The sequence below is a fragment of the Pogona vitticeps genome, chromosome 9 (genome assembly GCF_051106095.1).
Source record: "Pogona vitticeps strain Pit_001003342236 chromosome 9, PviZW2.1, whole genome shotgun sequence".
Lineage (NCBI taxonomy): Eukaryota > Metazoa > Chordata > Lepidosauria > Squamata > Agamidae > Pogona > Pogona vitticeps.
The window spans coordinates 22,397,485-22,529,798 of NC_135791.1; the positions used below are offsets into that span (position 1 = coordinate 22,397,485).

General features: G+C 45.0%; 2 protein-coding genes and 2 long non-coding RNA genes across 12 annotated transcripts; 2 read left to right on the forward strand and 2 right to left on the reverse strand.

The window, feature by feature from the left end:
- The first annotated feature begins 563 nt into the window (after window positions 1-563).
- POU2F2 (POU class 2 homeobox 2) lies at window positions 564-108,238 on the forward strand. 6 transcript variants are annotated; one of them, XM_072980314.2, is made up of 17 exons: window positions 564-681; window positions 28,661-28,713; window positions 79,137-79,202; window positions 80,823-80,857; window positions 81,401-81,457; window positions 83,948-84,070; window positions 85,867-86,067; window positions 86,871-86,976; window positions 88,097-88,188; window positions 89,926-90,087; window positions 92,338-92,479; window positions 93,486-93,634; window positions 95,106-95,282; window positions 96,844-96,910; window positions 98,173-98,344; window positions 99,149-99,222; window positions 102,929-108,238. In XM_072980314.2, the coding sequence occupies exons 2-17, from the start codon at window positions 28,683-28,685 to the stop codon at window positions 103,276-103,278; spliced, it is 2,004 nt and encodes a 667-aa protein (XP_072836415.1). In that variant the 5' UTR covers window positions 564-681; window positions 28,661-28,682; the 3' UTR covers window positions 103,279-108,238. The 6 variants fall into 6 exon arrangements, with proteins under 6 accessions (XP_072836415.1, XP_078236455.1, XP_078236456.1 ...); XM_078380329.1 differs by lacking the exon at window positions 564-681 and adding an exon at window positions 38,093-38,201 and having other exon boundaries at window positions 28,669-28,713; XM_020807899.3 differs by lacking the exons at window positions 564-681; window positions 28,661-28,713 and adding an exon at window positions 67,975-68,155.
- LOC110086754 (uncharacterized) lies at window positions 5,159-10,716 on the reverse strand. Its single transcript, XR_012081156.2, has 2 exons — window positions 6,545-10,716; window positions 5,159-6,184 (listed from the first exon to the last, which is right to left on the reverse strand). It is a non-coding gene; the product is annotated as an uncharacterized LOC110086754 (long non-coding RNA).
- On the reverse strand, window positions 32,914-38,178 carry LOC140702104 (uncharacterized). Its single transcript, XR_012081155.2, has 2 exons — window positions 38,091-38,178; window positions 32,914-35,110 (listed from the first exon to the last, which is right to left on the reverse strand). It is a non-coding gene; the product is annotated as an uncharacterized LOC140702104 (long non-coding RNA).
- Window positions 108,239-116,885: 8,647 nt separating the features above from the next.
- Window positions 116,886-123,322, forward strand: ZNF574 (zinc finger protein 574). Of its 4 annotated transcripts, none has more exons than XM_078380332.1 (3): window positions 116,886-117,075; window positions 118,088-118,210; window positions 119,876-123,322. In XM_078380332.1, the coding sequence occupies exon 3, from the start codon at window positions 119,899-119,901 to the stop codon at window positions 122,623-122,625; it is 2,727 nt and encodes a 908-aa protein (XP_078236458.1). In that variant the 5' UTR covers window positions 116,886-117,075; window positions 118,088-118,210; window positions 119,876-119,898; the 3' UTR covers window positions 122,626-123,322. The 4 variants fall into 4 exon arrangements, with proteins under 4 accessions (XP_078236458.1, XP_020663546.3, XP_072836412.2 ...); XM_020807887.3 differs by having other exon boundaries at window positions 119,879-123,322; XM_072980311.2 differs by lacking the exon at window positions 116,886-117,075 and adding an exon at window positions 117,084-117,278.
- Window positions 123,323-132,314: the final 8,992 nt, after the last annotated feature.

The window sequence follows — 132,314 nt, forward strand, 5'->3', positions numbered from 1 at the left end:
TGTCCTCTCCTAAAGTTTGATGGCATTCTTACGACCCCCCCCCCCAAACTTTGTTGCTCACCTTCCCACCAAGGCTTCACTCCTAAAAAAACCCTCTCGATTTAAAGTCTCTCCCCCCCCACATCACAGATAGTTTCTGCATTGCCCCTTCCCCCCATATGCTCCCACTGGGAATGATGGAGCTATATTCCCCCACACACACACCTTTCCCCAAACTTCAAAGGTCCCTTCTTCCTTCATTTTCAAAATTTGGCCAACCCCTCCCTTCCCCCCCCAGCCTTTTTGGAAATTCGGAGCCCCCCCCCGCTTTATTTATTCTCTCCTCCCCACTCTTTTCTCTCCCTCCCTCCCCAGCCAGGGCTCCCTTTCCCGCGCGCCCCATCTCCATCCCCATCTGCTGTTGCTGCTGCCCTGAGAGCATCTTTCATCCTGGTGCTGATGTTGCTGCATCTTTCTCGTTGCCCGGGCAACCGTCGCCGGGGACGGGGAGGGGAGGAGGCGAAAGGATGGAGGGAGAAGCCGGCGCGCGCCCCGGCTCGCGCTCGGATTGCTGCTGCTGCTGCCGCCGCCGCTTCTGCTGTTGCTGCTGCTGCTTCCCCCCCCCCCCCCAGCCCCTGTGTATCTGGGCTGCACCCATGCGCGCATGGAGGAGTCAGCTTGCGCCCACCGATGGAAGCAGAGGTAGGTGCAGTCTCTATGCAATCCCCCCCACCCCGCCTCCTCCTCCCTGTCTCCTTCCCTCTCTCTCTCTCCCATTTAAAAATCTTTAAAACTTTGCATATTAATATCTGCGCTTTGCATAAATCTCACCCGCTCTTTATTGATTGCAAAATGCTTAATGCAGCAGCTGGTCTATTGCACACACACACATACACACACACACAAGGCAGTCTATTCCTTTCTCTCTCTCTCTCTCTGTCTCCCAACACAGCAGCTGCAATTGTTCCTTGCAAGAGCTGTCTTTTTTCTCTCTCTCTGGCATTTTTTTCCGGGTGGTGTCTGAGGCTCAACGTTTAAGGAAAGGGACCCCCCAATTTTTTTTTTACAAAGCGGGGGAAATAATCGCGGAGAGATGCATAGATAAAAATGCAATTTTTTAAAAAAAGAAATAAAATGCAAAAACAAAACACAAATTTGATATAGACGGGCTTTGGAAAAAAAAGGCATTTTTATTCTTTCCAAAAGGAAGGCGTGGTGTTTTTTTTTCCTTGTTCCTTTTTTTTTTTGCAAGGGTAAAAACAGCATTTGCTGGCGGTTCGTCCCTTTTGTTGAACGGTTTGGTGGACGGAAGGACGCTTTTAAAATATTTTTTTCCTTGCATGGATGAAAAAAAAATCAAATCAAATCGGAAGACGGGGAAAAGCGGTGGAGGATTTTCTATAAATGTCTCTGCCCTCGGTGGCGGTGGCTCGGCTTTTGATGCTCAGGCGATGGAAGAAAGAAGGGAGGGGAGAAAGGATAAATAGGCAGAAGGAACCGGAGCACATATGGGGGGGGGCGCGCGATTTGTGTCGCCGGTGCTTGTGATTTTGGAAAGCGGGCACTGATTGCTCGGCAAATGTTTTGCAATATTTAATAATAACAACAATAATTTTACAATTTCTCCATTCCCCTCCTTCCCCGGTTGCACTGTACATTATTGGGAACTGCTGCTTTTTCTTCTTCTTTTTTTGCACGGAGTGGAGTGGGGGGGGAGCTTTTATTGGGACGTGGGTGTGTGGATGTATACCTATATATTTTTCCTGTCTGTTAATAAACACAAGTTGCCAAAAAAAGAGGGAACCGGAACGGTTTGGCTTGTCCGAACAACCGATGGGGAGGGAGCTAGGAAAAAGTGTGGGGTGGGTGGGGGGGTTGGAGAGAAGGTGCAATGGCCGAAGCGAGATGGGGAGGCAGAGATATCTATAACGAGAACCGGACTCTTCTTTTGTCTATGGAGGGGGGGGAGTGGAGGTGGAGGAGAGGCGAGGGAGCTAAGGAAGGGTGTTATTAATAATTATTAGCAGCCCATGGCAGCTATTGTTAGGTGGGGGGATATTGCGAGGGGCGGGGAGGGGGAGGTAGGGGAGATCTGGGGGTAGTGGGGAATGGGTGAAGAGGTCAGAGTTTGACTTGGCAGTGCTGTGGGGAGAGGACCAAAGTGGGGGGGGGGGACACACACAAGGTATTCGGGGAAGGTGCAAAGAAGTGTACCAAGGGGTGCATAGTGTGGGGTTAGGGGGGGAGAGGAAAGAGAAAAGGGGGAGTCAGTTTGAGATCAAGAGAAAGGAGCTGATGGAGGAAAGGGGGTAGCGTTGGGGCCGGGCTTGTGGGGCAGGGGAATTAAGGGGCATTGAGGCCCGAGGATGGAGAAAGTCAAAATATTGGGGGGAAGATTTGGTGTAAGGGAAGTAAGGGGGCATTTCTTTAAAGAAGGTGGCGCCAAAGAATGGCTCTAGGGGTGTGGCTGTTCCCTCCCGCCTTCCTGAACCCCAGATTTCCATCCAGCCCCCCTCTCCCCACTTCAGGCTTCGACACGGCACCCCTCCTTCAGGCCACGCTGTATATCTCCATTCCTGGGAGCATCCTCCTTTTGCAGTGCCTGTGATGATTTTTTTTTTAAATTCCAGGAGCCTTTTTGCATGGGATGGGGGGGAAGTTGGGTCAAAGTGGGTGACAGCCCACAAAAGCTCATAACAAACTACAAACGCTTATTAAGGTGCTTCGGGGCTTATTTTGCTGTGATTTTGGGGGGGGGGGGTCGGTGATGGCAATAGGTCTACTTCAGGCTCTTCCCACACCTCTTTCCCGAACCCTGGCATTGCCTGGTCCATTTTCTCTCCGCCTTGGCATTTCCTGCCGCAATTAGTTAATTGTAATAGAGGTCTAATAGAAATGCTTGTCGGGGGTGTTCTGGGGCAGGTAGCAGGGGAAAAGGGGCTTAGGAAGGGGGTGTCCTGGGGGTGGGCGCTTAACTGCACCCTCACAAATTTCACACGTTAGCCAACCTGAAGGGGGACCAAAAAAAAAGGGACTGATGAAAACTCCTGTGAAGTTTACAACCGTGTGGCGAAGTTTGCCACGCTGATTTCCCCCCACTTTTTGTGAGTGCAAAAATTTCACACACTGCATTTCTCACCCACCCCACTGCCCTGGTTGCTACGTCACAACATTGCTGCTGTGGGTTTTTTTTTTGTCCAGCCATTGTGTCTCTTTCTAAGCAGTGGCCTTCCTCAAAAGTAAACGGATCTTTACATAGGGATCTTCTGTGTCGTGTGGGATGAGGGAAAAGTGTATCTGGAGGACATTTGGCATGAGTCTAATTTGGGGGGGGGGGGAGGGAAGCCCCAAAGCATTTAATAACAACCCTCCCTTGTTAGGTTGCAACAGCCACTCTTGTGGGTGTAATTTCAGATTGTGTGTGTGTGTGTGTGCCCCTACAGGTGTACACCCCCCCCAATATTAATCTATTTGTCATACATGGGAATGTGCTATTTCCCTCATGTGTTGCATTCCCTTCTCCTGTTTGCATGTGTCAAGAGTAGCCATTCCCAGTATGAGAGACACACAACTTTTTTTTAGCGCACACAGAGCTCAACAGTTGAACACTTTTACCTCAGCTTTTCCGGAAATAGGCCTGCGCCTTTTGGGTTGGTCCTCACAACAGGACTGCAACGGCCACCGCTTCTAACAGAGATAAACTCTGGGACCAACTTTAGCATTCTTTCAACACCCTCATGTCACAACACCCAAGACCAAACCTTTTTGCACTTTGTATTAATTAATCGGGGAAGCCCTCATGCCCTTTGCTTCACAAAGGTGGATTAAAATCCCCTAACTGTCTGCAGGCATGGGTTGAAAGGAGAGGAAAAACTCTGAGCCCTTTATCACTCTGATTGTGAGTAAAACAGCATGATTAAAGGGCACAAAGAGGTAATTAATCTGCATTAAGTGATCTTGGGTATGCACCCTGAGTGTGTACTAGAGGGTGATTAAAGTGTATTAAGGGGTAGAGGCAATACATTATCCATCCTCCCCTTGTTGTTTGTGATGTAATTAGGTAGGCCCTTCTTCTAACAAGGCTTTTAACCCTAAAGCGTGCCCAAATTTTCCACAGCATGTAGGCTTCGAGTAGGTTTTCTCTGGATTCAAGAAGCGGATCAACCATTCAGCCTTGGGGTGCGCCACAGAAAATACTCCTTTTTTAAAAAAAGTGCCCATTTTGAATGCTGAGGCCTGGAGAAAAGTTGCACCCCACTCCATGGAGATACGCCTAATTAGGATAGGCCTGACTCCTGACATGTTGGACAGGCAACATCCCACTCAGATGTTCTGGGTTCCTTAAACTGAAGATGCATTTTGGGGTGATGCCCCCCCCCGACTGGGGTCGAGGAGGCAGTGGGGAGCTAGGATTCCTGACTTTGTGAGACCTAGAAATGGGCAAAGGGATGGCACACATCTCTGGCTGGGAGCCGCAAGCAAAGATCATACCTTGGCGCTTTGTTTTCCTAGACCAGGTTCTCACAATCATTTATATGGATAAGAATCCAAAACTCTTAAGTATTTGTCGAAGCAGGGTGTGGATGTGTGGGTTGTCTAAGCTTTTCAGCCGTTCTAATTGTGATTACGACCGATCCTGTATTAACAGGTGGGATATTGTATGTTAGGAGAACGTGCGTGTAGAAGCATGGTGCAGAATTGGGGTCCTCTTTTACGGCACACGTTTCTCAGTGGGTTTGCGTTTTGCTTACCTCCCGTGATTTCAGTGTATCTTTTTTTGTGCAGAAGTGCGGTTATGGCTCATTTCCTTTTTAACAGTGCGCATTACGGGCTAGGTTTGGAGGGGTTCTGTACGGGGAAGCACCCTCCGTTGTCGTATGTGCTGTGGGGTTTGCGCGATGGCTTGTATGTGCGTGTGCGGGCATGTATGAGTGTCTTTCTTTCTGTTGGGTGTGCATCTGTTGTTGTCAAGTGAGACCTCATTTCACTGCAGTGACCTTTTTTATTGCTGCTTGGTGGGTGTGTGCGTGTGCATTTGTATGCGTGTGCCTTGGTAACCCTTTCATTCCTGCAGAGCTTCTGCCCCTTCGCTTCCTCTACAGCTCACCCTGCTGGTTAGGCCCAGCTCTGGAGCCTTTCAAAAACCTGGCCTGTGAGTTCCTCCAGCAACCTGCTAGCCATTTATTTTATTTTATTTTATTTTATTTTATTTTATTTTATTTTATTTTATTTTATTTATTTATTTATTTATTTATTTATTTATTTATTTATTTATTTATTTATTTATTTATTTATTTATTTATTTATTTATTTATTTATTTATTTATTTTTGCTGCAGAGGTGCCCCTGTATGTCAACCCCATCACCTACCACTCTTTGAGCTTCCCGGTGCCCCCACTCAGTACCCCCATCGGTCTGGGGTCTATGTCAGCGTGACAAGATTTTGACCCCTGTACGCCCACTTTCTCCTACACCCAACATTAGGACGTTTAATTACATGTGTACAGATATTTTTCTCCATATCTCCCTGCACGGTCTGTACATTTCTCCTGTTCAGTGTTTCAGGCATTGCCTTTTATGCTAAGATCTTTTGCTGTACTTCTTCATTTATTTCTTTTAAAAAATGTTTTTTATTCCCCTCCAACGTTGACTTTATTCTTTTTTTCCCCATCTTTTTCCCTCCTCTTCCTATTAATGTTTCTGTCCTGCGCCTTGTTTCGCTATTCTTTCTTTAAATGATTCATTCTCTTTGATAAAGCCCCTCCAAATTCCATTCCCACTATCCCACTATGCAATAGCCCTCTTTGTCCAAATCATCTTTTGCCCTTCACCTCCTCCCCCCCCCCCAACCTTGAAGTCATATTTCTGTTGGGGACCTCCTTTTTTCTGTTTTCTTGAATCTAGGATGTGAGATGTAATGGCATGGTGATTTTTTAAAAATAAAAACACATACAGTGTGCTTTAAATATATATATATATTTATATATTATTGTTACATCAAAAGCCAGTCTTTAATTTAGCATTGTGGGGTGCAGTATCTACCCTAGTCTGAGAACTGAGAGAGATGACGCATTAATAAAGAATACTGATCCACAATTTTCCAATGGTACGTGAGAGCAGCCATTTCCTGGTCAAGAAAAGTGACCGCCAGCCAGCTCCATCTCGCCCGACAAAGAGTCCAGGTCATTTATTCCATGAATGTCACCTGGGGAGGGGGGGAAGAGGGGGAAGAAAGCAGTCATACCCTTCAGCCATCAAACACTCCATCCTTCCCCCCCCCCTTTTGCCCCACTTTGGTGTGAGTTTCGTTGGGAATTAGATGCTGCCCACCCCCACTCCTCCCCCAAATACACCTTTACTGTATTTTTCTCTGGGGGAGGGTGGCCAGAAGGCCAGTGTTGTGGCTGCTGTAAGGATCTACAGTGGAGGCAGGGAGAGAAAACCTAGGAGGAATCAGGGATCTGTTTGCTTTATCAGAAGCAAAACAGCCCCACACTCTTACCCAAGAAGAAAGAAAGAAGGCAGAAAAGAATCAAATAAAAAGGGTTTGCTCCTTCTCTCTCACCTTGAGTCTCTTGAACAGTTGGGGTTTTCTTTTTTAAAGAAAGACTCAGAACTAGAGAATCTCTGTGGATGAAAAAATATATAGGTATATAAACACACATAAAAGCAACTTTACATCTTAAAAGTGAAAAGCAGGCCCTAGTAGCAATTAGTAGAAATCCATTGTCGTTCTTATTACTGCTATATGACTAATCTATTGTGCACTCTGTGTAATTGTGTGACTAAGAGATCTATTTACAGATCAATGTATGTTAAATAGGAGGCAATCAATTTAATTATCAGTTTTTCTAAAATGTGATCCTTCTATTAAAGATTTATTTTCAAGTCTGTATGCTCCAACTATAAATGTAATGATCTCTTTTCAAATCTATAAGGGTAGTTATAAATTACTCCTACTAGAATGTTTTTGAAATACAGCAAGGAAAACATTGATTTTCCTGTAAATATAGTTATAGTTAATCCATAAACAGTAGATTTATTTGCAATTAGAAGTATGAAGCTATGGCTAACCTATGTGTTCCACAGTTCTAAACACAACCTTTTGTAACTGTATATATTGCGATTATTATTTCACTTATAGAGCACAATTAAAGGTTTATTTGCAAAGTCCCTCTGTTTGCTTCTGCTTATCAATATTATTTTATCCATGTTATGCAAATATTCATACCTGCCCTAAATAACAGGTACTTTGTTTGAGATCACTATGTCTATAAAATTATAGATGCTTTAATAATATTGCTAATTATGATAATTATAAAAACTAGTCAGCTCTATGTGTCATTCCACATTTGAAACTCTTGTTTTGAGTGTCTGTAAATTCATTTCTCAATAATAGAATCAGTCAGTAAATACTTTTTATCTGTATCAATAATACATTATATCTATTTCCAGAATATGGTTCAATAAATATAAAGGGATCGATTTATAAACCTATAAATAATATACATCTCTACATTGCGTCCTTCATTTTCCATTATAGCAAGAGCCCTTCAAAGCACTTATTCAGTGTAAAAGGACTGTTTGTGAAACAGGCGATCTGGCCCGTTGGCTTTCTTTTTAAAAGAGCTTTATCAGGAGTAAAGTGCTGGGCCATAAATAATAACTCTGTTTCTAAATAAGTTTGCATAGATTTGCATAGATATTTTTAGATGCAAGCAAATTATATAACTAAGAAAGACTTTCCCTTTCCTGCTAGATTGTGGCATAGAAGGAAGGATGATTCTATCTCGTCATTCCCTTTTATTTTTGTCTAAGTACTCTGCTGTAGTCAAATTAAGTGAAAATCATAATCTGTTATCATAATAGCTCAGATATTATCTGAATGATGGTTGGAGAGATTGTTTATCAGCAAAACTAATTTTTTCTTCTTTGAAATATATACACAAAAATGTAACAACTATAGGTGTTTGTAAATATAAAGCTATAGTTGATCAATCCGTAAAAGAAATATAAAAAGCCACGTCATACAGGTTTCAACAGATCCTTTCAGATTTGTGATATTGCCCTGGTTATTCTATTGAACAGAATTTTCAAAAATTAAAAATAGATGTTCTTTCTTTTGCTTACTGGCATGATTAAGATTTTTTGGAAATATTGAAACTTGCTAAATACCTTATACTGTAGTCAAAGAAACTGAGGCTTCTGTTATGAATTCAAACGTCAGTAGGTGTACATGCAAATAAATATTCTTCAGCACTCAAAATAGAATTTTATAATTAAGAACCGTTTTAGAAATTACAAATTATTGCTCGGATTTTTATCACCAATCGTGGCAAAACAAATTTTCAAAGTTGTAAAACTGGTATTTTTTCCATCTCATACAGCGGAGTTATTCTTTTAATTATTCCAATAACGTTCAGTGCGAAAAGGGATCTTCTGATAGTTTTCAAGGTGGATGTCCTGGTTCTGGCACATAGCTGGCGATATGTAGATATTGGAGTGATTTTAAATTTTTACTACTATTATTATAATTTCAACTTCAGTATTTCCCCATTAGTGTGAAGCAGCCGGACCAGAATGAGTGAAATTCAGCATTCCATAGTTTAGTAGTAAAGCAAGCAATGTGAAAGGTGCATGGAGAATTCTGATAGTGTTTTCTTTTAATTGAGGGGGACCTACGCATGTTTTGTCGTCTGCATTCTCCTTTATAGAATTAGTTACTCCCCTCAGCCCAGCCCAACAATCCCACCATCCAAACGACACCCTGCGACTTTAGAGACTGCACGGTTGGACGTTCGGCTGCTCACGCTGGGAAGGCAACCAGTAGGTTAAATTTCTCTGCAGCTGTGAAGACCGCCACCTCATCTCAGAGGAAGGAAATAGCCTCCATGTTCTGAACAATGATGAACATTAATGGAATCTAGCATAGAAAGCAAACAGGATTGTTGTACTCCATGTTGGAGAGGTGCTTGTATTTCAGCTGCATCTGTGGTTTCGCAAAGGCCCTGTGCAGAAACCTGTGCTTAATTCGGATGCATAAAATACTTTGCCTCTTGCCTTTTCTTTTACAAAGAACAATTCACCGTGTAAGATTGTTGAGCCAGCGGTGATTGGGTTTTAACAAAATGGAGGCCCAACAGCAACCACCCATTTCGTCCCTTGTCTAAAATGACAGTTGATCCACGCCGCCTATATAGGTTGCAGTTCGTTTGTGGTGAATGAGGAGACGTGAGTGCTCTTCCCTGAGCCCTGATCGCCGATGGGTTATATGACATTGTGCTGCATTTTTTGGTAGAGTTTGTAGTGACATGTCCCATTGATTTTCTAACTGCTATCCTGGACAGAAATAAACATGGCTAACCACCCATAAGGGTTGTGTGTTTGATCCAGAGACTTTGCTCTGTTCCTTATTGTTTTGTTGACAAGTTGAAGTGAAAACTTCTTACATCAAAGCCAATTTAACATTTATTCACATAAGCAGGCCAGGTAGAGTAGGATTTTTCACATTTAGTTATGCCGTAGTTACGGTAGCAAGCCTTGTACAGTATATCTACCTCCACCAGTGGTCCTGGTGTGGAGCAGAGATTTAACATTACATCCCAAATCTGAATGGGCAGATCACTTGGTGAGTAGCAGTGAATTATACCCCCATGTCCTATTTTAAATATGGACTAAAATATATTCAAAGTGGTTCCTAGATTAAATCAAGCCTGAACTTCCTCTGGAGGCTAAAAATGATGAAATGGAGGCTGTCCTACTCTGGGCACATCATGAAAAGGCAAGACTCTCTGGAAAAGACAATAATGCTGGGAAAAGTTGAAAGCAGCAGGAAAAGAGGAAGACCACATATGAGGTGGATTGATTGCATAAAATGAGCCTTGAGTTTCCAGAGCTGAGCAAGGTTGTTGAAAGCAGGGTCTTTTGGAGATTGCTCATTCATTAGGGTTGCCATAAATTGGAAGCAAGTCGACAGCTGATAACAGCAACAAAATCTCTTACTCCAGATTGATCCCAGTGCGTCTAGATTGTGAAACAGGAAAAAGCTTTGTTTTGCCTTGCAAATAATCAGCAGACTTGATACATCTGTATTTTGTTCTGTACAACATGGGGAAGATGTCTATATTAAACATTTTGAGCATTGCAACATTTTGATTCAGAATGCAATAGGATATCCTTGCCCTTTTAAAATTTGTTTTATGTTGCCTGTTAGAAAATCATTGTTTAAAAAGAACTGTGGTGGATTGAATTTACTACTAATAAAAACTTTTTAAAAAGTAACTCTTCAGGGAGTTGTGGTCCAAGAAAAGTATCTTTGCAAACAACAACAACAACTTTGCGGATTGTTATGACTGGAAATGGTCCATGGTTTATTTTCCAAATAATTCCATGTTTCAAAAGTTGTGTTTACATTTTTAAACACAAGACTGAATCAATAACTAGTTTGCTTTGTATCTATTTCCCTTCCCTTTCCTATTATCAATTTCTCTTCAAAAAAATCTTTATTATTCATGTTTAAAATGAGTTTGATAATAGAAAGATAAGAATTGAGGGGGCAAAGCCTGTCTCCAAATAAAAATTGATAGGCTGGGAGCAAGTTCATTAGAATCACCTAAATTTTAAAATATTTAAAATAAATGTTAATATTAAAGGTAATAATACAAACATTGTCAATGTTCTTGAAAATTAATCCACATGAATCAAATATTCTGCTGTTTGGAGCAGATCATAATTTTAACCGTAAAGATGTCTTGGGAGGGTGGAGAAATTAGTTTCCCCCCCACTTTTTAACTACCCTGATTTTGACTATGCTTCTGTTTAAAGAGTTTTAATAGTAAATTAATATTAAGTAATCTTGAATATGCACCAACCTCAGGGAAGGTTAAAGTTCATACAGTGGACCCTTGACTTACAGACGGCTTGACTTACAGACTTTTTGAGTTACAGACGTCTCTGGCCGCAAAATGTAGGTTTGACTTGCAGACTGAGATTTGACTTACAGACCAGAAAAAAACCAAAATGGAACAAAAACGGCCTGTTACGGGATTAATCGGTTTTCAATGCACTATAGGTCAATGGAGACTTGACTTACAGACTTTTTGACTTGAGAACCGCCTTCCAATACGGATTAAGTTCTCAAGTCAAGACCCCACTGTAATTATAACATTGTGTATTTATCCACTGTTTTTCCAAAGTGCTTCACCTTTAAATAATACCTTTGATTTATTCTCTTCTCAGTTAAATGGCAGAACGAATACCACAAAATACATGGCACAGCGAATTTAATACAGATCAATTCTTTGCACATTTCAGTTGTACTTTTTCCTTACAGTAAGGCAATGAAATCATAAAAAAGTGATTCCTTCCACCATTTCTGTGTCTACTCATGAGTATATATTAGGGCCTGCAATCTGTGTGGAGATTCTACATGCAGAACTAGGGTGATAATTATTGAAAGTTAGTTCATCGGTAGTACTGTAAATGGTTGTGCCCGCTTGTAAATAACCAGGCGGGCCACTGCAATTTAAAATCACTATGATTCCTCATTTGCCCCTTATTTTCAGGGGCACTGTTTATTTTAAAAGATTATTCTGGAACGTAATGGCTTCTCTGTCCCTGATGGTTGATACTTTCCGAAACAACCAGCCTGAAGAGCAAAAACGAAGCAGAATAGGTGAGACAGTATAAAGAGAATGTTAAAAAAAAAACCCTGAATGTAATGGCAGATTAAAATCCCAGTCTTTTAAAATGTGATAGGGACATGGGGAAATTGGCTATATACATAGAGAGAAATATAGGCAACAATGAAAAGTACAGTTGAGAAGAGGCTTTGCAGAAATGGCGAGCCGATGTTTTTACGAGAAGGACAGACGCTCTGGTAAATGGGGTATACGTGTCTGTGGGAGATTAACCATTATTACATCCATTCTGGACAAAGCTATCCTGTTCATAGGGCCATTATTGTCTTTACGTTGCGACTGTGCATTGGGCTCCTATTAAAATACTCCATACTTCAGAAAATGGTAGCTGTTTCTTCGTCACATGTCATGCGAACAACAGCTGTGTCTAGAGTTGCCACAGTTTTTTCTCGACAGAGGTGTTATGTCTTTATAAACTCCAGACAGAGAGACAGCGAACCCACATAGGCCCCATGTCTGTATTGTCATGGTGCGGTTCTGAATATTGTGGTGATACTAATGGTAGAGTATCTCCCTCAAGGGGGGTGGGGAAACGACCATGTTTCCTTTTGTGAGGAAATCTAACTTCTGCCTGTAAGCTTACACAAACAAACAAAACAAGAAAGAAAGACTGGATATATTCTATCAAGTCTTGTTTGGGTCTTGAAAACGGTATTTGAAAAGGCACTTCAAAATACCTGTGTGGCTACAGCTGAAGGAGGAGTGTGAGGCAAGACCACATGAAAGTATGTGCACCAAGTATTTGGGAAATGAATAAACACTTCTGTTGTTTTTCCCAAATACTTGATCCACAAACTTCCATATGGTCTATCCACACACACCTTCCTCACACTTACCACAGTTTTGTTAAAACACTTCCGTTCTTCAGGTATTGCTCAGTTTTCCTTTGGAGAAAAATGGAAATGCCCTCATATTTCTTTTATGGTTATGATAATGCTCTTTTTAAAATGTGCTAACCAAAATACACAAGACATTTACTTCAGCTTACTTACAGTTACAGTAACACAATAGTAAAGGAAAAGGAAAATTTTAAAAACCTAAATAAAAAAGACACACTTATATACTCTTGTGCTCCCTTCACCGCTTGAGAGAGTTTCTCTATTCACACATCAAATTTTATAATTAATTACCCCTATTTTAACATCCAAGAATTATTAACACAGCTCCCTCCATTATATCAGACTGAACATGCTTGTACTGTGGTAAAAATGAACTATAGCAAGCCTTGAACTTCAGTGGTTCAAAATGCCTGTGAGGATGTTCAAACTACCGTTTCCATTCATGATAGTTTAGTGTGTGGTCTGAACCTTAAACTGTGGTTAAAATGTTAAACTATGGCATGTTTAAAGCAGCTAGATTTGTAAGCTGGTTCTGCACAGCTACTTCACTCTGTAGGCAGAGTTCATCAAGGCCTCTCTCAAAGATAACTATGTTCATACAAGGTTCTGTATCTATTTGAGTGTTTATCTACCCCTGTGAAAGCAGATTATTTGTAGTATTCAGAGATGCCCCTTTTCCTTCAGAAAGCAGGGGAAACTCTGCCTGTTTGGACTGCCTTCAATCCTCCATGGGACTTCTGTCATGCGAATTTGGTCAGATTTGTGTTTCATTCGCTTTTTGACCTGCTTCAGACTGTGTACAGATGTATGTTTAGCCACTTGGAGAATCATATGGAGTGGAAAGGCAGTATAGAAATGTAATAAATAAATATACATGCTCGCCCAGAACATTCATTTATTTATTTATTTATTTATTTATTTATTTATTTATTTATTTATTTATTTATTTATTTATTTATTTATTTATTTATTTGTAGGCCGTCTTTCTCCCGACGAGGGCACTCGAGGCGGGTAAAATACAGAATGTATAATGCCTTTTGGCTGACGACAGTAGAAGCTGTCTGAAAGCAATCTGCGTTTCTCCATCGTTAAAAAACAACAACAAAAAGGCAGGTCTTGAGGGGATTGGGTAAGATTGACGTGAGTGCATCGTTGTGTTCATAGAGGTATGCAACAGCCTTTTTGAACCCGAAATCTTCCAGTTGCTTTGACCTATCTCTCCCATTCTCCCCAGCTCACATATCCTGTTGAGTGTGCGATCTGAGAGGAATGAGAATCAACATATTTAAGACAGCTAGTTTGGAGAAAAGCAGCTGTGAGGTATCAAACGTGGTTCTAATTCCCACTGAGCCATGAAACGTACCAGGTGACCTCGGGTAGGGGACTGTCTCTCACCTGAGGCTACCTAACAGAGTTGTTGTGAGGATAAAGAGGGGAGGAGGAGAGCCACGTTGAACTCACTGGAGAAGAGCCGAGATCAAAATGTTATGGACAGTGCTTCTGATTGGCAACGTTGACCTTTGCTTAGGTAATGGTTGACTGCTGGATGTATTTTAAGCATGCCTGCTAAGAGAAATCCCTCTTACTCCTTGCAAGGCAGCTGGCCATACGAAACATGCATTTAAACATATACTTAAATGCCTTGCTACATGAACAGATTGATTAACACATGTAGCTGCCACTTTCTGGCTAGCATGTTTTCAAAAACCACAATGTACATGAACCCATCATGTCGATGCCTCCTCGGGGACTTGCCCGAGGTCACTCACCTAGCTTGTAGCAGAGAAAAGGAGCTAACCTAGACATTTCACCCCCTCAGACCTGTGCTTGTGGCTCTTTGCATGATCTGTCTCACCCCATGCATCTTTAATTAAAACAAAAAACGAACCTGAAACTCCAACCAGCAAACTTTTCAGGTCTGGGCTTTGTCAGGTCTCGTATGTGCAAAGGGAATTTTGATGTTGGGGTGGGAGGCATGTTTCTTCAACTTAACAGTTTTGTTAAACATTGAATTTATTTATTTATTCATTTATTTATCCATACCACCCTTCCTCCAAAAGATGAAGGAACATTCACAGCACCCTTGTAAGATAGGTGTGGGATATTGATTGGCCCTGTTTTTTTCCAGTGAATTATGTTGCAAAGCAGGGATTTTGAGGTCCTGGCGTTAAGTTTTGTACTCTGAACCATAGCGAAGAACACTAATATGTTAAAAGGCTGTCAGTACGCAATATAAGCTTAGGGTTTCAAACACTGGTTTTCAGAATTTCAGGAACCCTTTCTATTTTATTTTATCTAGAATTTCTAGGTAGGTATACGTGTAAGTTTCATATCTGTTTGTATTGAGTTGAGATTTACCAAAAAGTTGCAAAATTATAATGTGTAGGAGAAAGTAAAACTGGGAATTCACCTTTTCTGTTCGTAGAGATGAATGAGAATTCTGTTTCCTGCTTGTTTGTTTGTTTGTTTTTTCAATCAAGATGTACATGTGAGAGGAAGTGAAACTGACACATATTTCCAGATCCTTGAGATAAATTAGTGTTTTGTTTTGGTTCATTTTTGGTCAGAATTTACCAAAATTTGCAAACTTTTAAGGTGGGATGAAGTGAAGCTGATATATGGTTTTATGGTACATGGCTACTTCAGGTAACACAGTGACTGGTGCATCCATCTAAACTGATAGAATGACGTGGCAACACAGGGAATGCTATTTAACAGCTGGATGAGATAAGAGAAGGTCACAATTGGTGGACAAGATGGCTTTCAGCCATTTTCTTACTGAGGAAATGATTTAGAAAATGATTTGGGAGGAACCTGAAATAATTTCTGGGTTCCTCCAAGCTGATCTTGAAAATACAATTTGATTTAGGGGGAATAACCAATTGCTTACACGTGTATTAACTTCAGAGGCTCTTTCTGTTTCCGGTTAAGGCTGCTGAAGTACTGCTGTTTTTGTTTGCTTTACCCTAACATGGAGCAGTGGCTACTCTATATTCTCCGGCACTGAATAAGGGATTTTGAACATTCAGCTTTTGAGAGGCACTACGCCACCCATCAAAACCTGCTTTCCTAGACAGAATTTGCTAACAACAATCAGTATGAAATAACTATTCCAGATATCTTCCTAACAATTGTTAACTTCCTAGCAGCAGATTCTCAGGTAAAGCCTCAATTATATTTTCATGTACACAGCCAGATTTGTTAAAGAGTAGGTTTTCAGGAACATAGGAAGTGGGCTTATCCTGAATCAGAGCATTGGTCTGTCTTGCTTAGTTTGGTCAGCTCTGCCTAGTAGGGATGGTCCCTGGGATTGCGGGCTGATTTTTTTCCTAGCTCCACTAGAAGATCCTTGGTCTCCCAAATGGGTACTAACCAGGTCTAATTCTGTTTTGCTCCGGCAGCCCTATGAGATCATGTGTGTTCAGAGTAGTAAAGCAGTGGCATTCTTCTTCAACCTTGCTGTCTTTCTTAAATGGGTAGGAATGATAAACCGTGTCGGAAGTGATGGGTATCAAATCAGGAGGTTGATCATTCTTGTAGAATAATTATTTTAACATTAAAGAGAGTGCCAAGAACAGCTGAGCGTATTGGGCACTAAAATGCAACGTAGAAATGATGAATACTAATATTGATCTTTTTGTATGCCCCCTAGGATGGTGTTATCAGGTCTCCCAGCTATTAAAAGCAAAGAACCTCTGTTCATATATAGATAGTAAAGCTTTCATCAGAAACACCGTTCCTCACTTTCTGTCTTTCTCCGGAGAGGAAATGGCAACTCGTTTTCAAGGAGACAAAATCAATGTTCTCCTCTCTGTGCAGGAGGGATTGTTTTCAAACTTCCTAAGCTCGCTAGCGTTCCCCAAGAAGGGGCACAGCTTTGCAGCTGCCGTTTGCATCTTTTTGAAGGAGGTCTGATTCCCAGTTGTGGAACAGTTGAGATGGCTGATTTTTCTTATAATTGCTTTTCTCTTAGCCACAAATGTTACTCACTTAAAAAAAAAAAAAACAGCATTATGCGGCAGTCTTTGACTCATTCATTGGGCAGCTTCACCGGCTGATTTTATAGATTATGTCCAAACTCCTGGACTGTAGTAACAATGGATGTAGATTTTCTCTAGTGCCTGCAAGTTATTGCAGTGCACGATCCAGAGGCTACAAGAGAGAGTTGTCTTGATCACAAACCCTGCCTTTGCATCTGGTGCCATCTGTTCCAAAGCGTGCAGTCCAAATTATTCCTCCAAGATAGTTCTAGCACGGGGCAGCGCAAAGTTTTCCAGAGGACGACTTAGGGAAGGAAATCCGAGATAAGAAATCATGCCTTGAATGACGTGCCACCAAAGCTGTTTGTCTCAACCATCATTCCTTTAACATCCGTCTTTTATCTTTTATCTGGCAGCCAGGGGCCCAGATGATTCCTGCCCCGTTTTATATATGGGTGCCAGGGCCATACAGAGCCAGAAGGCACCTTGGAGATTTTTTCAGTTTTGTTCAACGAAGAAGAAAGTGAGGGAGACTGCAAAGTATTACTGGGCTGGGAAAGGATTTGCCTAACGTTTGGATGGCTGTCTATTCCTTAAATTTGTCACAAGAATTTCGGCTTTCCCTGACGGTGGAAACACAGTGTCACATACATTTTCCTGATCTGGCCGTTTGTTTCCCTGTCTGCGACAATTAATGTGTTCGGCTTTCATAACTTCAGTACGACATATCCTCTACCAAATTAGGTTCTCCAGGACAAAAAGCACAGCAGAGACGGTTCCCTAATTTGTCCACATCACTCTTTCGCATGTGCTTCCTGTTACTGGCATAATAGTGGGTCCACGGCTAGGCTGATCTCTGCAGTAAACCTTTGCAAATGAAGACAGGTTGCAATGGACAACCTGCCCATTTGGTTAGCTTTGGTGGAGGAATTGCCTTCTGGGTGCTCGCTGCTTTATTTGCCCGGTTCTAGATTCTTTCAAAAGCACTGTATGTTAAGGCAATGCTATTTATTTTATTTATTTTATTTGATTTGTATCCTGCCCATCTGGTCTATACGACCACTCTAGGTGGCTATTCAACTCAGGACGTGGTGGCGCTGCAGGTTAAACCGCAGAAGCCTCTGTGCTGCAAGGTCGGAAGACCAAGCAGATTTAAGATCGAATCCACACAACGGAGTGAGCTCCGGTCGCTTGTCCGAGCTCCTCCCAACCTAGCAGTTCGAAAGTATGTAAATGCGAGTAGATAAATAGATACAGTACCACCATGGTGGGAAGGTAATGGCGTTCCGTGTCTAGTCGTGTTGGCCACATGACCATGGAAACTATCTACAGACAAATGCTGGCTCTACAGCTTGGAGACGGGGATGAGCACTGCGCCCTAGAGTGGGACACAACTGGACTAAATGTCAAGGGGAACCTTTACCTTTACCTATTCCACCCGGTGACTCCCTTGATGTGTCCAGCCATTCTCAACGGAGGCCATGTGGCCCCCTCGGGCCCCCCCGGCACATTTGAAGAGGGTTACTGACTGGAAACAGTTGTTCACACACCACCTTGTAAGGTTTTTGTTATGCGACTTAAGACAATCCTGACTCGCCTTGTATTTCTTTCATATTGTGTTTATGGCTGTGGCCAAAATAAATACAGCTACAATTCCCACCATTGTATAGCTGATGCTTGGATGGCTGGGGATCGTGGAAATTGTTGTCCAGGGTGTCAGGAGGGCACTGGGTAGGAGAAGACAGGTACAAGAGCTGCCAAATTGTGGATCAGGAGGAGCAAGTGGAAGCATGGAAAGCTTCCCCATGTTGGAGTGCTTTTCAAAGGAGGCTTGGATCTTATCCTGCAGATGTAAGGGAGGTTGGTGGAACAGAGATACAACAGATTTCACCAATATTGCAATGACGTAGCATCAAGGTTAAGAGAGTAAAGAAACGTTGTGGTTTCTGTGAAAACTGTGAAGCAGCACAAGCCAAAAGTTAACACATCATAGAAGCATCCCCCTCCCCCAGCTTTTTTGAATGGCATTTTCCTTGAACTTTTGAAAGGCGGTGTGTAAGTGGGTTAAATAAAGATAAAACCATGCTAGGAATAAAAGTGGCTGCAGCAGTTCAGTATAAGGCTCAACTCATTTTAGTTGGGAATTAAACTCAGTGTTCGGAAATGGTGCTGTTAGGTCAGAGAAGGACTGCAGGCTTCGAGAAGAGTCTCCAAACAACAGAGATCTCATCAAAAAGAGAAGATGGGCTTACAGAACCCCATCCTCATCCCTGACACGGAATCCGGCCCTAGGTAGAAAGCATGGGCTATCTTGGCGACAATAATGGTCCTTCCTGATCAATAATACATAATGAACACCACATCATTAAATAATTCATTGACAGCAAATAATTTCTGTGCCCTGAGGAGGGGAAGAAAAGCCATCTCTTTAGTGCCCCACTGGGCCAGCCTTGCGGTTTGCAGTGATTAATTAGTTTTATTTCATAATTAGCCCCCATCCTACTACCCCCAATAGAAGATTCCCTTGCAGAAAAACTAGCTTTGAAACCCTCGGGGGCTTGGCAGGAAAGAAAACCGAGAAAAGCTTGCAGTGTTCCTGACGGAAATCCTTCCTTCCTTCCTTCCTTCCTTCCTTCCTTCCTTCCTTCCTTCCTTCCTTCCTTCCTTCCTTCCTTCCTTCCTTCCTTCCTTCCTTCCTTCCTTCCTTCCTTCCTTCCTTCCTTCCTTCCTTCTCTCCCCTTAACTTTCTTATACAGTATATATTTGTATGTCCCTTGTCATATATCTTTTTTATTTGTTTGCTTTATAAGGTGCTTTCTTTCTCCCCCCCCCTTTTTTTCTGCATTTTGTTAAGACTGCACAGTTCTTTAAAAGAAGGCAACAAAAGAACCACCAGGCCTTTTGGCAGGGACTTCTTCTCCTTCAAAAGTTACGCACATAATTTTTATATAAGCATTGCCAAAATGAGATGCAGCAGGAAGCAAATGGTCTGTGTCTTCTGGGGTGCATCCCCCCCCCACTCAGACCTAGAATTTGGGAGTCCTCTTTGCTACAGAAGATCTGACAACGATGTGGCCATTCATGAAGCCCTATGGCCAGTATCCTATTGCCAGTGCAAACCCATTGACTCAGTGTGATTTACATAAGCGTTACCTTTTTCATCAATTGAGTCAGTGGATTTACTCTGGTTGGGATTAGCAATAGGGTATTGTGCGTTTTCCAGTTCTGTTTTGTGTTTTACTGGTTACCAACTGAATTATCTAATCTGAATAGTAGAGGGGGGCAGCATCTCTTCTAGACATTGCATTCCAAGGGCAGAGTAAAGTGGGGGAGAAGCCCAGCAGAACTGGAATCTTGAATGAGGTTTTTCTGTTGCTATTTCCACTGAGCTTTATTTCGCTTTCCAAACTTTTGGTCAGAAAGATATTTGCAGGCCGCAGAATCCCGACAGATATATTTCAGTTTCTGCTTCAACCACTCGTTCCCGCACACCTCCCCCACCATCGGGTCCTTTCCCAGGGCGTGGATCTCTTTTGCTTCATTTCCACTCCCCCCTCCCTGTGCTCTCCTGATGCAGTTGGGCTGTAACTGGATTCTGCTAACCGGATTTCTGAAGCAGATTTTCACAGGTTCAGCAATTCCCAACTGGGGATGGTGGGCTGGCTGTTCAGTTCTTCAGTTCCCCCAGCCCCATTTATTCAGGTCCAGCAATTTTGGCAGTAAGGAAGGGGTGAGGAGGGCGAGAGGAAGAAAAGATTATGGCCGACTCTTCTTTCTTAAGGATGGGACTGATCCAAGGAGGAAGCATTTTTCCGTCCTCTGACCTGTTTTGTGTCTTCTTGGTGGCCTTGATGTGAGACGTGTAGGAAAGCAGGGAAGTGGTAGAAACTGTTTGAAATGGGATACTGTGGCTGAAATCTTGTTGCTTAGCATGTTATGTGCCAACTAAAGTAGACTTATGAAATCACTGGGGATTTGCTGGGTCAAATCCTCCGTAAATTCCATTGATTGAATGGGCCTACTCTAGCTGTGACTTACCACACTAAGCAACAGGATTTTAGCCAGTGCATGTAAAACAACACAGCTGAATACAACAATATAAGAATGCAACCACTAATAGACCTATTCTGACAAACATGCACATCCTCTACTTCAGCAACACCTACAGAAACCAACAGAACATGTGGAATAATTTACACCACTAATTTACACCAAGCTGGTAAATGTGTACACAAACATGGCAAGCTTTTTGAATGTGCAAGAATCTAATTTTTAAAATGTGGATGGAATGGATTGCTTACTTCTCCACCCACTCCAGGAATCTTAATAATGCTGTAGATAAATTCTGATGCACCAATGCATCTGTGGTGCTAACCCAGGCAATGAAGCTTTTTGAGTGTGGCTGCTATAAGAACATGCAAAGAATCTGGCTGTACTGTGTTTGGTTAACTTCATTGAATGCACAGCAGCCAGCCTCTTAGAAGTCCACAAGCAGGATAGGAAGGTATTAGCTTTCACCTTTGTTACGGGCATTTTGATGGTTTTTGGTCTCATCCAGCAAGACAGCTGCCCCATCCTTATGCAGTAAGCGCAGTGACCACCGTGTCTCAAGATTTTCACTGTTGTATCCCTGTCCCCTTGTTTAGTTCTCCATCACTGGAGACACAAAATTACATCTTTTTCCAGAGAAGTGAGGAAACATTTCAGAAACAGTGGTGCTCTGCGACACATTTTCACCTCTGTCAAGCAGGTTGAGTTGGTTTTTCTATGTACAATAGGAAAACCCTACTAAACCTGTTCTACCAGCAGTGGATGTAGTACAAAATAAATGTGCTGACGGCAGGGAGAGATGCAAATTCCAAATCAATTTCTCTGAAAAGTAGACGGAACAATTTGAACAATTATTTCATCTATAATTTCAGGAAAAAAGGACAATAGAAGAATAAAATAATGACCGTACAGATTGTTGCTTTGGAGAGGTAATAACAGATGCCCTAATGCTCTTCCTCAGTCTTCCTTATTCCTTCCTTTCTGTTCCTTGCAAGGTCCATGAATTTGCCTGTTTTTGTCCTGGTGCCAGCCTGTCTGCATTTTTCACGGGATGTACATCTTTCTGCTTGTACGCTTTGACGCTCTGTCTGCCTGGGAACTCCCTGGCTGCCTGCCACTGATTTGGTTCCAATTTTATTCTCTTCTTCCTTAGACCTTGGCATATTTTGCGGCTGGTGGAAGCACCCAAGCCCCATCACCAATCATGTCCCGAAGCCATTATTCCTCCTCTGCCCTTCTGACCTTTACCAGGATGGTTTCAAATTCATATTTATGGGGTCACAAGGTGGAAGTGGGGGGAGGAGGGGCATGCCGGGCAACACAATGGGATCTAGGGCAAACATGACCCCCGCACATACATTACAAGCCATATGGACACCCAAACTAGTGCACGCAACCTCCCTCTCCAATCATAGTATGCACTCCTTCAACTCAATCCAGCAGTATACAAGTTCTGCGCAGCAGCATTTTTCTCGGGATTAAAGTTTCCGAAGTGGATTGTGCCTGCGTTGTCCTCCCTCACAAGTAATACATAAAATCGGCGTGATTCGTTAAGACAAGGGCCACAGTTGCTGCAGATGGCAACTTAAAATCCACTGCCCGTTGCGTTCCATTTTGTGGTGAATTGCCTTGTTCCTTTCCCCCAGCACGTTGTATGCTGTAGTCATATACTGAACACTGCATGCAAAGGCCAAAAGTGAAGCACAGGCGATGTCTGTGTGCATGGAAACTGTATTTAAGGCCAGGGATGTTGGTCGTCTGAAGGTTGGCCATTGGATTTTATCTGGTGGCTGTGTACAGTGTGTTGCAGTATAGGTGTAAGAGTGAGATAGAAATGTTTGGATCTCATAGAAATCATAAAGCTGCTATCAGTTGAGACTTCTGCAGTTTATGTGGACTCTTTCCTCACCAGTTTCCAGATCTTAGGTTGATAATGCATACATTTAAATAAAGAGATGTGTTTCTTCTCTGCATATGTGTGTGTGTGTGTACACACATAGACATACATACATACATACATACATACATACATACATACATACATACATACATACATACATACATACATACATACATACATACATACATTATTGGGCAGATCTCACTACTTGCTAATCTGCATCAAATCACCAACCCATTATAGTACAGTAGTAAGAAGTCTTACGGTGTGTCTGACCCTAGTTGACAGAATGTGATCCCACAAGAAAAGTGTATTGCCACAAGCATTATCAAACCTGTATTTTCTGGGGCTGGCATTTGGATGATTTGAGCGTCCAACCCCTGGATGCGTGTCAGGATGCGACAATGCGGGTTGTGAATAACTGTGTGTAGGGGTGCATGTGGTGAGATAAAAAAATATCGGTAGGTGACTAAGCAGAGATGATGTTATAAACTGGAAGGGAAATGGTAGTTGTTTTTTTTTCCTGCGAAATTGTCAGTGTGTCACAAACAACTGGTAGAAAAGCTTTTGTGGATTTATTTGTAAGTTTGATTTGAAGGCAGGATTGGAAAGTGTCAGGTGTATTGGTGGACTGCTGTGCATTGTGAACTACATATAAAGTTGCATGGAGCAGGTACTGAAGGCCATGGCCAAAATGCAAGTGGTTTAAAAGAGTATCGTCAGGTCTTTTTAATCATCCTCCCCTTGTATTTCTTCATCCCTTTCTAGATTTCTTTCTCTGCTTCACCTCTCCTCATTTCAGTGTACTGAAGTCCATGTGTTTGAGGTCCATGTGCACTCATGCTCACCTAGTCTTCACTGTGCAGACCTAGCTTTTTCTGATAACTTGGACCTCGACGCATCCCACGTGGCATGAATGGATGAAGGTGACCAAAACAGCCCCGTGTTCGGATTCCATTTCAGTGAAAGCTTAAAACATTTCAGCCGAGAGCTCTTCAGAGAGTATATTCCCCACTCTGTCCTCTCAGCTGTATATTCATCTCGGCTCGACAGTTGTCACTACCGATAGGCCACGTTATCTGAGGGACTGGTCTGGAGGCTCCTCAGGCTGCTTAGTCCACGGATGTGCTCCGACTCCCGCAGAAGCCCAGGTTTCATTTGAAGAAAAAGTTTCTGGACCTCAACGTTGTGGATGAAAGACATGGAAGGGAAGTGGAAATTAAGAGGCAAGGTCCATGGATTATGATAGCTGTAGGCTTTCAAGGAATAATTGAAGAAGAGTGTTACAGGATAATATTAATGCTGTGCAAGATTTGTATGCGAGCATTATTGATGACATGCAATGAGCACCTTTCTTGTGGCCCTCTGATATTGGAGGCCTGTGGCACTGGGTCAGTATACAGCAACAGGGTGGGGGATTTGGGAAGGTGGCCTCTACTGTATTTTCCATGCTCCCGCTCCTCTTTCCCTTGCACAGGGGTCTTTTCCTCTACCTTCCACCCCACAGCCCATGTATTTCCCCATGCCCCATTCCTGTCGATAGGTTAATTGCCCAGGGTCAGGGTTATTGACAGCCTGATTAGTGCCCCTGTCAGCTCTGTACCAGGCTAATCTAGGCGGCCACAGCCCGGAAACACCAGCGCATTGATTTTTTGGGGGATTCCCAGCGACCCCCGCGCTGACACATTGATCCGGCTCCCAGGAGCGAACTCTCTGTCAGCGCCTCGCTACAGGCCTGCCTCGTGGCCCTAGCCGTTATCTAGTTGGAGCCAGTCTTAGGAACTGGGCTAGGAGACGAGAGGTCGGTTCGGATTGCTGCTACAGTTGGCCGATAAAAATGGTCCAATGATTTTTCTTTGCTCTAACCAGTAGACCAGAGAGATCTCCCGGAAACTGTAAGAACGATGGGATCCTGACTCCCCTGTTCACTTAGCAGGCTCCTGGGGACGTATTAAAATGCTCACCCCTCCTTTCAGCCCCATCTCCTAAAATCTCGGGCACAGTACTTTAATCTCTTCTTCAAATGAAGTCCCGTAGAAATGTTGGTGCCCAGCATCTAAATGGTGACCTCCCCCTAAGGAGGGTAGAGAAACAAGAAGACACTAAGTCCTTGAAAGCTGGCTGCTTTTTAATGGCACCCCAATAATTGCTGCTTAATGAACTCATGCTACCGAATGGGCTGCCCCACATATACATTTCAGTGGGAACTGCCTTGCCCACATACCTGCCTTGGTTCTGGCTTGCTGGTTGGTTTGTTTTGACCCTTATCTTCCCATGTGTTTCATCTGTAAAAACGATCTTAGAATCTTAGAACTGCAGAGCTGGAAGGGACCCTATAGGTCATTGAATCCAGCCCTTGTCAAGGAGGCAGAGCAGAGTCCAACTCTCGATTTCTGGCTCCACATCCAGATGCATAAACTTCTGAGCTATATTCAGCTTTTTGCAAGTAGCATCTGTTCATTTGTTTGTTTGTTTGTTTGTTTGTTTGTTTGTTCGTTTGTTCGTTCGTTAGTTCCTTCCTTCCTTCCTTCCTTCCTTCCTTCCTTCCTTCCTTCCTTCCTTCCTTCCTTCCTTCCTTCCTTCCTTCCTTCCTTCCTTCCTTCCTGTTCCTGAGCCTGTAGATCAAGCCGGCGCTTGAGGAGGAAGCAGGATTCTGTTACGGATTTTGGAGCACCCAAGTTCCTATCCCTCATGAAGGGGTCTGCCCATGGCAGATCACTGTGGCCAGTTTTTGGCAAGGCCAGTGTTTCTGTTTCGATCTGCATGCCTAGCAAGCCTCCTCATCTTTAGAGCCAGAGATGGAAGAGTCGTCATCTTTACTGTGTTGGGTCACTCATAAATACTGCTCTACATCCGGAGCTAGGAAGGGAACCCTGAACCCCATTCCTCTGTATCCCCTGAAAGGCAATGTAGAAAGTAGCTCACACTAACAACGCTGTGAAGAAAAATAAGGAAACAATGAACTGAGCTGTTTCCCAAAGGGAAAGAGTGAGCAGAAGAAGCTAGGATCCCCCCCACCTCATATATGCTTCCTCTAGCTCTCGAGCGCTTTAATATCAGACTGGGGTTCCCCGCCTCTCCCCCCGATTGCCCCCTGCCATCACTTACACAAATATTGACGCTAATGGCATGTAGCGGGATGTAGAACATCCCAGCCTTCTAATTGTTGTGACTGGGGATCGGCAGGCCGATTAAACGCCATTGATTTTCTCATACTAACCGCATTGATTTTTAAATTTCCTATTGATTCCTGCCCTAAATCTCTTTAAGCAAAGACTTCACTCCGCAGATGACATCGGCTGATTAGCAGGAACAACTGTGGGTACGCTCCGTAGCCGGAGGTGGGGGGGGGCGAGGAACGGGGGGGTTGTGTTAATTCTAGAGGGGCTAAGAACCAGTTCACCTGGGTTATGGAATCCAAACGAGTGGGTTTTTGGTGGGATTTTAGCAGAAAAATTGCAAGCTGAAAGCAAGGGCATTAGAGTTCTGAAGGAGATGTGTACAATCATAAGAGACTACTGTGATTTGGACTCTGGGTGGGGCATTTTGGGTGGACCTGAGTCTTTTCAAAACCACTTGTCGATTCTCTTGGTAGCACACCAGGAAACATAGGGCCAAGGTGAGATTCCCCCCCCCCCTCTACCGGAGTGCTTCAAATCTTCTCCCATGGTGGCGGCGGGGAGAATTAGTTCAAACAAGTTGACCAAGCCTATGTATTTCCCGGCGGGTGTGTGTGTTAATGATTCTTAGTGACCAATCCTGAACAATTACATAGATTTTTAGGTTTCTGAATATATCTACAAAAAAGGAGAAACAGTCATGCGATTTCCTGCTGTGGACATTTCCATCTGTACTTTGCACATTGTGCATATGCGCAGTTGATAGATGATGGAGTTTTACAGGTGCCAGTGAGGAAGGGAAGCAACACATAGCACATGGGTGGCGTAGGTGTGAAGTGGCACAGGGAGAAGGAGCCCGTGAGACACTTAAAAGGGCCTAAGTGTAACTCAGCACAGGCTTCTGCCTCTTCTCTTCACAACTAAGATGGCACCCAGTCCAGTAGGCTAATAGCAAGAGTGCTTTGATGCCATCTTTCTTGACATCTGGTACATCTGGAAGGCTGGTCACTGCTGGCATCATCTCTCAGGCTTCTTGGGCAGCTGCCGGAACCTCTGCCCTTCATCTCTTCTCTTGGCTACTCTTCAGATTTCCTGCAATGCCACAAATATAGATTTGGGCCGGAGAATTGTGACATACCAAAATGGCCGTCACATCAACCCTACCTAGAATGTATTTGCGAAGGCTTTCACAGCCGGGATCTAATGGTTGTTGTGGGTTTTTTCAGGCTCTTTGGCCGTGTTCTGAAGGTTGTTCTTCCTAACATTTCTCCAGTCTCTGTGGCCGGCATCTTCAGAGGACAGAGTGCTGTCCTCTGAAGATGGCGGCCACAGAGACTGGCGAAACGTTAGGAAGAACAACCTTCAGAACATGGCCAAAGAGCCCGAAAAACCCACAACAAGCTACCTAGAATGCTGTTACCCTCCATTGCTCGGGATCCTGGCTGGTGGAGTAAGGGTCCACTGGAGAACCTTTTGCTGGGAGATCTCTTTTAGACCTGGAACTGAATATACAGAAAACTTCTCTGTTTTGCAGAATAAGGTGCTTTCTTAACAGGTCCTGTCAAGGCCACGCCTTAGGCTTCTCACACAGTGCCATTGATTCTAAGAGAGGTGAGCGTTAAGTGTGAGGCAAGTTGTAAGGTTGACAACCCCATAACCTGTTTCCTGATGCCGTTTCTCCCTAACTCATCAAGTGAATTCGACTGGAATAAAAATACCTTTGGAGGGGAGCCATATTGGGCTGGTAAACTGGAAAACGTTGGCTCTCTGTAATATCTTTACAATATTTATATCCCACCTTGTAGTTCTGAAACACATTTCAAAGTGTTTTACAAACTGTTCTCTGTTAAAAAAAAAAAGGGATGCTCAATAGCTAGCACAGGAGTCAAAGTTACGGAGTGACCTTCAAGAACCACATTTGCCCAGGAAACGTTTCCTGTCCTTGTTTCTCCTGGCTTTCATCTTGAGCAACAGTTTTCCTCAATGTCCTCTGAGGCAAGTTAGCATGCTGGGAAGGTAGCATCTTACTCAGTCTAGGTTAGAAGCAATGGACAGCCAATGTTTGGCTGTAAAATGGACCTAAGCCCCTCTCTTCATATATGCTGCAGTACACCCAGGTATAAACACGTGGATAACTGACAAATAATTTGAGCCTGAGGCACAACATAGCACAAGGAACCCCATAACCAAATTATGGGGCAGTGTGTAATACTGCCCCATAATTGGGGCATACTGATGCTTTTGAACTTTGGCGCTGGAGGAGGCTCTTGAGGGTCCCCTGGACTGCAAGGAGAACAAACCGATCCATTCTAAAGGAAACCAACCCTGAGTGCTCACTGGAAGGACAGATCCTGAAGCTGAGGCTCCAGTACTTTGGCCATCTCATGAGAAGACTCCTTGGAAAAGATCTTGATGTTGGGAAAGTGTGACGGCAAGAGGAGAAGGGGACAACAGAGGACGAGATGGATGGAGAGGATCATCGAAGCGACCAAGATGAATTTGACCAAACTCCGGGAAGCAGTGGAAGATAGGAGGGCCTGGCGTGCATTGGTCCATGGGGTCACGAAGAGTCAGGCACGACTAAATGACTAAATGACGATGACAACGTGTAATACCAAGGAAGAAACTACGAGTGCTGGAGTGACATAGGGTTTTTTATTATAAAAAGATGTTACTTCTAATGTTTATCCTAGCCTAAAACCTTTCTCCTCTTTTCTGACATGATTTGAAGTTGCAAAATGCATGTTGGTTTGTTTTTTGGTGGCACATGTATTCATTGCTTCTGATCAAATAGATCTTAAAGGTTTGGGTACTCTTTTGGAAAACCTGCAGCACCTGTTTGGCCAGCCATGGGAGTGAGACAGAACTGATTTCTGTAACCTCCACTGGAGTAAGAATAACTTTATTATACCCTCCCATCAGTTCCCTTATTATTTTCCTCAAGGCTAACTAAGGGTGGTCCTGTTGAGCTTGCAAGAAAAGCTAATTTCTATATGCAAAAGCCCACCATCATGTCTGTACTTCCTTCCAATGCCAGATTTCTTTTTTTCCCCTTGAACTGGCTGTTTTCTGACCTTCTTTTGTCTTTCTTTAGGTTCTGGACTGGACTGGAGTGAATGTACTACAGCTGCCACTTCTGCCTGAAAGGTCAGTAGGTCTGCAAAATTTATTTATTGGGCGTGTGATTGGGAAACTACCTGTTGATGACCCCCCCCACTCCAACAGAAAAGAAAAGGAGGTCTGATAATAAAACACAAAGCAACACCTCAAAAGTCTGTTTAAGGTGTCCTCTCCTCACCAGATGCCACGTATAAAGACAGGTGCGTGATATAAGTGCAAGCATGTACCAGAAAGTCTAAAGGCTGCATCTCTTATGGAAAAGCAGGTGTAACTTTGAGTAGAGAAACATTCCATATATTTAATGTATGATTAATCCCTTCTCAGCTGGCTACTTCTCCATTCGATATTGTTTTGCTGCTCGCCAGCCCCCTCCCACTGCCGTATTTCAAATGTGTATTTATGAGCGTCCGCATTCTTCTTGATCCTTGTGGGGCAGAGGGTTGTATCAGCTTGAGTAGGGAAGTGGTAGGCAGAGGAGTACTTCTTGCCATTTTTGTGCTCAGAAATTTTCTTGTCAGAAAGCTCAACCCCCACCCACCCCCCAAAATGTAGCTGTTAGGCTTTCGCCCTGCGTCGTTATGCCATAAACGTCACTAGCGTGGGGTGGATTTTCTCTACATTAAAGCTCGCGTCGATTTTACATTACACTGTAGACCAGCTAAAGAAAGAAGGATGATTCTTGGGCAGGGTATTAATTGTGCAACACTTCCCCTTCCTCATTAATGGAATTTTAGGAGGCGGTCCAGATGTCATCATCTGCCATTTATATTACACCTTCTTTCTTTCCCATGCCTTCTTCCATCATGATCTTGGCAGAAAGAAAGATCTGTTGACAAGGAAATTGCTGTATAACCATTGTTTGTAATGTAGATATATTTGAAGTCTTGTATTGCTGCGCAATGACTTTTTCCCTAGGATTTATCCTTCTGAAAGGAACCTCATCTTGAAACTGGTTCTAGTCCTGCCAACCTCCCATGGAACTGTATAGTTCTTTAAGGAATGTCGGGTATCTGTAAGGGGACATTTTCAGTTCCCTCACCCAGTCCTCACCCCCAGGATTCTGTGGTGAAGCCAAAAAGGTCGAATGGTTCTATATAGCCAATGTTTGTAATACAGATGGATTGGGAGCCTTGTCTGTGAAAATACTCGGAGAGTGTCAATGAGGAGGAAAAGGTGCTGTCTTATTGAAATAAACACATAGGGACTCGGGAACTCTGTATGGAAAGCAAACACTTACACAGAGCCATGCTTTCAAGACTACACTTAGCTTCCAGGGCCATTTCTCTCTCCACATACTTAATAGAATCATACAATCATGGAGTTGGAAAGAGTGCCTATAAGGCCATCAAGCCCAACCCCCTGCTCAAGGCAGGAATCCAGATCAAAGCAGATCTGACAGAGGGTTATCTAATTTTCTCTTGAATGCTTCCCACATGGGAGTGCTCACCACCTCCTGAGGTAATGGATTCCATTGCTCTAACAGTTAAGATAGCCCTTGACATCTACCGTGTTTCCCTGAAAATAAGACAGGGACTTATATTAATTTTTGCTCCAAAAAACGCATTAGGGCTTATTTTCAGGAGATGTTTTATTTTACAGCCATACCATCTTCTTCTGGTTGCTGCAGAAAGGTGGAGGGCGAGGTTACAGTATACTTAACTGGGGCTTATTTTTAGGATAGGGCTTATATTACAAGCATCCTGAAAAATCATACTTGGGCTTATTTTCAGGTTAGGTCTTATTTTCGGGGAAATAGGGTATGCCTACAGAATACTGGGAGATCAGTAACATTCCCTCCCCCCTTTTCATTAGGGCAACTGCTGGGGGCCTGCCTTAGAGCTACTGCGTAGTAGCTTCTCCCTGTATCACATCCTCAATCTGAATCAGTGTTCTTCGTCAGAGTTATTAGCTATGGAAATGAAAACATACAGGAACAATACAGGTCGTCTACTAGCAGGTGTATGCGTGTGTGTGATTTGCCCCAGGAAATCAAGGATAGATAGGCTACCTTGTCCAAATTTGCTCCATAATTACTATTAGCACCCCACAAAATAAAAATAATTAATAAAATCCAGAGGTATATTAATATTGCCCTGACATTATGTCTGGAGATGTCCTTAAAAATGGTAGCACAATAAGAGAAACAGATGATTGTTTTTTAGGAAGGTGATGGCTTCTGGATAATGATTTCCATTGGTGTGTTCTTAGGCATTTAAAGTCTAGAAAACCAGTATAACCAATCTGGATGAGCAAGGTAATGTTTTGTGGGTGGGCAAAAGTTAAGACATCAGCCTTTCAACCAGTCGTGTGATTCTGAAAGTGGAAGCCTCTTGTTTCCTCTTTGGCATCGTCTCCCTTTCTATTCCAGCCAATGAGCAGAAATAGTTCGTGGATATTAGGGTGATATCTGAGATATCCTTTACTGTGTTCCCCTAAAATATATTTTCCTGAGTCAGCAGCTGGGCATGTGGAGGAAGTGGGATCAGTAAGGTGCACACGTGTGAAGACTTGAAAATATTTGGTTGCTCAGACATTTACAACAATAAGCTGGTACCAGTCTCTGTGTATGAGACATGCATTTTGGTTGACTCTGGAGAAGGTGATGTTTCTGTGAAATGGGGATTACACCACTTTGAACTTTTCAGGGTTTTAATGTTGAGCAGAGGAAAGAGCTAAAGACTGAAAAGTAGGCACACAGGTGAGAGAACCCTATACAGTACATAGACTCATGTGCTCATGTGCTCATGTACTGTTTTCTCGGAGGAAATTTTGCTGCAAAAAAGACAAGCATCTTTCAAAGCTGAACAGCAGTTGATGCTTTGAAATTGGGGGCTGCTGCAGTTCTGCCATTTTCCCTCTAGAACGCATGTGTCCCTGCTTTGCCTGATGGCTAGAAATTTTAAAGCACATTAAAAGACCTGTATAAAAACATAGCAGATTATATATATTGTTTTGTTTGATGGCATGACAAGGGATTTTGTCCCTATATATATGCTATTGCACGCTGCTAATATCTGGCTGGATAGCTCAGTGCGTTAGCTGGCTGCAGAGTCAGAGGCTGGCAGTTCAATTCCTTACCATGCATCTAAGGAGAGCCAGCCTGGGTGGCCCTGGGCAAGCTGCACAGTCCTGGGATGCCCCCAGAAGAAGGGAATGGTAAGCCACTTCCTGGCGCTCTCTGCCTAGAACACCCTGAAAAGGATCACAATTGACTTGACAACACATGGTTATTACTATTTCGATTAATACTTCAAATAGAGGATTAGGGATTGAGATGAGAAATTTATACACTTAAGCCCAATGTTTACACTGACTGAGTTTCTAAGGTTGCAAGAAAAATGTTCCCCAGGATCTTTGCCTTTCATTCAGGACCTGAAAGACAAAGTGGAACATACCTGATTCTTGTGTGTCTCTGTGTTTCTCTTTTTTGGGGCCAGTTCCTTCTGCAATACTTTAAAACAGGTGATAGTCTCGCCCATAACTTTTTTTGAGGATGGGGGACGACATTGCCTTTCATTCCGTTGTATGTGCACGAAGCCACAAACGGCACAGTTCTCTCTGTGTGGTGGAGTTTTCCACCATGCTAACTCTTTCCTTGGCTCTTGGCCCCACAAGAGAAAAGGGTGAAGATTCAAGAGGATATACCGTATTTGCCACAAATGGAAAGGGTCGTTCCAAGGGCTGGGTGATTTGAATGCTGATGTGTGAGATAAGGCAAAGCAGAACATGGAACCACTGCCCCCTGTTGATGATCGTTTACCCCCCAGTGTTTTCTCTCCCATGTCTTACTCGAGATCCCTTCCCCGCCTCCATTTTTGCTAAAGATCTTCTGCAGCGATCTTTTTGCAAAACATCTCCACTTCCCTGCCTTCCTTTTTCTAGGAAGCAGGGAAATGAGGATGCAGGCTTCCTAGGTTATCTCCGCATGTACAGCCTAAAAGAAGATAAAGGGGAAAACAGCCCGAGAAGGCTGCTTTCCTTCACCATATACGATCACTGAAGACACCCCAGTGTTCGGCAGCAACAGAGAAAGCCTGTCTTCCATTCTCCTCACCTTGTTGCTCTGATTCCCTTTTCTAAATTTTATTTTACTTTCTGGAGGAGAAGAGCCATTTCAGATTGAATTTCTCGCTTAAAGAAAAGAAAAAAGGATCTCCTCCAAACTAATTTTCAATCTCCCCCCCCCCCCCGCGATTGGTTTCAAATTAAAGAGCACTATTAAAAACATAAGCAGCAGCAAGAGTTTAATAAGGTTTGAATGAAAAAAAACATTTAACAAGAATATTAATTCCAGATTTCTCAGTAATTTTTAAAAGACAGTCTGTGAATTGCTCCATTAAATTGTGTTTTTGAATTTGCTTCCTCCTTTGTATTGCATCGGGTTTGTAAGCCTGGATGTTGTCCTTTTAGATTCCCGTAGTCCTTTGGAAGTAGGCCCAGAGTGGAATGTGGGTGTTATATTGTACAGGAGAAAAGGCTATAATTAAACTTTTTTTTTAATGAATGGACTGAAGGTGAACAAATATGAGATGGTAGGGAATGAGATGCTACATGTTCCTCCAAACTTAATTCTAAATGAAGGAAGAATGCTAATACATGCAAAAACACACACATTAAATTCTAGTACTGCATAGCATCAGATCTTATACAGTGCAAAATAGCAAGCATTGTTACTCAAATTTTGATATAATACAGATTGTCTTCCCTGTTAACATATTTCCCATATTATTTTATACATGTCACACAAGAGTAGCAAAAATGTCTGCATATGTGTGTTAATTATGATACTACCACACTGTAGCTAATGGTCCTACTTTTCCCGGAGTAATGAGGAGAAAAATGATGTGATTGTGTATCCATTCCATGGAGCGAAAGCTAGGCACAGTGGGATTTCTCATCTACAGGTAGATTTCCTTTCTTGACCGGGAATCATTTACTCAACAAAAATGACATGTGATGGGATCTTTCCACCGGCTGCCAGCACCAACAATTAGGTATTCTCACCCAATTTCTGATCCTAGACTGGGAAGCCTGGATGCAATGCCCAGTACATTAGTACCTATCAGATCTACAACAGTGCAGCCTGATGTGTGAAGAGAATTTGTCTTCTAATCCATCTTGTGCGATGTAGATGGCGGTGTTCAATACCCGCCCATTTATCTGGGCCTCTAAGCACAGTTTTTACCTGTGTGTTAATCAATAGCAAGACACACCTTTATCTCTAAATTGCAGTTAGAATGCACAATGGACAATATGAAAGCTGGGCTTGGAGGGGGGAAAAAACCCTCACCATCTATATGATATGTCTAGGAGCAGAGAAATTAAGGCCAAGATCCAAAGAACTACATGATTGTTTCCTCTTAGCTGAGGGCTTTGGCATGCTGCTCTCACACAGATGCCTTTTTTTTTTGAAACTGAGGGTTCTTTCAAAAGCAGTTTGTGATACAGCATGAAGGAAAGGGGCCTGCTATTCAAAGAGAAATAGTCAAAATCACAAGCCTTTCAGCTCATCTAAAGCGACTCTTTGAAACCCAGCCTATATAGATAAAACCCACCTCTATTTACCCATTATTTCACATGCACTCTTCCCTTTCACCTCCCGTTCTCTCTGTTCTTCGCCCATAGTATTGAATACTGTTGTAGAAAGGTAAGGTATTAATTAAAATTATGCCTTAAGAGAAGGAAGAATACTTTGGGCAACAATAAAATTAGAGATGAGCTGAATGTTGAGGGTGATTATTTTCAATTTCTAGTTCAGCCAGTTTGCTGAGGATAGGTTGCGAAGCCATTTTTTTTCCCACCCACACCCAGTAGATACTGGTGCAGACAGGGTGGAGACTGGAAGAGATATATTCAGGATGCACACTTTTAGAGCAGTGCAGTTCTTCAGCTTGTTTGGGCTACAGTGCATGAGTGGTGAAGCAAATATAAGCCCGTTTTCACAAGAGCCAGTAACAACGTCCTTTCATCTGAAAAGAGACATCGAGCCATGGAGTAAATATAGATTAGCAAAATTTCAAGGTGGTGTCTTTAAGTTTCACATGTAGATTACAGGAAGTGGGCATGGCAATTTGAGAAGTGGCTTTGGCAGAAAAACGGACCAAATCTGGTTCTGTGACTCTGCTGGGCTTCTTTGGACAGGTGGATTTGCGATGGACTCTGCTCTGCTTTCCTAGGGTGGTTTATTATTGGCACAGACCAACCTCCCCCCCCCCCCCAAGCTGAAATGGCTGTGCACAGACACCCGGTTTTCAGCTTCACTCAACCCCCCCTCCCCACAAACCCACTTCTTCAGGTAGGATCAAACACAACCCAAAATAGCTGTAATCTCCAGTTTGGTTTTTAGAATATGGGGGAGTGTCTACTAAAGAAGATGCGGAGGTGCCTGCTTGTGTATGTGTTGTAAATTTTGCCTTCTGATGACCTAGAGACAGAGAAGGGGGAGAGAGAGAGAGAATGAAAAGGGGGGGGGAACACATTAACACCCCTCACTTTAATGCTAGCAGCAGTTAATTTTTGACCTCACCATTGTGGTACTGAATCAAATAATTGCACCCTTCCTGTCCCATTCACGGGCATTTCTCCCCTTCCTCTGTCTTTTCTTCTTATCCTCTGCATCCCTGTCTCTCCCCCTCTGCCCCATACATATTCATCTATTTGCCCCTCCATCAATCTGATATCTATCTATATTACCTCATATATGCCCCCTCGCTCCCTCTGCTTCTCTCCCACTAATACATGTCCGTCCCATTGCCCATCCAGAAGCCTTTCTCTCTCCCTTTCATAGATTGTGTCTCCCACGTTGCTCTCTCCATACATTTTTCTCTCTTTGCGCCTCGCTTCTCTTTACTTCCCCCCCCTTCTCCGCGATCCCAGACCTTTCGAAAACAAACAAACAAACAAACAAAGCTGACTTGGGGGGGGAATTAAACGATACATGAAAAGGCCCTTCAAAGGGAAGGCAGAGGATGGCTCTCCTGTTGACCCAGTGGTTTAAAAGGCAGTCCCTAGTAGGGGACTCTGATAAAAAGGAACCAGGGGAAAGGAGGAATCCGTCTGTGTCCGTGGAGGGGACGGGGGATCGCAGAAATGGCCTCGGGCGGGTGCGATGCTTTCTTAAAAAAAGAACACACCCCTTTCGGGTGGGTCGTGGCAGGATCCTTTCCTTTCCTGCATTTGGCTGGCCTTGGCTGCGGCCGCGGTCGGCTTGCCCACTCCCGTGGCTGGTTTAATCCAGCTACACTATAACAGAAATGTTATGGTGCGGGGAAAGGATGTGAAAAAGGGGTACCACTTGATTTACAGGGGAGAAAAAAAAGGATCGCTCCCCGCATCATTGCGTAGTTCTAGTCCGGGCGAAACAGACATATCCCCTTCCTCCTGTTTAAGGGGTTTAGCAGGTTTCCCATCATTCCCGCTTTAAAATCCTGCAAAATCTTTGTGACAGAGATGGGGAAGGAAATCGGGGGGGGGGGGGTTAGACCAGAGGGGCCTTGGCACACCTTCTTTCTAGCCACTTTGATGGGCGGTTCTCGCCCTGTCCCTATTTCCTTGGGACGGTGCCCCCTTGCCAGGCTGTCAGCCACAGCTATGGGCTGCTTGTTCGCATACGTACCTGGCACTTTGGGGGTGGGTGGGTGGGTAGGTACCAGAGGGGGGGATCCCCCCACCCCCTAAAAGCAAAACAACCCCTTCAACCCATTCGCCTTCGTCTAGAGAGAAGTCACATCTGAATGCGTGTGCATTTTTTAAAACCGTGCCAAGTTCGACCATTGGGTGAAGGAACCCCCCCCCCGGGGCGGGGAGAAGCCGGACGTGAAATCCGGAGCCAGCGACCCCAGGCAGATCTGGGCGATGGGGACCGGCCTTTCCTGCCCCTCTCCCCACCCCCGCCCCGAAGCAGCGATCCCCCTTGTCAAGGGAGCTGTTGCAAGGGAGGCGAGGCGGAGCGCAAACCGGGAGCAAGGCGCGGGGGCTGCCCCGGAAAGCGAAAGTGAGCCCGCCACCAGCCAGCCGCGATCGGCGGCCGGGTTGGAAGTCTGTGGCCGGGAAAGAGTTCCCGCAGAAGCCCGGCCGAGCTCAGGATCTCTCCCGTGGGCTGGTTTCTTTTTGGAGCGGGTGGATGGGTGGGAAGGTCACCCCTTTCTTATGACAGCCCTAGCAGCGATGGTCGGTGTAAACGGTCTCACAATAAACCAGGACGGGGGCTGTGATCGCTGGTCCGGGCTGCGGGAGAGAAAAAAAAAAAGGGGGGGGGGCCGCTGCTAATTGAAGTGATGGAAAGAAGCCCAGCGTGATGAGCCTGATTAAAGGGTTTATTTTTAGCCCCGGCAAAGAGGAATCGGAAGGTGTGAAGGGTGTGTTAATTTTTGAAAAGAAAAAAAGAAGGGGGGTGGGAAGAGAGGCGAGGAAAGCTTATTCTTGGGGTGTCAGTAATTCATCCTTCCTGCCCCCCCTCCCGCTTGTTTCCCTCCCCCATTCAACACCCACACGAAGCTTGTACCTAAGGAATAATTGCTTTTGTCTGGGTGGACTCTACTTGTGCAAAGAGTGAAGCAAAACGGGGGGGGGGAGGTTGGAAGCAGAGCCCCCCATGGGGGGGATTGCGAGGGACGGCAGGTCGCTGGCTTGGATGTCATCTGTCAAAGCGGGGTGGTGGGGAGGAGAGAGGGAGGTGGAAACCGGGGGGGGGTAGAGAGAGAGAGAGAGAGAGATAACGGAGAAGACAATAAAGTGGGAATCGGAGGCTGTGTGTGTGTGTGAGAGAGAGAGAGATGGAAAGGGGGGGGCAAGCGAGGAGGAGGGAGCGAGAAATTCGGACGGAGCTAAGCGGGGCCCATTGATGTCGTGAAAGGGGGCAAGACAGACACGCACACACGGGCGCTGTCGGGGGGGGATCGGCGTGTTGCACACACACACACGCACGCACACACACCACACTTCCAGGCACATATTCACCTGCTCCCTCACCCCATTTACCTCCCCCCCCCCAAAAAGCTTTAAAATGATGCACCCTGTCCGGCTATAGTGACCAAACCCCACACGTCCTTGCAACGCGGACACACACACACACTCATATGTGCGCACCCCCCCCCACAGACACGCACGTGTGTAAGTGCAGAAAGCGGGGTGAGGGGGGGAGAGAAAAGAGAGAGAGAGAGAGATCTGTCCGATTTCCACTCCGCGACACCCCCCCCCCATCCCCAGCCTGGGTGGATTGCCATTCTTGGCCGATCATCACCTGTCCAGCGTGTGTGCTTCCCCCCACCCCACCCGGACCCCGCCACCCCTCTCTCTCTCTCTCTTTCCCCCCTCCCCCACCCACCCACCCACCCAACCCTTTCCGATCTATCTATATGTTTATATTTTTTTCCCTCCGTGGGGTTATGCGGAGTGTCACTCACAGGTCCCCGACATGTTCATTCCGCTGCCGGTCCCCTTGGTCTTCCCAAGATCCGCCGGCCCGGAGAACGGATGGCGCCTCAAGTCGCCGCTCGCCCTGCGCTCTGCAAACGGTAAGAAGGGGTGGGTGGGTTGGGGGGGGAGGAAAGGAGAGAGAGAGAGAGAGAGAGAGAGAGAGAGACCGACAGACAAGAGGGAAGGAAGGCGAGGAAGATGACCCCCCCCCAGGAAGAAGGCAGGGAAACACCCGGTACCCATGGGGGGGGGAGGATAAAAAAAAATTAGGAGAGGACGAAGCGCCCCGCAACTCCGGGAAGAAGAAGAAGAAGAAGGGGATCGCGAGCGAGCGAGCGAGAGAGAAAGGAAGGGAAAGAAAAGGGGAACGAGGGAGAGGAAGAAAGCGGAGATGTGCGAGCGGGGTTTTTATTCATGCGGTATTGATCCGGAGTGTCACTGCTCCGTATCGAACCTCCGGCGCCGGCATCCTGCGGTCGATAGGCGGAGGGGGTGGGGGCCGGGTTGGGGGGGGCGGCGGCGGCGGCGAGGGTAGCAGGCAGCGGAGGCGAGAGCCGCGAGAGAGGGGCGACCGGGCCAGCGGGAGAAGGAGCGCCAAAGAATTTTTTAAAAAAGAAAAAAATAAACATCCCAGAACAAAACGGAAAGGTGGGGGAGACCAACTTTGTTGGGGGGGGGGGGAGATTTGCATCCTCTTCCTCCTCCCCCCACATTCTCAATTAGCAAGGTATTATTCCTATCCCCCATGGAAAGGCTGTTCTCCCACCCGCACGCCCACCCCCCCATTGATCTCCCGAATTGCTTCAGGATATTAGGAAGAGGAACGGGTGTGTGGGTTTGGGGGGATGGGGTGGGGGAAGGTGGGGGTGAAGGGTTTTCTCTCCCCCCTCCCGTTCCAGATGAAATTGGAGGTGGGGGAACAAGGGGGTGGGAGTGGGCAGAAGGCACCTGTGAGATCGTTGGGCAGCATCCTCAAATAACACCACCTCCCCCCCCCCCATATCTTGCCTGGCTCCATCTCTTTGCCTGGGGTTATTAGCATCCTTCCTTAGGTGCTGGTTTTTAGTGACCTGGCCGGCACCATCAGCACCACCAGCGTGTCTGTTTTGGATCTCAGGTGCGGACCTTAAAACACTTACTAAGGACCGGTCTGGTTGGATAGCCTGCCAGAAATGTACAGTTTAAATATCAGCTTCCCCCCCTGTCCTCAGGATCATCTAACTATCCCACCTCCGACCAAATTCCCCTCACAATGGTTTCTTATTTGCAGTTGGCCAGATTCTCCCCCTTGATATGCCAACCTCTCTCTTCCACTTATCCTACAAAGATCTCTAAGTAAAATTCTTGAATTCTGAAATGTTTGGATTCTCTTGTTTTCTTGGGATTATGGGCTCCAAACAGGAAATGAAAGAGGATTTGTCCCCTTGTATTTTAAGAATGGATTCCGCCACCCCTAGCAATGAGTTCTGTTTTGTCCTTTCTTTCCTCCTTAACACAATAAATTGACGCATTCTCTCCGGATTGTTCTGCGCTGTCCGAATAAGACATAAAGTTTTTCTTGTATCAAGCGATTTTGTTTCTGTCTTCCCCTGCAACATTTTGTCTGGGTACATTCGGAGAAGTACTGGTGGACTGGACTTCTTGATGGTCCATTCAGCTGCGGACACGGCCATAAAATAGTGAATGAAGAGGCTTATTTCAAAGAACAGGCCTTCTGAAGAGGAACACGTGTGTGTTTAGGGGTCCAGTGGTGTGAACAGTAATCAGAAGGAGGATGGAGTGACTTGGAGCTGACCTCTTTGAAGGGCTTTTCAAGTGACCTTGGAGGAAATTTTTTATCTCCTGTCTCCTAAAATTAAGAAGTGGTGGATGATATGAGGCCTGCTGAGTAAATACATGTAAGGATTGGGATGGCGGTGTTGTGGCTAAGGTGGTAAGGGTTAGGGTTGCTTATTTGTCAATGAACAAATTCGTGATAACCATTGAGAGGTAGACTTCAGACTCCGTGGCCTTTTCCCAAGGCCAAGAGTTAGGAAGAGAAGCCAGGTGTCGTGGCCACTGATTCCCCAACACGGTGGCTTTGCACAAGTTCACTTGACACGTGAGATTCAGAATGAGTAGGGTCAGGGCATGAAGAGGGTGTCGGGAGAAAGAGAAAGCAATCTGGAGAAGGAGCAAAGAGGAAAACGCGGGGAAACCCGACGGAAGAGATGTATCTGGGAGATGGTTTCCGAATCAGCTTCCATGGCTGGCAAGGTGGGGGTGGGGGTTCAGTGAAGTGGCTTTGCAGAACCGGCCCTATAGGAGCACCCTTCCCCCCCCCACCAGCTCTGCTGCGGCCAGCACGATGTGGAAATTGTATTGGTGTCAAGCCCAGTCCGTGCTAATGAACCCGGAGATCTGGGAAGCGGAGCTTGTTCAGAGGCAGAAATCGATTTTCCAGGCTATAGGAACTGCCCCCACCTCCAGCCCTGCACATGCACGCGCATGCACACACACATACACTGGCCAGAGAAGTGAGTGTGTCTCTGTGTGTAGGGTGTGTGCCTCTGTGTCCTAGGTGCCTTTGCAGCTGGGAGTGAAAGAGTGGGGTGTCACAAAGTGAGTCAGATTTTGCACTAAAGTTGTTGCAGTGGCATGAGGGGAAAGCTGGAATTGCTGTTGCATAATAAGGGGAGGGTGTCTATTGTAGCTGAGTCTTGGTGAATCACATTGATAGAGTGTGTTGCTCAAATGCTCACTACTGTATGTGTGGATGTGGGGGGATAAATTCCAAGGGACCGTCTGCAAGATTTTACACCATTGGTATTAGTTATTAGGGTTCTGGGTACCTGAGATTTTTTCCCCCTGAGATTGATCATAGGTACATGGGGGGGGGGACAGAGGTTTAGATGGCCAACCAGGTATTTTCCGATAGACATATTGGCTATTGGTCTCCCAACACAAGATGATATCTCCTTGAGTGTCTTTTGGTCTGTGGACAATGCTGTACACGTTTAATTCATGTGATGTCAGACTAGAGCATGTGTGTATGTGTGTTGCATTTCTTATAACTTTAATATAAAAACCATGTTGAATGAGGCAATGTCTCTATCTTCCGTTAAAAATAATAAGTTTTTTACACAAAAAGACCACCGGTGAAGATGCGCTTGATGTGTTGCATCTAGCGTTTGATATTAAACTTTAAAGATTTGTAATTACCTAGTTGATGGACTAGAAAACCTATTGGGCTAGGTTTAATAGCAGCATACAGTTGTAAGCTTTAGAGTTAGAAGTTACCTATCTTTCTGAATGTGTAAAGGACAAAGGTTACACTGATTTAGGAAATTCCCAATGCGTATTGCAAAAGGGCAATTTTGAAGAAAGCCCTTTTCCCTTTCCCCCAATATTTTCCACCCCACAGCGTATCTTAGATTTACTGTTTTAGGCTCGAGCATCCATTTCTGTTGATGGCTGACGGGATTTGAATTCAAAGCCATGGAGAACTTCAGCTTTGACTCTCAACTTTGATTCGGGGTTACACGGCTTGGGTAGCTGGAGCTCATTTAGTCTGCTTTGAGATCTGATCAAAATCAAAGGCGGCACCTGTCAGAAAATCTGAGTAGACGTTATATCTTGAATTCCCACATAGCCACTTGACAGTGGCAAGCAATGATTTGCTAATGGCAAAGTTAGTCCTCCATGAGTATGAAACCTTTGTGAACTTGAAGCACAAAGTTTCCACAAATAAATAGAAATTTTATGAATGTGTGTTACTTTCAAATAAATTAATACTTTTATTATGCAGCTCTTGGCAAAATGCTTTGCACTTGCCAATTAAAGTCTTGAATAAAGTTATTCTTAAATATCATATGCATATATTTATAATTTCATACACACACAGTGTAATATTTACTGTATACATATATACAGTAAGACAGGTCAACAGTGGCTTATTCAATAAATGCTGGTAACGTGTCATTCTTGTACAGTACTATACTTTTGTTTAATGGAGTACATGGTCAAACTGCTACCTATTGGACCAGGTGGTAGGCTTTCCATGCATGCTGTGACATGACTTGGATAGGTGCTAAGTGAAACCAGAATTAGCTTGAACCAATAGATGATGGCTTTTGGATTGACCAAAAATTGGCAAGTTGTAATCTCAGCCCCCGATAGATCATTCACTATATTGGATTTACTTTTGTATTTAATTTAGCCAGGTAGCCGGTGAGGTTACAATCCCAGCCTCTAAGATCCACAGCCCCTTTGCTTGTTGAGTACATGGTGTGCATGCAGGTGTGTGCTTTATTTTGTAACTGTGTGTGACTGCTGGGACTAGTTTGTGGCACATATCTCGTGAATGCCTGCCACCGAATGTCAAGATTACTAAGTTAAGAGATAAAGATTAGGCAAATCCATGGAAGAGACTAGCCAACAAGTTCTGGAACTATATATTGTGTCAGAATCAATGGGGGGTGGGTGGGAAGCAAAGCCATCTACTACTGCTGTACCCCTAAGTGTCTGACCTCTGAGGATGAAGAACTGCGGGTGGGCTATTCCCAGAAGGCTCCATCTTTTGCTCTGAATCACAGCAAACACTTCACCATTGGAGATGAGGATGTTCACTGAGATGGAAAGTTAGCTCCATCGCCCATCTCCTATGACAGTGATTCTACATCAGAGTAGGTGAGGACTGGAGGAAGCAGCTTGGTGGTCCACTAAAGGGCCATTGCCTTTGTAAGGGGCATAAACATGCATGCCATTTCCATAAGCCCTCGAGTGAGCAGATTGTTTATCTCCTGGGGAGTGGCTCCTTTTGCAGCAGTGGCAAACCAGGATGTAGCCCTGGTGGGTCATGGCCTATTTGATCCCAGACAATCTGGGACTCATAAGAAGCTTGTGCAAGGGGTGGGTGCGTGGGTCTTGGGCAGGAGAGAATGCATTCGTGCATGGGGGGGGGAAGAGAAGAGGTATTTCCATACAGTGGCCGCAGGAAGGCCATCTCTTCCTTGCAAAGCTCGATTCCTCTTTCCCCCTCCCCCTCTTCCTCCCCTCGCCGCCTCCTCCCCTCTCCTCGCCTCTGCTTTTTCCCTTAAATAATAATCATAAAAAGGTCAGCGGCAGGAGAGCTGCACACCCTGATTGGCCGAGCTGTGGGCCCTTTGTTCCAGCCGAGCCTCCGGGCACCGCCACGCGCCAGGGTCAGCAGGATTGGGGGGGGCGAGGAGAAGGACAGGCTTCCCAAGGGACTGGCCGTTGATGATGGGGGGGTCAATGTGCAAGTGTGTGTGTGTGCGCTTCTGTGTGAAGAGGAGAAGGAGAGCAGGGTGTAAAGTCTTTTCTTGCAGAGGCAGTTCTCCCACCTCCCGACCCTTAGCCTCTGCTTTTCCTTTCCGTCTCTTACTGTCTGTCCACCTTTCTCCCCGGGCATCCCTTGCTGTCTCTTCCTGCTGGCCGCAGGAGGTCCTTCTCGGAGGTGGCTTCCCCTTACAGTCAACCATCAGCACAGGCCCACATAGAATCTGGGCCTGATGTCTCCAGCACAAAAGTATAGACCATTGGCTACACCTGTAAGCTCCCCAATGCACTTCCTATGACCTGCTTGTCATATCCAGGACTCCTCACCCACGTTGCTCCCTCCCTCGCTTAGCTCTAATCCTTTTCCATTTGAGTTTTCCATCTCATCCTCCATCTTTTGTTTATATCCCTAACCCTCTCTTTCTCTCCCCCTTCTTTCCTTCTTTTTTCCCCCTGATCACCTATTTCTTCTCTCTCCCGCTACCGAATATTCTGCAACTCCTAGGCTTTATCAGTCCTAGCTGTGGAAGGGAATAGTTGTGTTAGTCTGCGCAAGCATTATAGGTAAAAGCAAAATAGAAATAAAAAGTGAAAAAAGAGACAAAAACATGATGGCACTTTGTCCATGACAGTTCACATTAAAAAATGATAAAAGTTAGTCTTTAAGGTGCCACTGTGTGTGTGGTTTTTTTTGTCCTTTTAAAACTTTTTATTTCTGTTTTGCTTCCACTTACAGGCTTTATCATTTTTCTCCCTTTCTTGACTTCTTTCCTCTACATATTGGTTTTTTTTTCCTGCTTTAGTTCCACCCTTCCAAGAATTTCATTCCTCCTCTTCTCCTGCTAGAAATAAAAGGATTTGTAGAATCATTTAAGAAATTCTACGCTTAATTTCGGAACATAGGATGAAGACCCACACTTAGCTCTCTAGAGCGCACCTTGTCATCAAAATATATTAAAGCACCATGGTGGTTGAAAGTCCAGTCCAGTGACTACTTGTGTGTAAGTGGTTTCACTCAGGAGTCTCCAAGAGCAGGGCTTTTGCTTGCACCCATATCTCCCGCCACTCTGAATTTTCTCCGCTGTCTTGTGCTTTACTGATCATCGCACACCTTTCTCAGCGCAGAGAACCTTTTCCGATCTCCTTATGTGCCTGCATTTTCCACCCAACCGTCCGGTGTTCGGTTCTCTCCCTCTTGTTCTGCTTGATGAGTCTCTTTTACCAGGTTGAGGGTGTTTTACGTTCTTAACTGTCATCCCAGCCTCTTTCCTCTTGTCTTGCTTTCACAGTCTGGATAAAGGTTGGTTCTTAATTCTGGTAGAGAAGGCAAAATGGCTGCTATACTAATGTGAACAGTGGCCATGAGAGCCGTCTGTAGGTTCGCTTGTGTATTAATGGAGAGTGTGGCAGTGAAGACAAAGTAAGTGTGTGTGTGTAATAACCCATGGGTCTTAGCCGTAACTGCTGGCTTGTAAGTGATAGTCCCTGCTTACTGGGTAGATGTAGCCAAGTCACTGCCTAGCAGTCTTATGCATCCCCTCAAGATGGTAGCTTGTGGGGTAATCATACTGCCCTGTCTTGAGGTACTGTATATGATGGAAGATTGCAAAATGACCTCCAAATGCAGGGCTTCCACCCCCTCCTGTATCTGCCCTGTCACTATACTGTATAGACTTAGGTAACTGTCCCTCGTTGCAGATGCTCAGGGGTGCTTGTGGGACTCACTGTCAAGTCAGACTTAAGTTGCACCAGTGACTTGACCTGGTCTCGACGTAAGGATTTTTCAATGTCTTGGACTCGACTGGTGAATCGGAACCAAACCATCACCTCCCTTTTTTTTCCTGGGGAAAAAGTATTGTTTCTAATAGGGACTCAGACTTGGGACCAAAGACTTGGAATTGGGACTCATACACAAAGACTTGCCAACATCCCTGGCCCTTCCCTTCTCCGGGAGGATAGAACCCCCGTGTGTTACTACAGTCCTTCCTGAGACCCGCCTCTTACCCTGATTGCAGGAAAAGAGCCTGATCCCACTGACAGTTTTTAAGTAAGGTTAAATTGCCAGCCTAGTCCTCTTTTGTACATGGAATGGAGGGGGGGGGGTTCATCCCTTGCCTCGGGCAGCAAGGTGTCTTGGTATGGCTCTGACCTTTTCCAATAGGAGTCTATGGCTTGAGTTGGACTCTGTTTTACATAGCCCTATCCTGAGTTTCTTAGTTACATTTGAATGGGCCCAAACTTTGGAAATTGGCTTTCTTTTTTAGATTGGGAGCTTATCTGAATGAGAGTACAAGCTGACGTATGGCTCGCAAATATTTGCAAGTGTCTCTTGGGGTATTTAGCTCATACAGGTGCAAATGATGAGCACCGTCTGTCAAATGCGTAAGTTGTTGTGACACATATGATGAGAGGTGTGATCCTTCAGCAGGCAGCACTGCAAGCAACCGCTGTAGATCGTTCACATAGCTGGTTCTCGGTGACTATATTCAATAGCCTTAAAACAACAAGAAGTCTGCATGGAGTGAAAAAGAGTACAGTGTTAGATTGTGTGAATCAGCCCTGCCAGCGGCTACGCGTTGTAGGAACGGGAAGATTGCAGTGCAGCATGCTGGAGAAGAGGTGTTTATACAGCTTTCTGTGAGTCAGCTTCTGCCATGAGTGGCTCGGAGTCTGAGCGGTGGGTTGCCTCGCAGCACCATTTTGGACTGCCCCCTGCTCCGACCACGGCCCGCCTGTGTATTGGCGTACGGATTCTTGTGGTAGAGTGACTGTGTACCCGATACTGTCTCTTGGGTTGAATATGTGTGCAGATAGCTATTGGCCAGCCATTGTAAGATGCCTGTTGCTACATGGATATTATCTCGAATGGGCAAGGGGCTGCAGCAGAACCATTTGTACCTGCTAAGGGTTGCAGAGCAGCTGTTGAACTGCTGTAAGGTTATACATGTACAGATTTTTATGATGGGTCTGATTGTTGTGCGTGAATTGTTTGGGGATTAGTTTACATTCCAACTTGCTATATGTGCAAGCAGCTGATATATACATGTGGGCTTTCCTTGATTCTTCCTCAGCTGATACGTAGTCTTTGTATAATTTGCTAATCTTTCAGTTTCCATGGTTCGCCAATTAAAGTTCTGTTGTTCGTCTGGTTTGCATCCTAACCACCCCCACCCCGATTGTATCGTTGCGAAATACTATAGGAATGAACAGCAACTTGTTTAAGAGATCTTGAGGTTAGGAAACTTGCAGTGCATCACATCTGCAAGGGCGAGCATGTGCAGAAAGATGCATGCTTTAACTACAACCGGTGGTTGAAGGGAATGGTGGCAACATGGAACCTGCCAAGATCAGATGCGTCCGGTGGTTTGTCTGGGAAACGTAGGCTCAGATGAAGGAACTGGCCACCATATTCCTTGTAGAGACTTTGCCCGTCGCCATGGGAAAAGTAGCTGTAAGGATGAGTACAGATTGCTTAGTAGAACAGAACTGTTTGGGTACCTATTTTATGGTTTTCAAAATATCTGTGTTTAAATCTTAAGCTAAGAACAGTATGATCCAGTAGATAACATATTTGTTTATTTACCAGCAAAATGCCTGCTATTACAACAGGTGATGTGCCTCTGTGTGTGTGTGTGTTTCAAAGGGGGACCCACATATTGAATGGATCCACAAGGAATGTACTCTCTGAACTGTGTACGCCCGCCTTCCCCAAACAGGTGTTTTGGAAAACTCCAACAAGCCCCAGCTACCTTGTTGAATGATCATTGGCGTTGACGTCTAAAATATCTGGAGGGAATCAGGTTGAGAAATCTCATGCATCTCATGCGATCTGTGTCCCTGAGGGCTTGGGGATGGTAGGTTTTGCCCTTGGAGTGAAACTGCCCCCAGATGTAGCACTTTACTTGTCACACAGGAGTCAGTGAAATTTGAGGTAACCAGTATCCTGCTCCCTCTGACTCCAGGCATCAAGAATCAAAGTTGACTCTTTGTGCACTGTTATGTTTGTTGTGTGTGCTGCCCAACTTATAGTGACCCTAATAGGGCTTTCAAGGTCAGTGAGATATTTAAGGAGTGGTTTTACCAGTTCCACTCCCCTAGTGAGTTTCATGGCGGAGTGAGAATTCGAACCCAGGTCTCTTAGCCAGCCTTTCTATCCATTCCACCACATTAGGTAGTTCCCTTTCTGCATAGCTTTATGCCAGGGGTGTCAAAACTTTGGCATTTCAAATGTTGTTGACTACAACTCCCATAGTCCTTTATCATTGACAATGCAGGCTGGGGATTCTGGGAGTTTTAGTCCAAAAATCTGGGATGCCAAAGGTTTCCCACCCCTGTGCTAAGTTATTTTTCTTTGTCCCTCTATTATCATCATTGTTATGTAGCATTTATAAAATGATCAACATTTTCTAACCACTTTACAGATGTTGAAAGATAATATAGTTGTTTCCTGTAGGTAAAGCATCTTAAGAACTGAAGTAGATGATGCAGTTAGCATGTTATTAAAAGCAGAAGTCCCTTAAGAGGTGGGATAACTCACTTCAGTCTTAACACAAGCCTGCAATTTTACAAATCAGTTTACTTTAGTTTTATAATTGGGTGTTATTTTATTATTTATTTTAAATATTTCTACCCCACCTTTATCCTTAAAAGGACCCAAGGTGGCTTACAACCACTAAAAGGCAATATTCAAGATATTTAAAAGCTACAAACAATGTGCACACAAATATTAAAAAAGAATTAAACAAATATCATCTTTGGAGCAGTCAATAAGATTATTACTAAAAACACATTTTAAAGCAACAGATCCCAACAGTGCATTAAAAGAAAAACCTTCTCAGGCTGCCAGACACTAAGGAAAAGCTTGCCGGAAGAGAAAGGTCTTTGCCTGTTTATGGAAGGACAGCAAAGATGGGGCCAGCTGGGCCTCCAGTGGGAGGGAGTTCCAAAGTCTGAGAGCAGCAATCGAGAAGGCCATGTCTCCACCAAGTGCGCCTGTGGGGGTGGTGGGACTGAGAGAATGGTCCTCAGCTCGCTGGCTTATGAGTAAGGCCAGTTTGTGCTACCCTTTGGTTTCCCCAGTCCCGGAGAAAGTATGAGATGGTTTGTTCTTTCTTCATGGAGTTCCAAGCGGGGAAGTCGTAGCGCGTACCTTTTTTGTACATCTCCAGGCGCTTCTCTCGGATTTCGTGAGTAGTGTAGAGGTTAGAGCATTATACTGAGACTCTGGGCATTCTGGTTCTAGTCCAAGGAAGTCATGAAACTCAGTGAGCCTGACCTAGCTGGGTTGTGAGGATTAAGTAGGGAGGAGCAAAGCCAGCTGTTTATCAGATTTTGAAGCAACCGCACACCTTGAAGGAAAAGTTAGATATGAATGCCAATAATAAACAGTGGCCTTCTGAATAATAAACAGAGGATCAATACATGCTTGAAACCTATTTTGGTTCCACATCTGTAGAATGTGAGGGGTAGCAGCCCTTACTGCAAGCTGTATTACGCAAGGTGAAGCTACTTAAGCAATTTGCCCATCAACGAACCTATGTAATTGATTAACAAATACACTTCTCCATAATACCAAGTTGTCCGCTCTATTTCAACATTGTGATGAAATGAGAACAGAGCGCTTGGGAGAATTCAGCTCGCTGAGGCTTATTATAAAGGGTGTAGTAGTATAAATGGTGCACTTAGGATAATGGCCCACTCCACAGGTGCCCGAAAGGAACAGCTTTTATGTTCAGAACCTCCGTCTAACTTTCAGCCAGATCCTATGCCATGTTTACTCCGAGGGAAGTAACACTGGAATATGCTCTTAAGTAACAATGCAGCCATTAAGGTGGAACTGTCCGGCAACATTAATACAAGGAAAGAGATATTTGCAGTAGAGAATGAGTACTTTTCTTATGCACGCTGACATCTTCCCTTTTGCTTCCCTAGTTTTTGCTCATTCCCCAGTTGGGGTTCTGAAAAATGGAGGCAAAAGGCACTCCCTCTACCAGTTCTCCTCATCTACCATTGTGACCTCCGGTATTTGCATTATTTCAAGAAATGTAGTCTCAGGTTGTATATTTACTGGAGTAATATGTGGAAATCACACCAGCTGGGACAGATTTTGTGCTACAAATATACCTTAGTGCAAAGTCTCTTAAACACTTGCTATCTCTCTCTCTCTTGCTGTCTCTCTTCTCTCACACACACACAGAATCCTGCCACCTAAGTAGTAAGCGTTGGCATCATTATCCCTTTCTAACATTTTGTGGACCTTTCCATCATAACCAGACCCTCAAGGTGGGTTGCAAAAAAGAAAGCCATCTGTCAATTTCAAATTGTAAAATCCCACAAAAACACAACTAAAATAGGCCATTTCACAATTTCCAGAGAAGAACATCCTTCATCAATTTTCAGGCTCCTTTCCCCCTTTATTTTGGCCTTTTCACTTTGAAATAAATCCTGCTAATTTCCAGAGACTGGAAAAGTTCTTAACTAAGTTTAAAAGCTACGTTTCCCCACATCTGCTGATTTCATTCCATGGATGTCCTAGTATCTTGCACAGTATTCAACCTAAAGCAGGGCTTCCTAATCTTTTTGGTCCTGGGGTAAAATATGATGGTAAAACATGGGTGCAGTGGGCAGAATACTGGACTTGTTCTGGACGAATCTGGATTTTAAATTCTGGCTGATTTTAAATTTGAATTCTGTGAAACAAGGCTGGAAGACCACAGGCCAGTCATTGATTCTCGGCCTAACTTAGCCATTATGATTGTTGAGCGGGCCAAATCGGAGATGCCTGTGTAGACCAGCCTCAAACAGGTGGATAGATAGTTGAAGATGACACAGCCGTTATTAGCGGAACATAGATGCGGGAAGAGCGCTGTAGTTGAAAAGATGAGCATATGCTTCAGTTGTTTGGATAAGGGTTTGTATCTAAAATTCTGATAAAACAATTCTGTGTATAAGACGCCATCAAGTATAAGATGCCCCCCACTTTTCTAATCCAAAATTAAGAAATCTAAGTGGGGCTTAGCAAGTGCAGGGGGAAAGGGATCAAAGCGCTGCAGGATCGCTTTGATCCCTGCTTTCCCCTCCACTTGTTTTTGTTCTCTCCTCAGCTTACTTCTGTGTATAAGACGACCCTCAATTTTTAGGCTAAAGATTTTAGACAAAAGTATAGTCTTATACATGGAAAAATATGGTATTTAAAGGCCCACTGGTTCTTTTTGCCATTGCCAGGAACTACATTTATGTCTCAGGCTAGCTTGTGTATTACTAGTTTAAGAGCAAGGATACCTTAGCTTGCCGCATCCTAGATTGGGGAGGCATCATATTTCCTATTTCCATGGCTAGTTCAGCCCTTCCGCACCTGAACTGAGGAATGTTCTATGATCATAACACTGTATTTGAGGTATTTTCATATGTTGGTGGAAGGACTGTTATGTAGAATTTTAAGAGTTTAGAAAAATACTGTGAAAATGCTATACATCAGGAGAAGGTGAGATGTAAACTGGGATCTATAGGTATTGCTGGAATTATCTGTGGTAAATTGCCATAAATTGTAAATCCCAATTGTTGAATGATAAGAAAAACACCTCATCCCAAATTAAGGACGTAGTTATCTGGGACATTTAGCAACTCAAGTATCCTGAAGATAGTCTCAACTAGAGAGTAGAGCAATTGAAATTAATTGCCAGACAATACTTACATAAATCCTAATGATTCAGTGGGTCTACTTCAGTCGGGAACAGCAACTGGAGACTAGTTAAAAATGCAGATTTATATCTGTAGAGTGCTATAGGTTATTAACTGATTTGGTCCCTTGAACCACTGTTTTGTAGCTGGCTCTGGTTGGTTGGCTTAGGTAGAAACAAAGTAGGTCTAGCAGACCTGAATTCTATCCATGACTGTTCTGGACCACAGAATATTATTCAAAAGAGTGCTAAATTATTGTATGAAGCTATGTCTACCTTTGTCACTTAATCCTATTCCTTTTATATAATGAAGTTAGATCACGTGGGCTCCTAGCTGCTATAGTAAGAAAGTAGGAAAGAAAGAAAGAAAGAAAGAAAGAAAGAAAGAAAGAAAGAAAGAAAGAAAGAAAGAAAGAAAGAAAGAAAGAAAAAGGATGCAGAAAAAGTAAATGGTTGTCCTAAGGTTTACTGAGCGATCACATTTTACATGCCTGCTCTCCTTCTCCCTCCCTCCTTCTCCCCTCATCATCATTTAATGAGGTCGGAAGTGGAGCTGCTTAATGAAGTTTAACAGGGTTTTAATTACTGGCAACTCAGAGCCTGCTTTGCAAGGGCAGGGTTTGGCAGCCAGCAGAAATGATGGGGGTTCAATTTCCTTGCCAGCCTCAGGAAAAAGGTTGACAAGAGAAGTTGAGGTCGGGTTGGGGGGGCTAATGTGATAATCCCCTATCCTGAAAGCCTACGATCTATGTGCAAATTCTCCCCATACCGTAACAGTAAAGAAGACCAATATCATCCCTTGGTCTAAAGCTTGTAGTCCAAGATTTAGAGGCTCTTGTTGAGGCTTGGAAATTCCAGGAAATGGGATATAGGAACCTCGGAGAGGTGATCTCTGATTGTAGGTCCAGGTCAGAATAAATGAGCTAGCTCATTAGAACAGGGAAGGGAGTATAACGAGGTTGCCACTTTTTTCTCCTGGTGCTGCTTCTGTGCTTTTAATAACAGCCTGAAATGGGGGGAAAAATAGCAGGTAAGGCTTTACCTGAGCTGGGCATAACTGTTAGGTAGCGTTTCAAATGCTGTGTGCCACCCTGCAGTAAGAAAAAAGGGGAGAGCAGAGTGGGGATGGTGGAGTGTCACTTTTCCACCCAGATCCAGAGGCCTTCTCTTCTACTCAAAAGTAGACAGTCTCGTTTCTTCAACATTGGTTGGTAGCAGACCTGTGATACCTGGGTTTTTATGGTTTCAGTGGCACCAGTGTGTTGAGGGGCCCCGAGTTCATTCTGGATCGCTTCCTGAAGGAAATATTGATAGCCTAGTGGTTAGAGCAGAAGCGTGATGCCCTTCTGTCCACGACACAGAGACACCGGGAATCTCCCTGTTCTGCTGGCGGTGGTGGTGGTGGGGACGTAGGACTAACCCCCTTTGTTATAAGAGGGGCATCGCTGTGACCCCCCCGACCCTACTCCCGACCCCCTGAGGGTGCAGCGTCCCCACCTCCCAGCATGGCTCCTAGCAGCCGACGCGGGCCTGACGGACAGGTCTGGCGATCGGGCAAATTGTGTTGTGGGGGGGGGAGCAGGAGGCCCCGTCGCCAGAAGCTTGCGAGGGCCAGCGCCTTGGCCGATCACTTTCAGGCCCTCGCCTTCGCACGCTGGATGTGTACACGGGCAACCTGACATACTGCCAAGACTTTACTGGAGCGCAAGGTGAAGGTGTCCACAGGTGGGAAGCCAGGCTCCCTTGTAGCGGTGTCGTTACACTGCGGCACCCACCCCACCTTCCAGATCTGAGTATTCTTGCAAAGCCGCTGGATTCCTGTGTGTGAGCACAGAGCCCGGGAAGAACAGACACATGGGGAAGGAAGTCCAGGCGTGGGCTGCAGGGTTAGCTCTGAGAGGCAGCTGCCTCAGGTGGTGGATATGGGATGCTAATTGAAGGTAGCAGAATCGAAGACAGGTAAATGTTGATCCCCCGAGCCATCGTACCCTGAGCAGTCCCAAACAAGCGGAAGCAAAAGGCACGAGGAGAATATTACGATCGCACAGCTTCTTTTCATTCCAGCAATTCTGTGCTGGAAAATGCCCCAGTGGATTTGTGGCTGCTTGTTCATCAATGTGTGCCAAGGGTGCCGTTTGGATTTCACAGTTCCTGCATCAAGCTATCTGTGGCCAGATTTGGGGAAAGCTGAATTGAACGGGACCAACAGCCCCAGGGAGTCATCGGGCTCGCGTTTCCGTTTTCCGTTTCCGGCCACATATTACCCCAAACAGGAAGCGGGAGTGACTTAAAAGTGTAAAAGAATTATTTGTATGGACAAAATTCATTTGTAAATTATTTTTAAAAATTTGCCATCTCTCCAGTAGTCCAGCAAGATGAGTTGCTGCTTTCTTTCTTTCTTTCTTTCTTTCTTTCTTTCTTTCTTTCTTTCTTTCTTTCTTTCTTTCTTTCTTTCTTTCTTTCTTTCTTTCTTTCTTTCTTTCTTTCTTCCTTTCTTCCTTTCTTCCTTCCTTCCTTCCTTCCTTCCTTCCTTCCTTCCTTCCTTCCTTTTGTGTCCTGCTCCCATTAGTATCCACACACTACTCTAGGCAGTTACAACACGTGTAACAGAAAACAAAAAATGAAGATGAAAACATTAAAAGTGACAACAATAACCCTAGATAGGAGGTGAGGCTGGACAAAGGGCTACTTGTGAATTAAATTAGATTAGACTTTGAATTTCTGGTGGGGGCAGGACCTGAACTCACAAAAATTCTGCCTCTGGGTCCCTTTGCTCTGAAGAGCAGCTCAGCCACTTTGATTGCAGCATGATTTTGGAGAGTGCACAGCTGAGGTAAAACTAGGGTGAAACAGGCAACTGGCACCAATGTCAACGCTGGGCCAAGCAGAGCTTTCAATTGGCAATAGAGTGGAGATAGTGTATTGACTTTTTCCATGCAGAACGCAGGTTCAAATCTCTGCTCGGCCATAATACTAACCAAAATGGCCTTGCATAAGAGACTATGTCTGGACCTTACGTGCATCACACACTTGTTGTGAGGAGGAAAATAAAATAAAAGAGTTGTAGACCAACACACTAGCTGGAAAAAGAGGAGAATCTGAAAACTGGCTTTATGTCATGAGGTTGGGTTAGGGAAGAGTTTAATGGAAAGGCACCTAGAGGGGAAAAAATCTGAGGATAAAATGAAACATAAGGTTAGAATTTGGAGGTTTGGCTGGATTGGTGTGGAGGGAGAGAGAAGTCAGTTGTCTAATAAAAGGGAAAATTCTGTTAAAATAAAAAGCAAGGGGCCAAAGAACAAAGAGGTGAGAAGATGAGGAAAGAATTAAGGGGAGGAAAGACAACAAGAAGACTCTTGGGAAACAAGATTTGTGAAGAGAAGTATAGTCTGATTTTCACGTAGCCTTTTCACTGGTTCTGAAACCCATTATTCTGAAAGCCCCATTATTCCCTATCTCTCTCATCCTGTTTGTGCCTTGTAATGAATGCAGTTGCTCAGATACTTGGGTGCCTAAGGTTGGAACTCCAAAATGGCACGCTTTTCTTCCTTGTGGTATGATGATGACGTTCGTACAATTAAATAACCAGATCTTGGCTTCCCTTTCATGCTGCCCTAAATCTAAACACCTGGATATCCGTGAATTGTCAGGCTGTCCTGTATTGTTCTCTTTTTTTCCTAAAGTGGACAAAACTGGATCCAGTCGACGGCCGCACACCGTCCGTCGGTCCTCTGACACCGGGGCTGGTTCATAGAGTCCCCCTTCTCTCCATCAATGAGTTACCGTATTTTTCGCTCCATAAGATGCACCTTTCCATAAGACGCACCAGTTTTTTAGGAGAAGAAAAAAGGAAAATATAATCTGTTTTCTTCGCTCCATAAGATGCACAGACTTTCCACCCCCTGTTTTGTGGGGAAAAAGTGCGTCTTATGGTGCGAAAAATACAGTAGATCTTCACTTCGGTGGTGAAGCAGGTTCTCTGTTGGAGAACAACAACACAGACCACAGCTGGCCCAGCTAAACCCCTACGTTTGTAGGGTTGTTGGGCTGTGTGGGGTGTACCGAGAAAAAGAGGGGGGTCTGGGATGATTTTTGAGCATAGCCAGTGTACGTAGTCCTGTCATCTTGTGCAGGGTGGATTTCCTCCACCTGTACAGTCTCGGATGGTGATGGTACCTTGTCCCTTTGTCGATGGCCACTGGAACGGCTGCAGAAGAGAGGAGGTTTGGTTATCTTGTGCTTCTCAACACCAGGTTTTAATTTAATGGGGTTAGGGGGAGAGGAAAGAAGTCCAGCTGTTCCCCCAGGTTTTGCTGCTGTTATTGCTTTAAAAAAAATTATTATTACTATTATAGCTTTGGCAAGCCATGCTGAGAAGTGCGAAATCGTGACAGAGAGAGAGAGAGAGAGAGAGAGAGAGAGGGAGGGAGAGACTAGACAGGGTGGGGATGTCACCTGCCCCCCCTTGAAACCTTCCCCCCCCAAAAGTCTGCTGCAACGCAGAAACCAGGGAATGGAATAGGAAAGAAAATGAAATGCGTCTGAAGCGAGGAGAAGGGAGAAATCGTCGGGTGGAAAGGTGGGGGGGAGGGCGAAAGAGCCAGCGAGTGAGCGAGAGGCCTGGCCCTGCCATAGCTAGCAGCCCCCCTCTCTCCCCCTGCACAGTATCGATCGGCAGCCGTGGCTCGAAACCATTTTCATTGTCAGGCGCTTGGGCTGACGGATGCAAACCCCCCCCCCCACAAAGCGCAGCCGCTGGGGGATGGGAAAAGGATGCTGCAGCTTGGGGTCTGGTTCCCCATGCCCCATCATATTAATCCTATTTATCATCCCTGCTTCAGTTTTATCCCTCCAAAATAATATCTCACTGCAAATTCCAGCATCCCCCCCTTCCTTCCTTTCTCCCTCCCCCTCTCTCTTGTTCTTTCTCCCCCCACTCCCAAACCCGCAACCCTGTCCCCATCCTTTCTCTTCTGTGTAGTTTGTCGAAGAAGTCCATTGTTCATTGGAAGCTTCCCCTCCCCACACTTCAGGTTTCTGAAATTCCCCTTATCGTGGGGGCATACTCTCAATCCCTTAACATGGATTAGTTACCCCTTAACACATATTAAACATCCTTCCGTACTTGCAGTCAGGGTTTTTTAAGAGCAGTCAAGAGGATGAGATTTCTCTTTCTTTCTTTCTTTCTTTCTTTCTTTCTTTCTTTCTTTCTTTCTTTCTTTCTTTCTTTCTTTCTTTCTTTCTTTCTTTCTTTCTTTCTTTCTTTCTTTCTTTCTTTCTTTCTTTCTTTCTTTCTGTCTCTCCCTCCCTTCCTTTTCTCTTGTCCTTCCTGTCTTACTTCCCTCTCTCTCTTTTCCTTCCTTCCTTCCTTCCTTCCTTCCTTCCTTCCTTCCTTCCTTCCTTCCTTCCTTCCTTCCTTCCTTCCTTCCTTCCTTCCTTCCTTCCTTCCTTCCTTCCTTCCTTCCTTCCTTCCTTCCTTCCTTCCTTCCTTCCTTCCTTCCTTCCCTCCCTCTTGTCCTGCCTGTTTTACTTCCCCCTCTCTCTTTTCCTTCCTTCCTTCCTTCCTTCCTTCCTTCCTTCCTTCCTTCCTTCCTTCCTTCCTTCCTTCCTTCCTTCCTTCTGCTACCACTACTGCTGCCCTTTCCAATGCATGATTACAGGGTTGAATGTGATCATCATCAGTGGCAGAGTTTATGATTATGGAACCAGAGTCTGGGAGAAATTCCCCATTAATTCATCTGAAGTCACAACTGGGAGGAAAAGACTTGGTATATTTACCTTTTATCTGCACCACATACGGCGGAGTGTTGTTCTGTTCTGATCACATCCCGTGTGAGAATTATATGTAGCTTGACGAATGGCTGATCGTGTCGGAGCATGCATTGCGCAATTCATGTTGTGCTTCCCAAGTTGGGCTGATGGAGGAGAATGAAGGGCAGTTTTGGAGGACAGGGGAAAGACTTTCTGAGATTGTGGAGACCAAGGTTTCAAAACAAATTTGGGGACATGGGTGGAAGAAAAAGGAAAACACTCAGAACAATTGTGCCCCATGCACATATGGAAAGCTACTGGCTTTTACTCAGTGATCCATAACATGGCTCCATTCAGTTATTCCCATCTTGTTATGGTTACACCTAAACAGGATGAAAATGGAGTGAGATTTCTCCAGTGCGTTTCCAAATAACCTCTCCTTAAAACAAATTCTTCCTAGTTATTTGCAATGTGTTATTGAAATAATTACAAACTCCTGGGTGTCATGTTGCAAAGTCAACTCAGCTTGGCTTCTGACATTGGGGATGAGCTAGAAAGCAGTAGTGTGAATCAGCTCGGATAAATGCTTTTTTCACATGCAAGCAGGCCCACACATTAAGTCATTCTCTTTCCTTATTCATCATGACATCCGCCCATTTCCCCATCTGTCTATATTCACTGCCGTGCGCAACCACTCATTTTCGTACCCACTCAATCACCCTTATATGAATACATTCTTCAGCTCACATACTTGTGCCTCGTAATTATTATTATTATTATTTGACCCTTGCTTTCCCCCCGATGCATATACTTAAAACACACTTGAACGCTGCTACAAAACATTTTCTATCACACACAGTGCGTGTGTACGTCTCCCTCTCTGTTTTATGGGCACAGACATACGCATATACACCACTTTGATGAACTTTAATGACAGAAGAAAATGTGCTAATATGTAAGTATCTCTGTTAGGAAAGAGAGGCCCTGTCTTTCCCAATACCTTTATCTGTTCAGTCAACAGACACGTGTGTCTTTCATGCATGTACAGATACGATATACATTACCTTTGGTCACCGATTTAAGCCTCCACCCATTTTAAGATTCACATCCTTCGAAGTACACATTCATGTTGGAGAGTCCTGGCCCGCATCTTGAGGTCAGCTGGGTCCCTTCCCACACGAGGACGCGCTCAAGACTAGGCACCAGACAGCACTCAGACAGCTGGATCACCTACTCACGAGTAATACCTGCATTGCCTGCAAATGAGCCTGCCAGGGCAAGGAAGATTAGTAACCCCACGTAAACGAGAGACGTGGCCTGGAAGGCTTGTATGAATGGATAAACAGCATCCGTGCACCCTGAGTACCAGCGGGAAGCAATACATGGAGGAAACGTAACCAAGAGGGCATGAGGATTTGCAGAGTTTTCTGGAGTTTGCAGAAGGAATTTGCCGCATCCCTGGAGCCTGTGATTTTCTGGAAACTACTGTGGATTGTGGTTCATTTCTGGGTGTTGGGACTCTAATTTGGAAACTGCAGATATTTGGATGGTGATGTGTGAATTGGCAGCTTTCTTTCTTTCTTTCTTTCTTTCTTTCTTTCTTTCTTTCTTTCTTTCTTTCTTTCTTTCTTTCTTTCTTTCTTTCTTTCTTTCTTGCAAAAAAAACTTTGCCCATGCTCAGAATCAATCCATGTTTTCGAGCCTGTACATTGAACTGAGTGCAATGAACCTTGTCTCTGATTAGTATCTATCGACCCCCCGCCACCCTGGGTGCAAATGTGGCCTTAGAGTTTGCTTCCCTGTGGAGTCGGTGATTATTATTTATTATTCCTAGAGTGCTTAAAATAAACGAAGCGCTTCGCAGAAATTGGAAAAAGAGACACCCGTCGTCGTCCAAACACTTACGGTGTAATTATCGACAAGTTGCTGAAAGGAACGGGAGGCAACGAGAAAGATGCCACCCGAAACAGGTTATTTATGCAAACGTGGCAAGCAGACGGCCTCGTTCTTTTTTCGCTATCTTATTTAATTGATGGCGGGGAAAGAGGGAGGAAGAACCAAAATAGAAAAATAAGCAAGAAAAGAAAAAGATAAGAGGTAGTTTAAAAGAAGGGAGTGGAGCACCAAGCTAGAAAGTAGACATGGGCACAAATTACTGGTTTGTTTATCAGCCGAACAGGTATTTGGCACTTTCCAGTTGCACCTCCTCTGGCGGGCAAGGCAGTACTCCGGTGGCTGTTGCCTTTGAGTGGGTGCCCGCCTGAAGAAGCCGGGTTGGGAAGCACCAAACACCTGTTTGGCCACTAAACAAACTGACACGAACCGCCAAAACAGCAGTTCGAGCCCATCTCTACTAGACAGCAGAGGAAAAAGGTACAGTGGTGCCTCGCTAGACGATGATAAACAGTTTCACTGAAATTGCTGTTTAGCGAAATCATTGTCTAGCGAAAAGCATTTCCCCATTGGAATGCATTGAAACCTGTTTAATGCGTTCCAATGGGGAAGAATCGTCATTGTCTAGCGAAGATCGGCCATAGGAAAGCCGCTTTGCGAACCGCCGATCAGCTGCTTAAATCGCTGTCTTGCGAAGCTTAGGTCCCGAAAACACCTGTTTTGCAAGGGCGGAGGAAGCTGTCAAAATCGTTGTCTAGCGAAAATCAGTTTGCGAAGCAGGGACCAAACATTGTCCAGCGAAATTCCTCCATAGGAATCACTATTTTGCGAATTGCTATAGCGATCGCAAAAAGTCAATGTCTAGCGAAAAAACTGTCATGCGGGGTAACTGTCTAGCGAGGCACCACTGTACATGGAGAAATAACAGAACAAATCAGTCCTCCCAACACTACCCCTTCTAGCGACACACTTCTTTATACATACACATTCCTACAGCTGTTGACTTCTCTGCGTCCATCATTCTCTTCAGGTCCAAAGAAGCTGGGGTTGGTCAGGATCTGGCTCCTTTTGACGAGAAGTAGTTCTGGCACAGCTACTGTCCACCTTGCTCCCTAAGCGTGTGTTGGACTGCAACCGTCTCAAGACCTCCACCAGTTGCTGTCTAGGACTCACAGGAATTGTACTCGGGCATACCTGGAGGGCAGTAGGTTGCGGACTGCTGATCTTGTAAGCCTTACGTCTGTTCAAGAAGCCCAGGTTGTTTTAAGGGCCTCTACAAGGGAAAAGTTTGTTCCACGCAAGGCAGGGGTGACCCAGCTGAGAAAAGCAGGCATACGGCTGGCTCTGAGTAAAATAATGTTAATGTTTGCTACTGCAAGAGCAGACAGCAGGAAATACGCTGGTGTGCACACTCAGAGGTGTATGTGATGAAGAGGCAAAGAAGTGTGCAAAATTCGTGAAGGCCAGGCATACACAAAGCTGCAGTGAGAGTGTAAATATGAAAAGCAGGTAACACTTGTGCAAGGTAGCGTAGTATTTTCCTCCCACAGTACACACCTGGACAGTACAGTCTCTTCTCTGTTTGCTTTATGCCCTGAGCACTAGACAACCTAATCAGCACCCCACTCCCTTTGGGGGCTTGAGGATCGAACCTGTCAATACTGTTAGAGTGCCATTAGAAGCGAAAGTATCTTAAAATGTAAAATGCATCTGTTTATCAACACCTGGTTTCCTTGCCTCTGTGTGTTGCAATTAAGCTTTTTTTCGTTTTTGTTTCGTGATTGATCCTCACAAGGTAAATGCAGGTTTCCTTCACACATTCGATTACTCAGGTATGGAACTTTGGAGGAACAGCATCGCTGGAAGAAAACTATTTCACCCACTTCTACTTCTGAAGCTCTTTTCTCTTTTCTGGTTTGACCCAGAGATTTGGAACCCTTGAAGCCTGCATTATTAGGACATGGAACTGAGATTTTCAGAAGGCTCTGAGACCCACTGAAATGATCTAGACTTGGGCAAAAACATCCACCTGGGCTGATTTCACCATGGAAAAGGAAACTGGAAAAGGCCACATTAATTAGCGATTAGCCAGGTATGGCTTGGGCAAGTTAAAATTCCTGTAGGTGTGCCATAGCTGGACATTTATATAGCTGTAGTTGTACCTGACTTGGTTACAATGAAGTACCATAGGAATCGTCTCCACTTTTTTATGTGCTCTATATTCCATTTTGTAAACATGTGCACAGACTGGTATACACGGGCATGAAAAGCCCGTGATTAACAAAGCCCTGGACAGTGTGCAAAGGCTAATGAGCATATATACCAATTCTAGATTCTACATTTTGTGACCTATGCAAAGGGATATGGCGATCTGTTACTCCCGGCATCCCTTTTCACTACTCCTTTCTTCTTTGGGATGAATCCCAAAGTGGTTTTTTTAAACCTTTGTATTTTCTAAAATGGAGGTGACTTTGCCTCTTATTTTCTCCTCTCCAATCATTATGGTGCTGTTTCTCTTTCAAAATATCCACATTGCTGCTCAGTCATTTTCCGTGTTCCCCTCAAACCCTACTTCAGGAGGCATCCTTTGGACAGTTTAAACCTCCGCGTTGGTTGTATGTTGTCCTTCTCACCATCGCCCCATCTGTTTAAGTAGTCCAAGCATTTTTGCTGCTCCTTCCTCCCCCCCCCCCCGCATCCATGAACCTTTGAGGTAGGGATTGGTATCTTCTCTGTCTTCTCTGCCGCAACAGGAAACTTAGTGTCACCAACCTCATTGTTACCTTGCAGCTTGGCAAAAATTGGCGTGGATTCTTTCATAGGGCTTGCCCCTACTTTGTGTATGTGCCACGTCCCACACAAACAGGTGGTGCTCAAATGTGCCACCTTGGAAATGTTATTTATTGGCTGCTGAGTGCCAAACTATATCTGCCGGAAAACCCATGACCAAATGTCTCTTTTGCAGACAAAGTCCTCTATATAGAACAAGGGTAGGCAGTCTTTGATCTGCCGAGAGATATATTCCTTTAGGGATCATCTCCTGGTGGCTACAGGCCCTTTGTGGAATATGGCGTAGCCAAAGAGGCGTATGGCCTTCTCTTTTTCTTCTATCTGCCACCCATCTCTCTGCATCTCTCTTGCTTTCTCGCCTTCCAGCCGGCTGTCGGAAGAGAGACTGACGGCCATTTCGCGAGGTCTAAACTGATCACTTGCAGAAGTCTTTTTAAATTATGCTGAGGACTACTTAGGGCCTTTTGCCTGCAGGATGCCCACCCTACTGTAGAAGCCGATTTTAAAAATATATGGTTTTTTAAAAGATGTCCTTATCCAATCAGGTATCGTTGGGATGACCTCCTTGTTTGTAGGGTACAGGTAGATAGGAGGAGTCCCTTTCTAAAGGTGGTAGTTTTCAGCCTTTGCCCTTCCCCTGTTTGTGAACTGTGTCCCTTGATAAATGGCCATGTGTAATGATGCTTCTGGGAGTTGAAGTCCAAGCATCTGGGGGACCAAAGAGGGAGAACCTAGGTCCTAGGTTCCCAACCTTGGATTGACAGATGTTCTTGGAGGACAATTCTCAGAAATCCTGGCCAGCAGAACTAGTGCTGATGGTTTCCGGGAGTTTTAGTCCAAGAACATCTGGGCTCTGAAGGTTGGGAACAACTGTCCTGGGGGGGGGGTTTCTTCTTTAATCCAGAAGGCTACTTTTTTCTGCCAGGATTGGAGGGAAGGAAGGAGGAATCCATTAATAAGAATCATGATTTAGTGCCAGGAAAAAAGTTGCTTCAGAAGGCCCATTTCCTGACCTGTACAAACCCATGGATGCTCCTCAGCTGACCTGCTAGAAATTCCTCATCTGCACAAGTATCAAACATCCAGATCCTCTTGACCTTCTTTCACTAGGGGCCTCTAACCCTGCCCTTCTATTGCTAAGACGAGCAGATGTAGCGAAGGAGAGAAAATTCCTGTCTCTTATGTACAACTTGCAGAATGTGTGAAAGCCTTTCTTGGGCAGAAGTTTTAAAAGGCAGAGGAACTTATATTTTTAAACATCTGGCTCCCTTTGTTCCGATTTCTTAATCTCAGATAGGAAGGCGCGCAACATTGATGGCGCAAACCACATGTTTTGCACATGCTGTGATCGTTAATGTCATTGCCTTAAATACTCCGCTGGAAATAATCCTTCAGGATCCTGCCCTTCGTAGAACTGAGGCACAGGGTGGATGTGATTATGAACAGAATGTAATGTGTGAGGATATAATGGATGCTCACAGACTTTCTATCCTTGATGAAAAAGGGTGTCTCAACACTTTGAGATACTCCATTTAAAAAACTGTCAACCACTATGAAATTTTCACTCCTGCATGGAAGCATGAAGATTGTGGATTTTGCCTCAGTAGCAACATTAGCTCCCTCCCCAAACATTGCATTTTACACAGGGAAAGTATATTTTACTTGTATTTAGTGCAAAATGCTAAATACTGTACAAGTAAATACACGTTACTTGTATCTGGTGTAAAATACATATGTATATGTAAAATTTGAGGTTTTTTGCACAAAATGCAAGTTTTCGTACAAAACCAAATTCTGCAGATTTTTGCAAAAAAAGTCTGCAAAATTTGAAAAAAATCATAAAAACTCTTGTAAACTTCTCCATTTGGGAGAAAACTTTTAAACATTTTTCATCTTCCCTGCAAGAATCAAGTAAGTAGTGATTTACATCCCTAGTAACACGAAACAAATGAGGAGGACATCCTTAAGTCAAACGGGATGGCTAATTTGCCATTAATGGCCTTCTGGTGAAATATTCTGGTCCATGAAACATGAAGATTTATCCCAACGGATGGACCTTATAGTGGAGAAAGACCTCACTGTAGAAGATAGATAGTCGCAAAATGGTCCTCAGGCCTAGGCCACATTCAAATGTTTTGATGAAATGAGCGAGAAGTTTTCAGAAGGGTTCAGTATTGTCCTTGGTAGTCACCGAATCCCATCAGAAATGAATGTTGAAGGTTCAAAATACGGAGATTTCTTCTAAAATGAAACTATATCAGAATTCTGTGGAAAGCCAGAAGGTTCAAGAGAGCTATCCAAACTCCTCAAGGAACTTTTTGTAGAACTCTTTGTTGGAGGTCTACTCTGAATCCTTACCATCTAGCTTTGAATGGAGGTGGAAACCATGATGCGTTCCTGTTAGAACATTCGTGTGGAAGGAGCCATTAGAAGCAGTGGAAGAGATAACAGGGAGTCTCCTCCTTCCTACCCTCCACCCCGTCCCACCTCAATTGGGTCCTGCCTCCTGCCATGGCCACCCTCCCCAACCTGCCCTGTTCCTTCTACTTTCCCCCTGCCTGCTGCTCCCCTCCCCCGCCCGCCCTGCTCCCTGCTCCCCCGGGAGCACACTCTAATAATGTATTTGATCGACTGGCGGCCGCGGACAAGCGATTATTGTCTTGTAGGGAGTCAAAAGTATTGATCGGGGGAGAAATATGAGCAGCGCGATGGAGCCGGCGCGTCACATACAATAACCACAGCCCCGGGGGAGCGCCCGCGACACTGGCCGTCTCCTCTCATTACCGCCCGCCTCAGCCAGCCACAGGAAGAGGGAGACAGGGACCGGGCAGGGCGACTCGGCTCTTGGCCCTTAATGCTGACCTGCAGCCCTATTGCTATTCCAGCCACAGGTTCCTCGTATAGAGCACCAGGGCTAGCCGAGTGTGGGTGGTTCGTTAATGAACATCCGCTCCGGCTCTCTTTATGTTTCGCAGTACCAACCTGTAGCGTTGTGGTTGGCCCAAGACCAACAGAAAGTGGGACCAGCGCTTGGGGTGGCCTGGCAGCAGTTTGACCTGGACGTTTGGGACTCTAATTTCAGGTCTGTGGAAGCAAGACACTGGCAGGGTGCCCTGTGCACATGATCAGAGACGCTCCGAAAAGAAGTCGGGGGTTGAAGGAAAGCCTCTCTAGGATCACATTCCCAAACTGGTTCACATCTCAGAGACCTGACCTATAAGTTTAATACTCACGCCGAAGGTCAAGAGGGTCAACCTCGACTGGCATCATAGCTTCTGTTGCAATTCTACCCTGTAACAGCTGCAGACCTTCTTTTTATCAGTTATGCCATGAACTGAACTGAACACAGAGACCCCTTTGCGACAAAGCATACTTTCCACATTCATCCTAGAACTGCCTTTCCAAGAATTAGACCTTGGCCCATTGTATTCTCAAAATGAAGTCAGGCCGCTTGGATTGCTTAGCCTGCAGACCAACATTCTATTAATCTTATTCCACGTAAACACATTTAGGGGGAGAGTCTAGTTCTGCTCTTACCTTTCTGTTTGTTTTTGAGTAGACCTCTCTCCCTGATTGGTTCCAGCAGGGACCCCATTTCACTAAGGTTAGGATGGCCAAAAGCTATATAACACTGTTAACTGTTGTGTGTTCACTATTCACAACAATCCTGTGAAACAGCGATTCCCAATTTGCCGCAGAGACATACAACAATTTACCAACCAGCTCCGGCTCTTACGCTCCTCTGTCTTACTATGCATATACCTAAGTGAACAAAGCTGTCTTATACAGGAACTATCCTACCAGGTCCTGCCTTCTTTGGCTGGCAGTAGCAACCCAGAGACTTTGAGCATAGTTGGGTTTTTTTGGGCCTTAAGATTGTTTAACTGGAGATGCTTGAGACTGAACCCAGATCTTTTCACTAGCCCAAGACCTTTTCCCTTGGAATGGATCCCAACAATATAGCCAGTGAAAGCTCTGTAATCTATAGGTTCCTTTCTTAGGGATCTTTGTTTGCAACATACATGCTGTGGTTTTCACTGGGCTATGTCCCACTTGATGCTGGTAAGATGCTAAGAAAGTGTGGATCAGGGCCACCTCTTGTGCTCTTAGCCCCAGCCTTTATTATTCCTGTCCCAAGATCCTGAAACCCATAAAAATAGCCACAGTGGTACCCTTGTAACTTGTCTACATCCAGTTGGTCTGAGCCCAAAGAAACATGGATGGTTTTCTGGAGAGTATGATTTTTTTTACATGGGTGAGAATGAAGGTGGGCTGGAATAAACCATTGTGTCTCTTAATAACTTCTATTTCCTAGTGTTGGTTATGAGCATGGGTAAGCAGAGCGAGTGCTTTTAATTATCTCTGTATGCGAGAGATTGCTTTCCCCATGTTTTAGGGGCCAACAAGCAGTGATGCCATGGTGAAATTGGGCCTCCCAGTTACCCATCCCATGGACCACCACGAGGTGTAACTGGGAGGAATGTACATCACTGGCAGGGGGCATGGGTCATCCAGCGCCTGTTCTATAGCGACCCTCTGGGAGAAGTCATGTACAACTTTGTTGCTTCCATCAGACTTGTGACATTATGTGGGTTGTTCGTGAATGTTCTGAAGGACTGGTCTCAAGTCTAACAACAGAAACCTCTGGCTGCTTGTATTCCTGGTTGTCAAGTATGCACATGTGACGCTGTGCTGAGACCTCTATGTTTGCATGTTCATATGGGTGCATGGGGGTGTATGTGCAGGTTGAGGATCAACTTGACAGCTATTTGGGCAAGAATCGTCTGGTACAAGTGTTGAGTTGAGACTGCGGTGGACTACATCGCTACAGGTTGAGTGTGGTTGAGTGTGAGAATTGGCAGTGTTCTGCTTCCACCCAGTGGCACATGGACAAAAATGCAGGTTCTCTTGCTAAAAACCAGCAGCGCTCTGTTGCTGAGATCTTCTAGAATATGAAACATGATTTCCTTCAGTGACATCTCCGAGGGGTCCAGGTGGCATCTTTTCCGACTGGCACCCCTTCTGTGCTTTCCCATTGCTTCTTGTGCCTTTTTTTTAAAAACCACACTCACACAAACATAGACAAAAGGGAGGGAGGGACAGAATATCTGCAAATAGCTTGTTGATTGCCATTTGGAAACTTCCACAGTCTTCTTAAAAGCTTTTAAATCTTCACCCTCCTGAAGGCTTAGCTTCACAATGCTTCAGATACTGGTGTTCAGCTCTTTATTATGTAATAAAAACTGTTTCGGAGCATGACCTGAGAAGATTCTTTCTATTCTCAGTAGGCAACAGCTAGGCACATGGTGTTTGGAGTCTGGGGATAGCTTTCCGGGTTTGTTGACCTGCAATCGTAGAAACAAAGGGTGTTTCAAGTCTGTTGAGGAATAACTAGTTCCACGTTAAGTATGTGCCTCTCAGTCCAAACAAAACTGACTCTGTATACTGGACTATTTTGGACTACAAACCCCAGAATTCCCCTGGAATGAGGCTGTTGCATGCAACCGAGGGACCTCTTACACAACGATTGGTATATCATTAGAAGGAGAGATCACTAAAGAGGTAAATGGCATGTTTATAAACTTGCCTAACTCTTCATATTGTGAATAAGCTTGCCTTGTTTTGTGATTGGTTAAGGGAGGTCATCATGGGCTTCCTTGACAAGTCTGATTGCTTAGACATGGTGCTTTGAAGGAATTGTTGGTCTGGAGGGAAAAGAAATATGCATTCTGCTCCATAGTTCTGACTTACACAACTGGGTTATTGTGCCTGTGCGAGACCTTCCTTTAGAACATTCCAAAGCTGAGCAATTCAGGCAGGAACACAGACCATACCATGCATGTTTAGCCATGCCTTATAACGAGTTTTTCACTTCCTTTTCATCCACTACTATTACGTTTCTTTTTAAGAGCTGGGGGACCCTAGGAAGCTATCTGTGTCTTTTGGATGTCTTCATTCCATCTCACTGTCTTAGTAGAAAGCGAATCGAAAAGGGACTCCCTTTACCAGTCCTCGACAAGTTACTGTTCTGAACTACAACCCCCAGCATTGCCCAATCAGCAGTGACTGGAATACTACACGTCAGATGTGCAGTGCAAAGAAATAACTTTTCCAAGCTCTGTATGTTACACCCTGGGGGCCCTAGGTGGCTGTCCAGGACAGCATTTAGCCTGCAATATACAAAGATGCTTTTGAGGTTCCCAGTCCCACATGGGCACATGTGCTCCATTTGCTCGAGGGCAACATGGAATAAGGAGCAGAGGTGGCCATGTCAGCACCAGAAAGCCATGGGATCCATCTAGCCCCAATGAAGCCACATTTTCAAGGATCCTTGCTTAAACCACAGTCCCTGTGCCACATGCGCATGTGTTTTGTTGTGTGCCAGGCCTTGCAGCGTTCTTCACTCCCCCCCCTCCACACCCGGCCATGGCTTCTTCCTCCCAGCTGCTTCCTGCCACATTCACTGTTCTTGCTTCTCAAACACCAAGGGACTCCCCCAGCCCTGCCCCCGCACAACAAGGCCCTTCCGTGTCCCGCCATTCGTTGTTCCCCTCCCTGAGACGGGCCGTGTCTGTCGGTAGCGGGCAGAGCCTCCCAATGTCCTCTTTCTCACACCAGAAGAATCGTAGCCATGGTGAACTCAGGACTGTGGGCAGCAGGTAAGTAACCCCGGGCGTGAGCGAGCCGTTCGCTTTCTTCCCTTGTGCTGCTTTTTCGCCAACGGACCCCTTGCCGTTCTTTGCACTGGGGGATTCCTTTTGTGCCAGAGCGAAACCACGGAGAGACAGCACCAACCATGGGGTGTGCATGCTCATCTCACAGTGGGTTCTGTTTTGAATGTCTTCGTGGTGTGTCAGCCTTCGGATGGTCTCTGAACGGTGGCACCGAAGCTGCCATTCATTTGCCACAAGCGATGGTACCTGGGTCATACCTGGCAAGCTTTTGTCTGCCTCTAGTCCTGCCTTGTGTAGAGTCCTGTGCAAAAGGAGAGGAGGGCACAGTGCCAGGAGGGAGATACCAGTAGGCTCAAAGTCAAGAGTGAGAGAGAGCCAGCAGACGTTCGGTGGCACCTAAGGATTCGTATGAGTTATGGAAGGGAGGGACGACATTGGCTTTTTCCTGGCACAATTCTGACACCAGAAAGCTGCCTATCAGGCAGAAATGCAACAGGGCAGCTCTCCCACCTTCCCTGTCAATCAGGTAAGGAGAAGCTGTACCTTTTGAATTTCTGCATGTCATCCAGCTGTAAAAAATTCGCAGAAATTCTTGTTTGGGAAAAAAGGGAGTACAGTAGCATAGCCTAGGTTGCCAACTTTTCAGAAAAAGCGGACTTGATTGATGAAAGCTCATATTAAAATATAATAGTCTTTAAGGTGTCATAAAGTTTTGGGGTTTTTAAAATTTTTAATTGTTCTTTTTTCCCCTCTCCTTTGAATTTTGCCTGATAAATAGCCTCCAATTTTCCGCGAGACACGATAGCTCGATCTGCAATTGTGTGTGTGTTTTTTTTTAATCTTCTTGCTGTGAAATGTTTTACCTGCGGATTTCTGCAGGTAAAGTTTAAAGACACAGGAGCCAGGACAGGCTTCGGATGCTTTACAATCCTGGCTAATGGGAGGTGCTGCAGGGGAAAAAATGTTACCTGCAGGATGATCAGGCACAGGTGAAGACAGAGTGCCTATACTTTTTAATAATTGCTTGGAAGAGAGTAATTGGCAGGCACAGTTTGGCATGCAAAAATCTTTTCCCCTCCCCAGTCCGCTGGTTTGAAACTGCTAAAAGGCATAGGAGCCTTATTTCTGGTTGCAACTGGATGCCCCAGTTCCTTTGAACATAACTTTCTTATGTGTCCCTTAGTGAGGAAGAAAAAGGCTGAAGAAGAAGAAGAAGAAAAGCTGGCTGCAGAGAGGGGAGGAGTCTTGCCCGGAGCTACCAAATGGTTTCTGGGCTTCTGTTTTTAGCCGGGCTTTCAGTAAATTGGAGGCTGTTTTTAAAATATCTAAAAATGTGAAAGGGAAGCAGAAGTGAAAGCCGGCAAAGGGTGGCCAGCCATTTGGAGGGTGGGTTGGAGTGGGGGGGGAGAGAGAGAGGCTGGAAAAGCAGCTCCTCCTGGACTTAGTGAAGACTTAGTGAAGAGAAAATTTCTGCCAGCTTTTCCAACAAGGAAAGGCATCCCAGGAATAGCAGGGATGGTGATCAATGGGCCCAGCTCGATCTGTGGGCATCTGGACTTGGCAATACACCCTTCTGACTCCTTTGTCTTGATAGCACTTGCTGTAGGAACATTTGCAAAGTCAAGTGCAGGGAGAGGCTGATAATTTTGTATGTCAGGCTACTGTTGAAACCAATTGAGCAGAGCAGCCATGGAAGGAGAATATGAGGTCCCAAACTCTTTTAAATCCGTGGTTTGAGCCTTTCCAGACTCAGGACCTGGGTGTATTCGATTTTAAATCAAATTGATTTCAAATAAAGATTGAAATCACAATTTGATTTTTTTTAACAAATCAGACATTTTTGATGATTAAAATTAAAATTATGATTCAGATCAATTTGATTAAAAAACAACAACCATTGATTTTTATCCACCCTGCACAGGATGCCTGATTTTCAATTCAATAGCATGTTTTGCAGCTTCTCAAATTGCAAATTAGCTTGCTTTGGCTTGCAGGTCGCTCACTGGGAGACTAAACACGGAGTGCTGTTTGCACGTTGGTTGTGTGAAACACGGCAACAATATAGTAACACTGTATCTCCTACTTGGGAAACTAGGGTATCAAGATCTGTTTCAGCTCTCAGTATGTGTGTGTTTCCAGGCTCCCTCCTGCCCTTAAAAATACTGGAAACAAAAAAAATGAGCAGTGAAAGTGATCTGATCCATCTGAGTTTTAGTCAGGTTTCAATTCACAGGAGCCCCAACCTCTTTTCTTTCTTTCTTTCTTTCTTTCTTTCTTTCTTTCTTTCTTTCTTTCTTTCTTTCTTTCTTTCTTTCTTTCTTTCTTTCTTTCTTTCTTTCTTTCTTTCTTTCTTTCTTTCGTTCGTTCGTTCGTTCGTTCGTTCGTTCTTTCTTTCTTTCTTTCTTTCTTTCTTTCTTTCTTTCTTTCTTTCTTTCTTTCTTTCTTTCTTTCTTTCTTTCTTTCTTTCTTTCTTTCTTTCTTTCTTTCAGCTGAGGTGCCTTTCAGGGTCAATTCATCACAATATGTTTTAATAAAAACCAAACACAGTATAATAAATACTCCTGTTTAACCTTAATGCTCTATAAAATAATACTGGTGTTAACAATAAGATTGTTATAAAAACAGCAGTATTAATAATGACATACAGCAACAGAATAATAAGAAACCCAGCAAAATGATCTAAAATGTTTTCATACCCAAACTCATAGCATGGTGTGTGTGTATATATATATACACACACACACCATGCTATGAGTTTGGGTATGAAAACATTTTAGATCTTGAGACTTTAAAGCCTGCTTAGAGGTATGTCATGTTGCAGCCATAGGCACGTCAGTTGGACTGGGGTTACCCATGAAAAGGTCCCATCCCTTGTACCTGCCAGCATCACGGATCCCAGAAGAGGCACATAAGCAAGGCCTCTAAAACTAATCTTATAGCATGGGACAGATTCTTATGGATCGAGGCTGGGTGACTTGCTGGGGAGGGTGTTCTTCTGGTGTCCTGCTGCTCTTATTTAAAAGGTGCATCGCAGCTCCTGGAGGCTCCAGGAACAGCAACACGCCATTTTATTAACTGAGTGAATTTCTGGGCATCAGGAGCGGACCACAAGGGAACCTCAGAATTTGCATGCAGCCTCCAGAGTTGCCTTTTGCCAGCCACCGTTATTGGCCGTCTTTCCTATAGCCTGGCCCCACGTTGACGTCCCACAGTCCGCAGCACCTTCAGAAGTGTATATTAGCCCTTAGCACTGTGTCCAGAGGTCCACTGGCACCTAATGTCACAGTCTCGGTGCCATGTGTTGTGACTGTCCGGTCCTTGTCTTTTCTGGGCAAGGCTGATGGGAGTGGCACATTTTGCTTATTTTAGATCATGCTTGAGTGCTGCGGGTAAGGGAGACCCTTGTTCCCTTCAGGTCAGGCTGGGAAGAATCAGATTGTGACCTGGAGACTTTACCTTTATTTTTGATCAATTTAGGAAGCCGATGAAATCTCTGTCGCTGAGCCTCTTGTCCCATCTCTTACCACATCTTCCTGATGGCGAGAGTAACATGTTAGTTTATCTGACAGCAGAGCTGTATGAAGGGCCAACAGTGAGACATGAGGAGGACAGGAGATCCAGCTGAAATCTGTGCTGCTGGATTACATTGGTTAAAAAAATCTCAAGGTTTTTTTTTGACAGGGGTTTGGTTGACATTGCTAGTGAGGAGAATAGAAGAGATCAAGGCACATTCTGCAAACTGTTCTAATAAGCGACGTATTTTGACACCTGTCTGTTATTTGCTTCATGCATGTGCAGATGTAACCTGAATATTTTACATATGCAGCTACTACTACTGTTCGCATGGCTATTTTGATCTCAGTGTCAGCTGCCTGTTAGGTCTTGCACAGAGCTTCACAGGACACACAAAACATCAGTACATCAAACATTTTCCTCACCTGCCAAAACAATAGCTTCACCTGTTTGATTTGTTTTCTTTTGCAATTCTGTAAAAGCAGCTCGTCACAGAACGCAACTGCTGTCAATCTTATTGCTATTTGTAGGACAACAAGTGACGAGATAATATTTTTGAAGTATGCCACTTTTTCTCCTTTTGACGAGATTCCTGCGTTTGCGTTTATTCTGTAATACTGGCGTTTAGAACTGCATGGCAGACAAAAATGTAGTATGAAATGTTTTTTTCTCTCTATCAAGATATCTATACCAGAGAATGTTAAATCTCTGGCTCCTGCTGAAAGACGGGTAGGAAACACAGGTCCTGGACAATGTTTGATAATTCATTTTTTTAAAATTAAAATCCAGTGCCTTTGAGGATTTCCTGAATTAACTGAGATTTTATTGCGGACGAAAAAGTCGATTGGTGAATTTCACTTGAAAATTGCCCTGCTCTGTTTCTGATATTACATTCACAATATTCGCAAGTGATATATTGAAGCTTTAAGAGGTGTTTTTAGTATCACTCGTGAAAATTCCCTTTTAGTTTCCATTTTTTTTAAAACCACTGTGACTGCCTTTTTCTCACACGTATCTTCTGCCTCCGTTATCTTTGATCAGAGATTATAGAAATATCAGATCTTTTTTTTCCACCTGTAATCATCCCCGTGATCACACCTTTATGGTGGGGGGCGCTCTGAGCTAAGGGTGCTACCTCATGATCAGGGTGTTTGACACGGGCTTGCCATCTTTCTGTCACCGATGGTGTTACTTCTGTGTCTTTAACTGTGACCTGACAGTCAAAATGAAGCAGGCAAACCTTCCCTATCACTTCATGGCTTTACAAGGAATAAAAACATGTTGCCCTCTTGCTATCTCCTTGTCATATCTGGTTAGAAAAGTGACAAAACTAATTGAAGGCACTCCTTAAGCCCATATTGCCAATTGCAAACTCAGATTGCCTTGCGGTGGTCCTTATGTAGCCAAAATAGCATCATCCATTCAAACCCACGTAGGGCAACCTCAAAACACTGCACATTTTGAACATACTGGGGGGACTGGTGGATGATGAAGAAAACGAGATGGAGAAATGGAATGAAATATCCTGACAGAGGGTACGACCGGCTTGAACCGTAAATAAGAACATTCTGCATTGAAAGATTGACTTGGGGGCCGGTCCCATCGTCTTGGTGGCTACTGGGCAGCTAGATGGTCAAAGGGAGTGGGACTATCCTTCAGGGACCACTGCTTAGTTGTAGGAACTTATGTACAGGATGGTGGGGAAAACCAAGTAGGTAGATGCCTTAATATTTCCTCAAAAAGGCTGCCGTCGTTTTCCCTACCAGGATTGGTGGTGTGTCTTTAAGAAGTGCACCACAAAGAAGAAATCAAAAAGATTTGGCCTGTGTAGCACTGAAATATTATGACAAGAATGGTCGTATGTCTGACCCGTGTTTTCTGTGTATAAGACGCTACCATGTATAAGACGCACCCACTTTTCTAATCCAAAATTGAGAAATCTAAGTGGGGCTTAGCAAGTGTAGGGGGAAATGGATCAAAGCGCTGCAGGATCGCTTTGATCCCTGCTTTCCCCTCCACTTGTTTTTGTTCTCTCCTCAGCTTACTTCCGTGTATAAGACGACCCTCAATTTTTAGGCTAAAGATTTTAGACAAAAGTATAGTCTTATACACAGAAAAATGCGGTATTGTGCTGTTAGTTACTAAAGGCATAGAAGTCCCGCCAAGGAAAGAAACGTAAAAATACAAAGACCCGATAGAGATTCTGACTTATATTAAATGAATATGTGAATAGAGGTATACACGTACCAAGGTGTGAAACTAGCCACTTAGTAAGTTGGTTGTTTGGATGGTTATATTTTCCCACATGCTTGTAACTAATGTGTGATAGAATCAAATTCTCGTTACTTGTTAGTATACAAATAACTATATTGCCCTTGGTGAGAAGGTTCTCCTCAGGTTGGTGCAGTCATCTTACGAGCAGCTCTGCATCATCTTATCAAGTGCTGAGGGAAATTTTTTATATGCGCATGTGTTCACATGCGCATTGCTGCTTGTCTTCTTCCCAGTTTCTGGCCAGTGCAGAAAAGTTTGCGTCGTCACAGATCCATGCATGCAGATGACTAAACAGCACCTCCAGAAAAGTGTCTGTATATATCTATATTGTCTTGTCCTTTTTACCAGCAGAAGGTGACAAAATGGTCACCTAGAGCAGTCTTAATTCAGTAGTTATCACCATTGTGGTAGTTGACACTTCAGTAAATGCTAGTCTCAATGGTTCAAACAACACGAGTACCATATTATATGGGGTTGTCGCTCAGCGTTTTCTGTTATCGCCCATCCCATGCAGAGGTCTAGCTTACTTCAGCAGGGTTCTATCTCTGTTATTAGAGCGTGACTCATTAGTTTTATGCAAATCAGAAGGATCATGATGATAAGGCTGCAAAACCTGAGAGGAGAGGAACAGAAACAGAAACTTTTACAGGAAATCCAGACCCTCTTGTCCCCTTCTGCACCGCAAAGGTCTGGCCAATTCCAGGTAGGGGATGGACAGCCATTCGGGGGCAGGATCGAACCAAACCAAGAAAGAATTTTTTTAAAAAAGGAGAAAATACAAGAGCAAAGCAGTCATTCCTTATTTTGTGAGGCAGATGATAGTGGCTCACTAATGCTTCTGTCATAACGAGTGATGATGAGGAAAATAACTTGCTTCCAGTTATTGCATAGGTCCAGCAATGCGTAAAATAGTTACATTTGGGTCGTGAGGTTGAGTCTGATCAGTCTGTGGGAAGTGGCTTCTTCCGGGCACTAAGATTATGGGGCAAAATCATGGCAGACTTTTATAAAGCTTCACCTCCTGAACCCCTCACCCCATTTTTAGCCCAAACCCTGCCCATAATGGTGGCGTGCCTTAAGCTGCTGCACCTCCCGTTGTCAGTACAGTTCCCTGTGGTCTGAATTAGGTTCATTCAACAAATCATATGTATATTGATTTGCTGTGGAGCGTCAAGACAAGGGGCTGGAATCAATCATGACTTTGTGGTTTTAAGACTGTAGGAAAAAAAGGGGGGTTTCTTATGTCTACTCCTCTCTGCTCCTTCCCCCTCCGCCCCATCCTTGCAGTCCTCGGTCATGGTAGAAGAGTCTACCCACTGCAAGGTTTCACTTTCTGATTTAAGTTGCTAGGAGATGGTTCTACTTCAGAGCACAGTTCATAGAAAATAACTGTTCTTCGTGCTGAGGTCATGCTAACCAGGATTAAACATTGGAAGTACAGTATCCTATTCCACTTGGTGATGCCCTAGGTGGGCTAAGGGGTATGTCTGTATGGAACGAAAGTGTTGTCTGCTTCATTGTCCTGTCCCACCCCCCTTGCATAGGCTGGTTGTTCCGTCTCGCCTAGCGGGAGGCGCTGAGCAGCTTCATGCTAAATTAAAGAAAGAAAAATCTAGCCTGGGGGTGAATATGAGAAAGCCAGTTTTGCTGAGGATGTCAAAGTTTTCAGAAAAGTAAACACCCTAGGGACTGTGAAAAAAAAAACTTGTGGTGAGGATTTTTCGAAATGACAAGGCCTGGATGCAGCAGAATGACAAGTTAGCTTAGTTGGTGAGATCACGGACATTGGCCCGTAGGTTCCTGCAGTGCTTGTGCCACAGCTACTGAATCATCGGCAAGACATACTTGATATTCCAAATAGCGATAAGCATACTGGCTTGGAGAGAGGAAAGGCGGTGGGGAAGGAAACAATTGTGATTTATTGCTGGGGAAAAAATTGATTTCAGCACTGTAGACGCAATACTCTAAGAAATTGGAACAAGGTAACAATTGAGTGTTTATTGCACAATAAAACAATCATCTGGGAAGGCACTTAATAAAAGTGTGCAAGATGCTCCTATCCAAACATTGTCAAATTCTATCCACACCAATAATAAAAATAATTGTGCTGGATTACACCAAAAGGACCCTCTAGCCCAGAATTTTGTTTCAGAGGATACAGAGGAACAGTCTTCTGTTGTTTCTTCTCAGCATCTGGTGTTTATAGATATACTGCCACTGGACATGGAGGTTCCTTTTATCTGTTCTGGGTGGTAGCTGTTGGAACTAATGACTAATAACATAATTTCTTGGAAAAACGTGGCACTTCAAAGAGCCTTTTGCCATGTCAGTGGGCAGGTGAGCATATTTTAGTCAAAATTTGCTACCTGAAAAAGAAGTTTGCTGGATTTGATTTTTTCCCCCCACACTTACCAAATTCAAACCCTTGCTGAATCAATCAGTCAAGGAACTGGCATGTCCTTATATACCAAATTCTGCAACCCCTCCAAATTTTGTAACCTGTCCCGTAACTAAAATGCACCAAAAATGTGTCCATTAATTCACAGCAAAATGTGCATGTTAAAGGAAATGATGAACCAAACAATTATAGTACAAGAAATGTCTACAACACTGCACATACTATGAAAAATGTGCACAAAAATATATGCATTAGAAAAATTCTCACATAGATGCTTCTGAATGGGGACTCCTATGTAGATTTTAACAATAACACCAATATTGTTGTGTTCTCATGCTGTTATGACTGCGGTCAGAAACAGGCTTGCCGTCAGGGAAACGAGACTTTTTGGCAAAACCAACATTCAGAGATTCGCCCACTCCTAATCCAATTGGCTTCTTTAACCTGCCTTACCGTGGCACTGAAGTCCCTTCTAGACATGAGGGCAACATGGAGATGGGAGTGAGATATTAATTTTCCTAACATGGGCTCTTGGTAATGTTTGATGAGGCTTTTGGAATATACAAAAAAGCCCCTGATGTGTCAAACAAAAGACTGCTAGGTCCTGCTGACCTGCTGTCCTGAGGGGAAACCAGAGGTGAGGCAGGAGAAGCTAAGAACTGTTGTGTGTCAGACCGGACCAAAGATTCATCTCGTCCCACGTTCTCTTTTCTCCCGGGGGCTTTAAAAATGCCTCAGGGAAGCCCACGAGCAGGACATCAGCCCTGTAACACCCTCCCACTCAACATTCCCAAGGAACTGGTGTTGAGACTCCTGGAGGCAATATGTAGGCATCAAACCCAGCAGCCACTGACAGCCGTATCCTTCATGATGTTTTCCCTCCAGCAAATGGCTTCAGTGGCATACTGCCTGAGGACACAAAGCATCCGTTTCCCCCCCCCCCAATTCACTGCCATGTCCAACAGGCACTGGGAGTTATTCTTCTCCGGGAACATGTATAATCCCCTCTTAAATCCCAGGTAAAGCTCCCTAAATCCATGATTTTTGCTGCATCCCAAGGTAGCAAGTTCCTCAAATTAATTAATAACGAGCTGTGTGAAGAACAGCTTTTTTCTCCCAGTAAGTTCCAAATTAAAACATGGCTGTGGACGCCTCTCGACTTTAAACGCAAAACTGCTCCCGTCGTGTAGAGAGAGGAGGCATCCGGTGAGCCTGGATGGACCAGCACCGTATGCCCACGGATTCTCTCCCCACAACTTTTTCCTCTAGCAAGTGTCGTTTTGTCCACTCTCGTTTCTGGTGCTGGAACGTGGCTGAGGAAAGAAACACCGGAGGGGAAGGAGAATGGGAGGGAAAGCAGCCCATAGGTGAGGGGGAAAGGTCTGTTCACTCACAGACCTTTTGCCACCTCAAGGGCAGAGCAAGGGAAGACCTCATTCTGAAACAGCAGAAGAAGTTGACCACCTTCCTCAATCTGGTTTCCTACAGTGGGCCTCTCGTTGGGGAGGAAGGCTGATGTTAAGTTCTGTCATAACTTGATAGGTCAGAGGATCTCCTTTCAGGTTAGGAATTCTTGTGGGATAGTGGGATTAACCATCAGGGACACAAGAAGCCTATGCCCATTCAGAGATGTTGCCATAGGGCGAGGTAGGAAGAACTGCCCTGAGTCCCCTCATCGGGAGAAAGGAGGCATACAAATGATAGATAGATAGATAGATAGATAGATAGATAGATAGATAGATAGATAGATAGATAGATAGATAGATAGATAGATAGATAGATAGATAGATAGATAGATAGATAGATAGATTAGATAGATTAGATAGATAGATAGATTAGATAGATTAGATAGATTAGATAAGGGTGGCTGGCACCTTGAGGATCATTCCTATACTTTTTCTGAACATCCAATCTTTTATTTTTAAAAAAGAAATAAAAGAAAGGAGCAATCCCCTTTACACATAGGAAGGTACAGTATTTAAGCGGAGATGTTTAGCAGTATTGTTCCTTCCATTTTTACCAAAGATAAAACCAAAATCAAGCAGGGATTATCCTCACGTTTAGATTTCATTTACCAATCCATTTATTAAATAACTGTTTCCCTCTCACTAAATTATAGTGTGCTTTTTTTGCTATATTTTATTTAAGCTAGCCCAATATCAACCAATGGCCAGAATCCTATTGGTTAGTTACACTGGCATAAGCACTATGGAGTAAACTACCGCAGCAAATTGCCGCTAATTAACAAATCGCTGCAAGTAACAAGTTGCCCGAGTCGTTGAGCAGTAAAGGATAGAAACAGCCGCTCTATAATTGGCAGCAGTTCATTCATATAATTTACATCAGTGGTACCCAACCTTGGGCCTCCAGATGTTCTCTGACTACAACTCCCAGAATCCTTCACCACCACCTCTGCTGGCCAGGATTTCTGGGAGTTGAAGTCCAAGAACATCTGGAGGCCCAAGGTTGGGGACCACTGATTTACATTATTGTCCTTACACTGACATAACTAACCCATAGAATTCTGGCCACTGAATATAAAAAAAGCAAAACCACCTATTAATGTTCTGCCTGCCCCAACTGAGGCAGGCACAGGGATAACTGACTCATAGTACATTTTGTGCAATTTGGATTGCAATGCTTATTTCATACAACTGCATAGTATTGAAAGAAGGAGACCTTAGGTTTTAGATGCTTTGCGTTGGCTCCTGCTTGTGCCAGGCCGTGTGCCTTTGCAGCCTTAGCCCCAATCTTTCTTCCCCTCTTTTCATTTCCTTCCAGAAGTAAGAATGTCTAAACCCCTGGAGCTGGAGAAGGCGCGGCTGGAGCTGCAAGAGGAGCACACAGGTAACCATGTTTTGTAGGAGGGAATGTAGGAAAGTTTGTAGAAATGACTCATTAACTAGCAAAAGGTATGATCTTTGAGAGGTGGGAGGGGCGTGGGATGAACAAGGAGGGCTGTGATGTGCCGAGGGCTCTCCACAAAGGTGCCTGTGTAGACTTTTGCGCCTGTTTACCCCTGTCCTACCATTTCCCCCCTTTGTACGCCTGTCCAACTATGTTTGCCCAATTGAACTGAAGCAGAGTCATGTGGAATGGCCATTCCCCCATGGCGTAGCCCTGGCTTAAGTTCCAAACAACCTTCGTCCCCATATTGTTGTTGTTGTTTAGTCGTTTAGTCGTGTCCGACTCTTCGTGACCCCATGGACCAGAGCACGCCAGGCCCTCCTGTCTTCCACTGCCTCTCGGAGTTGGGTTAAATTCATGTTGATAGCTTTGGTGACACTGTCCAACCATCTCCTCCTCTGTCGTCTCCTTCTCCTCTTGCCTTCATTCATTCCTAACATCAGGGTCTTTTCCAGGGAGTCTTCTTAGGATCTTACAAAGAAACAGATCTGGCTGAGTAAAAACAGTTGAGCGTCCCACAGCGTCCCTGCTCATTCAAGATCATCCAAAATTTCCATCCATTTTGCCTTACCACGGTGTGAAAACACATCTTCCTTCCCCCCCCACCCCCTTTGCTCTGCTGCTTTGCAGTCTGCCTCCCTGTATGCACTGCCAGTAGGGGCTGGTGGGGCCTCAGGTTTGAGTTAGGATTTCTTACCATGTCACATTTCAGCCCTTGTGTCCCCGTAGGTTGTCAAGGTATGTCAAGGTAATTTAAAGGTCTGCTCAGAATAAAGTACTGTATTTTTCGCTCCATAAGACGCACCTTTCCATAAGACGCACCAATTTTTAGGAGAAGAAAACAGGAAAATATAATCTGTTTTCTTCGCTCCATAAGACGCACAGACTTTCCACCCCCCTGTTTTGTGGGGGAAAATGTGTCTTATGGTGCGAAAAATACGGTATATTAAATGAGCAGCCATGATGAACAGATGTGTTAAAAACTGAGTCATGATGACTCAGCAGAGTAACACGTAATATGATTGGGCACAAGCAGATCTGTATGTGTATATATGTGTGAAATAAACAGTTGATGTATCTTCTTGCTTGGTGATGATTGCTACCTGTTATGCTTGCCAGACTGAACTACTGTAAATACCTTGTAAATACACGTCGGTGGAGAAGAAGCTGCTGTTGTGTGCATGAGTTATTCTGGACTACCCAGACTGCTAAATACTCTGCTAAACCACGTTTTTACACTAACATTGGTCCCATAGCATGAGACACCTAGTGACCAGGAGTTAAGTTAGAGTGGACCAAGCCGCCTAGATAGGCGGGGTATAAATAAATAAATAAATAAATAAATAAATAAATAAATAAATAAATAAATAAATAAATTCTGACAACCAGAGTTATATATTAGTGAAGTGAGGGAAGAAACAGATGTTCAGCGAGCTTGATTTAGTGTTGCACACCACTGGTGGGCGAAAGTGGGCCTGGAGCCGAAAGTTCAGTCAAGGTGTTTCTTTAGCCCTTCTTTTTACGGAACGGTCACAGTGATTCTGTCTTCTTTGGTTCCAGACACAGAAAGAAATGGACCTGACACAAACCACCAGGTGAGGAACATTGGGCAGAAAGCAGGGGGAGGGATAAAGTGGAGTAAGGAAGAGGTTTTGACATAAAGTGGGACGCCCTGCCAGGACACACCCATCAAGGATATAACGAATATGGGCCAGTTTTCTCATTCTTGGTGAAAAAAGGGCGTAGCGACAACCCAGGAGACCTCTCTGAAAAAAAAATGACCATCCGCTGACAGATTTTTGTTATTGTTGCTCCTATACAAAACAAAAAGACCGTAGACCTTTTTCGCCCACGCTATTAATTCTGCCTAGCAAAACACAAAAACTCTACTTTTTGCATTAAAAAACGTAATTTTTGCATAATAAAGTCCAAGTTTTTTTTTCCTGCAATATATGTGCATATATTTTTAAAAAACAACATTTCTATGCCAGTTTTGCAAAAAAACAAAAAAGGGCCGAAATGCAAAATATACACAGAGGGGAGAAAAGTTTAGATAATTGTTGTTCTGTGAGAAATAACTCAGTGAAGATTTGCACCCCTGCCCCATCTTGAAGCCCTTTCTCTCTTCATCCATATAGACCCAGCAGAGCAAACCTTCCCCGTTCTCCCCATCCCCGACCAGCACTGGTACGAAGGTAAGTGTCGGCCTCTCCCCACCCCATTTTCAGTTCAACCGATGTCCACTAGAGGCGCTCTTCTCTGCCAGCTCTAAAGTGCTATTCCCCCAGTAGGAGTCTTTGTCTTCTTCAAATGCAGGGCTAACAAATGTATAATGCGCAATGCATAGCCTGCAGAATTAAATTGTAAACTGCCCAGAGAGTGCTTTAAGTGCTATGGGGCGATATATAAACCGCACCCATTGCTTTGTTTTAGAGCATTGGTTCCCAACCTTGGGTCCCCGGATGGTCTTGAACTAAAACTCCCAAGAAGCCTTCTGAAGCTGTGCGGCCAGGATTTTTGGGAGTTGTAGTCCAAGAACATCTGGAAAGCACTGCTTTATAGGATGGCGGAGTGCTCTTGATGTTTTTCGACTTCCATTACTTTGATATCCCCGTCTTCCATTGCAGGAGGGCTTCTCAAGCCTCATCCCCCCAGCAAAGCACTAAGTGGTGGGTGCGTGCTTGGTAGACATGTATAGATGTGTCTGTTTTTCAACCACAGAACCCAGAATCCCCCCAGGCAGCAGAGTTGTCTCCAAACCACAGATCTGCACACCTCTGCTGCTTGGGGTTTGCTACTGAGCTGTGAACATTCCTCTAGTGAGGAGTCCAGCCTACGTTTCACTTGAAGGATCTCCGTCTCTGTATGGACAAGAGACTCGTGGTGCTGACAGGCAAGGCCTTCATCCCTTGGTGCCATTTCCTCACTTAACGGAAGTACTCCAGATGTGGTGGAGTGGTCAGGAAGCTGTTGGGTGTAATTCTCCCATGTTTTCCCACCACTTCTTTTAAAAAAATCAATTGGAATAGCTGCACAATGTCTTTGTCTTATTATTGCCGGGGTGTGTCTGTGTGTTCAAAGGTGACATGATTGAGGTATCATAATAGCCCATCATTCAAGATACCATTTTTTTAACTGTTCCTCTATAAGGGACGTGGTGGCGCTGCGGGCTAAACCGCAGAAGCCTGTGCTGCAGGGTCAGAAGACCAAGCAGTCGTAAGATCGACTCCACGCGACGGAGTGAGCGCCCGTCGCTTGTCCCAGCTCCCGCCAACCTAGCGGTTCGAAAGCATGCAAATGCGAGTAGATAAATAGGGACCACCTTGGTGGGAAGGTAACAGCGTTCCGTGTCTAAGTCGCACTGGCCATGTGACCACGGAAGATTGTCTTCGGACAAAACGCTGGCTCTATGGCTTGGAAACGGGGATGAGCACCGCCCCCTAGAGTCGGACACGACTGGACAAAAATTGTCAAGGGGAACCTTTACCTTTACCTTTATAACCTCTGGGAAATAGGTGAATTTTTGTTTGTTTGTTTGTAGAGCACAAAAGAGACGTACTGTTTAGTTCAGACACTGGAACAATGAACTGGGTCTTTTTTTTTAAGGTGATGTATCACCTGCTTTTTGATTGACTGATTAAACTGAAGTTTCTTTTTGCATGTCACCCAAAACCACAATATGTGCCCTTTTTCCCCCTCCAGATGCTGAACTAAGTTATCAGATAACGTGACCATTTCAACTCTCTTGACTCTCTTTAACGTGGCAAAGAGCCAGGCTTGGTTGCAAGCAGTGTGGTGGCAACTCTCAGATGCTGCCAGCCAAACAATGGCTTATCTGGGCCGTGCAGCTGAGCCTGGGGGGGGGGGGCGGATGGGACGGAACGGGATTCAGAATAATATATGGGAAAAGAAAAAAAAGGCTAATTAGAAAGTATGGTGGGCCTGAGTTGAGTGCCGCATTGCACTTTTGCTGTCAGCATGATAGGAACTTGTGAATCAGGATTGGGTTGGATGGGGAATTCCCGGCGTCCCAGACCAGCAGCAAAACAGGAAACAAAACAGAACAGAGGTGTATCAAAGAGATAGCATCAACTTCCAGTGGTCAGTGGGCGGGAGTTTGATGTCTTTCCATTTTCTTTGTCCCTCGGAACAGCTCTCAGAGTAGCAGGATGAATTAAACATGTGCAGAGGTGCTTACTTAGCATGATGTATTCAAGCTGCAGAATTTGCTCAGCCTTTCGGTGGAATTTTTGATTAATTTCCCCCCCCCTCCTTAGCACGCAGTACATGCTATCTTGGCAGGTGTTCTTCAGGTGCATGGAGACCCGGTCCTCTCCCTCCAGTGACCCAAGATGGTGCATTTTAAAACAGGATCCTTAAAACGTAGCCCTTGGGTTCATACGTAGCTCAGCTTGTCCTGTGCAAGTCAGTTTTATCATGGGTCTGCTTCCTTTTTTTCCCCCTTGCAGGTGCCAACTTGACATGGATGTTGACATGGATGGGTGGGGATGTTGGGGAGTTGTTGGAAAGTTAAAAAATGAAAAGGAAAGGGATGTCAAATTTGGCATTGAAAACCGTCTAGGTTTGGCCCAGGAAGAGAGCAACTGCCAGAGCATAAGGACTCCTGTTGCACAAGACTAGAAAGGGTATTGATTCTCTTTCATCTCCCCCCCGCCTCCCTCCAGATCAAAGCCGAAGACCCCACAGAAATGCCTCCAGCTCCAGTGCAAGCCCCAGCTCCCACCGCTCAACAGCAGCCGCATCTACCCCAGGCCCAGCTTATGTTAGCTGGCAGCCAGCTAGCTGGGGTAAGTAAGATTTTGCAGATCCTGGGGTATAATGGAGTGGACGGAAATTACGTGCGGGCTGTTTTTCTGGGAAGGAGACCACTGAGTTCATGTTGGCCGCAAGGAGAGTCAAATCAGGAAGGGGAAAAGCATGCGACCTGCAACCGTTCTGACCAAGCAACTCTTTAATTCGCCTTTCATTATGGAAATGGCAGAGGACCTCTCTCGGATGGGCGCCTTGTGGCATCCAAAAGGCCGTTTCATACATTTGGCAACAATAAACCAGGGTTGACAAGGACGCTTATAACATAGTGATGTTTTTAGGAGCATCCACGCATGTTAAATATTCTCTTCCAAAGCAGTGTTTGTTGCATTTGCATTTTAGATTTGTAGGCGCACACCGGGGTAGAAAAGCACTTACAAGAAGCCATGCGTGAAAAGATCAGGCTCAGAGTAACCTGCCAGTGACCCATGACAGCAGCTACATGGGAGTGCAGTTGAGAAGTCTTGGCGTTTTTCATTATTCAGGATAGGCAGCCTGAGATAACAGCTTCTCACTCTTGGTTGCATAAACTTTGCTCCAGTATAAGAGGGGTAACAGGTCCATGCCAGACTCTGGCCTAATGCATTGAGTGAGGCAAGAAAACAGGAGTTGTGTGTCCGTGTGTGTGTGTGTGTGTTTGCCTATGCCAGAGGTAGGGCAACAGTGGCCAAAGTATGGCTCTCCAGATGTTTTTTGGACTACAGCGCCCGTCACGCCTTGCACGTTCAGCCAGTGATGAGGAATTTCAGCCGAGCAACATCTGGAGAGGTGCGCTTTGCTCACTTCTGCGCTGGGATAGCGATAGGGGAAATGGCAGGCAGGAGGCAGACAGGTTAGTCTCTGAAGCAGACCTTGAAAGAAGAGGAAGAGGAAATTAGTGATTTTGAAACTGCACCCCTCACCTCACCTCTGAGAGACGAAACCCTTTCGGGGTGAGTAGAAGCCTACGGGAATTCTTGTCTGCACTATATAGTGGTTGCTGCTAGAATGGGAGGAGACGTCCAGCCTAGTAAATCTCTGTTTACCAATAGACTTCCTGTTCATTCTTCCTGTTCCATGACTAGTGGACAAGGAGAAGCTCAACAGATGTGCCGTTTTCTGTCCCTCAGTTCCTTGAGGAGAAAAAAAAAAGAAACAAGCATCTTGTCATCCACCTGATGGAACGCTTCCTGCTGGGCGTGAATAATAAATATAGGAGCATCTGCTACGGAGTAACTTGCTTTAGTATATTCACGCCGGGAACTGGGGCTGAAACACACACAGACACATAAATGGGTAGCTTCTAGAGAGGGATGGGTTCTCAATTAGGTGGAATTAAAAGGAGGCGAACCATATTGGCACAGCCACGATCTCTCCACCATCAAGGCGTAAACAGAGCTCCTTCATTTTCTTGTTTCCTTTTTGATGACCAGCCCCAGAGCCCCAGCAAGCCAACTTGTGCCTTGAAACACTGTGAAAGACCTTAGAGGTTAATCAGACATCTTTTACTGCTTGAGACAGTTCTGCTTCCAATCGCATGTCTGTTTTGATTTCCGGCTTGCCTCTGCGGAAGGGTGGGGTGGGGCAGGACTCAATGAATCTGCTTATTCTTTCTTCTCACTGTATGTTTTATTCCTTCTTCTCATCCTTCCTGCTTCCCCTTTCTCACCTTCATCCTGTCCTTAAAAAAAAAAAAAAACGCTTTGCTTGGGTCTCCCTGCCTCCTGGCTTGCCGTCGGTCCTGCTGTCCTCTGCCGCCTGGGCCTCCTCTGCCCTCCCTGAACCCGCCCCCCAGCTCACCGCCCTGATGCCTGCCCAGCAGCAGCTGCTTCTACAGCAGGCTCAAGCCCAGCTCCTGGCCGCTGCTGTGCAGCAGTCCAACGCCGCCGCTGCCGCCGCCTCTTCTCAGCAGCCTGGGGCTGATCTGTCGGCACCGCAGAACCAGCCCCAGACGCCGCAGCTTGCCCTGTCGCAGCCCATCCAGCTCACTGCACAGGTAAGGGCTTGGCCATCTGCAGAGCGCCCAGCTTGGAACCCGGGGCCAAATTACACATTAACGAAGAACCCACCGTGGGCACTGAAATCACGTTAGTGCTTGAGACCGGATGGCTGAGACAGTCTTTCACGTCTGAGAAATCGGACTTACAAGAAAAACATTCCAAGAGTCTGAAAACAAAACGCGCACAACACAGAGGGCTCAGTTGTCGATTTAGGGAACTCCTTATTCTAGTGGCGGAGTGTAATGTGTAGTTTGACCCCTGACAGGCGTGCTACATAGCCCAGGAGTGGAGTCCACACAGCTGTGGCCTCGCATTCATTTAAATTTAAAATGCATTCATAAATGTTTGTAACAAAACGGTGGGTTCGATGGATGTGGCTGTGGCTTAGGAGCCGCCTCTCGTTTTGATTTGTACTGGGCTAATCATCAGGATCATGGGATGTGTCGTTCTGTGGGAGAGAATTCCCAGCTCCCTCGCACCAGACTCCCGTTTCCGAGATCCTTGGGAGGACTTCCTCCGGACAATTCAATCAGCAGAGAGCTTTAGACACCACCCCCTTTTTTTTTTGAGGGTGGGGACAATAAAACCCAAGAAGCATGCGGCTGGTGGTGACGCTTGCTTGGGGGAATCATGGAAACTGTAGTCCAAAAATTAAAAATCACTTATCCAAGATCTGAAAATAAGCATTAACCTCCCCCCCCCACACACTAAGAAACAGAGTCTGTAATGTGTAGATACAACTCTAAGAGTTCTCTTCTCTCTCTCTCTCTCTCTCTCTCTCTCGCTCTTTTTGCTTTAGGACATCCAGCAGCTTCTTCAGCTCCAGCAGCTTGTCCTGGTTCCAGGGCATCACCTCCAGCCGCCTGCACAGTTCCTGCTGCCACAGGCCCAGCAGGGGCAGCAAGGTAAAGAAGGGGTGCACCCGTGTGTGCGTGCGTGTGTATGTGCATATGTATGTATGTGTGTGTGCGTATCTGTGTGTGTCATCTTTCCTGAGGCTGGTGTCCTCCAGAGATATTAGACTACAAATGAGGGAATACAATATGATAAGAAATAATACATAATACCCAGGGAATAATACCCTATTCCCCGGATATTATGTATTACTTCTTATCATGTTGTATTCCCTCATTTCATGTTGATTTTTGTCTATTCGCCTGTGATCCCTTTCCCCTTGTGCCTTATTTCCCTGCTCACTTTGTCTTATGTCAATAAAGGTTGATCGTATTAGGCTACAACTCTCGTAATCCCCAGCCGGCAGGGCCCACGGGTCTCAACCCCTTTCGAGAGCTCAAGAGAATTCTGTGCCAAACTACCAAGATTCTTTATGACAGACGCCATAGCAATTAAAGCGGAATCACACGGCTGTAACTTGTAAAATGTAGATCCACCCTCAAGATGCCATCCTATAGTGGTCCCCAACCTTGGGCCTCCAGATGTTCTTGGACTACAACTCCCAGAAGCCTTCACCACCACCTCTGCTGGCCAGGATTTCTGGGAGTTGAAGTCCAAGAACAACTGGAGGCTCAAAGTTGGGGACCCCTGCTATAATAGCCCTGGGATTTGTACCTGGCGAGGTTCTTAGGTTTCCTCTGTTAAGACATCTTTGGAGCCCACCCTTGAACTCTATAATCATTCTATAATCCTAATTGTGTGCCGTCAGGTCACTTTTGAATGATGGCGGCCCTTTACAGGGTTTTCCACGTAGAGATTCTTCAGAAGTGGTTCTACCCTTCCCTCCTTCTGAGGGTAGCTATGGGACACCTTGCCCAAGACTACACAGGCTGGCTGTACTCAGAGGAGGCACACTGAGGGAAATTGAACTTCCATTCTTTGGCTCCACAGCTAGCTATCTAAACTACTGAGCTATCCAGACCAAATAACAGAGAGTTATGTCACCAAACGGCAAGTCCCAGGATTCCGTAGGATGAGCCAGGATCATGACCCTCCCTCTGTGTAGCGTAGATAGACTCTTAAGTGGATGTGCAAATAAAGTGAGCTGTTCGTTTCCTCTCTTCCCCACAGGGCTGCTCCCGACACCAAATCTCTTTCAGCTACCTCAGCAAAATCCAGGGAGTCTCCTGCCGAACCAGCCTCGAGCAGGACTCCCAGCACAGGTGAGGAAGACGGGAGTTTCATGTACAGTCTGCACAGATGTTAAGCCGTTTGGGAGGAAGGAGGGCAAATATTTGTTTGGCAAATATCGTTGGTTATTTTCTCACAGACCCATTCCGCCCCCTCCTTAGCCTTCTAGGGCTGTTCTGTTCCACCTGTTGCTCTAAATCTTATATTGTACAAAGAAAGAGGTGGAGGTAAAAGAAGGTCCACAGAGGGATTATTTAGTTATTTTAGTGCACGTAGGTACCCGCATTCATCCATCCTGGAATTCATGGCATTTTCCCATCAAGGCATTTGACCAGACCCAAATAGGCGTGATGTCTAGAGTTCATGTCTCGGGCCCTGAGAGATTTTATTCACTCATTCCAGTTTTGTCTCTTAAAATTTGCAACTGGCAGCTCTTCTAAGTCTTCTTTGGATGGCTTTAGCGAGATGAAATGAACAACCAGAGAGGGGCAATACTGTAGCCTCACTCCACTACAGCGTCACTCTCCTTCCTCCCCTGGATGTAACGTTTTCAAATGGAGAACCTCTTCTTGTGTGTGTTGGTTTTCTGCATGATTCAGATACTAGTATCTGGAATCTTGTGGGGAGCATTTATGCCTATAGGAGGCATAAAGGGCTTCAGATTGTCGCTCCGCATCTGAGGAGAATGTCGAGGACGACTGAATTCCTTGTGTCTTCAGCTGCCTCAGAATGCCTGAATGCGGCTGTATCAGAGGTGGGTGAAATGGGCCCATGTGCTGCATATGGATCCCCTGAGGAGCCGAAATATGCCCGTTGCACCACTGGCCCTCTGAGGTCCCCCATCCATTCAAATGTTTAAACGTAGAAAAGTGTTTTTTTTTTTTTTTTTTGCTCAAAATGTCTTTTTCTTCCTTTATGGCAGTTTTGCCATTTTTGCAGCACTAAGCTGTACATCCGCACTCCATAAGTGTACATGAATGTGTTTTTTTGATACAGCTGTAGACTGCATTTCTGTAAACATGAGGCATTAACTGCAAACCAACAAGGCCGTCATGGTTACAACAGATGAGGGCCAAAATCCTGTTGTGCAACTAAATGCATGCAGCTTCAGATTGCATGTGCAAGGTAGTTGCATTAGTGCTGTGGTGGTGGGTGCTCTCCCCACAGCACCTCTGCTGGTGAATTGTGCCATTGGTCATGCCAGGGACACGCGACTCACTGCGCAATTGCATTGTGCAGTTCCTTATTGCTGGGTATAACGCCCTGCCTTGTTGACACTGAGGTAATTTGATGTTACACCAGCATGTTACTGGCCACTGTAAAAGCAAATCAGGTTCTTGTCTTTGCCAAAAGGCACAAAACAAAACATCCAAATGTCTGTGGGAAGGGAGGAACAAGGTTCTGAGCCATGACTCTTCGGCTAGCGTGTTCAGGAACAATTACTGTGAAGGCACCGCTCCTTGGCTCCGTCATATTGGCATCCTTTCACCACTAATTTTGATGCTACAAAGCCAGTTCACAGCAATTTGTGCCCTCGCCTTCAGTAAGCGAGCACTTTTTGTCCACCATCGCTGAAGGAGAGGCACTTTCTGCAGCGGCTGATGAAACTTCTGGTGAAAAGTGCTCACCCTCCTCAGGAGAAAGGTGTCCCCCTCCCCCCCGGTTGTCATTAGATCTTCTCCGCACGTGGTGCTTGGATGCCTTGCCTTTGGTGTCTCTCTCTACCCTGACAAGAATCACCACTTCTACATTTTCTTCTCCCGCCTTAGCAAGTGACTCGGCCTGGCCTCCCCGAGTCCCACCTCGCCCACTCGCAGCCGCCCAAATGCCTGGAGACCCCTTCCCACCCCGAGGAGCCCAGTGACCTGGAGGAACTGGAGCAGTTTGCCCGCACATTCAAGCAGCGACGTATCAAGCTGGGCTTCACACAGGTATGAAGCGTGGGGCTCGTCCACAGAGGAAGAGTGGGACGCTCGTTTCCCCTTAGCGTTGCGCTGAATGCTCTCCTTCTTCTTCGCACATTTTCAATGTGGAGGTATTGTTGGGGAAGTAGGCATCCTTCAGTCTCGAGAGACTACGGTAACGTGCTCTGAATAGAGGTCTCGGAACAGCGTCTAATGTGGCTGAGAAGGCCAATTCGAGAGTGACCATCCCTTCCGCACTGAAGACAAATACAATCTGTCCCCTGTCCAGCTCCCTGATTTTGCTGGTTTCCAGACTGCCTCTTTGCCTCGGCCTGCTGGACAAGGGTCTTTTCAAATTGGGATAGGCCGTGCTGCACCACCTGCCTCCAGGCTGAACGCTCAGAGTTCAAGGTTTCCCATCTGTTGAGGTCCATTCCTAAGGCCTTCAGATCCCGCTTGCAGATATCTTTGTATCGCAGCTGTGGTCTCAGCTGTGCACTTTCCCTGCACTAATTCTCCATACAGGAGATCTTTTGGAATCTGACCATTCAGCCATTCTCATGACATGCCCTAGCCAACGTAGAAGAGAAGACTGAAGTAATCTTTGGAAATATTCCTTCTACAAGAACATTGATCTCTGCCATGGCCACTTTTCCACCTTTGTACGTCCATTACAAAAGAAAGGGTGTATTTCACAGCTGCTGAAAGCTTCTAGTTTTATTCCCAGACACTGGTCTGGTGTTCAAATCATGTTTATTTATCCATTTATTTCAATTGGTTTTTTTTGCCCCACCTTTCTTCTTAAGGCAGCTTATATCATTAAAAGATAATATTTAAAGCTAAAAACAGTAAGTATATAAATACTGAAAATGATCAAATAAATACCACACCAAAAGACGGTAAACAAGAGCAACATCAAAAATGCATTCAAAGCAGTAAGGTGCAAGCATCCATTTAAAACCCCCACTCAGGAATGCTTTATTCTGACATGCTTTATCTATGCCTATATCCATGAGCTGAAACAAGCCAAAGTGAATCCTCATATTCACCCACTTCTCTCTTTCCTTCTTTCATGCTGGGAATTTCTTTTTTCTTTTTGGTCTGAGTTATGTATGTTATTTTATCCTGTTTTATCACTCATGTAAGTCGCCCCGAGTAGACTTTGTCTAGAGGGGCGGGGTATACATTCAATAAAAGTAAAGTAAAGTATACGGGGTATACATTCAATAAAAGTAAACAACAGCTCCTGGCTTGTTGTTGCAAACAAACCAGAAATGATGGTTTAAGACAGACTGTGTTAAATAAACCACCTTGTGACCATCACTAGAAGTGTCTGTGAAACCAGGAGCTGGTCTGCTCTGGACTATGCGCTGACCATGTTTATTATCCCACATACAACCTTCAGTTTTGAACACTGAGGCTGTCTGGTTGTCTCCCTGTATGTTTGTGTGCATTTGGCTGTGTATGCTTATGTGTGTGTATGTGTGTTGGTAAATAAGAGAACACCTAGTTTCTTCTGGGCCTTCCACCCCACCAACCATGATGGGCATCAGCTGCCAGTGCTTTAGAATTATTCTGTCACTTCTCTATCAGCGTGAAGCAAAGGGGGATGTGCTGCGTATTATTCGGCTGGACATCTTTGACACCAGAAAGCAGACTTTGACCTCCCCTCATGGAAGCCGTTCCTCAGACCCAATTCCACTGCTGTTATTGTTGGGTTTTTAAACACACAAATGCCAAACAACTTGTGAATGCAGAACTGCGTAAGAAATGTTTAAAGAACCAAAGAAATGGGAGGAACAGGGACAGGCCCCTTCAAAAAATTAAGTGAGAGTTGAAATTGATGAGGGGATCTGCATTTTTTCCAATACCTGGTGTGCATGTGAATTGAAGGGTGGAGATGGAGGGAAGCTGTCTCCTGTTCTTATTGTGTGTGTGCGTTTTAATTTTTTTTTTTTTTTAAAAAGACCTAACTGCTGGATAGCTCAGTGGTTTAGGTGTCTGGCTGCAGAGATAGAGGTTGAGAGTTCAATTCCCCCACTATGCCTCCTTCACAGAGGGTGGACTCGATGACCCAGCTCTGCAGTTCTACGATTATTATATTATTTTCCAAGTTCTGGTTTCAACCCTATATTCAGAACCTCACATTTTAAATTAAGTGGAATCGGAGAATTAAGTTAAGTGAAATTTAAATTAAGTGAAATTGTGTAACACATACCCTGAGCATTCCCTTACTAACTCCCTTTTCTTCCCACCCCTACCTCTTGTTTCCCACAGGGTGATGTGGGGCTGGCCATGGGGAAGCTTTACGGGAATGACTTCAGCCAGACAACCATCTCACGCTTTGAGGCGCTCAATCTCAGCTTCAAGAACATGTGCAAACTCAAACCTCTGCTGGAGAAATGGCTCAACGATGCTGGTAAGCAACAAGGAGGGCAGGAGAAGAAGCTGAGGCCAGCTGTGGCGGGCTCAAACTGGGGGGGGGGCACCAGTGGAAGCAAAAAAAAGCCCTTGGGATGAGGGGAAGAGTTATATAGGATGATGTGGGGTGGGACTGGAGGCGAGAAGAAAAGTGAAGTTCAGGATTTCAGAGTATTTCCTGCTAGAGAAGGTAAGGCTTCGCTGAGGTGGTGATGAGGGGAAATTAAAGTCCATGCATGCCACAGGAAGGACACTGAGAGAACAGGAGCAAATGTGAGGGAAGAGAAAAGACTAGCATCATAGCCTGAGGGAGCTCTGATAGTCTTCAACAAGTCCTGATTAAAAACAGCATAACAGGGGCCAGATGGGGTTAAACAGGCCTAGAAAGGAGCCTGTGGTAGGATGTGGACCTTGTCAAGCTAAGAATGCCAACTGTTGGCCTTACAGAGTGCTCTGGCAGCCTTTCCTAAGTTGATATGGACCAGATGTGTTGGACCCCAACCCCCATCCTCCCCAGATGGCATGGGATTTGTGGTTCAGCACAAGGGTGGGGGGAGCATTAGGCTGGGAAAGGCGGCTTTATGGCCTCAGACGTTCTTCAAGGTCCTGCTGTTTCTTGCAGGGAGAGGAGCAGGGACGGGATGATCTTTACAGATTTGCTTGATCAAGACATGTGCAGGTCCCTTTTAAATTGCCCCTTGAGTGACATCCCTATAATAAAACTTGGAAGTTTTGTATGGTATTTTGTTTGTTTGTTTTCTGAAGCTAGGAAACAATCGATGCATAAGTTGCTTAAAGCCCAGTCAAGTAGAAACTTGCTAGTGTTGCAAGGAGATGAAAGGGAGGTCTTTATTGGGAGAAAAATAAGGGGTAGAAACCAGAATGGGTGAAGAGGGGGATAAAAGAGGAGAACATGGGTAAGGTGAGGGCAGCATGCCTGCTTAGTTTTACGGAAAGGTGATGTACAGGAAGGGATTAACTCTGACCCCCTGCCAACCTTGCAGAGACGATGTCTGTGGATTCCACGCTTCCCAGCCCAAACCAACTGAGCAGTCCTAATTTAGGCTTTGATGGGCTGCCGGGCCGGCGCCGTAAGAAACGGACCAGCATTGAGACCAATGTCCGCTTTGCATTGGAAAAAAGCTTTCTCGCGGTAAGACCCTCCGTAACAGTCTCCAAAGCCTCCCATAAAACGATACCATGTCTTCTCCTCCGGACCTGGAGAGGTTCAGATAAGCTGCCCTGAAGATATGAAGTAGGGTGGGAAACAAATTTACATCATCATTTTTAAAGCCTCGCACTTTCTTGCTTGCTTCGTTAAACACGTTGTGGTGTAGTAACTAGGTTTTAGATAGGTAAGGGTGGGGTTCAACTTCCTGTCCACTTGTGAAATGCACTAAGTGGCTTCAAAGCTGTCAGTATCTCTCAGCTGATCCTGGCTCACAGTCCTGGTGTGAGAATAGAAATATAAAAGCCATTTATAATTCACCCTGCATGGTTTTGGAGGAAGTGGGTGACATAGCACCAGACAAACAGATAATACATTGATAAAGTAGGCTGGCCTTCCTGCTGTGCTTCGATTGGGCTGCGATTTGAAGCCCAGGCTTCTCAAACCCAAGACTGGTTATTTATTGCATTTGGCACTTTTAAAGGTCCTTTTAATCTATTTACAGTTGATGTCAATCAGTTATTCGACTTAGATTTAGCATCATTGGCAGTTTCAGGTCAATGCACTCAAATCTAGTGACTAGATGATATACTTAGCGCTGTTTAGAAGAGGTGCTCTTCCAAGTAGTGAAAAATGATTGTCATAGCACACAATTTTTCCTCTCTTAAGTACAGTATTGTGCAGTTTCATTGTGCTTCGCCTGTGACCCACCTGGTCATTAGAACAAAAATATGCACTTAATTTGCAAGTCTGTTTGCTCAGACACATATTCCTGAGGAAATTGAAGGGGGGGGGGAGAGAAATAGATTAGTCCATGTTTTCCTTAAAGCCTAGCCTGACCCAAAGTGACACTAAGAGGCACAGAGTGACAACAGTCCCTCCTCCTTTTGTCCTTTCTAGTTCTGCCTGCTGTGTCAAATTTGAGTGATAATTTGAGAACTGGTGGAACATGCTTTAAAATGAACGAAACAGACTCCAACATATTGCGTTGGCCTTTGGACATGGTGGCGCTGCGGGCTAAACCGCAGAAGCCTGTGCTGCAGGGTCAGAAGACCAAGCAGTCGTAAGATCGAATCCACGTGATGGAGTGAGTGCCCATCACTTGTCCCAGCTCCCGCCAACCTAGCGGTTCGAAAGCATGCAAATGCAAGTAGATAAATAGGGACCACCTCGGTGGGAAGGCAACAGTGTTCCGTGTCTAGTCGTGCTGGCCATGTGACCACGGAAGATTGTCTTTGGACAAACGCTGGCTCTATGGCTTGGAAACGGGGATGTGCACCGCCCCCTAGAGTCGAACACGACTGGACAAAAATTGTCAAGGGGAACCTTTACCTTTACCTTTACTTTGGCGCTTGATGAGCTTCATGCCTTCACTTGCCCCACTGCATGTACGATGTCACACCACCCTCTCCCCCGCCTTCCTCCCTCTGCCCCCCCACCTACCCCCCAACTGCAGAACCAGAAGCCTACCTCAGAGGAGATCCTGCTTATTGCCGAGCAACTGAACATGGAGAAAGAGGTGATTCGCGTCTGGTTCTGCAACCGCCGCCAGAAGGAGAAGCGGATCAACCCTTGCAGCTCTGCTCCCATGTTGCCTGCCCAGGGCAAGCCTCCGGGCTACAGCCCTCACATGGTACGGTCCTTACCGATCTTCTCCTCCTCTTTCTCCTGCCTTCCCATACAAACTGCGAGAACCCCTTTGTGCCATGCTGTGCCTGCATTAGGTTCTCCCTGCAAGAAGCATCCCGGGGGCCACCTTCCTTGCAGGCCCTATTCCCCCCACCCCCTTCTCTGGCCATTCAAGCCAAAAACCAAAAGAGAAATTAAAAAAATGAAAGTAAGCAAAAACATTGTGTCACCTTAAAGACTAACAGCTGTATTTTAATGGAAGCTTTTGTGAGCAGGTCCACTTCCTCGGACGCGCTGTCCCTGGAAACAAAGCAGTCTTTAAAGGGTCGCAGGTTTTTGTCTGCTTTATTTTTTTCTTTTGTTTTTGCTTCATATGCCCGGACGGCCTGATGTGGCTACTTTTTCTAAAACCTCTCTAGCAAAGTATCGTCTTGGGCTAGAATATGCCAGTGTTGGTTTCTTCTAGCTTTGCTTTGCACAATCCAAAAGACGCCCCTTTAGTCACCTTTGCTGGAGAGTGCTCGCCTCACTTTCCCACATCCCCTCACCATAGAGTACATAACCTCCTACCTTCCTTCCTTTATATTTTCTATTACGCTGGTGCATACCTGGTCCTCCTCATACTGTATCCTTCTCTACCCCTCTGCCCAGCTTCTGGTCCCCTACTGCAGGGGTCCCCAACCTTGGGCCTCCAGATGTTCTTGGACTTCAACTCCCAGAAGCCTTCGCCACCACCTGTGCTGGCCAGGATTTCTGGGAGTTAAAGTCCAAAAACACCTGGGGACCCAAGGTTGGGGGCCACTGCGACTGCACCTGTAATCTGGTTCCATTCACATACTTACTTATTTCACCTCCCATCGCCCAAGCCTCTCATCAATCCAGTACCTTATGGAGGGCGACCTATATCTTGTGACCTCCTTGCAGTTCCTTCCCCTGAGAACAGCACCACTGATCTTGAGCAGCAAATTGTGTGGCCACGTTTTGGCAGCACTCAGAAGGACAAATGACCACGGACATTTTGCTTGCTGTCATGAGCAGGGACACAGAATGGGCCCTGAGATGCACCAAAGTTGCCCATTCATGCTAAGCCTGGTGGAAAACATCTTCCTCGGGTACTCTCCCTGTGCCTACGGTTGCATGTCTTCTCCCCTCATCCCCACCACTCTCTCCATGCATGATCCATTTCTGCTGTTCAGTCTACAGCAGACCGCCTGTCTGTAGCGCTGGGGGCCGACCGTTTGCTGCTTGATGGAGAGAACGAGATGGCCCTTTCGGTGTACAGAAGCCGGTAGGCTGGCTTTGAACCAGACTTCCACGCTGGCAATGAGATAGCAGCACTCCTGATAACACTGGGCCACTTTAGGGCATGCAGAAGAAGCTGTGTTGAACACATAGCGTTCTCCCCCAAGAGACAGGAATGGCTGGAGGGGGACTACTCAGGAGGAGAGCTGCGAGGACGCTGCTGCTACCCTGGAAGAGTGAACCAGGCCAGGGCTAGAAACGGGTGATGTCCTTCTGTCCGTGCCTCTGTGACGTTATTTTTAACCCCCGCTTTGTTCCTCCAGGTGACCAGCCCAGGCACCGGCTCAAGTCTGCCCCTCTCCCAGGCTTCCAGTAGTCTCAGCACAACAGGTAATCATCCTTCAGCAGTGCGCTTCCCTCTTCTTTCCTTTCTGCTTTAATTCCTTCTAGTGCAACTCAGTGCAGGATGTTCAGAGATCAAGATCCTGAGCGGGTTGGGATGATCCGGCACTTGCTCTGCACAGAAATGCACGGACCTTCTGATGCTTGAGCTGACACCATGTTTGAAAAGACGGCTAAAGCTTCCCAGATATTTTAACTGCCCTCTGCCACTGCCTCCCCCTGCCCCGGTCAGAACACCTTGGGACAGAAAAAGGACTCACTCCTGGTGGAAAAGGCACCAAGTATTACAAGGAAGTAGGCTAAAAGTTCCATGTGAGGAAACAATGCCTTGTGCATACAGTATTTACCAGCAGGTGCAGGAACACAGCAAGTTGCTTTATATGGAGCTATATCATTGGTCCACCTATACCACTATTGTCAGTTAAGCCGTTTGCAAGGATGTGAGGCGGGAGATTCCTGCTATTCCAAGTTGGTTTTCCATCCAGGAACTAACCAGGCCTGATCCTGCTCAGCTGCTGATATCTGAGAGTATCAGAAGTGTTCAGGGCAGCATGGTGCCGTTACATGGTTGCAGTCAAGGGTTGCTCATGTAAACACAGAAACATGCTCCACTGCCGTTTCCGGAGGGCCCATGACCCCTCGGTTCCTATTCTCCTTCCCCAACCTAGGACACTGGACTCTTGGAACAGGGAGGATGGGAGGGTGAAGTGACCACAGTGAATGTTCTCAGACAGAGGAAGGATAGAATCAGGGTTGTATCTGACTGCTTGTAGCACCCTTTCAGCCAACTGCTTCCCATACATAAAACATGCCACCAAAGAGCCATGCTGGGAATGAAGGAAGCATTTGGGAAGTGGAGAGGAAGGAGTCAGCCGTGCTCTGCGTTCTAACGGGAGACACCCTTTAGTGAGGGTAAGAAGCCAGCCTCTAGCTTCACGGAGAAGCTCACAGATCCTTCCTGAACAAAAGAGATTGATGGGGAGTTCGACTGTGCTTGCTAGAAGCATTAGCACAGTACGCCGCATCCCCAAAACTGCATCCACGCACACGTATCTTTCCTGGGACACTGATGCATCGCATCGGGTTGTGCACCTTCAAAGCTCAGCACAATTTTAGAGATGATGTTCTTAATAGTGAATGAGAGGCAGGATTGGCGGTGACTATCAGTGGTCAGCGGGGTTTGTGGGCCCGTGTCGGGACTACTGTCAGAGTAGACCTTATTTAACCTCCTTTGCCCTTCCTTTGTACAGTTACTACCTTGTCCCCAACAATCTGCTCCCTGACCCCCAGCCGGACAGCGGTGGGAGCTGGGGGCACCACCCTCAACTCTGTCACACCTCCCCCGAGCAACAGCACAAATCCCAGCCCCCAGAGCACCAGTCACCCAGCGATCAGCTTGCAAAGCCTGAATCCTAGTACGGGGTAAGTGGTGGGAAAGAAAAATGGTACGTGTTCAGGTTCTTGAGCTGGTCCAACTGGTCCAAGGATGGTCTGAGGCTCACCAGTCCCAAAGGATTGAAAAGAGCCAGCTTTGAAGGGGTTGCCGATAGGTTCACACAAAGGGGGTTACCCGCCCGGAGTAAACTTTGTCTAAAAGGGCGGGATAGAAATCTATTAATTAATTAATTAAATAAATTCCAAAACTATAAGGGAATTAGAACTGACCAAAGATAGTGGAACCCCCTGATATGGATGTCCATCAAAGCATTTTGAGATGTGTTTTGGTACTACAGTCCTGGTTAACTTGGGGAGAGGAGATGGGAATTACGGTAGGGTGGAGGTGCCAGGAAATCTAGCAGTTTTTTGCTTTCTCCACACCCCATTTTTTAAAATGTCGGGGTCTTTCCATTCAAAATATGAAGAAATGAACTTTGATAAATTCTTCAATAATAAAATTATCTTCCATTTGCACCAGCTTAATTCAACACATGTATAGCTAGCTATCTTGGAGACAGCTAAGTATGTTTGCCTTGTGGATGAGGAATTTCTCAGAAAAAGAAAAGATTTTATACTGCAGTTCAGCACACTGACAGGGTTTGACAGTCAGAGACCTGAGAATTTTAACAATGTCACTGTTTCTGTTCTGAATCGGAAGACGTTTAGAGATGTTGGTAAATTCTTTCGAAAAGGATATTGAAAAGCATTGCCATCCCTCCCTACTTTTATGTTTCCCATTATAGACCCCTCTCCTTCCCTTTAACTTGCTTGCATCTGGTTTGATTTCAGAAGCACAGTGCTAGGGGTGAATGCAGGGTTAAACCCAGCGCTAATGGCCACCAACCCGCTGGCCACCATACAAGGTTTGTGGAAGAAAAGATCACACACTATTTCATTGCTCCCATTCACTCCACTGGCCTGTCTGCGCAAAGAGTGAGCATTTTGTCTCCGTGCATTGCAAAAGGCATGAATGTAAGTCTGTGTGTGATGTGCACAAAACGGAATGGTGAATATCTGGAGAAACTATCCTGAGGATGTGGGAAATTCTGAGAGTGCTCCCATGCCTGGCTCTACATTAAATTTGTCATCTGACAGAAGATACATTAACTGATTCCTAATGTAAATGATTACTTATCATTTTACTCCGTGAATCAGTGAAATCTGCATAAGAGAAAAACATTCTTTAAAACAGAACAGCTGATTTGCTTTGTTTTTAGGTGATACTCAATATGTGCCACGGCAGACATGGTCTGGAAAGACCTATGGAAAGTCCTCAATTGCTTTTGAGTTGTCTCCATCTCACGGACAATAAGAAGTGCCCCACAACCTGGCATTAAAGCAGGGACTCTTTAATTAGTGGCAATTTGCCACTTGCCAGAGGCATCATTCCTGCTGTGCCAAGACAACTATGCAACAAAGATTTGGCTAATTTGTGTGAATGTAGAGGGCTTTTTTTGAACTTTTATGGCATCTCCAGAAAGGTGACCTGGAGGCCCGGTTTTGAGAAAGTGCAGACCACTACATCCTTACTACATCTTACCTTGAGACAGGTTACTATTCAAGTTATCAGAACCTCCAGGCAGGTTTGAATCCTTGAACTTCCCAAGGTAGATGGCATTTATGGTTAAGCACACTCCTGTACTGCAGTGAGTCCTGGACCCTTCATGCACGGCAGGAGAGAAAGCTGAACACGTTCCATATGCATTGCCTCCAACACATTTTTGGTATCACCTGGCAGGACAAAGTTCCAAATAGAGTAGTCCTAGATCGAGCTGGAATTTTTAGCATGTATACACTACTGAAACAGCGACGCCTACGTTGGTTCGGGCATGCTGCAAGAATGGCTGATGGTCAGATTCCAAAGGATCTCCTGTATGGAGAATTAGTGCAGGGAAATCGCCCCAGAGGGAGACCACAGCTGCGATACAAGGATAAGGCCTTGGAAATGGATCTCAACAGATGGGAAACCCTGATATCTGAGTGTTCAGCCTGGAGGCATTCGGTGCATCACGGCCTCTCCCAATTTGAAGAGGCCCTCGTCCAGCAGGCTGAGGCAAAGAGGCAGTCATGAAAGCAGCAAAACCAGGGAGCTAGACAGGGGACGGATTGGATTTGTCTTCAGTTTGGAAGGGATTGTCACTCTCGAATTGGCCTTCTCAGCCACACTAGATGCTGTTCCAAGTCCTCCATGCAGAACACGATACCATAGATTCATAAGATCTAAATGTCAATCTGATAGCAAGGACTCATATTTTGTGCTATTCCCATCTCTGCTGCTGCTCTTAAATAAGATGCAACCGGTTCCTTGGCAGAAAAGGAGCGCGCTGAACCCCACTACATGGCTGGTAAGGCTTTGCTCAGCTGGTGAAGACGCACATGACAGAGAGAGAGAGAAGGCTTCCGTCTATGGAGCAAGATCAAGAGTTCTGTTGAGTCTGGCATTGTCCATTCCGCTTTTGGTCTCCAAGCAGAGGGTTTTCCAATACGCTGAGAATATTTGAAGTCGTGCTGCAGAAAAGGAACCAGGAAATAAACCCTGGAGACCTTCTGTAGGCAAAGGATATGTTCTACCAAAGAGCCGCAGATCTTCTCATGAGCTGTCCTGGCTCCCAAAATGCCTCTGTGTAGGTCCTTCTTTTCCAACTTGAAGAATAAAACTTGTATACAGTGGTGCCTCGCTTAGCCAGTGCACCGTATAGCGATGTTTCCATATAGCGATCCCTTTTTCGGGATTGCTATACGGAAACATACCCGATCTTCGCAATGGGGAAAACCCGCATTGCGAAGATCGGGTATTGCGGCGGCCATTTTGGAGCCGCCGAACAGCTTTTCGGCGGCTCCAAAATGGCCGCCGGAAGCCCGGAAATGGCTGCCGGCAGCCGTTTTCACGCCCTGCCCTCGCTTAGCGAGGGCACGAAAATGGCTGCCGGCAAGGGGAATCCTCGCTGAACGGATAAGTAAGCAAGGTATTGGAACGCATTAAACTAAGTTTAATGCGTTTCAATACGTTTTCCCTACCCGTTTAGCGACGATTCCGCATAGCGAGGGTTAATCCGGAACGGATTAACCTCGCTATGCGGGGCACCACTGTATGTCCAAGTGAAGATGTGCAAGAAGTGCTGTGCAAATGTGGCGTGAATGTGCAAGAGTGCTGCAAGCCAGTGGAGTCCCACAGAGCCTGCTTTCCTTCCTCTTGAGGTCACATCTCCATCCATTCCTCAGCCTGTCTATAGCAGTAGAAAGCCTCATGTTTCATAATGCCCATCTTCCACATCATGCCTGCTAATCCTTCCTCGTTCATCCTCTCTTGCTATGCACTGTTCTGTCTTTTCTGTACGAAATGTGTTTGGGGGAGGGAGGTGGTGAGGTGTAGCAGAGCTGTGGGGCAATGCCATTTCAGCAGTGGGGCCGCCCGCCCGTTACATGTATAGCTGCCAAGCGGCAGCTGAAGATACAAGAATGAGCTAATACAGAGGTGGGAAAAACTTTGGAGGTCCTGGGGCCATCCTCTCTGTATAAACCCAGAAGTGAATGTAGGAACGTAGGGATTTGCCTTCTATTGACTCAGACCTTTATCTAGCCCAGTATTACCGACTCCTGCTGGCAGTCCTCGTCTTCCAAAATATTGGGCAGGATTATTTCTTGTCCCTATTTGGAGATGCTTGAGATTGAGCCTGCAAACTTTCCCATGTAATGCTTATGCTGTATCACCAAGCTGCAGCCCTCTTCACAAATACAGTGGTGCCTCACTAGACAGTTTACCCCGCATGACAGTTTTTTTCGCTAGACATTGGCTTTTTGCGATCGCTATAGCGATTCGCAAAACAGTGATTCCTATGGGGGAATTTCGCTGGACAGTATTTGGTCCCTGCTTCGCAAACTGATTTTCTCTAGACGACGATTTTGACTGCTCCCTCCGCGCTCGCGGACCTAAGCTTCGCAAGACAACGATTTAAACAGCTGATCGGCGGTTCGCAAAGTGGCTTTCCTATGGCCAATCTTCGCTAGAAAATGATGATTCTTCCCCATTGGAATGCATTAAACAGGTTTCAATGCATTCCAATGGGGAAATGTTTTTTGCTAGACAATGATTTCGCTAAACAACGATTTCAGTGGAATGGATTATCATCATCTAGAGAGGCACCACTGTAACTAGAAAATGACTTTAAGGGTTTTCTTTAAGTCTAGTTTTTTTTAAAACGGGTTTTTTCTTTTGATTTGTTTTTTAATTTGCTGAAACGGTGTGGGGATTCAGCAGGCACATTTTTTTTCCTTAGAGGAGACGGTGATGCTCAGAGGCATGGCTCTCTCATGTTTTTGCTGGGGAGGGCTGCGAATTGAGCAAAATTTCCCCCTTTCTCCAGGGCCTGAAACAAAAATTACTGCATGGGAGCAGGGTGTGTCACGTGGGCCTACAGGCCACATGATTTTCGAGCCCAGGTCTAACATGAGATGACCCCTTCAAAGGAGGAGCCATAAGGGCTCACTGGTTTCTCTGGGCCAGTTGTCCCAGAGAACAAGCAGGTGCATGCTGGACCCTAACTGGTGTTTCTCCCTCCCTCTCTGTAGCCCTGGCCAGTGGTGGAAGTCTGCCGATTACCAGCCTTGATGCAAGTGGCAACTTGGTGTTGGGTACCACCGCAGGCACAACCGGGAGCCAGAGCATCGTGACTTCGCCGCTCTTCCTCAACCACGCAGGCCTGCCCTTGCTGAGTGCTACCCCGGGAGGTGTGGGGCTGGTCTCGGCAGCTGCTGCCGTGGCTGCCTCCATGCCCAGCAAGTCTCCTACCCTGACCTCCTCCTCTTCTTCCTCCTCTTCCTCCTCCTCCTGTTCCTCATGCAGTTCCTCCAGTGACGTGGCGCAGACTCTGGGGCAGGCTGGTCCCGGATCCACCGACCCAGATGCCAAGACGGAGTAAAGGGCTGAGGATCCAGCAGCCTTCTCACTGCCTTTCCTGACATGGTGGGGGTGGCAAAGAGCGGACCTACAAAACCAACAAGTGAAACCAAAAATAATAATAATAATAAAAAATAAAAGAGAGAACCAAACCAAACAAAAAAAAAATTGTCAGCAACAGCCAAACGAAAAACCAACCAAAAAAATAACCCAAAGGAACCAAACAAAGCAAAGCAAAAAGGGACTATCGGAAGAAACCAAAAAGAATTCCCCAAACTCTTGGCGTTCGTTTTTTTTCCTTTTTTCTTTTTCCTCTCTGATACTCAAAACAAAACACTTTGCAAAAAAAGGTGGCTGCCAGTCCTTTATTTGGGATATCGCTCTTTAATTCATTTCTCTTTATTTTTCATCTGCTAGTTTCCTGGACAGTACCAGAAAGGAAACAAAGAAATGGGGAGAGGTTTACTATTCTTTTTTTGTAAAAAAAAAAAAGAGAAAAAAAGAAAAAAGAAAAAGAAAAAAACACCTTTAAAATCCTTAAGGGGAAATCAATCTCACACCAAAAAATCACCAGTCCTAGCTTCACCCAAAGCTTTTTACAGACTTTTCTAACTTCTGTGTCTGGTCGAATGTCTTTCAAAAACTCTTTTTATTTATTCTTATTTATTCTTTTTCTTTTCTTTGGGATCTAGAAGGGTTGGTAGGGGAGGGTTGGGTTGGTTTAATTTCAGGTTCATGCTATAAATATTCTTTTAAAAAATGTTAATTGCTTCCCCCCCCTCTTTCTTTTTTTTCTTGTGAATAAGAAACAAATAAGAAGCTTTTATCATTTTGTGGAGATTCTCCTTAGATTTGAAGGCTAGGATTTTCAAAGGCACTGTTGGGAATTGGGCACCACGTTTCCCCCGTTACAGAAACTGGTTTCCTAATTTGACGTCCTGCGATGACTTTTGCATCCGAACTTCTACCTGTTTGCACAATGAGCTTCATAAAATAAGAGGGAAATGGGAAAAAGAAACTATTTATACCATTTCCCACCCTACAGTTCTGACTTATGGTATATAAGGTATCGAACAAAGATGGAGCCCTGGTGGTATTTTGTCTACATCACCTCCACTATTGTGCTCCAACAGGAATTTAATTAAGTAAATTCATTAGGGGTAATATTACCACCTGCTGAGCTGCCCCCCCCCCCCGTACAAAATGTAAATATAAATCCCAGTGCAGGAGGCCTTGAAAATCTCAATCTTCAGCTCTTTTCAGGATAGGGAGTACTAAACACATGTATGTTTTGTTATTTCAACTTGAACATTTTCTTTCCCGGTTTTATTAATTTCCCCCCTATTTATCTTGTCAACTTGTTTTCCTTTTAAAAGTTGATTTTCGCCTGGGATTAATATCAGGGGTTATTTTTCTGAAAACAGGGGATGTGTAATTTTTATTATTTTTGTATCTGTGTTCTGAAAAAAAAATACTCATATTCCAGTGCCTGACAAAAACCAAAACAAAAAAACACAAAAAAACAGGAATTTCAGTATTCTTTACATTTTCCAGGAAAGAAAAAAAAACCAAAAATTGATAGATATCACTACAGAAAATAACAAAATGAAGACCGCTGGGGGAAAAAAAATAAGAGAAAACTGCAAAAAAGGGAGAAAATGCCCCCTTTTATGTGGATATTGCAGAGACTCCGAGGCGAGAGAAAAACTTTTAACCAAAAAGAACCTACCAAGTGAACAAAGAAACCTAAAACAAGCAAACAAAAAAAAAACTGTAATTAAAGAAGAAAGGATGAAGACATGTGGGAATAAAGGGGAAATCTTTACTTTCTCTGGTTAGACAAATGGCTCAACCATCTTTCTCTGTTCTGAACAAAAATACCTCATGGAAAGTTGCGTTGAGAAGCCAAAATTTTATAAGTGGCAAAGAGACATAAATAAATAACTACGTAAATAAATAACTAAATAAAAATAAACCAAATCAATAGGAGTGGGAGGTCGAAGTACAGAGGCTCCTCAAACTTCCTCCCACAAGTCTGGAAAGCTTTAAATACGGCTTCTCAAAACGCTCTTTTTATTTTGTTTTTAACCTTTTCTTGTACATTTTTTTTTGGTTTACTTTTTTAAAAACTGGTTGCTTTGGGATTCTTTTAATGTGTTTTAAGGGGTTTTACTTGCTGTTTTGGGGGCTCTTTGAATGTTTTGTCTTTTATTTTCAACTCCTGTGAACCAAAGTCGTGCTGTTGCAGAGAAGGAAGTTAGCCATGGCATACAGCGATCCGGTCGAAAATAAACCAAGCAAGCAAACAAAAAATTGTACAAAAAGGACAAAGTGGAAAAAAAAAAAGATAAACAAGCAACCTAAAAAAAAAAAGGACTTTGAAGCCTTTCTTAAAGGGAGGGAAAAACCCTTGACCTCATTTTATCTCCTGCTTTTGCTGTGTTATAGCGTTCAGGTGGGTTTGAGATAACAAAAGAAAAAAAAATACTGTGAAACTTTCCAAAACCACACCTAGTTTCAAAAAAACTGACTTGGAAAAAAAAAAGGTTTTTTTTTCACCCCATTATGTGCGTGAGTGAGAGAGAGCTGGCAGTATTTATCCATCTCTTTTTAGATTCAAATCATGTGATTATGGCGGACATCTGAAAAAGAAAGAAAGAAAACATTTGGGAGGTCAATGTCTCTTTCCTTCTCTCTCTTGTCTCTCTCGCTCATGTGCTACTGAACGTGTTACTAGGTGGAATGTAACTGTTTTAGTGATATTTGTTATTTCCTTTTCTTTTTTTAAAAAAAGAAATACTTCTTTTGGGGGGTACCTTCTATTTTTTTTTATAGAGAAAAGTCTATGTTCCGCTTTATTGCTTCTTACTGTATAAAAAAAAGACAAAAAAAACCAAACAAACGCTATGGGTTTGCGACAAAAAAAAAGATAAAAAAGGAAAAAAAAACTAAACAAAAATCAACAAAAAAAGAAACAAAAACCAAAACGTGTTTTTTTTAAATTGATTCTAGACCAAAAATGACCCTATCTCCATCTGTGGAGCTGAGTGGTGGGTGAATGGCGTGGAGGGAGCAAACCAACAAAGGAAAAGATGAGAAGTATATGAACGTTGTTGGCTGTTAAGCAGGGGATGGGTGTTTCCTTTCTCAGAGAGTTGAAGGTGTTTTGAAAGAGGAAGGACTCTTGATAGTGTGGGTGCTACTCGTTCCTCTTTTGTTGTTCGGAAACCAACTGCCCGACCAGAGGTGACAAGTTGGGTAGAAGAGACAGAGGGGTGTACACTGAAAAGCACTACCAGACTCTCATTATGTTCAGCTTGGGGTGGGGTGGAGTAAACCCCTATTGCCTCTTTCCAGATTTAGGAATGGAAATAATGAGAGACGGTGGGTTTTGCGATCGTGGGCAGAGGGCAAGCCATGGGGTATCTTCACCATTTTCCCTTGCCGCCTCTTCCCAAAACCCGTGACTGTATTTCATGGAGTTTCTTAAAGGACTCGATGTGCAACTTGGGGAGGGAAAACGATTTTTGACGTTTTACAGCAAAACGACTTGGTATTGGGGTGTAATTTGGTCCCTGCTTTTATGCAGCAGGGTGATTCACGGGCCGTAACCGGCCTTCCTTTTTTAGTCCGTGTGTTTCCCCAAGTGGCTCGTGAGAGCAAAGAAATGTTGGAAAATGCTGCTCCTGCCTCTTTGAAAAGCAGTCACATCTCTCTTTCCTGCCCACCTCCCTGACTCCTGGATGTTTCTAGAATGAAGAAGGAAACAAGCTTTAAAGTACAGCTGTATAACCAAATATTTGCTCACACGCCTCCACGCCAGTGCCCGACCCAGGGTTGGGAGGGCACAAGGGGGAGAGAGGGCCGGAGAGAGGGCCGGCTAGTCCCCTCGCTCCCGTATAGTGCCAAGACATCCACCACAAAGCTCTTTGGAGATAGCCCGCCATATACCTCATATACTTTAATGATAAACCAAATAGAAAAGCTTTATTAAGGGTGTGTGCCGGACGGGTCCGTTTGGGGTGGTGGAGATCAGGTGCAGCATCATCTCTCACCCCATGGAGGGAGATCGGTAGGAAAAAACCACTCAGATCCTGAGAAATCGGATCCATTCTCTTAAAGGTCTGATGTCTTTCTACGCAGACTCTTTCCTCAATCCTGGAAAGAAAGAAAAACTGCTTGGTTAGGTAAAGGACCCGAGACTTGGAGAAGGTCAGTAAGGAATCATTCAAAACTCAGTGGGCCTGATTTACACAAGGGGGAAGGCCTGTCCTAGTGTAACAGGCACCTTTTACACCTGGGCAAACGGTAATACGGCTACGGTCCAAGGGCATACCTGTGTCACAGAAAGGCACCTTTCGACTCTTTTCGCCTGACGCAGGTGTCCTTTAGAAATCTTGACCATGGATGCCACTAATGGCTCGACCGCATGTCTCTTCCTTACTGTCCTTCCTGATGTCTTCTCCTGGGTCCTTTCTGGGCCATTCCTGTCTGGATCTTGAGAACAAGGAATCTCATATGATACTTCATGGCTTAGTAGCCCAAGGAGAATGGGCCAGATGAGTTGGCCTTGATATTGTGGGGCAGGAGGGATGCTGCACCAGCTCCAAGTTCCTCACCCTCACCACCTCAACATGACTGGCCTGTTGCTGTAGCCGACCCGGGAGCAGTGGAAAAATCGTGTGATAACTTTGCCAAAGGTAGTTAGTTCCTAGTAATTCAGTTTTCTTTTTTAAATTTTTTTTTTAATCTTCCGGGGTCTGATCCTGTCTCGTTAATTTATTTGTAACTGTGGGGCTTAGAAGTGACTTGAAAAAAAATGATGATGATAATGATGATGATGTAACAAATATTCTGAGTGATTTTTTTTAATTTGTTCTTTTATTTGGTTCTGTCGTGGTTTTGTGTTTTTTTCCCTGTCTTTTTTTTAATTAATTAAAAAAAAAGAAAATAAAAATCTTGCAACCAAAGATGAGATGAAATGGAATCGGAAGTCTGTTATATTGGTTAAATGGTGGCAAGCGTGCCATGGAGTGTGTGAGGAAAAGAAACTTGCATTGAATCTAAGAAATTAAAATGTGGGGGGGGGATAATAATCTCATCAGTCTAATTAATGAAGAATGTGTGGTTTCTGTTTTCAGGAAAATTCAAATCCTGTCACATAGGAAGCAAACAAGTCTACAGTATTAAGTATCCAAAGTCATATACTCATTTTGGCCTGATCATTAAACATTCTGGCTTGTTAGTTCACTGTCTGTGCTGGCTTATTAGTTACAAAATAGCAGTTATCCTATTTATTATTTATTTTAAAAAAATGTAACCCACCTTTCTCCTAAGAAAAGGCCCAAAGTGGCTTACATCATTAAAATACAATGTTAAAGCTGAAGTGAATTATTCAAACGTTAAACAAATGAATTTTAGTAAAGCATTACTAAAATAGATTTAGAATCAACAAAATGCAAACTATCTTATTTTTAAACCTTTCCTAGACACTCAGGGAAAGCTTGCCTGAAGAGAAAGGTCTTTGCCTGTTTGAGGAAGGACAGCAAAGATGGAGTCAGGCTGGCCTCCAGTGGGAGGGAGTTCCACAGTCTGGGAGCAGCCACAGAGAAAGCCCTCTTCTGTGTCCCCACCAAACAAAACTGAAGGTGGTGGGACAAAAAGAAAGGTCTCCCCAGTTTTCTTTAGTTAAAGGGAGAACTGCAGCCGTGCCCTGTTGGCTTCAACAGTCTGTCACAATATAGAACTTACGGGTGGAAAGTCTTCGGCCAGACCCTTGCCTTCAACATTCACTCTTAGGCAAGGATTGATCGGGTCTTGGTGTGGGGTAAGGGACGGACATCATTACCACACTGTTTTATCTCTAGGGGCTGGAGGAGAGTCATGACTATCCCAGAGAAGGAGAGAGATAAAAAGGATAGGGGACTCGGGGAATCTGAGTTGTTTGCTGATATTCACCGTGCTAGCTTTATAGTACAGTGATACCTCGCTAGACAGTTACCCCGCATGACAGTTTTTTCGCTAGGCATTGAATTTTTGCTATCACTATAGCGATTCGCAAAACAGTGATTCCTATGGGGGAATTTTGCTGGACAGTGTTTGGTCCTTGCTTTGCAAACCAATTTTTGCTAGACAACGATTTTGACAGCTCCCTCCACGCTCGCAAAACAGGTGTTTTTGGGACCTAAGCTTCGCAAGACAGCTATTTAAACAGCCGATCTTCGCTAGACAATGACGATTCTTCCCCATTGGAACTCATTAAACAGGTTTCAATGCATTCCAATAGGGAAATGCTTTTCGCTAGACAATGATTTCGCTAAACAGCGATTTCAGTGGAACGGATTATCATCGTCTAGTGAGGCACCACTGTACTAAGTGATGTAGAGGTAGGGGGCTTTCATCAAGGAACACCAGTTGGTGGCCCAAAAACCACCTGGAGATCTGACGAAATATAAATCAAGATGGCCATCCTGGAAGCAGTTTTACAGCAGGATTCCCATATCTATGGACAATCGGTTCCAAACCCATTCATGCTGAAAACCGCAGATAAAGTGAACCCTGTATACACAGCATGGTCTCTGGCTCCCTCTAGTCATCAGCGCTGGTAATTACAAAATGAAAATATGTATTTTTCTGTTTTTTTAAAATATATATTTTAAATATTTTCATACCAGTGAAGTGAAACCGCAGATACCGAACTTGCGGATATGTGGGTCCTACTGTATTTGACTTCTGGAGACCTCACCAAATTCAAATCAAGATGGCTTTTCAAGAAGCTGGCCTGCAGTTTTGCTTGTAAAGATAATAAAGTTGGTTTCTAGACGTAGGAAAGAAAACGTAGTGCACTTGGACGTGGGTTATCAGCACTTTTATTCCATCCGAATGGGCCTAGTTGGTATTTTATTCTAGAACAGTGGTCCCCCACCTTGGCCCTCCAGATGTTCTTGGACTACAACTCCCAGAAGCCTTCACCACTACCTCTGCTGGCCAGGATTTCTGGGAGTTGAAGTCCAAGAACATCTGGAAGCCCAGGGTTGGGAATGACTGTTCTATAGAGCCTCCAATCCTTTGACCACTTTGCAGAATAGAGGAATTAGTCCTCCTTATTCTAGGTCACATACATGGATTCTGGATTACCTAAACTGGTGGCTCTCAAATCAGTGGCATACATGGGATAATAGATACAAAAATAATCCAGGTGGGGTGCATAGTTTTCACAAGAACTGCTGAGAATTCTGATTCCTTCCCTTAATATCCTTCAAGCATGATGCACCATCTCCTGTTGACCCTACCTGCCAAGGATTGTCCACCTGTGACCTTCTGGCATACCTAATCTCTGTCCCTATAACAACACAAACATTTCATGCCACTTTAATTACTGTGAGTCCATTCTATAGAATCATTGGACTTCTTTTTGATGAGATCTTTCAAATTATCTGTTAGGGCAGCTTGATGTATTCTCCTGAACTACAGCAGAGAACATGAAAATCAAAATCTTAGGATCCCATTGGGTAGAGCCATGGCAGCTAAAACGGGCATCTACTATACCGTGGGTACATAGGTTTTTCCTAACCGCCCCCCATTGCTACTACCCATGTATTCACCAGACACAGTAAGTCTAGTCACTGAAATGCTTGTAAACACAGAAGTGTGTTTTGTTTCCGTCACAATGGCATTCGGCTCCTTTGATAAAGTGTGTGCTGGGATATGAAGTGCGAAAGGTTGAGAGTTATTGTTTAAACTGCTGTGTAATATGTCCATGTTATCCCAGACGTTCTTGATCACGATCTTGGTCATCTTCCAAACACTGTCTTTGCTCCTCCCTCGGAATTGCTCTTTCCTGATCCCTGCTTTGGCATCAGAAGCTCATGGTCCATGAAGCATCCAACTGTTCGGGGTTAACTGTTCTGCTTAAATCGTGGGCTGCTCATGTCTTTCTGTGACATTGCTGAGTTCTTGCCTTCTTGTGCTATCCACGTGTTTTTCTTTTCTTTTCAACAGTAACATGTGGTGCCAGAGTCAGCTTTTCTGGCACAGACTGATAAAGTACTATGGTGACTTCTAAGGCCCTATGTGCCTTTAATTAAAAGATTCTTCCCTAAACGTACTGGTCCTTTTATCACTCGCTGCTCAGTGGAGCTTGGGATAGAAATAATAATTAATTGTCAACATCTCTCCATTCCAGTGCTATTTATGTTTTTCCAGACCTGATTTATGGTTCCTTTTTTTTCCACTGTAAAACACAGTTATACAGTCAGTCTTGTTAGCTGGAGTCACAAAGTACTATTCAAACTTCTAAAGGCTTCTATGTCTTTAATTTAAATTTTGTTCCTTACAAGTTATGCTTACTTGTCTTGGTTGCTTTTTAATGCCAATAGAGGGATTAGTAATTAATTTTCAAATTAACATGCTTCCAGATGGAAGCCTTCGAGCGCTAAGAATTAAAAGTCATGTTGCCTTTCTCTCTCCCCCCCCCCCATTAAAAGATGGTTTGTGGGGGACGGGAAACCAGGGAAAATAGGAAAGGATCGCAGCTTGATCCCCTGTAAAACTTTGTGAATCAGACAGCGCAATTTCCTAATAAAAGTCTCAGAAGTCTCTTAGTTAACGTCTGTTCTTTGCTGAGGTTGGCTGGCAGGGATTAATCACTAGTTTCCTTTATTCCCCCTCCTTCTTTTGTTTTTTTAATAGCAGAATAACAGTTGTTTGCATCAAAAGAAGGGAAATAAAAAATAAGGCAAGGAAACCAGTAATTAAAGCTGCACCCCACCAACACGTCATGGCTAATACATCAGAGACCTGCACAGGAAATAATAAAACGGCCAAAGCATACAATGGAAAAACCCAAATGCAGGGTGTTTTTTATTTAAAAACTAAACTGAACGCATAGGTGAGTAAACATTACAGAAGAATCTTAGTACTGGCAGATGCCCTTGCTGGCTAACATAGGGCTATGTAAAGTGCTGTAGGGACGCATCATTTTCATTCTGCCCCCGATTGTAGATAAGCAATACCCCAGCAACACTAAAGTGCTGTAGTGCTGAATCAAACAAGATGATGCAATTTGTTTGTGGATTTTGTATTAATTTGGCCATGCATTTTCCTGCCAACGAGCTGAAGTGTATTCCTGATTTGCCCTACAGTTACTGAAAGGCTGGTTTTAATCTCTCGGTTTCTTTAAAAGGCGGAAATTCCATGTATCTGGAATTCTGTGGGAGTTCTGCATTAAGCAGGATAATGCTTTCCGAATTATTTCTACTGCCTCCTCTAGCCAGGACTGCAGACTCTGGACTATTTCCATTTTCACTGGTTTACAATAGACTGTTTCTAGGTTCCTCTTGACTCTCCAATAAATTCATCTCACTGGTTAGTAAAGTTTCTCCATGATCATTAGAATGTTCTGAAACGAGAAGCATACCTCCTGTGTTCTGGGCTTTACAAAACTCTTATATCACACTGTCTTCTGGATTCATATGGATTTTAAAAAAGAAAATATATCCCACGCTATATGATGCCAATGTAGCAATTATCTCTCTAAAAAGACCCTGTCATATTACATAAATTTATGACTGTCAACCCTCAAGCTGCCTTCTGGGGCCTATTTCCTTACCTTGGTGGAAAAAAGGGGAGGTGGATGGCTGTCATGAAAAATGCTCTTTGGGTCAAGAAAATGGGTGTATTTGAAAAAGGACAGTGGTTTTACAAAAGGTTCCCGTCATCGCCTTAAGTTCTAAAGTAATTGCACGGTGCCAGCAACAAAATTCACAGCCCCCCTGGTGGCATTTCTCAGAATCTGAGGTCGGCAACATGCAACTTGGGGCCTGGATGTGGCCTCAGGGGCCAAAATGCAGTCTACCTGGGCATCGAGCCAACCCTCACAAATGTAAATTAAATTTTTTTTTGGAAAATGATAAGGTTGAAAAAGTCCTCTGGTGCATTTAGGGGGTTGGGAGGCAGTTTTGCTATGCTTTGCTTCCCCCCAGAACCCTGTGGTTCCCCACCTTTTTTTTAATATATATATATATATATATATATATAATTTGTTTTAATTTGCACAGAAGCTCTACACTCCCTCCCTTAAAATAGGTTCAGAACTCTGGCAGGCTGCTGTAAAGATAAGAACAAAACATGGAATGGATTCATCACCCCCATGGAACTGGAGTCACCAAGCTTCATGGTCCACCCAGGCCACTCAGGGCATCTAGGCCAGGTGGCTTGTGTGGGGGCCGTAATGACACCAGTGCACTGTTGGGAATCAAATACTCCACAGGTTGTGGGGTAGCCCCAAGAGTTTGGTTGTCTTAGTTGTTGTTTTGCCAGAAGCCCTTATTTCTCTCTCTTTGTTCTGCAAAAAAAGGGGGTGAATAAAAAAAGAAACAAAAAGAGGAGACCCCCTTCAGGTGGTTAAAGCAAGGGGGTGCCCCACATCTTCTTTTAGACACAGACAAATCTTGTTTCTGGCCACTCCTGGTTTTGCTGGGAAGTGCTAGCGCATCCCATAGCAGGTCTGAAGGTGTTGTAAGCCATCGTGAGGATCATGTGATCAAAATGCAGCACGAAAGATTCTTAATAAATAAAAGTATATTGTATGATTTACAGACTACCACTGTCACTTAAAAAAGGGCACTTTTAAATGGACCCCACAGATTTTGATAGCTGTGTAAATGGTAGTGAAAGGAGAGGCAATAGATGATGAAGAAACCGTGGCGGGTGAGGCAAGTTCTGCAGATTTAGCCTGTGTTTCATCTGTTGGGGATGCAGACAAAGGCTTCAAAGATGGATCTGCTGAAAGAGAAATCTTCGATAAAAAAGATGTTGCACAATCTCTTAAGTATCCTGGCTTATTAGCCATACTTGATTTAGGGCAACAGTTCTAAAACTCCCCCCCCCCAATGTCTCACAGGAACATTGCAATTATGTACACTTTCCAGGAAAAGTTTCAACAAATCAAAGCATATACATAAAACATAATTTAATGGTGTGCTTTTCTTCAGTATAATCACCAAGGTCACAGTGACATAACGAGAAGCCTCACTTTCATGGGTACATTTAAAATACTGTAAAAAGTAGCAGAGAAAATAAGCACTGCCTGATGAAAATGATGGGTAGGGCCTTATTAAATTATCCAGTGAACCCCGGCCAGGAAGAGTGATGATGAGTACGTACAGCACATGCAAAAATTAAACCTTTTCCTATACTGGAGCTACTGGCTGTGAGATTTGTCTCCCTGCCTCGAAACCCAGAAAAGCAGAGTCATTCCCTAAAACTGTAGTCATTATCCTGAAACCTAGCAATTCTAGTGGCGCACATACTTACTCAAAAGAAAGCGTGCCACAGAGTCCAAGAATCCAGCTTACCAGCTTAATAAAATCCCGTTCTCTGAGGTATCGGGTCCCAAATCTGAAGCCTAGGGATCTTGGCTTGTGATGTCCTAGGGTATATAGCATTGTGATGAGGTGGGAAGAGCTTTAACAACAACTGCAAAACTCGTGTGTGTGTGTGTGTTCGTGCACGTGTGTGTGCGACAGCCAGTGTGGAAACATAATGGTGATTTAAAGATACATGATGGAGTCCTGCTACTGTGGGTCTTCTTCCTGTTGGGATTGATCTGCAAGCTGAAGCACACAACCCAAGGAAAAGATCAAATATATTGCTAAAAGGAGAACAGAACCCTGCTTATAAACCAAAGGTTGGACATGAGAGTACATTTGGATCTACTGGCAGATCCCTGGGTGATCTGTGTCATGTCAAGAAGAGCCCTCAGATCAGATCAGAGGTATTGGGCCACTAACATCACTTTCCTCACAGACTTCAGAGCCAAAACCTTAGATCAGGAGAAGGAACCCCAAAAACCTGGGTCTCAAGAGTTAAACCCTGAGGTCTTCCAAATAGCAGCCATGTTAGACTGTGCATATCAGACGAGCAACAAAACAAAAGCAAAAGATTTAAAAAGACAAAAACGTGGGGGCAACTTAAAGACTAGCTGCTATGTGTCCTGAGGTCTGGCATCTTGATCCAAGAGGACTTCCTGTCCCCCAGTAGGTGAGGAGGCTGGCGGTGGCGTTCTAAACTCACAGGTTTCCTGCTTAATATGCCATGTGTTAATGAATGTTGCAGTACCAAAATAACAACAATAAAAATTGTGGATGAAACACACTCCAGTGGTCCCCATTAGACATCAAGGCTTTGGGAACAACGTCAAGACATATTACACAATATTACAAGCAGTTGCAGTTCTCAGAAATCACACCACCAGAGCTAAAAAACTCCCCAGCAATATTAGGAACAGCATACATACTGCGCCAATATTTAGCAGATGCTTAGGTTTTTGTCTTCATAATTTTGATTGACTGCACCTGGTGTTTTTGAATGAATGAATGAATAATCTTAGAATTGCATTGCTGGAAGGGACCCTAGGTAAAAACCGTCCCCCTTGACATTTAGTCCAGCCGTGTCCGACTCTAGGGCCCGGTTCTCATCCCTGTCTCCAAGCCGTAGAGCCAGTGTTTGTCTGTAGACTGTTTCCGTGGTCACGTGGCCAGCATGACTAGAAATAGAATGCAGTTTACCTTCCCACCGAGGTGGTACCTATTTATCTACTCGCATTTTTACATGCTTTCAAACGGCTAGGTTGGCAGGAGCTGGGACAAGCGACGGGAGCTCCCTCCGTCGCGTGAATTCGATCCTACAACTGCAGGTCTTCTGACCTTGCAGCACAGAGGCTTCAGCGGTTTAACCCGCAGCACCACCACGTCCCCTGGAAAGGGACCCTCCGGACCATTAAGTCCAGCCCCTGTCAAGGAGGCTCAGTGGGGGAATCGAACTCCCAACCCCTGAGCTCTCCAACAGTTAATTGTTTGGAACTGCAGCATTCAAAGTCAAGACAGCAATTACGGCATGCATATGGGGAATAAGAAGGAGCTATTTGTGAGTGTAATAATAATAATAATAATAATAATAATAATAATAATAATAATAATAATAATAATAATAATAATAATAATAATAATAATAATAATGTGTTGTTTGTTTGTTTGTTTGTTTGTTTGTTTGTTTGTTGTTGTTGTTGTTGTTGTTGTTATTATTATTATTATTATTATTATTATTATTATTATTATTATTATTATTATTATTATTATTATTATTATTATTATTATTATTATTATTGAATGGCAGAGCAGGAAGGGACCTTGTCAAGTCCTTGTCAAGGAGACGCAGTGGGGGAATCGAACTCCCACCCCAGACACCCCTGAGCTCTCTAGATGTTGGACTACCCTCTCCATCAGCCCTGGACCAGTGGCCACCGTGGCGGAGACTGATGGGGGCTGGAGTCCCACCTTCTCTGAGCGCCTAAAAGCTTCTCTCAGCCACTACCTAAACCTCGCTGACTCTTCCTATTTTTGGTTCAACCCAACAACCCTTCTACGTCCCCCCCCAATTTCTTCTCCTATTGGTACAGCCCAGCCGGCCGGTTCCCTCGCTTTTCCTTCCCGCCCCGCCCACTTCCTCTAACTCCGCGACAGGCGTCGCCTCGCTCAGTCTCGGCGGGCGGGAGTGGGCGGGGCGCGCGCGGGGAGGGGAGGGGGAGGAAAAAGAGGGAAATCTACGTCACTGCGAAAGCGCCCTATACGGATCCCCGACGGGTCCGGGCAAAGGCTCGCGCGTTTGGCAGGGAGGCGGGCGCGGATTGGGCGAACGCGTTGAGTAAGGCCGTCCGCGATTGGTGGGGCGCTCCCATCCAATGGAGAGACGGCTTGTTCTGGGAGGAGGGCGAGCGAGAAGGCTGGGCTGTGGGGGACAGAAGGGAGGAAAAAAAGAGGTGAGGGGAGGTGGGCTTGAGGGAGAGCGCCCCTAGTGCAGGGGGGAACCCAGAGCGGCGGGGGTGGGGGTGGGGGAGGGGAAAGATAGAGCCCCCCCCCCACACGCCCCCAGCCGTAGGGGGTGCAGTTGGAGGGAAGCGAAGCCGGCGACCCTCCCTCCCCAGGGTGGGGGAGGGGAGTGCAAGGCGCTTGGTTGAAAAAGGTAAGAGAGAGAGAGAGAGAGATGGGGGGGGTGTTTGTCTCTTCTCCCACCCACCCCCACCCTGTGCAAAGGTGCATTATGTGGGGGAGGGGAGGCAAGGACTGAGGAATTAGGGATCCTCCGTGGAGGGAATCGGGTGGAAGGTTCGACTGGGAATGGGGGGGGGGAGTAGGGCCACGCAGGGCACGTGCATGGAGGTGGAAAGGGTGGGAGAGAAGAAAGCCAGTACAGCGGGGGTGTGGGGGGGGGAAATCAAGGGAGAGGAAAAAGCCCAGGTGCCTCTTGAAAAAAAGTAGGCTTTGGCGCCATCAGTACCTGGCGCCAGCACATGTGCCAGGCCTTTTGAGCAGTGGTCCCCAGCCCTGGTCCTCCAGATGTTCTTGGACTACAGCTCCCAGAAGCCTTCACCACCACCTCTGCTGGCCGGGGTTTCTGGGAGTTGAAGTCCAAGAACCTCTGGAGGTCCAAGGTTGGGGACCGCTGCTTTAGAGGGGGCACAGGGCACGTTGTGGTTGCCTCGCCTTTGGTGGCTGAGCATGGGAGGTCGGGTCCCTGAAAGTGAGGTACAGGACAGCTTGTGAGATCCTCTTAAAGCTAGGGGGAAAGGGTCTGGGATTTCTGACTTCCTCCACAGGGTGGAATCTCCTGATCTTCTGAGGATGGGCATTCATTAATAAGACCATGCTCCAGCTTTATAAAGGGGAAACTGAAATTTTGGGCGAGGAGTACAGGTATTCACATGAGGTGAAATGAATTACCTATGACTGTATTTAGCAGCTGTTTATTTATGTTTTTTTTTTTAACTCAAGGTTTCAGAGTTCTAAAAGGATCCTCTTCTACAGGACTTGATGCATGCTGAGCCAGTTCTCATAGGATGGGTTTCTAAGGCCACAAGCCTTTCAGGGTCTGAGTGCTGTCCTTAAGCACAGAAGGTATGTAAGATAACCAAATTCACCCTGAAGCCAGAGGAAATATGGCTAAAGTGTTCGATAAAGAATGGGGAAAGATGTTGTGTATTTAAAGATTAGTTTTTATACTCTTTCCATAAATCAGCAGTTTGTGGTTTTTTTCCTTTGATTGTAATTTGGAATGAAATTTGGATTTAATGTGAAGCAAGCCTCTGTTGATAATCCTTTAAAACTGAGTCAGAGATTCTTAGGCAAACATGCTTTCTTTTATAAAAAGCTGCTGGAGGTGAGTACGCTATGTGTCTAGAAGTTAGCTTTGAAACAGTGAGTAATGCAATTTTCTGTAATTTTTACAGAAAGAAAAAGATATTTCTTACAAAACTGCACTGATCTTTAACCCTGTTTACCTATAGGGATAATTTAGTGTTGTATGCCATCACACATTATATGCAGTCACACGTTTCCATGGTGCAAACCTAAGTTTTATTTATATTTTATATATAAAAATATAGCTCTAACTATATTACAGCCAGGGAGGGTTATAGTTCAGTGTTACGCCTCATGCTTGCATGCAGAAAGACTCAGTAATAGATGATGGGAAAGACTCAGATGCCCTGGAAAGCTGACAATATTGGATCAGTTGGGATAAGGCAACTTCCTCTTTTCCTCATGTTCACCTGTTGCATTCCAAAAGCTTCAGCACGGAACTCAGGAACTTAGCATATTCTTTATCTTAATATCTCTCTTCCCCCCCACCACCCATTCAATGTTGCAACAGAGTTTTTAAATTCAGGTAGCTTTCCAGACCAACTGCTCTTGACACTCAGCCCTAACAGTTAAAATGTTGTCCCCAAGTAAAGCTGGGGAAGACTGCCATCCCATACACTCCTAGGAATCATGTCTGCTGGTTACTTACTTATTTTTTTATTTGATTTATATCCCGCCCACCTGGTCTGCTGTACTTCTGACAGTAGGCTTCTCTTCATTTGAATGCAGCATAAGTGGGATGGGTGCAGTTCTCCTTTCCTGTTGCAGATCCCAAGGCACTTTAAAGTGTGCTTTGGAAGATTGTAAAAACAATTTGGAACTGGTTTTGGTTTCCATGCCACTATAAGCACAGGAACAGGAGGGGCAAAGAAAAAAAAATCTAACACTAGCACTAAATCCAAATTCTATGGTTTTACACCATAGAGTTTGATGGCAATTATGTGTATATAATCTTGCACTGGCCTGTGTGACCACATTTTCATGTCACCACTTCTTTTCTTTGCCATCTTTGAAAAAGGATTACACTATTAGTTTTATCAGAAGCTGTACTTCAGAATAGAATTCTGCAACTAAATCTTCAACTAAACCAAATAAATCTTACTTGATTAATTGAGTGAATCTATATAGTGAATCAATATAGTTTTTGGTATACACAAACTGAGTAGAAGAATTTTTCTTTGTTCTAAGATGTTATCTGCACGCAATGCACCATCTTAGAAGGTGCATTCCTTTCTCTTCGTGTGTGAGCAAAAGAGGCTTGGAAATGTTTATTTAAAAATAATAATTTGCTGCCTTATGAATTAGGGCCAGTTTAAACAAAATGCTTCAACTAGTTTCTTTGATTAATCAACAGACGTTGCACTCCTCACGTAGACCATCCCACTTCAGAAGCATTTTCCTTTTGTCTCTTGTTCTTCTTAGTAGATTGGAAGCTGCCTTGCATCATGGCGGAGTCGGGTGAAGAAACGCTCTTATATATAGAGCACCGCTATGTTTGCTCAGAGTGCAGCCAGCAGTTCAGCACCTTGGAAGAAGCCCTGGTGCACCAGCAGACTCACCTCTGCACTCAAGAGCAACAGTATGAAGTAGTCAACTTGGCAGAAGCTGGGCTAGTGGCGGGTGGTGAGGCTGGTCTCTACCAAACTGTGACTGTACAAGAAAGCCAGTACCAGTGTTTGGAGTGTGGACAGATTCTATTGTCTCCAAGTCAGTTGCTGGAACATCAAGAGATGCACCTTAAGATGATGACCCAGGACCCAGAGCCCTTAGTGAAGCCTCTGAGCTCCAGTCAGATCCATTATGAGTGCACAGAGTGCAAGGCCCTTTTCACCAGCCAGGATGTGTGGCTAGCCCACCGTCAAACCCACCGCAAGCCCCCAGAGCCTCCAGCTCCTCCCCCTCAGAGTCAGGCCCGAGTGAACCTGGAACATTCATATCGTAAGCCGGAGGAGGGGGGAGTCCCTGCTGGAACTGTGCAACTGCTGCTGTATGAATGTGGTGAATGTTTGCAGCTGTTTCAATCGACCACAGATTTCTTGGAGCACCAGGCAACGCATCAGGTGATCCCACCATCCCCAGGGACACGGGTCAGGGAGCCACCTGCACCCAGCCTTGCAGAGCCAAAGGAAATGCCGCCGCCGCCACCATCACTGCTGCCACCACCGCTGCCGCCGCCTGTAAGCTTAGTGACTGTGCACAATGGGATTGTACCTTCACCAGCCCCAACTAGTGTCACGGCCACGGATCATAGCTATGAGCTCAAGAACAACCCTGCAGAGCAGCCACCCCGCAAGGCCAAACCAGCTGCCAAGGAGCACTTGTGTGTGGAATGCGACCAAGTGTTTCCTTCAGCCCACAAGCTCCAGCTACACATGAGGAGCCATCGGCAGGGTGCCTTCAAGTGCCCGCTTTGCAGCAAAGTGCTGCCTTCTCCAGCCGCGCTCGAGAAACACAGGGAGGAGCACAGCGGGGAGTCACGCTTCCTCTGCGTGGACTGCGGCCTGGGTTTTGGCACAGAGGCAGTGCTCCTGTCCCACCGCCGCACTCACTCCTCCAACCCTCTCTACCGCTGCACGTGCGGAAAGACCTTCATCAACATGACCAAGTTCCTCTACCATCGGCGCTCCCACAGTGCTAACTCAACCCAGAGCCAGGAAATGCCTGCATCTCCTCCCGAGGACCAGCCTCTTGAAGAGGAGTCTCTGCCTGAAGCCCCAGAACAACCGGAGCAGCAACAGCAGCAGCAGCAGGAGGAGGTGGTTCCGGTGGCCATCATCTGCTCTGTGGACAACGTAGCCGTCTCTGTTGACAGCAATGTCCAGGAACAAAAACAGTTGGAATTCCAGTGTCAGATGTGTAGCAAGACTTTCCCCAAGCAGACCCAGCTGTCGCGCCACCAGCGCTTTGCTCACAAGATGGAACGCCGCCATAAATGCCTAACTTGCGGCAAGATGTTCAAGAAGAAGTCCCACATGCGCAACCACCTCCTGACCCACACCGGAGAAAGGCCTTACCACTGCAAGGAGTGCGGCAAGAGCTTCAACTCGCCTGCAAACCTGCAGCGCCACCGCTTGACGCACACGGGCGAGCGTCCTTACCGTTGCGACATCTGCCAGAAGTGTTTCACGCAGTCGTCCACCCTGCAGCAGCACCTCCTGGTGCACAGCCGCCACTACCCTTACAAATGCCAGGAGTGCGGCAGCGTCTTCCACCGCCCCTACCGCCTGCTCATGCACCGCTACCACCACACAGGGGAGTATCCTTACAAGTGCCAGACATGTGGCCGCTCCTTCCTGCTCCGCCGCCTGTTGGAGGTTCACCAGTTAAGCCACACCGGGCAGCAGCCACACCGCTGCACCTCCGGCTGCGGGGCTGCCTTCGTCTCTGCCGAGCAGCTGAAGGAGCACAAGTGTGGGAAGATGAGCCGCCATTTCGAGTGCTCGGTCTGTGGCAAGAAAGTCGGCTCCACCGTGCAGCTCAGAGCCCACGAGCGGCTGCATGGCGACATCCAGATTCCTGAAGGAGCGGAAGAAGAGCCCCCCGTGCACGAGCCGCCCCCGCCTCGGCCCCGCCGCCCTGCCTGCCCGAAGGCCTTCGAGTGCGGCGACTGCAAGAAACTCTTCAGCACCGAGACGTCGCTGCAAGTCCATCGCCGGATCCACACGGGGGAACGCCCTTACCCCTGCCCCGATTGTGGCAAGGCCTTCCGGCAGTCCACGCATCTCAAAGACCACCGGCGCCTGCACACCGGGGAGAAACCCTTCAAATGCGACGAGTGTGGGAAGGCGTTTACCATCGCCGTGCGACTGGCTGAGCACAAGCGGATCCACACAGGGGAGCGCCCGTACCATTGCGATGCCTGCGGCAAGGCGTATCGCTCCTTCTCCAACCTCTGGAAGCACCGCAAGATGCATCAGCAGCAGCGCCTGCAGCACGAGCAAGAGGTCATGGCTGAGGCTGTTGCAGCAGCTGCTGCTGCTGCCGCCGCCGCGGCAGGGACGACTACAGTGGCGGCGGCAGCTACACCGACATCTAGCGAGCAGGTCTACGGTAACACCGTGACCATCATGGAGACCATCCCAGTGGTGGAGACCATAGAAATCTATCCAACCGATGCGGGGGTTCACTTTGAGAACATCCAAGTAGGGAACGTCCAGATTGGGGGAGTTTGAGTGTTGCTGGGGGGAGTAAGGAGGGGCAGCTGGCCACGCTACGTGGACTGGGAGCTGCTGCTCTCTGGCTCCCCCTTAAGGGGCTTTAGCGTAGCTGCAACAACTCCTCTCCCCTACATTTATTCCTGTTGTCTCCTCTGCCTGCATCTTGGCTCTTCCTGGCTGTTTGCATACCAGGAACGTGGTTTTATCTTGTTTTCTTCCCCAGTTCTGCAGATGAGCTGGGTGCCCATTTCCCCTGCCTCCTTCATACGTGAAACTCACCAGAGCAGCAGTGCCGTTGGCTTGGTCACTCTACAACCATGATGGGCTCCCATTTTCCATCGCCCCCCCCCCCCCCAGTCTTAGCCATTTTTCCCCATTCGGTTGTATGGAATATGGCTCCCCCCCCAAACCCAATCCCAGGAATACCCAATAGCAGTTTTCTCCATAGCTGAGCCCTTCTAATTCTAAACATTTTATTGCTTCCTCTCCCTGTTGCGGGGAGGGGGATTCAGTCTGGACTGTAAATACCTATTGACTCTCCTGTCTTCACTATGGGATTCATTCCTCATTTCCTGTTGGTCCCCATCATCCAGATATTTCCCTGTGATCCATCATAGCTTTTTCTGTTTGGTTTCTCGCTAACTGGATTCATCCCCACTGCTACGGGAGCATTTTGTTTTTTCGTATTAAAATTAAAACAGAAATCAAAGCATTTGTGCTTTTTGAAGTGTGTTTTGTTTTTGCTTTCTTGTTTTTGTATCTGGAAGGGAAACATTTCAGCGTGGGCAGGGTAAGGTGATGGCTTTTCAGTAAAACTTGGTCCCAAGTAAGGGTTGTCAACCAATTAGCAAATATTTTGTTTGCTTGGTTAGATATTCTTCAGGTCGGTGATAGCTGGTTAACTAATGGCTTCTGATTAGAAAGGGGTCCCTAATTTAGGAAGCTGTTTAAAGCATTGTTAGTTATTTCTAATACAAGTACTTACCATCTTCTAAGAGGCATATCTCCCATTTTTTGCACATAAGGGAGCGCCACCCCTAAGAATTTGCCCGTTGGTGACGTATTGTGGCATTTACTTAAAAGGGAACAAATAATCTTTCTCTATTTATTTATTGGGGGATCTGTGTTGTTATAATTGATAGGCTGAACCATGCACAATCCACCAAGATGTCTTTCATTAGCTGATAAGGCCAAACATTTTCATGGGATCCTTGCTACAAGGTGTACTTTTGAAGACAGCTTAAAATTTAATGAGCAAAAGCAACCGCTCCTTGGAGGGGAAAAATAGCTTTAATATTTCATTGTCATTCCCTGTTGTAATAAAACGAGACCATTAATCTTTAAGTAAACATAATGTGCCATTAAACCTGGACTAAACAGAAATGCCTCACTGACAAATCAACTGAAGCATTATCTGATTAGTCTTTTGGTTAAATTTTACAGCCCTAGGGGGAAAAAATGAAACAAATCTATGTGAAGTATAACAATTAGTATTTCTCTGGATATTTCCAGGTGTTTTGCTTTCCAAAACGGGAACGTGATTATTGAGAATAGTTTTTAGCTTGCTGAGACTTCCCTCTGCGTGTAGATACATGTCTATGCACAAATAGTCTTGGGTCTCCTTTAGTTTTGATCGCATCCTGGCCACTAGATGGAGCCTTTCATTAAAATTGCCTTCCTGAATTTGACCAGAGAGTGCTGAGCCTAGCAGCCTGGTCTTTGGCAGCAGCCAGCCAGATGCCCAAGGAAATGTCACAAACAGGACGACGGTAGCAATCTCCTGATGTCTGCTCCCCCCCTCCCGCGCTTTTGGTAATCAGGATCTTCTGCTATCTTTGAAAGCAGAGTCCTCATTTTAGCCATCGTATTGATGCTTTCAGGGGCTGATTATTTGCAAAGGAAACCATTGGAAGGGGAAATAATAGCTCTTTGAGTCACCGTGTCATGGTGGGAGGGTGTCGGAGGGCGAATCTGATTTTGATAAGCCACACGCAAATCCAGAATGGGAAGTCTAAAGGAAAGCTTTTTGGGAAGAAGGACTGAGTAGAAATCTTCCCAGGCCAGCAGGATCAGAAACATCATCTTCCTTAAAATAGTAACCTTTGGGGGCTGCACGGTACCGTGTGAGTTTTTTCCTCTGCCTTGGCTAAACTTCACTGAAGTTGGCCGTCTCTACCCCTTCTCTTGCCTGTCTTCACACATATTGTCTTCTCCCTTATACTTGACCACTGAAGCAAAGGAGCCGCAGCTGCTGCACTTTTCACAGGCTGCCTGCAGCCCACTGAGCAGGTGTCTTCTCTTTTTCCTCTCCCTGTTCCTACACACACGCACACACACCCCACACCATCTCCACACATTCACTGCAGGTGGTGAAGGGTATTCAGGAAGGGCAGCGTCTCAGCAGGCCAACATAGTAGGAGAAGGTGTCTGTCCTTCAGCTTCTCACCCCTCCCTTTACCTCCTTTGCCAAGGAGCTGGCCATGGTGCTGAGGACACCAGCTGCAAGGGTCCATTCCCTTAAATGCCCATCAGATCCAAGACGTATTTGCCTCTGCGCTCCCGTGTATAGGCATCCCATTCTCCCAAGGCTGGAGAGCTTTTCCTCTAATGCTTCTTGACGAGACACTTTTAGTGTTGTCACAACAGTTTGGGGAAGGATCTTGTTCCAGTCATTTTTCTCTTTCTGGCTGGCTGCAGCGTTGTTGTTGCTGCTACTCCATAAGCTTAGCTGTGTCCTTAATGCCTCTAAATTTCCACCTCTGGCATGCTAATGCACCTTCTAGTTCAGTGACACACACATTAAAGATGCACTAATGTGATATTAAGCACAAGGCGAGGAGACATCTCTCTTAACCCGGTTCAGCATTTGGAAGTGGTTTTTATAAAAAAGTTAGATGGTCTTGATTTAGAATTTGTTACTGAGCTCAAGGTCCGTGGTTGTGAGGATAACTTTGCTTCAGAGGAGGGGTTAGACAGGAAACCTGTTGCTTGTGGGGAGCTCCCAAGATTGACTGATTGATTGTGTTACCTTTGTATGTCCATGCATGCATGCTGAGAATACTCTTGTACCCTTAAGGAACCTTGAGCAATTGAGTATATTTTTCCACTGATTTGTAAAATGATTTTATTTCTCTGTGTTTTTCTTTAAACGTGGCTCATTAAGGGTAGCAAGTGAAAAGGGTGGTTCAGAAGAAAGTGAAATCCTGAGCTTCCTGGCAGACATCTTCTGTGATTTGGTATCTATGTGAATGAACTCTTTCTTCTGAGTTCCTGCAGTATTTCAGAATTGCTGGCAAACGCTAGAAACCATATCAAACAGCGTTACAATGGAGAGCTTCACTTTAAAAAGGATTATGATAGATTAGCACATATAAAATCAAGTGAGAGGATAATTAAGTGACACAATAAGCATCTGGGTGGCAATAAAAGAACAAAACAAGCGGACACGAAAGAAAATCTGAAAGAAATATATGAGAGTAAGCCTGTATTTATTTTATTCTCTTTTTTTAAGCCCAGGCAATCATATGAATGGATTGAAGAAAGACTGAAACTCTAGTGCTTCCTAAATCTCTGCTCATTCAGCTTCTGAAGTGGGCTTTACTTTAGGCAAACTACCCTGTATAGATCAGCCTAATTGCAGACACCTAAGTGACACTCTAGCTAGCAATATTTCAGATTAGAGCTCCATCAGTTAATAGAATAAGGAGCTAAAGTACATGTTACCATTGCATCCTAGTCTATGTTTGGGAGTACCCACATATATCTCTGGGATTGGAAAATTGTTCCCTTTGAGATCAACAGTAATTGTCTTCAATTAAAATCATTTTTGTATGTGTAGAGCTCATGATTTACCCAGCTGATACATGCAAAAAAAATGACCTGAGGCTAGTGTCCAATTGGAATATATGGTAACTAAAACAGTAGTCCTCACTACATTCTGTGGTTGTGGATGTTGTACCTGATGTATTTTTGGATGGATCACCCCATTTTTCTTGGATACCAGCAAATGGACCTAGTAGAATATATATGAATGGTGGGGTAATGGATCCAAAGTGAAAACTGCAACAGTAGCAGCAAGAAAATGTTTTTGTAAATGGCACAGACTCAAATATATGAAATGCTTATCACCTATATCACCTACTGCCTTAATCTTTTTTCCTAGGGTAAATATCCCTCTTCCTTCCCTCACTTGAGGGCATGCTCTGCATTCTAAACCTGTTACCATTCTTGCTTCCAACAGTCTCTCCCTCTCTCCGTGTACATACACAGTAAATTTCGCAAGAGACCAGCTATGAAACAAGTCAGTCCCCCACGTAGTATTTACGTCCTTTGAGAGATCCTGAATTGAAATGTTAAACCAATATGTCTGCAGCTCAAAACCACACTACTGGTGATGTATTCTTTTAAAACGTATTTATTTTCTGCTGCCTTCCTACAAATTGCACTCAAGGTGGCTTAACAAAGAGCAAAGCACTGTAAAAATACAATCTAATATAAAACACAAATGCCAAGACGTGACGGCAGCCAAACCCTGAATCAGTGAATAAAAGAGGAGATGCTTAAAAGCAGTAATACAGATATTGGACTAGCAGGTAACATGAAACACAAGAACAACGGGATTATAAAGATACCCATTGAAACAAAGGATTTTACCTGGTACTTAGAAGAGACTAGCCCAAAAAGGTTTCAGTGGACTGGGCTGGTATATTTGAGGTTCATAACCCCTTACCCTGGTTCCCCGTTCGTTTCCCTGAGACACACTGGGGAACCAATGTTATTCTCTCCCCTGTATCCTCAAAATAATTCAGTAAGGTAGGTTAGTCCTAGAAGTTGTGACTGGCCCCAAACCACGCAGTGAGCTTAACGTCTCATGGATTTGAACCCAGGTCTCCCCATGTTTTATCCACACACAGTAACTAGCAGCCCAGGTTGTAAGCACAGTGGAAAATCCTCCAGATGTCATTCAACAGTATCTCCCATTGACTCCCAGGATGAGCAGTGTTGAGAGCTGCAGTCCTGCCCCATCCCTGCAGTCCTATCCCTGCCCAAGGAAATGCATAGTAATACGAGGTGGAGAAGATTTCTGTCTAGCTTTCATGCCTTCTGCATGTCAAACGATTATAACCAGGGTGCAGTTCTCCAGATTTTGTTCTTCCACAAAACTCCTCACCAGGGGCTATGCTGGCTATGTCCACCGAGACCCGATGTCCGGCGGTATCTGAACAGACACACTTTTATCCACCCTGGCTTAATAATGTTTTGGCCAGCCCTTGCAAGAGATTGTCCTATTTTAATCTTCTTTGCCTTGGTGGATCAAGGATCCCAAGGCCCGGTGGCCGCCTTGTTCTGTTGCAGATGCCGCCATGCCCTGTCTGCTACTCAGTCCAGCTCTGTCTCTTGGGCGCACTGATTATTACTAATCCCAAATTGGCAGCACTTTAAAAGGTGTTTTTGGGGTGGGTGTGGAGAGAAATAGAGATGTTTTTTCTTTGTTTCTATTTGTTTTTCTCGCTTCTCTTTCCTCTGGTTTAGCTTCTTTCTTAATTGCCAGCCACCTCGCTTTTCTTTTCCTTTCTTCTTCTCTCGGGACCATCCTGTTTCCCTGTTGCAACCTGTACAAACGAAAGCTCAAAGCAGTCTTTGGAACCTGGCGCTGCAAAGCCTCTACGGGGAGAAAACTGGAAGATTTGCTACTTTTGTCCCAGTTCAATGCACACTTCAGTTCTATGCAAATAAGTAAGTCTCTATTCACGATGGCTGCCTTGTCGTGGCGAAGGGGCTTGAGGAATTCAGAGAAGCTATGGGCTATGCCGTGCAGGGACACCCAAGACAGACAGGTCATAGTGGAGAGCTCTGAATAAACGCCATCCACCTGGGGCAGGAACTGGCAAGCCTCTCCCGTATCTTTGCCAAAGAAAACTCCATGGACATAAACAAAAGGCTAAAAGTTATGATGCTGGAAGATGAGCCCATCAAGTTAGAAGGCATCCAACATGCTACCGAGGAAGAGTGGAGGACGATTAGCTCCAGAGCTAATGAAGTGGTTGGACCAAAGCCAAAAGGACGCTCAGCTGTGGACGTGCCTGGAAGTGAAAGGAAAGTCCGATGCTGCAAAGAAAAATAGTGCATAGGAACCTGGAATGTAAGATCTATGAACCTTGGTAAGCTGGATGTGGTCAAACAGGATATGGCAAGAATAAATATTGACATCCTGGGGTCAGTGAACTGAAATGGATGGGAACGGGTGAATTCAATTCAGACGATTATCATATCTACTATTGTGGGCAAGAATCCTGTAGAAGAAATGAAATAGCCCTGATAGTCAACAAAAGAGTGGGAAAAGCTGTACTGAGATACAATCTCAAAAATGATAGAATGATTTCAATATGAATCCAAGGCAGACCTTTCAACATCACAGTAATCCAAGTTTATGCATCAACCACCAATGCTGAAGAGGCTGAAATGGACTAATTCTATGAAGACTTAAAACACCTTCTAGAACTGACACCAAAGAAAGATGTTATTCTCATTGTAGGGGATTGGAATGCTAACGTAGGGAGTCAAGCGATAAAAGGAACAACAGGGAAGTTTGGCCTTGGAGTTCAAAACGAAGCAGGACAAAGGCTAATAGAGTTTTGTCAAGAGGACAAGCTGGTCAACACACACTCTTTTCCAACAACACATGGACAACACCAGATGGGCAATACTGAAATTAGAATGATTTTGTTTTCTGCAGCCAAAGAGGGAGAAGCTCTATACAGTCAGCAAAAACAAGACATGGAGCTCATTGTGGCTCTGATCATCAGCTTCTTATAGCAAAACTGAAGCTTAAACTGAAGAAAGTAGGAAAAATCACTGGGCTAGTCAGGTATAATCTAAACCACATCCCTTATGAATACACAGTCAAAATGAAGAACAGATTTAAGGAACTAGATTTGGTGGACAGAGTGCCTGAAGAACTATAGATGGAGACTCGTAACATTGTACAGGAAGCAGCAACAATAACCACCCCAAAGAGAAGGAAATGCAAGAAAGCAAAGTGGCTGTCCAGTGAGGGATTACAAATAGCAGAGAAGAGAAGGGAAATAAAATGCAAGGGAGATAGGGAAAGTTACAGAAAACTGAATGCAGACTTCCAAAGAATAGCAAGGAGAGACAAGAGGGCCTTCTTAAATGAACAGTGCAAAGAAATAGAGGAAAATAATAGAAAGGGAAAAACCAGAGATCTGCTCAAGAAAATTGGAGATATTAAAGGAACATTTTGTGCAAAGATGGACATGATAAAGGAGAAAAATGAGAGGGACCTAACAGAAGCAGAAGACATCAAGAAGAGGTGGCAAGAATATACAGAGGAAATATACCAGAAAGATCTGGATGTCCCGGACAACCCAGATAGTGTGGTTGCCGACCCTGAGCCAGACATCCTGGAGAGTGAAGTAAAGTGGGCCATAGAAAGCATGGTTAACAACAAGGCCAGTGGAAGTGATGGTATTCCAGTTAAACTACAGTGGTGCCCCGCATAATGAGCGATTCATTTAACGACGAATCCGCATAGCGATGTGTTTTTTGCGATCGCAAAATCGATTGCATAACGATGTTTTAGATGGTAAAACATTGCTTTGCGATGATCGGTAAGCGTTTCGCTTACCAATTATCGCATAACGATGTTTTAAGAACAGCTGATTGGCGGTTCCAAAATGGCCACCGGGTGAAGAAAATGGCCGCCGGCTGTGTTTTCGCGCCCTCTCCTTGCTTACTGGGCAGCGAAAATGGCGGCTGTATGGAGGATTTCCGCAGAACGGTGAGTGTTTTGCCCATAGGAACGCATTAAACGTTCTATTTAACATCCAAAAAACCAAGGAATTTATAGTGGACTATAGGAAAAAAAGAGCAGACATTCAGCCACTGTATATAGATGGAGTTTGTGTGGAACAGGTGGTTGAATGTAAATTTCTTGGGACCATCATAACAAATGACCTGACTTGGAGTGCAAACACCGCTGCGTTAATTAGGAAGGCGCAACAACGGTTGTATTTTCTAAGGACTGTTAGAAAACAACAATTGACTGAGAGTTTGTTGATCACCTTCTATCGGAGTTCGATTGAGAGCATATTATCCTACTGTCTCTGTGTATGGTTTACGAGCTGCACAGTGGCAGAGAAAAAGGCAATTCAAGGGGTGATCAAGACGGCCCAAAACATCATTGGCTGTTCACTCCCCTCTTTGGAAGAATTGTATAAGAACAGATGTAAGAGGAAGATATCTAATATACTGAAGGACTCCTCTCATCCGGGACATCAGCTCTTTGAACTATTGCCATCGAGAAGGAGATTCAGGGTATTGAAAGCAAGGACAAGCAGATTCAAGAACAGCTTTTACCCAAGTGCAGTATTGAGTTTAAATGCGGGCTAATAAGTTTTTGGTGGAATTTTAATTGCTGGGAGAAATGGGGTATCTATATTGGTATGGTGAGTGTTGTGTATATTTTAACTTTTTTTTGTAGTGGTGTTGTCCAGTTTTACCTTGGGGAAGAGCACCTCATTTCATTGCACCCACTTGTGAGTGCAATGACAATAAATTTCTTATGTCTTAAAAGACCCTGATGTTGGGAAAGAGTGAAGGCAAGAGGAGGAGAAGGGGACGACAGAGGACGAGATGGTTGGAGAGGGTCACTGAAGCCACCATCATGACTTTGACCCAACTCTGGGAGGCAGTGGAAGACAGGAGAGCCTGGCGTGCTCTGATCCATGGGGTCACAAAGAGTCGGACATGACTAAACAACAACAACAGTTTTTATTCCATCTCCCCTCCATGCATGGATGTCTTGCTCACCATTTCCTCCTCACGTCAGTCCAAACTGGCGGGCCCCACGGTGAGCATGTCACGGGTTCAAGGCCAGCTGGTGAGCTCCACGGCCCAGTGGGTCATATTGCCCATTTCCAAGTGTGATCTTCTAACCACCCCACCGCATAAAAACACCACACGGGGAATCAACAATGAGGCGTGGTTGGTTAAACTAGGCCAGGGGCCCAGCTGAAGTCCCGTATGAACTGGCAAACTTTTGGCCACCTGCCACCATTGTGCCTACCCTGCAGGTGTGTTGTGAGGCTAAGAGATGGGAAAAGAACTGTGCCTGTCATAGCTTAGCTTCTTGGGGGGAAGATAAAGGTATGACAAAGAAACTTAAGCAGACCAGAAGGCCTGTCTGAAATCTGTACCCCGATTCCCACACAGTGATGAACTAAATGCTTTTGGGAAGCCCATGCATGAGGCCTGAAAGTCCGTATTCCCCTCATTGTTTTATGCCCCCCAGTATTTCTTATTTAGAGCCACCCAGTTTTTGACAATGGGGTTTACAATTAGTAGCAGAACAGGCCCAAGAATAGTTTCCAGCCTGAGGTAAGAGGCGATCTGGTGCTGTTCCCCATAGAGGATCTGACTGGATCAGACTTCCATGGGGTGGATGCCAAAAGCCAATGGCGCATCAAGCACTAGCGGGGTGATATATAAATCAAATAAATAAACATGGCAGCCGGCTACCTGAGGGCAAAGACTGACCCTGGGGGGAGGGTTGGCAGCGCCAGCTTTGGGTTTGTGGGGGGTTGTCCTCTAAACACATGACAAATTTCCAGGCTTCAATTTAGGGTGTGTGGGATTGGCTGGCTGGCAGCCATAGTCCCTTCAGAAGAGGAGAACGATCAAGT

Bases quoted from the DNA above. Each gene is read 5' to 3' on its own strand.
- ZNF574 (XM_078380332.1), top strand. From the start codon at position 119,899: ATGGCGGAGTCGGGTGAAGAAACGCTCTTATATATAGAGCACCGCTAT.
- POU2F2 (XM_078380329.1), top strand. From the start codon at position 38,102: ATGTTCATTCCGCTGCCGGTCCCCTTGGTCTTCCCAAGATCCGCCGGC. The intron at 86,068-86,870 runs GTAAGGGCTTGG...TTTTTGCTTTAG, and splicing joins CCATCCAGCTCACTGCACAG to GACATCCAGCAGCTTCTTCA. The intron at 99,223-102,928 runs GTTTGTGGAAGA...CCCTCTCTGTAG, and splicing joins CCCGCTGGCCACCATACAAG to CCCTGGCCAGTGGTGGAAGT.